Source organism: Crotalus tigris, unplaced genomic scaffold, assembly GCF_016545835.1.
Source record: "Crotalus tigris isolate CLP2741 ecotype Arizona unplaced genomic scaffold, ASM1654583v1 scf7180000024297.1652928, whole genome shotgun sequence".
Classification (NCBI taxonomy): domain Eukaryota; kingdom Metazoa; phylum Chordata; class Lepidosauria; order Squamata; family Viperidae; genus Crotalus; species Crotalus tigris.
The window spans coordinates 1,162,165-1,288,928 of NW_024100470.1; the positions used below are offsets into that span (position 1 = coordinate 1,162,165).

Below are 126,764 nucleotides of genomic sequence, written 5' to 3' on the forward strand. Positions count from 1 at the left end.
ATGGCAATATGGACAACCATGGGATCTGGCAGGGTGAGAGATGTGAACATAAACACAAAGCTTTTGCTATGTCCCTACATAACAGATAGGGACATTAAGGAGACAGGTCAAGGTAGTCGTGATGATGATAACTCAAATAAGCAGGGGGTTGTGGTCGAAGACAAAGAACTTGCTTTGGACAGGGAAAAGTGTGAATCAGGTATTACACATCAGTCATGCAAGAAGAGCAAGACATCCAAAAAGAGAAGCCATCTTCTTGTTGGTGATTCAATTATAAGGGATGTAAATTTAGGAAAGGATACAGAGGTTTTGAAAGAGATCAGGTGTCTTCTAGGTGCTACTGCCAGTAGGGACAAGAAGATAGTCAAGAATGCCAGCAAGGACTATGATGTGAATGCTACAGTACATCTTGGCACTAATGATCTGTCCCCAAAAGATGTACTCTCTCTGCAGAATGATTTCCAGAGCTTGGAGCAGGAACTTAGCAGGATAGGTTGTAAGCTTATTTTTAAGAGGTTTTACCAGTGTATAAGGAATAAAATGGAAAAGGCCAGCGTATAGCGGAATGTAATATGTGGCTAAAGGAATGGTATAAAGGGGAAGGCTTTGGTTATATTATTCACAATGTCTGCAGCTGGTCCAATGAAAAAGTGTACAAAAAGAGATAGTTTGCATCCATCAAAGAAAGGGACTGAGTTACTTTGCAATAAATTCACAGATTTTCTGGAGAAATATTTAAACTGAACAACGGGGACAGTGAGTTAATTGATATAGAACATTCCTGTCCCCAGCAATCTAAAAATTATAGGGTTATCAGTGCATTTAACACAGGTATGCATAAGAATATCAACCTTGCTGTCAAGCAAAATCAAACTTTTAATAGTGAGTGCCACACCAAGAGCACTAAACAAACAAGTGGTAAGAAAATAGGGGAACTCAGGCACCACTCAGGTCATGTAGAAAGTAAACACAGAGTCAGCCATAATGGATTGAAATATCTATACACCAAAGCACGAAGTATGAGCAATTAGAAATTCAGATAAATTAATTAGAAATGCAGGTAAATGAAGGCAGATATGATATTGTTGCCATTACGGAAACTTGGTGGGCTGAAACCCACAAATGGAACAGACAGCTAGAAGGATTTAAATTATTTAAAAGAAACAGACCAAATAAAAGAAGAGGTGGAGTTGTTCTGTCTATAAAAAATAACTACATCTCTATAGAAATAGAGCACAACAATGATGAAAACTGTCTTGAATGCATTTGGGTCAATATAAAAGGGGAAAAAATGACATTGCCATAGGTGTATACTACAGGCCACCCAACCAAACAGAGGTAATAGATGACCTTTTTGCTAGTCAATTAACTAAGGTATGTAGGAAGCAAATCACAATAGTAATGGGGGACTTTAATTATCCTGATATCAACTGGGAGACAAACTCTGTACCAAATAGAAATCAAACAGATTCCTGACAAACCTAGCAGACAACTTTGTCTCCCAAAAAGTAGAGAAGGGAACTAGGGGATCAGCCATATTGGACTTAATTCTTACTAACAGAGATGAAATGATAGAAGGTGTTGAAGCCACAGGAACCTTGGGTGGGGGGAGTGATCATACAATTTTGGAATTCAACATTATGCAAGCACAAGTAATAGAATGTAGTTAAACTAGAGTGTTGGACTTTAAGAGAGCTAATTTCAGTAAACTCAGAGAGACCTTGGGAAGGATTCCATAAATGAGAATCCTCAAGGGGAAAACAATTCAAGAAGCCTGAGAATTTTTGAAAAGTGAGATTATAAAAGCCCAGTCTAGCACAATACCAACCAAGAAGAAAAATAACAGCTCTCAAAAGAAACCAGCATGGCTGCATAAAGAGCTCTCTGATAAATTGAATAACAAAAATGACAAGTATAACAAGTGGAAAGAGGGGCACATGACTAAGGCAGAATATCAGCAAATAACCCAAGCCTGCAAAGATGAAGTGACGAAAGCTAAGGCTCAAAATGAACTAAGGCTCGCCACAAAAGTAAAAAAAAAAAAAAAGCTTCTTTCATCATGCAAAAAAACAAAAAATAAAGTCCATTAGTGGGAGAAACTGGCAAGAAGGTGACAAGCAACAGGGAGAAAGCAGAACTACTTAACTCATTTTTTGTATCTGTCTTTACAGAAAGAAAAATACAGTCCAACCTATGAAAAACAGTACCGTAAAAAACAGAATAGAAACACAAGTTAAGATAGGCAAGAAAATGATAAATGAGCACCTGTCCCCCTAGTTCAAATCACCAGGACCAGATAGATTACACCCCACAGTTCTGAAGGAACTGGTAGATATGATCTCAGAACCACTGAACTATATCTTTCAAAGATCCTGGAGAATTGGGAAACTACCAGAGGACTGGAAAAGAGCTGATGTAGTTCCCATCTTCAAAAATGGGAAAAAAGTGGATCCAGGAAATTACAGATCTATCAGCCTGACCTCAATACCTGGGACGATTCTGGAAAAGATAATCAAGCAACGAATCAGCGAACACCTAGAGGCAAACAAAGTCATTACCAAAAGCCAACATGGGTTTGTCAGAAACAGATAATGCCAGAAAAATCTTATTACATTCTTTCAACAGGTGACAAAATTAGTGGACCAGAGGAATGCTGTGGATATAATTTACTTGGACTTCAGTAAGGCATTTGATAAAGTGGACCACAACCTACTACATTATAAGATAGAAAAATGTGGGTTAGACAGCATCACCACCAGATGGAATCATAGCTGGCTGACTGGCCGTACTCAGCATGTGTTCCTCAATGGAACTGCATCTACATGGAGGGAAGTGTGTAGTGGAGTCCTAGGGCTCTGTTCTGAGTCATTGCTCCTCAACATGTTCATCAATGATTTGGATGAGGGGATAGATGGGGAACTCATCAAATTTGCTGATGACACCAAGCTGGCAGGAATAGCCAACACTCCAGAAGACAGGCTTAAGATACAGAAAGATCTTGACAGACTTGAACATTGGGCGCTTTATAACAAAATGAAATTCAATGCTGAAAAAAGTAAGGTTCTACATTTAGGCAAAAAACCCCAAATGCACAGGTATAATATAAGTATAGTATAGTAGTAACTGTGAGAGGGATCTCGAAGTCCTAGTGGACAATCACTTAAATATGAGCCAGCACTGTGCTGCAACTGCCAAAAAAGCCAATATAGTGGTAGGCTGCATTAACAGAGGGATAGAAATAAGATTATGTGAAGTATTAATACCACTTTACAATATCTTGGTAAAGCCGCACTTGGAATACTTCATCCAATTTTGGTCACCACAATGTAAAAAAGATGTTGAGACTCTAAAAAGAGTACAGAGAAGAGCAACAAAGATTATTAGAGGACTGGAGGCTAAAACTTATGAGGAACGGTTGCTGGAATTGGATATGTCTAGTTTAACGAAGAGAAGGACGAGGGGGGACATGATAGCAGTGTTCCAATATCTCAGGGGCTGCCACAGAGAAGAGGGAGTCAAGCTATTCTCCAAAGCACCTGAAGGCAAGACAAGAAGCAATGGATGGAAACTAACCAAAAAGAGAAGCAACCTAGAACTAAGGAGAAATTTCCTGACAGTTAGAACAATTAATCAGTGGAGGCTGCGAATGCTCCAATACTGGAAATTTTTAAGAAGAGACTGGACAGATATTTGTCTGAAATGGTATTATTATTATTATTATTATTATTATTATTATTATTATTATTATTATTATTATTATTATATTAAATTACTTTTCAAAGAAATTGAATTTGGAGAATCTCTTTGGATTTCAGGAATTTCATAAGGTATATGTTTAAGTGGTGTTACAAATCTATGTAGTAATGGTATGCTATATTTTATAACATGTGATTGATCAATCAATTAATTAATTAATTTATGTTTACCAAAAGTACATGGTTACATCTATATTTTAAGAATTGATTCTTCAGAAACCTAGAAGGAAGATAGAGTGACTTCTTTGTGACTTATCTCCTTGGAATTTTACCTTCCATAGATGTTGATTAAAAGGTTTCTCCTTGGTTTCAAGATATCCTGCTCTGTATTTCATTATAGATGAATGGAAGTCATGCAAAGCATGGGCCACCACATAGATGGCATTGTACAGGTTGTAGCTATGGCCAGTCATGTCCATTTCAAACACAGATGTAGGAAGATCCTCCAGTTTCTCCTCTCCAGTACAACTGGTCCCACCTTCCTGTTCTACCACAGAGGTGGAGAAAGAACATTCAAATGCATTTTCCCAGAAGATCTTGATAAAACTCTGTTCCTTTTCCAAGATAGGGTTTTTTGATTGAACAAATTGATGGAATCCCAACACCTTCTCTGAGTGAATGGCAAACGATAACGCACCATGCAGGAAAACCAAGTCACCATATCTTTGAAAGGGAATTGATGTGAAACCCATCCGGGGTGTCATGATCCAGACTTTACCTTTTTTCCATAGTGAAAAATCATTATATTTCAAAGTAGTGGAAAGAAATCTTAGATTTATCATGTTCCCAAATTCACCATGAACGACTACTGCAGTGGCATTACTTCTCATAATCACTTTGTACATCTTAAGTCCTGTTTCTACTAGCTCTATAATATTATTTGTATAAACAGATTTTGGAAATCTTTCAATGAAATCAAAACAGATACCACTCTGGGTAGCCATGGGAACAAATGTGTGTTGAAACATTTCACCACTGTCATTATCTACTAACAACATCCCAACCCATGTCCATGTGAAATATAGCAGCAATTTAGAAATGCCCTTGTACTGAGCGTCTATATTTGGTAACATCTGTTGGTAAAAAGCAGCTTGTTCTTTTGTGCGTATTTCAGGAGCAGAACCATGTATTACCTAGAAAGAGAGAAACAAACAATAATAGGAAAAAAATCAGTAAAATTAACACTGCGTGTAATCATACTCTTTCCCTGTTTTGCTACTAAATTAGAAACTAAAATCCAATCCAATGTATATTGCTGTATTTTTCAACAAAATGAGTATTCTCCAAAGTATTCACAAAATATTCACAAAGTATTATAAAACATTACAATAATGTTTAAAGTAAGGGTTGAACAGTGTAATCTTCAAAGTTCCTGTGTTCCTAGCCCCAGATTTACAATTCTAACCATGCTCTGCAATGTATTTAGCAATTCTTTCTCTGAAATAATCAAGGAAGTCTTACTTCTGGACAACATATACTACCCCATTAATATTCTAGCCCTTGGAAACACACACACACACACACACACACACACACACACACACACACACACACATCAAGACCCTATAGCATAACCAAACCACTGGATAATTCACTCGCATCCTTCGGAACCCTACATTTTTTTTGAAATGTAGACTCAACCACAACATTTTTCTCCCATGAACAATTCTGTAGAGAAAAAGCAAATGGATTTTTATGTCCTATCATTCTGTATCACTAGAAAAAAAAACATACCTGTGGCATCTTAAACAGGGAAAGAATGTTAGCCATGTTTAGATAGATATCAGAGGAAGGTCCTCCAATGACTGCTATTGGTCTGTTTTGAGCATCACAGTTGTAATTAGGTATGAATTGGCCCTTTGTGAAGAAGAGTTCCAATGAGGCACGGTAGGTCCAACATGGATCAAAATAGGTATTATAAATGTGGAAGCCCAAAGTATGGTTTGGTAAAATAGAGGGATCTCTATTGATCTCCATGATGGCAAATTCTAAAGCTAGGATGTGCTGATACATTGGAGTCATGACTCTAAAATGAGCATTATATATTCTGTCAAAATATACTCTATTGAAAGTGTGATGTATGTTATATATCTCTGTGATGTATGTTATCTCTCTCTCTCTCTCTCTCAACTTCTTTCATAAATCCATCATCTATCATCTAATGGAGTATCACTGTATTGTTTATTTGCTAGCCTACAAATAATACTTTTTAGTATGCCAATCAATTCATTAATCAAGGTATTTTAAAGACTAATGTTATTGCCTTTTGAAAATTACTATGGTAATATTTTCACTCCAATGATAATTTTTACCCCAAAATTATACTTAAAGAAATGCACATTCCCTTTAAAAAATTGTATCTGAATGCATTTACTATTGGTCTCCAAATAAGCATAAATGGTTCTTTGAGAGAAAACATATATTCCCTTTCTTTAAAAATTTTCTATATGAGAGTATGAATATAAAAATAATTCATAAATAAAGGGACTATTCTATTCTTTCTTTTTCTGTTTGTCTCCCTATATCTGTATCTCAAAAATTCATTATCAATGCATTGGAAATTTATTCAGGTAGATTCAGAAACATTTCTTTGATGCTAAAATAAACCAGATATTTGTCTTATCAATTGGCCTATGTTTATCTTTTTTTAATGAAGAGAAGAAAAATGCCTTAACTATCACAAAATAAATCATTAAAAATATCTTAAGCAAACTTTCTCCATAGAGATAGTGATTACTTGAAAATGATGTAAAGTTTTATGGCATGATTTTTGGATGTGGCTTGCCATTGCTTGCTGAACTAAGTTAGAAGGATTGGTTTAAGATTACCTAGCTTTCTTCATGTTTAATGTGCAACATGGTCTCAACTTTTCATACCTAACAATTACACTAAACTGGCTCTGTTAGAAAATGTTAACCTTTGGATATTTTAGAACTACTGGTTATTTATAATTTTAGCATTCTCCATTCCACTCTTCTATTGCTTCTCTCTTGTCCCTTACTATATTTTTTAATTCTTTAAATGTGTGTTTTATCAGTATTATTTCTTTTCTTGAAAATGTAATGCAAAGGAAGGAAGGAAGGAAGAAAGAAAGAAAGGAAGGAAGGAAGGAAGGAAGGAATGAAGGAAAGAAGGAAGAAAGGAAGGAAGGAAGGAAGCTCATAGGTCAAAGAACAAGAGATAAAGACAAGAAAAGAGCTATTCATCAAAGAACAAATTAAATACAGTTAATGTGAAGGTCCTCTCTCCTTCTCTCTCTGTGTCCCTTTGTTAAAAAAAAAACTCACACAACGTCCACAAAGAGTTCCTTAGAAGGATGCTTTCTGAAGTCTATCATAGTATAGAAGATGTAGATCTGAGAGAGAATGTCCACAACAATGAAGTCTCCTGACTGATATTGCTTGTGAACAAAAGGCAAAGGATCACTAGTCCTACATGTAGCCCTGGGAATCATGTTCATCATTTCAGGCAAAAGCACTAAGACCAAGGCTGAAAATATCATCATCACAAAAAGATATGTTTTATCTGTGAGTCAATTTATGTTAAGAGTATTTCTGCTTGCATTGGTCTGCACAGCAACCCCTTTGTCACTAGGAGATGAAGTTGAAACTTTGATATGGGGATTGCTAATAACAATGGAAAGGTCAACAATTAGGAATTAAAGTCTTAGGAAACCATGAACAGTAAACATGTTTTTGATCTCAGTAAACATCATTTCTTTTTCAGTGGGATGACAAGAGGTCCAGCATCCTGCAATTACTAAGAGCAATGAGGGCTTAAGAGAGAGGAAAAAAAAACCTTTTTTTTCAGTTTTTGTGTAAAGACAGGGAAAAGTTAGTTGGTTTTCAAAGCAAAATGGCCTTATGTTAATTCACAAGACATTGCTAATTTCTTTGTTTGACATTTCACCATAGTCTCAAAGGTGTTGAGAATGTACAAAATAGAAAAAGAAAAAAAAACCCAACAAAAATTATAAAATATATAAAATAAATACCGCATAATCCGGCATATAAAACGACTGGGCATATAAGATGACCCCCAACTTTTGAGAAGATTTTCAGGGTTTAGAAAGTCGTCTTATACGCCAGAAAATACGGTACAATATTGAATTTCTGTTTATAGATGAGCACAATAGGAACTCCATTCCTTTGCTGCTAGAAAGTGAGTGTTGCCCACCACTGCTTCCCTAATGCTTCCAGAATTCAGCTGGTATTTTTCCCCCATATATTTTATTGATTTTTTAAAACATAAATCACTTAATAGTTGGTAAACAGTGTGTTTGCTGGGTTTACATTTGTAAAGAAAAAATTTAAAACTTTAAATGGGATTTTTGAATGCTTTGTCCTGCTGGCTGTGGAATTCTGGGAGTTGAAGTCCACATGCCTTAAAATTGTCAAGGTTGAGAAACACTGTTTAGTACTTATTTCTATAAAAAAAAATAGGGCTGGCCACTAGGGGGCAGATTGGTTTTAAATTCATAGAACAGCTACCCAGCGTATAAGACGACCCCCGACTTTTGAGAAGATTTTCAGGGTTTAGAAAGTCGTCTTATACGCCAGAAAATATGGTATATATAATAAAACAAATAAAATACAAAAAATAAAATAAATTAAAATACAATACAATACAAGCAAATGTAAACAACATAAAATGAACAAAAATATACCATCTACAAGTGGGGTATTAATAAAAAGAATTATTAAAAATTGTGCTGTAAATGAATTAAAAATTACTGCAATGCTAAAGAACCTTCTAGAAATCATTAAGAAGTTCAGTGGCACATTATATCTTATTGGCATTTGACTCCAGTCACATAGGCATAGCTATCTGTGACTCAACTGGACCCGATGGAGAAACTCAACTCACAAATGGCATATCATCTTGCTCAGCTTCTGTTCTCCTGATTTAGACACTTACAGGCATCAGTACAGGGCATTTTCACTGTCAGCTTTTCCCTTACAGCATATGAGGTGGTATATAATTGCTATCATCAATTTATTAATTGTATTTCACCTCAAATATTAGATTATATCTTCTGGACGGGTCACATAAATGTAAAAGAATGCGCCACCTCTTATCTCAACAGACCAGAATAATACACGACAGTAGGAGCAAAACCACCATTAAAAAAGTCCTTCCCATTCTAGAAGTGGTCTAAGAAGATACCATGGTTGATGGTATCAATAGGTTTAAAAAGAAGAGGAATGGGACATTTCCCATTCAAGTCCTCATGTAAGCTATCTTAGTGTGATACCTGAGCTGATAACTGACTGAAAAGGATCTACATAATCAGCTTTCTCAGGCCACTATCATGAACTCAACAAGTTTTCCCAAAAAGGGGAGGATAGAAACTGGCTGGCAGTTATCTGACTACAGAATCCAGAAATAGCTTCTTCAGATGGAGATGTGCCACAAGTTCTTTCACAGAAGTAAGTAGCTCCTTTGTTCATTCAGAAGCCTTCCACAACTTCATTGTCCAGATGGTCATTTTTTCACCTGGTCCTTGCAGAAGTTATGGCAAAGGTTCAAACTACATGCGGTAGAGGAAAATCTAAAAAGGGTCTTATCCAATCTAAAATAAGACTCAAATATGGCAAGACAGTGTTTCAATTGCTGCCCAAGACTTTGCCCATGAGGAGTGAAGATTTTGGCTTATGTTAGTAATGATTTTCAGTGAACTAAGCCTCTTGCCAAAGAGACTTCCAGAAACCAATAAAGTTAATTAGGTACCTGGGGCAGATAATTTGAACTGACTCTGCCACCCCACAGAGGTATAAATAGTTCTCAACCACAAACAGATCAGGGCAACAGAGTTGTGGAAATCCCCAACATTCACAGATCGCACATCTGCTCTGAGATACAGATAAGGTTTAGCATATAGCAATCTAAATGTTTTAGGCCTAAGGTTACCTGCAAAACATTCATGATTTTCATGAAGCCCATGAACTCTCAGACCTTATTGTAATTTGACCCCTGGAACTGAACTCCTACAGCATGAACAGCTACAGAGTAGATAAATTTCATTGTCTGCTTCCTAGGTCTTAGAGAGATGGACCAAAAGTCACCAAGTTGGCTTTGTGCCTAAAGTGAGATTAGAACTCATAGTCTCACCGTTTTTGGTGTGATATCTTTACTATGCACCAAACAGGCTTTCAACCTAGCATCTTGGATAAAGAAACATGTATAAATACACATACATACTCAGAAACAAACAAACAAATAACAAATATGCATCTCTGTGTGTGTACAAATACACACATACACAGCGTTTATGTGGAGTGGGCAATGGTGGACATATCACAGTATGCTTATGTAATACCTCTGGTTTACAAACTCTTTTGGTTACCAGTTTCATTCCAGATGTGATTCACAAAGTGGTAAAATTGATCTGGCTATTAGAAAGAAAATAAAAGGAAAGAAGAAATACTATAGAGCAGAGGTGTAAAACTCAATTTCATTGAGGGCCACATCAGCATTGCGGTTGCCCTCGGGGGCCTGGGTGGGTGTGGCCTACTGGGTGGGCATGGATGGAGTGGGTGTGGCACACTGGGTGGGCACGGCCAGCTCTACATCATTCGCGTCAAGGGTGCCTGTGGGGGCCTGGGCAGGAATGGGACAGATCTGAGGGTCTCTGGCAGAAGGGGGTGAGACCGGGGCAAGTGTCAAGGCATGGTCCATTTCTTCATTACTCACAAAGGGTGACACCTCCCCAGCATGCACCCAGGGGGAGGGGCCGACACAGCAGGGGCTGGTCCCTTGCTGTTTCTAGACAGCCTTGTGGAGCTAAGACTGAATGTGTTTCAACATAGATGGCTACCACAAAATTGTACATTGGCTTCCAACTGGCCTGGGCCAGGGCCAAGGCAACAGGGGCTGTTCCCTCACTGTTTCCAGGATGGCTTCACGGGCCACATGAAACCACTTCACGGGCCGCATCCGGCCCCCAGGCCTTGTGTTTGACATGTCTGCTATAGAGCAACTTCCTGATTTACATTATTGGAGACATCTTGATGCACCTCTCTGTTCCATGTCATTTTTTCTTTCTTTCTTTTTTCTTTTTGTTTTAAAAGTACAATCTGTCTCTTATCTTTTTATGACTTGAAAGATTTGCATGTGGGATCAAAATATAGGCATAGATTTTATTTTGAACTTTTGGACTTGTTTTTAGCAAGTAGTTTTTTTTTTAACTTATTACTGTTGGTATCAAAAAATATCTACTGCATATTCAACATATTCACTGGAATTTCTTTTTATATCAAAAAGCAGTAAAATATCTGAAAAGCTTTTTTAAAAGTTTGTATTCAATTGAACACAATTAAAATAAGTGTACAAGAATTGCTATATAATTTTCCATATAATTCATAAGGAAATAATTATGGAGAATTCCTAAGAGGTTACCTTTTGATAATTTATATTAGATTATGTCAATGAGTATTTCAACTTTCCCAAAGTAACAGGAACTATTAATTCTCTTTATGCTATTCTATGCAAATGTTATTTTGTCTTCTTAGCTGATCTTTGTTGTTCATATCAGGCCTCAAAACTATAATATAGCATTTGGGAAAAAATATGCAAATCAGTAACCCAGCACTAGAGACTATAATGGAGAAGATCTCCACAGCAACCATATATTTCCCTTTTGTGCTCAGATATAACATAACCACACACTGCAGAAGACCAACATACTGAAAGTGATAAATTTGGCTTCATTGAAGACATCAGGCAATTTCCTTGCTCGGAAAGCCACTGTGAAACTGACAAAAGCAAGGAAGCCCAAAAAACCCAAGACACAGTAAAAAAAGGAGTTGGATCCCTCATTACACACCAGAACTATTTCTTGTGCCACTGAATTCATGTCAGCATCTGGGAATGGAGGACAACTTGTCAGCCATGTAGCACAAAGAATTTCTTGAATAAATGAGCAGCCTAGCACAATGAAAATAGCTAATTTTTTCCCCACCCATTTTGTCATCATGGACCCTGGTTTGGTGGCTATGAAAGCTATAACCACAGTGATGGTTTTGGCTAAAATAGAAGAAATGGCCACTGAGAAGATGATGCCAAAGGCTGTTTGGCGAAGAACACATGTCACTTTGCTGGGTTGTCCAATGAATAGCAAAACACAAAGAAATGATAACAGAAGAACCACAAGGAAAGCATATGTGAGATCCCTGTTGTTGGCTTTGACAATGGGAGTGTTCTGATGTTTAATAAAGATCCAGAAGACACCAACTGTAACCAAAGAAAAAAAAAGAGCTGAACTAGTGAAAATGGTTCCCAAGGTTTCTTCATACTTCAAGAATGTTATAACTTTGGGGAGACACATATCCTGCTTGTCACTGGAGTATTGGTCTTCTGCACACTGAAAACAGTCATCCATGTCTAGAAAATAAAATAGAATTCCATAACTTACATAAAATAATCAGAATTTAACAATACAAAGTTCAAAATAAAGTTGTTTAATATCTGAAAATCAAATGTGTTGGTATAGTTGCCATAACTTCAGCATTGCAAAATTATTTGTTTAGAGATGTACTACCCATGTTTCCCCCAAAATAAGACCAGGTCTTAATTTTTATTTGCCTCCAAAAAAAGCATCAGGTCTTATTTTCGAGGGATGTCTTTTATACTCACCTCCAGCACCAACAGCCCTGCCTAGCCAGTCTACTTTTCTGCGGCTGAAGGAGTAGCTACATTCTGCAGCTGCATTCTGGCCTGCATTTTGCAGTCAGGCCTGCATTTTGGATTCAACCCATGGCTCAGTCCTCGGCTGTAGAAGTCTTGCAGAACAGAGCTATGGATTCAACCCATGGAAGGCTGCACAGGCCTTCCAGAAAGGCCTCCGACTGAGAAATGCAGTAAGACATCTGCAGAAGAAGTGGGCTGGCGAGAAGAGGCCTGGCTGCAAGGTAAGTGGGTGTGGGGCACGTGGGGCAGCTCCACACCCTCATCCCCACCTTAGCTTGATTTTTAGGCATGTCACCTTAAAATTAGGGATTACTTTTGAGGTAGGGCTTATATTAGGCCCATCCCCCAAAATCAAGCTAGGGCTTATGTTCTGGATAGGCCTTACTTTCGGGGAAACACAGTACTTATAAACAACATTTAGGCAATTTATTTATTTGTATCTATGTTTCATTGGATCAGTTTGCTATGTTGACTACTTAATCTTCTGTACAGTTTTCTAAGCACAGATTGATTTAAATATATTTTAAGTGAAGAAATTGTATCTTACCCTCCTGGTTAGAGATTTTGCCTTGTGGACATTTATGACAATTATAGCAGCAAAATGGCTTCCCTTCTATCTTGCTCTTACTGTAACCTAAATGGCACTTCCCATTACACAGAGAAAGTGGCTGGACCTGTTCATAAAAGAAAGAATAGAATGGTTTGCTTTGGAGAAGTTTGTATCTGGTACCAATGAATAGAATGGTTTGCTTTAGAGAAGTTTGTATCTGTATCCTTCCCTACCACACATCTGTTGTTTCAGTAATAGATGATGGGGAAAGATGTTATCAAAAAGTGATTTCAAAAATCAACAAAATTCATGTAGATTTTAGAAAAAAATAATTCTAATTTCCATTGGTGGCATTGGGCAGTTACTCTTTTCACTACAGAGTGGCTGAAGCTTTTTCTTTCTTCTTTGATATTTTCTGCGAAGACCACTTTTTGGACAGTCAGTTCTAATATAACATTTGGCAAACTTGGAGGAGACAGCTTGTATCTATGGAGCAAGAAGCAGGAAAAAACAAGGACAAAGCAGAAATATTGATGGATACTTGCAGGGGGTGGTGAATGTTTTTGTCTCAAAGGGTGGATTGATCAAAATATTAACAGCCGCCCTCCCCCCAGTACAAAGTCAGATTGCCAAGGTGTTTATTGACACATCTTTTCTTTTGCATATTCATATAGCTTTCTCCATTTTTAACTTTCCCCTTTCATTTTGAGTTCTAAGAAAAAAACTATGTTGTTTCCTCATAACTCTCCTACCTCTATTCATATTTATTCATCCTAGTATACCCTCATTGGAACTTTAATGGAAATGGTTAGCTAAGCCAATCTCCAGGAGCAAATGTAATATTCTGTTTCTGAATGTCGGCTTCCAAAGTAGTTTTCAAAACAATGAAATGATGACCAAACCCAGGCCAAAAGATGAATCAAGGATACCTGATTAAAGTTATGTGGCCATACAATAGCATCATCAATGGTTAGCGTTTTCTCTTGGGAACTGATCGGATCTGTTCTTCCAACTCTGATTCTGAGGAAAGACAGATTTGAAAAGGTGATCCAGTTCATAATGTCAAATCCAGTTTCTAACTCTCCATTTTGGTTGAAATAAACTTTTTCCCCCGCACTGTTGTTAAATGAGACACTTCTTACAAAATGGTTGAGCTGAATTGGAAAAGAAGAAAAGTCAAGCATTATTTATCAGAAAGAAGAATATTATTCCTTTTCTTCGAAGTACATAAATAATAAACTTTTCAAAAGTTTTATATAGGACAGTTGATGATAATACTATTAATAAATACATACCATTGCCCGATAGACCATTATATGATTATAATGCATCCAGTAAATAAAATATGGAACAAAACATTTAAAGGAAAGACAGATAAATAATAGAAAGTAGATGATAAAATTTATAAATTATAATCTATTATTAAAAGGATAAAGATATTGAGCAAGGCAATTCTATGATGGTGAAGTGATAGAAGTTGCGAAAAATGGTAGTGTTATTCTGATTACAAAAATACATTTTTCATATTAGCTTCTCAAGAGAAACTCAGTTGTGATTACTCAGCAAAATGAACAACTCTAGGCATAGGAACAGCTCTATGCATAGGAACTACAGCACATTAGAGACAGAGACAGACAGAGGCAGAGAGAGAGAGAGAGAGAGAGAGAGAGAGAGAGAGAGAGAGAGAGAGAGAGAGAGAGAGAGAGAGAGAGAGAGAGAGAGAGAGAGAGAGAGTTTCAATACCTCATCCTAAGAAAGTAGAACTACTCATGGAAGTGGTTTCTTCCAAAAGGAGCTTTTATTAGGAGAAGCTGATAGCAGGCATAAAAGACAGGATCTGAGGGCTTCCCACCAGATCGATAAGTGAAAATTTTTCCAAGCATAACCCCACCCCATAGTTCATCTGGTCAGTTCAAACAGGCCAATCCCAAGGTGTTAAGTTCATTGTGGGAAAAAGGAGATAATATCAGGCTGTCTCTGGGCTGCAGCAATGTTCTGGCAGTGTTTAGGTGCCCATTCTAACTGCCCTGACTTTCTCAGGGTCCATTTCTCGATATCCCAGGTAGTCTATTTTTTCTTTGTGGAATTCACATTTAGACAGTTTAGCATAGAGGTGGGCTGCCCACAGTTTGTAGGACTGCCTAACCAATTTTACATGCTCTTCCGTGGTCTCTGTGAATATAAGGATATTGTTCAGGTAAACTAGCACACCCTTATATAGGTGCTCCTTTAATACGTCATTTATCAGCTGCATAAAGATAGCTGGGACCCCTTGTAGTCTGAACAGTAAGACTCGGAATTGGTAACACCTCAGTGGACAATTAAATGCAGTTTTCCATTCATCTCCTTTCTTGATTCTGATTCGGTAATACACCTCCCTGAGGTCTAATTTAGTAAAGATCTTCCCTTTTGACAGATGGGATAGCATGTCTTTCATGAGGAGTAATGGGTACTGATTGCTTTTGCTTATGACGTTCAGAGCCCTATAGTCCACACATAGACAAATCGACTCATAGTTCTTTTCTTTCTTTTCCCTGAACAACACAGGGGCAGCCATTTTTGGTTTAGCTGGTTGGATGAACCCCCATTCTAGGTTTTTATCTATGAATTTCTGCATCTTCTCTAATTCTTGGGGACTCATAGAATATAGTCTGGGTTTTGGGAGCTTCGCCCCTAGTCGGATCTCTATGGCACAGTCCATAGGTCGATGCAGTGGTAATTCATCTGACCTCTCCTCACTGAATACTTCAGCTAGGTCTCTGTATTCTTTGGGTATTTCAGGTAGTTCTGTTTTGCTCCCAACCGCCATTTTCTCAGCCAAGGCTTCCCAGGAGAGATTTGTGTTGGTGCTCTGGTTGATTCCCCTTTTAGGAACCCAGGTTCTGCTATTCTCCAATCCACCCTTGGATTCCATTTGGCTAGCCACACCATGCCTAGGATTATGGGGCACTCCATGCCATCTATGTGATGCCCAGGGTGAGTTGGAGTGGTAACATTGCTAAAGTGGTTGGCATCCCCCCTGCTATGGACCCATCTAATTGACTGAATGAAATTGGTTTCTTCAGCCTCCTCACCGGTATGCCTAGATACCCCACTAATGTTGGGCTGATAAGGTACAAGGTACACCCAGAGTCAATTGGTGCCCTGACTTCTACAGCTTCGGGCATGGTGGGGGTTAGTATGGTTACTACTAACCTGATGAGGGGCACGATGGGTCCACTTACAAGGGGTTCATCTTCAGAGTTGTTCTTGGATGAAATGGACGCTCCTGCTATGTAGACCAGAGTGCTCTTTCCTCGCTGAGTGGTTGGGGGCAACTCAATGGTCTCCATGCCTTTCATGGTGTGTTCCTTTGGTTTGGCAGGTGACTTCCTGGACTTCCCAGCCAGGGTCTGGTCTGTCTTCTCGGTTGGGGTGAACAAATGGCATTCTGCAGCATGGTGCCCCTCTTTGCTGCACTTGAAACATCTGGTGGTTCTTTTGGCGGTTGGCTGCTGCTTCATGGCCTCACGGGATGGCTCCGATGGCGACTTCCCCCATGGTTTTCCTCTGTGCTGTCTCTTGACCAGGTCAATCTCAGCTTCCTTGGCCAGGATGTACCAATCTTGCAGTCAGTGGGGATTTTATCAGGGAAGGCAGGCATTGTAGAGATCATAATTCAGGCCATCTTTGAAATGGCTGAGCAGGATGTCCTCGGGCCAATTCAGCTTGCTGGCCAGGGTTTGAAACTCTTGGTTATACTTGACAACTGGTCATCTGCCCTACCCTGCCCTGCCCTGCCCTGCCCTGCTTTTATTCTTTTGCGGGCTTTTTGGTCTGCCAATGGGTCTTCAAACCTGCACCTGAGGGAGAACATGAACTGATTGAAGTTCAATAGTTCCAGTACATCAGCATCATAGAGGTCCACAATCCAGTCTGCTGCAATACCATCCAGGGTGGCTTGCACAATGCAGATTCTAGCACATTCGGTGGGGGATGTCTCAACCATACTCCTCCATATAGTTTAAAACCTGGGTTAGGAAGAACCCCAGGCATTGTGACTCACCCCAGAACTTCACATCGAGTGGTGGGAACTTTTGAATGGAGCACTGCTTCTTCTTGCATCTGTGGCATCTCCCCTCTTGGTGTGCAGCATCTGCTTACTGAGGAGTAAGGGCAGTGGCAGTGACTGTAGTGGGTTCAGCTGTCTCACTGGACAGCCCTGGGGCTTCAGCTTTGGACTCAAATTCAATGTCCTTTTTTCTGCAACTGAAACGGATGGTTCTGGTATAGGGTCCAGGTTTCTCCTCCTTCAGGGAATCTAGGGCTATCTTCATCAAGCTGATGGCCTGCTCCAGCAATTGGCTTGAATGCCTTGGGTGGTCTTCCTTATCTTTGCTGAGATGGAGGGGTCTTTCTATCTCCTCCTTCCAGCCTAGCTGGCGGCTGCCTCATTGGAGTGTCACCTTCCTCGCCTTTTTCTCCCAGTTGTCCTTCTTCCTGACACCCATTGACCGAGGTTTGTGGTTGCACACCTCCACTACCTCTTCTTCCAATGAGTAGGAAGATTCAGAGCTGGATAGCTTGCAGGGATCCAGCCAGCAGGGGGGCTCCCCCTTTGCGGTGGACTCTTCTTTCCCTGTTCCGTTGTCTGACATGGTCTTGCAAAGTCCCCCAGTAAGCTTTCCTTCTGGGCTGACTATTACTGCAGATGTTGTCTAATGTCAGGGCCCACTTCAATACCTCATTCTAAGAAAGTAGAACTCATGGAAGCGGTTTCTTCCAAAAAAAGCTTTTATTAGGAGAAGGTGATAGCAGGCATAATAGACAGGATCTGAGGATTTCCTGCCAGATCAATAAGTAAAAGATATCCCAAGCATAACCCCACCCCATACTTCATCTGGTCAGTTCAAACAGGCCAACCCCAAGGTGTTAAGTTCATTGTGGGGAAAAGGAGATAACATCAGGCTATTTCTGGGCTGCAGTGATGTTTAGGTGGTTCTTTGCACCTTCTCTTGTGAACACAGAGATATGACAGTTGCCGGAGGTACATTGAATTCTCTTCCCCCCTTTACTAGCTGACAACAGGGGAGAGAAAGTTCACAGAAGAAGAAATGCAGAAACAGCAAAGTGTTACATTGTAGCAATAGATGAAACAAGGCAATGACCCTCAAGCACTTCCCCCCTCACCTCTAGGACTATGGCAGAACCCAGGGAGAGAAGAGAATGCATTTTGGATTTAGAAAGGAGGAAAAAGGTCCTTTAAAATATGGGTTCTGACAGAGAGAGAGAGAGAGAGAGAGAGAGAGAGAGAGAGAGAGAGAGAGAGAGAGAGAGAGAGAGAGAGACTGTGTATGTGTATTTGTGTGGGGGAGAGATTTGAGACAGATCATGTATTTACAATGATAAGCATAACTCCTCTTCCCCCAGTGAGGAATACCCAAATTAAGCTTTAGACCAACCCATGACTTTATTCTACTTTATTTTTCAGATGGTCCCCTAAATGGAATGAAAAAAATGGCACCATATGAACAATTATGAGGTTTAAAACTGATCCATAAGACTCCTGGTTCCCTTCCAAATTGCATAATCCCTGAGTTTGAATGATTGCTTATCGAAGTGGATACTTGAGATAATGGCAGTAAAGACCTATCTGATGGTACTGCTCATTGTACTGAAAGGAGGAAAACTGCATCATGATAATATAGTGAAATGATTGTTTTACGTTCTTATCAGCCAAATGATGGAAGTAACAGGAGTAGAAGATTAAATTCTAAAAAATAAAAATATATCTAGCATAATTTCACAACATGGCACCCACCAACTATCACTACAGATATGGTGAACCCATCATAGTACAGGCTTAGGACATTACCTTCCATAGTGGCTGCTTCAGAAAGTTCAGATTGTTTTCATGTTCACCCACTCTGTACTTTCTTATGGATGAATGGAAGTCGTGCAAAGCATGTGCCACCACATAGGCCGCATTATAGATGCTGTAGCTGTGGCCAGTCAAATGCATTTCAAACACAGATGTAGGAAGAGTCTGCAGTTTCTCCTGTCCATTGCAGAGGATCTTACCTTCCTCTTCAATCATGTTGATGTGGAATGAACATTCAAATGCGTTTTTCCAGAAGACTCTAAAAAAGCCATCTTCTTTTTCCAGAATAGGGCTTTTTGACTGAAGAAATTTCTGGAATCCTAAAATCTTCTCTGAGTGAATTGAGAAGGATAAAGTGCCATGGAGGAAGACTAGGTCAATATTTCTTATAAAAGGAACTGATGTGAAATCCATTTGAGCTGTCATAATCCAAATTTTACCTTTGTTCCATAGTGCTACATTATCATCTTTCAACCTGTTGGAAAGTATTCGTAGAAGTATTATGTGATCAGTTTCACCATGAAGGACCACAACATTAACAGTGCTTCTCATAACTTCATAATATACTTTACTCCCTTCTTCCAGTGAATCAACAAGACCATTAGAATAAGTACTTCTGGGGAATTTTTCAATGAAGGCAAAACAGATGCCTCTCTTGGCAAACATGGGAACTACATTTTGCACAAACCTCTGCCCATTCTCATTATTTACAGTATATGCACCAATCCATGTCCATTTGAAATGAAGCAGTAATTTGACTATACCCATATACTGATGTTCTGCACTTGGGAAAATCTGTTGGTAGAAAGCATTCTGATTTCTGACATCTGTTTCTGGAACAAACCCATATACAATCTAAAAACAATGAAATGAGAAATACATCTTTTTAGATAAAATGTTGATAATGACAGTCTTTCAATACTGTAGCTCCAAATTAGAAATTAAGTTGTAATTGATATTTTAAATTTTGAATCCAGTTATTTTTCATGACTGTATTCAGGAAGGTTCCATGCACTAAAGAGATTCAGAATTTCCCCATGATCTTATCAATGAGTAGACCTTGAGGAAATGGAATGAGCATATATGTCATTTTAAAGCATTAATAATGTTTTAATGGCTGCATTAGTAAAAGTGATATTTGTACCAATGTTTGACCAGCTTTTCCAAGCGTTTGCATTTTATGGAATTAAAACTTCCCATATTATATTAGTGAAGCAGAATTTGGAACATATTTCCTATTGCAGGGGGTTTCTTTGCCATTATCTCAAGATAAGGTATTTGATAGAACCGTCTTCATTTTCAGTTCTAGTTTCTTTGATAGATTATGATTGGATATTATGTAATCTTAGAGAGAGAAGACAAAATATATACAGCATTTATAACTTCTGTAAGGAAGATTGGCAACCATATGTTTTTCTCTTTTTCAATTTTTCAATTTTTGTCTCTTTTCTCTGGTTTCATTCCTATTTACTTTTATATTACTTGATCTTTTTTCTTTACATTTATTTTGCTTTTATTTGTAAAAAAACTTTTTCATAAAAATAATTTAAACAAATTATGATCGAATATCAGCATCTATTTTTACGCATACATATAAAGAAAGGGGAGAGAGGGGAGAGAGAGGAAGAGAGGGAGGGAGAGGGAGATGGAGAGGGAGAGATTTATTTATCAACCAGGCTCAACTTCTGTGTCTAAAACTGTCTGGAAACATTTCCAGAATTCAGGGTTAATAATTCAAATGTATTCTCTCCAGATAAAAATGCAGTGCTATGAAATCATCATCATTATCCTTATCATCATCATCATCATCATGGAAACTAATCAAGGAGAGAAGCAACCTAGAACTAAGGAGAAACTTCCTGACAGTTAGAATAATTAACCAGTGGAAGAACTTGCCTTCAGAAGCGGTGAATGCTCCAACAATGGAAGTTTTTAAGAAGAGACTGGACAGCCATTTGTCTGAAATGGTATAAGGTTTCCTGCCTGAGCAGGGGGTTGGACTAGATGACCTCCAAGGTCCCTTCCAACTTTATTACTATTATTACTATTATTATATCATCCTTAGAAAGAACTTGATAGGTAGACAAAAAATGTCAAGCCCATTCTAAACATCTGGCTGACTATGCAATGTACTGTAATGACAACAATGAAAAGGATTCTGTCCATCTATTTCTCATCTGTTTGTTTACCGTATAAGGCCATAAATCAAAATCAAAAGGGTCAGTTCAAAGCATTAATCCTCTACTCTGTTTCTTCAACATACTATAGGACAAATATTTTACAACTTCCAAAAATCTTTCTCCCAATCATAATATTTTTCATTCCTCTGTCACCTACTTCATAAACATTTTTCATTACCTGTGGCATCTTATACAATGACAGAATCGTAGCCATATGCAGAGACACTTCAGAAGTTGGGCCTCCAATGACTGCTGTTGGTCTGTTTTGAATTTCACAGTTGTAATTAGGGATAAATCTGTTTTGTGTAGAAAAGAGTTCCAATGAGGCACGGAAAGTCCAAGCTGGAGAGAAATATGAGTTATAGATATGGAAGCCTAGGGTATAATTAGGTAAAATATGGGGATTTTCATTGATCTCCTTGATTGCAAACTCTAAGGCTAGGATATGCTGGTAGAGTGGAGTCATAAACCTGAAATGAAAATTATACACAATATCACAACCAATTCATTTCAAACTATGATACATCATATGATTGAGTTCAATGTAATATTTCACACTGTGCCTACATACATGGATATGACAAAATATTGTTAAAGTCATGATGACTTTTCTAGATCCAGAAGTCTAGTATTCATGATCTTTAATAAATATTTAATTTAACATTACTCATATAAGTTGGATTGGGGACCCCTGCCCTAGAAGGACTCCTTCTGTACTAATTTCTTGCAGTAAAGCAGTAATTAGTATGCACCATTTTGATTTCCTGTGTTTATGAATATATTTTGCCATACAGTAATATTCTTGGTTAAGAACCTCTTATTTTCTCATATATCATCCAAGCATTTGCTTTTCCTTTTTGAAATTTCCCTGCCTCCCCCTCAAATGCACATTACTATTTGTGCAATTATTTAATTATGGCAAAAAGTGTGAAGTAATCAAATGGGGAAAGGAAAATATAATAAAAAACAGGAATATGAGAAACTGATGATGAAGATGGTGATGATGGTGATGGAGAAGGAACCAGATGTTAGTCAGCAAAAGTAGAATTGATATTAAATATAAGACTTTGCTTCAATGAAATCAAAGCTAGTACATACATACATACATACATACATACATATATATCTATATCTATATCTATATATATATATATCTTGATAAAATCAACATATTTTCTGTGTGGTTGTGGCTGTGTGCATCTTGGTTTAAAGATCTTACACAATGTCCTCAAAGAGTTCCTTGGAGGGACGTTCTGTGAAGTTTATCATTGCATAAAAGATGTAGATCTGCGAAAGAATGTCCACAATAATAAGATCTCCTGACTGATATTGCTTGTGAAGAAAAGGCAGAGGATCATTGATGCTGCATTTGGTGCTGGAAATCATGCATACCATTTGGGGCAAAAACATTAAAAGAAAGATTACAAATACCACCATCTTAAGTAAAAACATTTTTTTTTCTGAAACCAATTCATCTGTCCAAACATTGTCCTTCTTTAAATAGCATGACTTGATTGAAAAAGCTACTTGGCCAGTAATGTAGTTTTCTCTGAGCATTAAAAATGATCTATGAACCCATTCCTGAAGACCAATCACTATAGCTCAGAAATATAAAAGTGAATAACCCTCCTTGTACTACCAGCTAAAGGAATTCTCTAAGGGAAAGGAGGTGATAATTGCAGTGGAGAAATTACCAGCCTGGCATCAAATGTCTTCAGAAAGAAGTCTTTGAGTAGAAAAACATGTTTTTCACAACACTGTGTGGCACTTGAGGACACAGAAACACATTAAATTGTTTAAATTGTATTTACACTTACAGCTCCTGGTTAAAGAGCAGGTAGCAGTTGTCACCAAGAGGATATTTTCACAACTGTGGGCTGTGCACTGTTTATGCCCTTTCCTGGACCAACAATCTCTGCTCTCAGTTATCCATGCCCTAGACCCATGTGGCGAACCTATGGCACGCATTCCACAGGTGGCATGCAGAGCCCTCTCTGTGGGCACGCACGCCATTGACCCAGTCCTAGGCCTTCAGCTGGGTTTTATAAAACCTTTTTGCTTTAGGCCTTCTCCACCATGTGCAAAAAAAAAAGTTTTAATCAATCAATTTCAACTTCTCATGGAAAAAAAGATCTCGCAAAGTTAGAATAGATTGGTTTGAATTTTGTAGCCCCACCCAGTCTGCTGTTACCACCGCAGCCACGCCCACCCAATGGGCCACACCCACCTGGCACCCAATGATACATAAGTGGTTTTGGATTGCAGTTTGGGCACTCAGTCTCTAAAAGGTTCGCCATCACTGCCCAAGACACTTCCCGTTTTGACTATTGCAATGGTCTCCTCAGGGGACTGTCCTTGGAAAGTATCCAGAAGTTTCAATTGATTCAAAATAAAATGGCCTGCATAGTTTTGTTGAAGCCTAGATGTCTCACCTCTCCTACAAGAGCTGCATTGGCTGCTGATCATTTTTTGGGGGTCCAATTCAAGGTGTTGGTTGTCACCTTCAAAGCCCTATATGGCTTGGGATCAATATTTGTGAAGCATTATTTTTTCCCAGTCATATTTACATGGTCCACCAGGATGAGGAGGCAGGGAATGCTATTGTACTCTTTCCTAAGAGTAATTAATAGGACCAAAAACAAAGGCCTTCTCTGTAGTGGCTCCCTCATGTGGAAAGTCATCCCTATAAAGATAAGATTGACCCCCCACTTTGACTATATCACTTTGAAGGTGATATAGGTGGCAATATTTTATTTCTGTGTGCAAAGTTTCTTTCATTTGATATCAACTTCACCGAGTTTTGCTGTGGAGTTCTGTTCATATTAGACAAGTTTTCATAATTTAAGCTGAAGTAAGTTAGAGGATTGGTAAGTTTTATAATTACAGACTGATTTGGAAATTAAATTATTGTTGAAAGACCACAGGTCTACCATCAGAGTAGTGAAGATTTGTTAGAGAATTTTAATTTCTCTGTTGGTGAAAAATAAATTAGAAGCTCTCACAGTTGACTGCATTTAGCTGATTCAAATAACCTTTTTATATTCATATCAAAATATTTACAATACCATACATTCTTCTTTACAGCAACATAGCTCAATGAGGACTTCTTACAGAGAGATACTGAGACAAACCCAAGACTGAAAATTCAGCTCCTAACTCAATACCCTTTTGCACAGACTCAGTAGCACTTTCTTCACATTGGCTGACTGAGTTACCACATGACTCTTCCTGCTCATGAATATTCCAACAAGATTAATTACACTGTTCATAATTTTTCATCAGCATAGAAATTGTTCAGTGGTTCACATTTTTGTAGATGAAATGCAATGCAATGTGATGTGTCGTGACATATCACAACTTTTTTTCCATTGCTGGCAATGGGGTGGGCGCAGTTCTGCCATGACACATCCGGCCCATGGGCCGGCAGTTTAACACCCCTGCTCTAATTATACACAATAGGTAAAATCCAAATCCTGCCTGCAAAGATCACATTTTCCTTGGAAATGTGATTTCCTCTTTTCTATTTTTTTCCTCAAATATATTTTCCCCTTACTTTATTTGATGGCCTTATTGAATTTCCTTTAATAATGGAGGTGGAAACATTTAAAACTGCTAGTTTTTAACCCAAAAGGCAATTGGACTTTCTTAGTTTTTTCTTGAAGAAGTGAAGAAGTTTCTTGGATGAGAAGCAAAATGTATTCAAAGAAAAACAAAGAAAGTCTAGATGCCTTTTTAAAAAGCACCTATGGGACAACTATGACCTGGGTGACTGAGAATCTCCATAGACACTGCTAGCTTTTAACACATGGGTAAACAAGTTTAACATACTAAATGGCAATATTTTCTTCTGCAATCTCTTTTACCTTTTCATTTGTTACATTATTATCTTGGTTAAAACACATTCAAATTATTTCAAGATATTCTTGGTTGTTCTGATAGCTATTTCTAATATCCTTTAACAAACCAAAAGGGTATATAGAGGATCAAAATTCAAATATCACCTATCGTTTTTCAATGTTGACATAATTATTTCTCCAATAGTAGTTTTCTAATCATCAGTTTAACTGAGGATGTTTTTTTATCAATGAAAAAATGACACAATTTTATGTTTTAAGCTTTTATCCATGGATATTAAACGTAATCAAGATTATGTCCAACTGATTCAAATTAAATATATTAATTGTAAATCAACTCCAATACATTCATTTCTTAAAACTATATTGAATAGTAATAGTAAGTATATCCTTAAGGACTTACATTAAGTACATGGACATAGACTTTTGGTGCAGAAAATTTCTATTTCCTCTGGCACCATCCAATTTTATATTAATTTGTTGTCTTATTTTTTAGAAGTCCTTTGTTGTTCAGATCAGGCCTCAGAATAATAATATAGCATTTGGGAAAAAATATACAAAGCAGTAACCCCCCACTAGAGGCTATAATGGAGAAGATCTCCACAACAACCATATATTTCCCTTTTGTGCTCAGATAGGTGGGAATAAAGGACAACCAGACACTGCAGAATACCAACATGCTGAAGGTGATAAATTTGGCTTCATTGAAAGTATCAGGCAATTTTCTTGCTAGGAAAGCCACTATGAAGCTGATAATGGCAAGGAAGCCCATAAAGCCCAAGACACTATAAAACATGAAGACCAATCCTTCATTACATTCTAAGATTATTTCATCTAAAATTGAGCTTTTATCAATGTCTGGGAATGGAGGAGAGATTATCAGCCATAGAATACAAATATCACTTTGAATAAAGGAGCAGCAAAATACTATAGATATGGCTAATTTTCTTCCCACCCATTTAGTGATCTTGGATCCTGGCTTGGTGGCCATAAATGCCAGAACCACAATGGTGGTCTTGGCCAAAACACAAGAAATGGCGACTGAGTAGATGATACCAAAGGCAGTTTGACGAAGGAGACATGTCACCTTGTTTGGTTTTCCAAGGAATAACAAAGTACAAAGAAAAGATAACAGAAGAGAAACAAGGAGAACATATGTGATGTTTCGATTGTTGGCTTTGACAATGGCAGTGTCTTCATGTTTAATAAAGATCCAAAAGACTCCAACTGTGACCAAAGAAAAGAAAAGAGCAGAACTGGCCAAAATCATCCCTAAAGATTCTTCATACTTCAAAAATGTTATAAGTTTGGGGAGACACAAATCCTGTTTCTTATTAGGGTACTCATCATCTGGACATTGAAAACAGTCATCCATGTCTAGACAACAAAGTAGAAGATTAGAAATCAGTTAGTCTAAAATTTGTTTTTAAAATAAGTAAGATGGAACATATAATGCCTAGAATAGCCATCCTTTACAGCAAGTATAAAAAGGTATCACTGACTGAAAGACTCTTCTCCTGTGGCTCAAGAGAGGTGGAGACCATTAGACATATACTCCTTTGATGTTCTTTCTTTAAAGATATTTGAAAAAACTTTATCCTCCCAATAATCAAGAGGTATCCTGGCTGTTCTGACACTACTTATCTTCAGTGGCTGCTTAAGGATGAACAGACTTGATTATGGTGCAGGTGGCTAAATTCTGCACAGCAGCACTGGGGATTCATCGGAAACATAAATAAGATAAATATTTTTAAATATTTTTAATTATCCTTAAATTAATTTTATTATATGTATTCTTACTCATCATTAGATTATACTCAGTGCATTTTTATATATGTATGTATGTAAGTAGCCTATAATTGGATATTTTACTGTTTCTGGCCATATGGCTGTAATAAACTGATTTGATTTGATTTGATATTGCCTAGAATACAGCTTGCTAGCTCAAAACTGAAAAGCAACCAAATTTATACAGTACTTCTTAACTATACTTCTAACATTCTGTGATCAAAAATGGCTCACTATTGTACAAGAAAAGATGGAGAAGATTGTATTTATAAGGAATTAAATTTGTTGTTTTTATTGCAGCACTCCTTTTTTCTATATTATGTATCTATTTTAACTTTTCCTTAGGTACTAAATTTCCTTGGGGCTTCGTAATTTTAGATTGGTCAATGATTACTAAACCTAAACATTTTCCCTTGACTTATCTACATATCATTTGAAAAAAAAGTTATTCTGTGAAGTTTCATGAATGTTTCAGTGTACATCCTCTCTCAAAAATTCAGTCAGGTGTCCTTTATTTTTTGTCTATAAAATATGATCCTAGAGTTTAAAAGAAATAATTCAAACAAACAAAAAAGGCACATGCAAATGTGCGCATAAAAACTAAAAGGCAATGATGTCCATCATGATTGGCAACATGTATCCTTAAATTAAACTCAGGTCAATTGTAGGTACATTTTTTTACCTTGCTGGTTTGCAATCTTCCCCTCTGGACATTGAAGGCAATCATAACAGCAAAATGGCTTCCCTTCCAACTTGTTCTTACTATAGCCCCAAGGACATTTGTTATTACACTGAGAAAGTGGCTGGGCCTGTTCATAAATTAAATAAGAAAATGGTTTTGACAAATTTTCAAACATTTATTATTAGATTATATTCTGATTATTTTGGAACTCAGGGTGGCATATATAATGTTCCTACTCCCTATTTTTCTCAATAGCAACCCTGTGAGGTGGGCTGTGCTTAGATTGATTGTCTGGTCCAAAGACACTGAGATACCTTTCCTGCATAAGGGAGGACTAGAATTCACTGTCACCCAATATCTACGTCAGCACCTTAACTATTTCAGAAAATTGGACCTTTAAATTTTTAACATTATGTTTTCTAGTGTTATAGATGGTCTGCCTAATGTTTAATGGTTTGAACAAAGGAGGAAGAAGATAGCCAATGATTTGTAGAAAGGGAATTCTCTTTTCTGTGAAGGTTAAGATGAGAGGTTTCACCAGTGGAATCATTAGCTACTATAGTTTGGAGTTTATTTAGACCTTACCTGGTTAAATATGCTTGGCCACATAATAGATTTCCCCGAAGAGGAGAACATTTCTTTTTGGGGATTCATGGAGTCTATTCTTCCAACTTTGACTCTTTGGAAAGATTGGTTGGGAAAAGTAATCCAATTTATTATATATAACTCTCCATTTTGGTTGAAGGAAATTTTTTCCCCTGCACTATTGTTGAATGAGATCCTTCTCATAAAGTAGTTGAGCTGAATTGAAAAATAAATGAAAAGAAGAGAAATTCTTGACAAGGAATTTATTCAACTGTACAAACTTCTATCTGAAATATATAATGAATCCTGAAATTCTCTAATATGGCCAAAAGGTAATACAATACTATTATTATTCCTTAATACTGAGTTGTGTGATTATAGTTGTCTTTCATCTATAAAGGGAAATATTTAAAACTAAATATAGAAATTAAATGATACTAAATAGATTCAATAAAAGAATGCTGTTTTATACTGCACTTGAAAAATATTAAAGTAATTAAATGGGAAAAATAATTGTATAGAATCCCCCCTTTCTAAATTTTGCATCTTCTATGAGTTCTAGGGCTCAGAATATCACTTAGAAAACTCTCAAGGATGAATTGTCTTTTTTATCAAGGACCTCTATACCTTAAAGAGATGGATGGTTATGTGACATGGTAAGAATGATGGAGCTGAGTAACAAGAGAAATTTAAGTGGCAAGTTCTTCCTATCTTAAGGGTTAAGCTGCAAAGAAGAAGCAATCATAAGGGGATAACTGAGTTGATTTCTTATAAGAATTTGAGGAAAAAATCCCATAAATTAATCATTATTTTCATAACTCTTATAAAATGCTATTATAACATTTTGAGGGGGACTCTGAATACATAATTGTATTGCTTCTTTTTTCTTTTTACCTCAACTAATGAAGGTCTTTCAGGCAATGTTCTTAAGAAAGAAATTTATAGCACTATTTAGGTAAAAAACCCTAAAATATAGCAACCATATAGAGCAGTGGTTCTCAACCTTTTTAATGCCGCGACCCCCAACCGGTCGTAAGTCAAGGGCTACTCAACCAGTCATAAGTCAAGGACTACTCAACTGGAGCAGCACCGTTTGCAGAATGGGACTTTTGGCGGGCTCAGCAGGGCAGAGACAGCCTGGACAATTCCTATTGGCTTTTGAAAGCCAATAGAATTAGACTCTATTCAAAAGAGTCTATTCTATTGGCTTTCAAAAGCCAATAGAATAAAAGGGAGTAGCACAGCTAAGGAAAAGGGGGGGAAAATGGTGGACTGCGTTGTTTGGCGACCCCCGTGAAATGGTTGTTCGACCCCAAATGGGGTCCCAACCCACAGGTTGAGAACCACTGATATAGAGTAATTCCACATATCTTTTATAGCACAATAGAACACATTTTGTCATACTGCCTCCTTAAGCAAATCTATGGTCTCATATACTTACAGCATGATCCAAGAAGCAAGCAACAGCTCATAATAATAATAGGGATAAATTATGTGTATTGTCATTTATTGTAGATATTTTGGAAAATGAAAATGGAAAGGAGGAAAAATTAATGTTGTGAAATAGGTTTTCAATTACAAGAATATATTCAGTGCACAGACATCACTACAGCACACAACAGAGATCTATAACTAGTCTAAGTAACAATTCTGTCACTTTCCAATCACCTTTTGGAATTAATCCTAAACAAAAGAATTTTTTAATCATAAGCTTAAGAATTGAAAGAATTTGAAATAAATAGCAAAAAGCTAAATAAGATAAATGAATTTAAGTTCCAGATAACATTGCAATATTACAATAAGATTTTGGAATTAATTGTAAAATACAAACAGATTCATGTGGGAAATAGATGTTGTTTTAGATTTTATAAGACATAAAAAAGATAAGCAATTTCATGATTTCAAAAACTAGACTGTAGGGGGCAATGTTTTAGATAGATGAACCATATAGAGGTTTGCAAGATGGTTATGACAACAAAAATACTGAAGGAAACTTTTGAAGAATGGAATAAGAAGATAGTAGCCACACTATCAACAGTGTCAGCAATAAAGTCTGGTCCTAAGGATAGCTCAAATGTGCTTTTTAATAAAGAGAAGGATGAGGTGGGACACGATAGCAGTGTTCCAATATCTCAGGGGCTGCCACAAAGAAGAGGGAGTCAAGCTATCTCCAAAGTACCTGAAGGCAGGACAAGAAGCAATGGATAGAAACTAATCAAGGAGAGAAGCAACCTAGAACTAAGGAGAAACTTCCTGACAGTTAGAACAATTAACCAGTGCAACAACCTGCCTCCAGAAGCGGTGAATGCTCCAACACTGGAAGTTTTTAAGAAGAGACTGGACAGTCATTTGTCTGTCTTGTTTATTTTCCTTTGAAAATGCTTTGCTTTTCATCCATAAAGCTTCTTCAGAACTGAAAGTCCAAAAGCAAAAAAATCCATTTGCCTTTTGGAAAAAGCACCTTTGAGACAACCATGATTGAAAATCTTCATAGATACTTCTATGGATACTCTATGTCCAAAACATGTTATTGAAGAAATGTCAAATGTAAAACAAACTTTGACTGACAAGATAGAGTTGGTATCAAAACTGAATTTATAACTGACAGTCCAAGAAAATGATTTACTGTAGGCTGTGCAAGAGAAATTGGCTGAGGTTTTAAAATTTAAAAAAGACATACAAATGAAACACCAAAAGAGAGTGACCAGGATATTTTTTTTCCTATTGGATTCACAAAAGAGACTTGTTAAAACTATGAAAAATTCTATGTGATGGAAAGAAATTAAGAGAAATCAAATCATATGACAATATTTGAATAAAATAAGATTAAAACTGTTAGAAATAAAAGGGAACAATAGAAAATTGCTTTATTTGACCAAAGCTAAAATAAGAAATGTAGTTAATTCTAGTTGTCCTGTTTGGATTTTCTGATGACACTAGTATTGAAAAGATTATGTTATGGATTTATTTTTGCATAAGAGATAAGATATGGAATAAAAAGATAAGTGTTTGTAACTTCAGAGGGAGTAAAGCATCTCTAAATTTGTTTTTACTTGATAAAGGTTAGAAGTCATGTCATGTACTTCTTTTCTCTTTATTACATGTTTATTTTTTCTTTACTTTTTCTTTCTTTTTGCAGCACTTTTACTCATTTCCTCTATTATCATTTTTCTCTAATTTTAATTTTTATTAGATTTCATTATGATAATCAAAATCTGTAGATATTAAAGAAAATGGTGCTTTGTTTCCCTGACTAAATAAAAAGAGCAAAATTACCATTCAATATCCCCTCTCTTTTCCACTAAAAATATCTGCCATGTTTTTTTAGCACAGCAAAACCTCCACACCTTCAAAATAAGGAGGACTGTTAAGAAAATCATGCACAAATATTCACGTTGAACATGTGAAATTATTCCTCAATAGGATTATATATGGAATTAATTCCTGAGTGATGTCTTAGAATGATATATTTGATTTTCCTGGGAAGAAAGTCTAGAGAACAATTTCATATTTATAGATAGTTTGTGCCTTAGTTGCTAACCACAGTTGACACAATGAGTTGTGTCTACAGTAAATTCTCTCTGTAAAAGTGGCAAACTCCATGCATGTTATTTAATCAGGATATTACCTTCGACAGCTTTTGGCTCCTGAGGTTCAATTGGGTTACATGCTTTCCTGCTCTGTAATGCAGTATAGATGAAAGGAAGTCACTCAGAGCATGGGCCACCACATAGACTGCATTGTAGACATTGTAACTCTGGCTAGTCATATGCATTTCAAATATAGATGTAGGAAGAGCCGCAAGTTTTTCTTCTCCATGACAGCTGTCTTCCTCAGCTGTCATGGAGTTAGGAAACAAACATTCAAATGCATTTTCCCAAAAGACATTGATAAAGCTATCTTTTTTTGCAAAGGTGGGATTTTTCGTCTGAAGAAATTCCTGGAATCCCAAGACTTCCTCTGACTGTATTGCAAAAGATAAAGCACCATGCAGGAAGTCTATTTTTACAGTTCTCAACAAAGGAAGTGAGGTGAATTCCATCTGGGCTGTTAAAACCCACACTCTATTTTTTCTCCATAGTGGCATTCCTTCTAATTGGGATATAAATGGAAAAAATCTCAAAAGAATCATATCGTCCATTTCACCGTGAACTATCACCACATTAGCTGTTCTGGTCATAACCACTTTATATGTTTCAACTGCTTCTCCTATCAATTCATCAAAGCTATTGAAATAAGTCATTCTGGGGAACTTTGTAGTAAATGCAAAGCAAATCCCTCTCTGGGAAAACATAGGTACAATATCATGTATAAACTTTTCACCATTCTCATTATGTGTATATATTACTCCAATCCATGTCCACCTGAAATGATGCAATAATTGGAGGATTCCATTGTATTGGTAGTCCACATTTGGAAACATCCGTTGGGTGAGAACTTGATGAGTCTCTGAAATTATCTCTGGAGTTGAACCATAAGTAAGCTTATCAAAGAAAGACGGAAATAAGGGAAAGGGAAAAATGTAATTTACAAATCTTTGCTTGTAGTGCCTGATTTTCTGGAATAATCTCCTATTCCTATTTCCAATTTGTATGTAGTTTGAATGTTGTGAAATTCAACAAAAAAAAGAGCTAAGGCTATAATGTAAATAAAGTATATATTACTGAAATTATTCACCATACCACAGGAAAATCTGTGTGAACGTATAATTCATTGCTACAATATTTCCCTCAATATCTAAAGCTGTTGCACCTTTTTATCTTTCATGAAAATACCCTGATATCTGGTATATCCTGTATGGTATTTTTTCTAAAACAGTGTTACACATGGAGACGGTCAGGAACAGTGTAGGGTCTGGCATGTAACAGAAAAAATGCATTTGCTCTTCCATACATGTCTATTTGTTGATGGTGAACCTACAGCATGCATGTCAAAAGTGACACACTACAAATTTTGGCATCACACACTAGCATTCACCAGCACAACTATTCTTGAAAGCACATCTCATTTTGATGAAATTTGCAGATTATGCTCTCACATAGCCACTGGATCCTCTGAACATGGTGTGCTTTCTCACTGTTTTCTAAAGCTGTAGAGGCTTCAGAAGAGCATACTTCAACATTGTCTAGCATTGTCATACAATCCATAGCAGTTTCAGATAGGCTACAGGATCCTAACAACAGGGAGAGAATATCACCTGAAGATAAATAGTACACAAAAGGTCTTGAAGAGCACTGAGCCATACCAATAATTGTGCTGTTCTTCAATGATCAGTGGAAACAGGGGTGCTAGGACTGAAAACAAGGATCAGCTTTGATTAAAAAAAATGTGCTTAATGTATGCAACACTGTGAATTCCCTGAAAACCTCTGTAGCTAGTTATCTAGCTAGACACATAGACAGACAGACAGACAGACAGACAGACAACAATTTTATGACAAATCTTGTCATGGGTCAAATATGCTATTTGCAACATCTGTTGACATTGGTACATTTACCAATGAAAACATTTGCCATCTGTTAACTTTTTATACATGTGATACATATGCACAAACACAAATACACATCATTGTTTACTTTACTCACTGTATATTTATTTCAAATCCATATAAATTAAAAACTGAATGGTTGACTTCCACTGTACCTGTGGCACTGTACCTGTGGCAGCTTATAGAGGGATAGGATAGTAGCTATGTGTAGACAGACTTCAAAGGTTGGGCCTCCAATAACTGCTATTATTCTGTTCTGGATGTCACAGTTATAATTAGGAACGAATTGGTCTTGTGAAGAAAAGAGTTCCAGTGAGGCATGATAGGTCCAACTTGCACTAAAATAACTGTTATAGATATGAAAACCCAAGGTAAGGTTGGGTAAAATCTGAGGATCTTCATTAATCTCCTTGATTGCAAATTCCAAAGCCAGAAAATGCTGATAGATAGGAGTCATGACTCTGAAAAGGGAACCAGATAACCTTTCACAGAGCATTCACTACAAATGTCAGATGCATTATCTTTCAGTAAAATATATTTAAAAGATTCATTCAGGAGACATGACTATAAAATATATATTATCATAGTCATTTGATTTCCAATATCCTAAAGAAAATTTTTAAAAAATAAGTTCAATTTAGTTATGCTTGGTCTCCAAAATGTGGCTTAACCGTGTATAAATATAATGTTCATTCAGTTTTTGAAAATACCTTTCTTTCCCATTTGATACAGGGACCACATCTGACATTTGATTTTTTCCCCATTCCTTTCAACTAGTCCTCAAGTTTCATATTCCATGAGCAAATAATGTGAAATATAAGAAGTCCTAATCTCAATATTTTAAATCACAAATGAAGCCAAATAAACAAGATTTTGGACCCATTGTTAGAATGTCACCTGAGTTCACCACCTCACAGCTATACTATAAATTGTCTTTCCCTCACTAAATAAACCCATGGATAATTTTATCATGATTGGTTGCATACTCAGCCAGGAACTTAGACTGGATTTGGCATATTTGTCCATCTATTGAATCTTACCCAAAGACATAGGATAGGCAGACATTGAACAGGTGCTCACCATTTTCTTGCATATTTTAACTTCTGTTTCTAATCTGTTTTTACAGTACTGTTTTTAATAGGTTGGGCTGTTTTTTTCCTTTTGTGTAAAGACAGAGGCAAAAAATGAGTTAAATAGTTCTGCTTTCTTCCTGTTGCCTGTCACCTTCTTGTCAGTTTCTCCCACTAATGGGCCAATCAGTTCCTTGACTTTTTTTGTTTTTTACATGTTGAAAAAAGATTTTTTGTTATTTTTTACTTTTGTCACAAGCCTTAGTTCATTTTGAGCCTTAGCTTTCCTTGCTTCATCTTTGGAGGCTCGGGCTATTTGCTGATATTCTGCCTTAGTTATGTTACCCTCTTTCCACTTGTTATACTTGTCCTTTTTGACTTTCAATTTATCAGAAAGTTCTTTATGCAGCCATGCTGGTTTCTTCTGAGAGCTGTTATTTTTCTTCTTTGTTGGTATTGTGCTTGACTGGGCTGTTATTATCTCACTTTTCAAAATTTCCCAAGCTTCTTGAGTTGTTTTACCCTTGAGGATCCTCATCCATGGAATCCTTCCCAAGCCCTCTCTAAGTTTATTGAAATTAGCTCTCTTGAAGTCCAAGACTCTAGTTTGACTGTGTTCTATTGCTTGTATTTCCATAATGTTGAATTCCAATATTGCATGATCACTCCCCCCCCCAAGGTACCTGTGGCTTCAACACCTTCTATCATTTCTTTCCTATTAGTGAGAATTAGGTCCAATATGGCTAATCCCCTAGTTCCTTCTCTACTTTTTGGGAGACAAAATTGTCTGCTAGGTTTGTCAGGAATCTGTTTGATCTTCCACTTGGTGCAGAGTTTGTCTCCCAGTTGATGTCAGGGTAAAGTTCCCCATTACTATTGTGATGTGCTTCTTATATACCTTAGTTAACTGACTAGCAAAAAGTTCATCTATTTCCTCTGCTTGGTTGGGTGGCCTTTAATATACATCTATGGCAATGTCATTCCCCCCCTTTTATATTGACTTAAATGCATTTGAGACAGTTTTCATCATTGTTGTGCTCTAATTCTATAGAGATGCAATTATTTCTTATATAGAGAACAATTCCACCTCCTCTTTTATTTGGTCTGTTTCTTTGAAATAATTTTAATCCCTCTAGCTGTGTATTCCATTTGTGGGTTTCATCCCACCAAGTTTCCATAATGGCAACAATATCGTATCTGCCCTCATTTACCTGAATTTCTAATTCACCCTGTTTATTGCTCATATTCTGTTCGTTGGTGTATAGACATTTGAGTCCTTTTTGATTAATCCTGTGTTTACTTTCTACCAGTGGTGGGATTCAGCCGATTCACATCATTTTGGCAGAACCAGTAGCTAATTTTTTGTTGTTCAGGTCCAAAATGGACTTTCGGAAGTGACATCCACAAAGAGAACCAGTTGTTCACATATTTGAATCCCACCACTGCTTTCTATAAAACCTGTGTGGTGCCTGAGTTCCCCTATTTTCTTACCAACTGTTTGATTAGTGCACTTTCAATTAGTACGCTATTGAAAGCTTGATTTTGCTTGACAGCTAGGTTGATATTCTTGTCCACACACAACCCTATGTTACATGCACTGATAACCCTATAATTTTTAGATTGCCTGGGACAGGAATGTTCTGTATCAATTAGCTCACTATCCATGTTATTTAGTTTAAGTATTTCTCTTTATTGCCAAGTAACTCAGTCCCTTTTTTGATGGATGCAAACCATTGCTTTTGTACACTTTTTCATTAGACCAGCTGCAGACATCATGACTAATATAACCAAAGCCTTCCCCTTTACACCACTCCTTTAGCCATATCTTGAATTCTGCTATATGCTGGCCTTTTCCATTTTGTAAAACCTCTGAAAAAGTAAGCCTACAGCCTATTGTGTTAAGTTCCTGTCCTAAGCTCTGGAAATCATTTTGCACAGAGAGTACATCTTTTTGGGACAGATCATTAGTGTCAAGATGTACAATAGCATCCACATCATAGTCCTTGCTGACATTCTTGACTATCTTACAAAATGCTTCTTGTCCCTACTGGCAGTAGCACCATAATTATTTCTTTATTTTCATTCCTTGTGTATTTGGAAAAGGTAACAAATGTTTCTTCCAGTAGGACTGTAGCTGCTAATCCTGATTGTGCAGCCATTGGTTCTGAGTCCTGCAGCCCATTTGTCACCATCTGCCCACAAACCCCAATACTAATGCAGTCCCTGTTCACCTAAGTGAGGACTTATTTTACATCACATCATATTTTTATAGAAGATACACTCTTCATCTAGCTCTTATGGTGAGACCTATACAGTAGGGTTGAAGCTATATGGAATAACTCTCATGTTCATGAGTGCAGGCAAACACACATGTTATCAGTAATATTAATATGACTCATTATTCAGAAATATCCTAGAAATATATTAATTTTATTTATCATCCTTCTGTATGTTTAATTTCAATTTAATTAATGTCTTTAAAATTCTTCTGTAAGGCTTAATTAACAAGATAATTACAGATTTAAAATATATTGCAACATAAGTGGAATTGTGTGTCTTACATTAATCAACCTTGTCTAGAACAAAGATTTCTTATTCTAGAAATGAAAGTTAAGCTAGCCATACTTCTTTTTAAACACTCAGTGCAAAATGAACATAAAGTCCAGCAAGTCATAACATTGCATCTCTGTAATGAATCATTACCTTTCCTTATTCCATTGATTTCATTACAAGGTATTACTTACTGAACACTTATTGGTCTTTTTACTACTGGGGAAAACACCAATGAATGATTTAATTTCACTCATAAAGGAAATGCAATCATTGACTTTAAGGTTATAACTTATGAAGAGAAATTGCAGAATCTTCTATTATCAAAAGAAGATACATTGCCATTTTAACCTCATTTTCAGTGGGCTAAAATTAATATCAGCCAAAATAGTTCTTATAAAATAATTATTGTGTTGTGTTTGTAAGTACTATAGATAAACATAAGCTGAGCTTAATTTCTAATGACTACATCTGTGTAGTTTTTGCTTGGTTTTTGTTTTCTCCGTATTATAAAAGATATTCACCACTGCTTTTTTTTTTTAAAATACAAATAATAAAACAAAACTTTTCAGCCTAATCAACTGTCCTGGAATCTCCAGTAGCCCATGCCCAATATAAACCAAGATTTCCAAGATCAGTCAAATAGATTTATCATTCTTATCTTCTAAAGCATTGTAAAAACTTACAGAATTTCATCAAAGAGATCACTAGATGGTGCTTCCTTGAATTCCACCATATCATAGAGTATGTAAATCTTAGACAGAATGCCTACAATGATGAGGTCTCCTGGTTGGTATTGCTTGTGAAGCAGAGGTAGAGGGTTACTGATGTTGCACTTAGCACTTGAAATCTTACACAAAACCTTGGGGAAGAGGGCCAAGACTAGTGCTTGAAGGACCAGCATGCTGAATGAAGCTGTTCCTTATTTAAGTCATTTCACTTATCCTAGCACTGACTTTCCTTAAAATGGAGAGTTTGATTTAGGACTGAGAGAGCTCTTTTTATTGAATGGAATCAGTGGTCAGATATTAACATTGTGAAGCAATAATAGCATCCCTGTACTTTTCGCAGACCTGGTTATTTGTATGCATCTATTGCAATTCCTTTGAAAATTGAAGGAGATTCAATGGTCATTTTGGCTAAATCAATGATTATAGGTTAAATTAAACCATTTTTTTAAAGTGCTTGTTAATTCTGAATAGAAGGGTTAATTGATTCCCTTTGTGAAATAGTGAGAAATGCAAAAAAAAAAAAGTATTTGCAGATATGCTGGTAGTTAGAGCTATTGAGTTAAGAGCTAAAGTTAAAATAAATATAATTAAATTGGTAATTATAGGGGGAAATCATCCACTTTGAATCAGAAGTTCAAGGAAATGCTTTTGAAAAAAAAATATGTTGCTCAGTTCTAAGGCCATATCACCAACAGTTTTTTTTAGTGGATTAGGGAGGTAAGATAAATGCCTCTAATTACTGACTGCAATTAAAAGTTTCAGTTGCAACTTAAGAAAGATTTTTAATTTTCCTGTATTTTTAATGGGAAATGAAGAAGGTTTCTTCCTGTCTGTAATGCTTCATTTACATTTCTGAGAAATATTCTTCTTCTATACAATTCATACCACCTTGTCAACCTGAGGTCATATGAATATGAATAGCTTCTGGACTTCTGCGTGAAACAGAAAAAAACTATTTTATTCCAACCAAGAACAGAGTGCTTTGCCAAATTATTTCCAGGCAAAAGTGGTATGGTACTGCTAAAATTAAAATTAAAGGCCTCTATAACTCAGAGCCACGTTGTTTCCATGTCTGCATGCTCTGGACTGAATCTATTCATCTTGTAGAGTCTGAGAGACAGACTTTGCTGAAGGTCCCATTTCCAAAGGAATTATCTATGGAGATTGTCAATCATCCAGGTCATGGTTGTCCCAAAGGTGCTTTTTCAAGAGGCAACTGGACTTCCTTTGTTTTTTCTTGAAAATGATTCATTTCTCATCCAAGAAGCTTTTCTTCAGCTTCTGAAGAAAGTCCAGTTGACTCTTCAAAAAGCACTTTGGTATTCCAAAGGAATTCCACCTATTGGGGCTCGGGAGGAAAGTCTTCTCTATCACGATGCCATGCCTATGAACTATCTTGGCCCCATTTATAAGAACCATTTCCCCTCTACTGGATGAAAACTGGGGTCCAGAAAATAATATTTGGCAGATATTAGAGTTTTTTTATGAATTATCCCTGATGATTAATGCTATTGCAATGCATATTAATTATTATTGCTTCAATGTTTGTAACCTTTGTTTTTACTAGATGCCACTCAGATATTTTGTAGTAGAACAGCACAGAATTATTTTTTTTCTTCCTTGTGTTTCCCCACAAGTTCAGAATGAGCTACTTTTGGATCAACCAAGTATTGATCCACATGGTTTTGTCAATAAATTGACTGAGTAGTTTGTTTCTTTGTTTGCTTGTTCGTTCGTTCGTTCATTCATTCATTCATTCATTCATTCAATTTCTGTGGCCACCCATCTCAACCAATTGACTTGAGACAGCTTACAAGTGTACAATTTTAAAACAATTACAACAATTTAAATAACTAATAGCATATATTCTCCAAGCATTTGAATCACTGACAGCACAGCAGCAATAACTTTCATATTTATTTTATTTTTTTAAATAATATTTTATTAATTTTCTCATTTTACAATTGAATATTTAAAAAGCAACATGATGACTGGGTTAATCAATAGTTCAATAGCATACATAAGTCTTTAGTATAAATCTCATGTTACAACACCAAATATTTCCTCTCTTTTCTCCTTAATATCTACTATCTCATATTGGGCTAGTACAGTTATTATAATTATCAACTAAATAAAAAATATTTGTTACAATTATCAATATTTTTAGCTTATACATATCTTAATTGTGTTTGCATTCAATCATATACAATCAATGTCCTCTTATTGCTTCCCCCCCAAGCTTTAATTTCCCATCAATATTCAAATTATCATTTGTTATTTATGATTTCCAAGTATTTTATATTTAGGTGACCAAAGTTTCCCTTATGTCAACTTTTTCCTTTTTCCCTTTTCATAACAAAGTCTAATATTCTAAATACACATCTTATCTATTTTATTATAGTCTTGTTCTGTTTTCTAAAATTTATCTATTTTTCACCATGTTAAACCATCTAATTAATAATACAATATCCCCTTTAATAAGTCAAAACCATTATATGTGTTGTTTGGGTTAACCAATAATTGAGTAATATACATATTTTTTTTAGTTTAAGTCTAATATTGGAAGCTCAAATACTCCCTCTCTTTTTCTAGTAATATCTGTTATCTCATATTTGACAAACAGAATTCTTATTTTCAACTAAGTAAAAACATTCTTGTTAGATTTATCAATACTTTTTAGCCTATATGTAAACTTTAATTTCCTATCAATATTAAAAACAAAAAACAAAAAACAAACACTGTTATTTATGATTTCCAAATATTTTATGTTAGGTGACCAAAGTTTCCCTTATCTCAACTTCTGTCTTTTTCTCTTTTCATACCAAAGTCTAATAGTCTTGTTATACATCTTAGCTATTCAATTATGTAACTGCACTGTTTCTTCCTTGTCAGGTACTGACTGATTCATTGCAGTTTCTCCATTGATGGATTGGTAGAAACGTTTCTGATTGGATTGAAATTGGAGGTTCTGCCTATAGTTTGCAATTCGAGCTTCATATCTACTGATTTTCCTGGCTATAGCTGTTATTTGTTGCTTTATTATTTCCAGTGCTTCCTTGATCTTCCTTGTTTCTAAGTGGTATTTCTTGATTAGGTATTCTTTGGTCTTCTTGTTCTTCAGCTTCTTTTCTTTCATCTGTTCTAGCTTGCTTGCATGTGATCTTAACTTGCTGATCTTATTTTCTAGTCTAACCTTCCATTTTTGTGGTGCACTGTTTGTTTGTTTTTCTTCTTTGTTGATTTTGCATCCCAGGTATTCAGTTATAACTGCAGCTGTGCTGTACATTAGTTGGTTTGTTTCTTGCAGTGAATTGGTGCTTATACTTGCTATTGCAGTATTTGCATCTTTTAATGCTTGTGCTAGCTGTTTCTTTGAAACAAGCTTCAATGCAGGCAGCCTTATTCTGTTGTTTTTGTGCTGTTCTAGATGCTCAGTTATTCTTTGTTTCAATTCTTTTATTTCTTTAGTTAGAGGGTTTTTAGCCTATATGTAAACTTTAATTTCCTATCAATATTAAAAACAAAAAACAAAAAACAAACACTGTTATTTATGATTTCCAAATATTTTATGTTAGGTGACCAAAGTTTCCCTTATCTCAACTTCTCTCTTTTTCTCTTTTCATACCAAAGTCTAATAGTCTTGTTACACATCTTAGCTATTCAATTATGTTACTTTATTTTCTAAAAGTTATCTATTTTCCACCATATTCAACTGTCTATTATATTACTAATTAGTAATATAATATCCCCTTTAATAAATCAAAGCTATTATTTTCTTCAGTCTTACTCTGGCTTTCTTCCTTTGCCAGCTATCCTCCCATGTCAGTGCGTTTGAATCATCAAATAATTCTCCCTCTATTATTATACATATTATTTGAAATAAGAAAGATCATTTGGTTGAAAAAAAAATATTTTTTTTTTGCATTCTCTGATTGTAAAGCTTTTAACCTAATACACTACTAAGAGAATATGGATGAAGATCAGGAGCAGATTCTCTTTATGTTGAAAGCAATTCATCAAACTATTCTTACAGCTAATGATGAAATAAGAGGTTACAGAAAAGAACAAGATGTCAGCCCAGATATACAAACTCAAACTTTAGCATTGCATTGTGGGGTAAACTCCCATCAGCTTCTGCTCACCTAGCATTTTGAAAGCATTTTGAAAGCAATGAGAGTAGATAAATAGAGCTCCCCATTTTGGTGGGGAGACAAGCTAGTACTTTGTGCAGGTGATCAACTTCCTGCCAGTTCTGAACCTTCCTGCTTGTAATGCCTATTTGCAAGGTGGCTCTGATGGACATGGGGGGGGGGCTTGGATGACTCTACAGAAAGAGCTGCTTGTCTTTCTTTCTGATGTGAAGCTAGCTCGTCCTCCTGTAGTGCACCTTGGGAAGCACACAAGCATTTACCATAACAGATCTAGTAAATTGGTAGCCAAACTACTATATGCATTACATTGTGGTTAATGTAACAACACCCTAGGGTAATAACAATAGTTGTAAGCAGTAAAAAGTCATATAGAAATCTGGCAAGCTATAAGTAAAAATGGAATGATGTATGTATGTATGTATGTATGTATGTATGTATGTATGTTTTCTGAGGTTTTCGCGGGTATTTGTATGTAGGTCTTTGGTTGTTCAGGTTTTCTCCCGCGTAAAATTGGAAGTGTCTTGGCGACGTTTCGACGAAGTCCCATTTGTCATCTTCAGGCTGGTGTTTTCAGCTTCGTGCTTTGAGCAGCAATGTGTGGTCTTAGCTGTTTCTTCCTTTTAACTGTCAGTGGGGGTATGAACTGATTGGGTGGGAGCTTGGCTGTGTTCTGATTGGGTGGAGGTGTGTTCTGAATGGTTAGGGGCTTGGCTGTGCTCTGATTGGCTGGGGGAGTGTTCTGTTTGGTTGTGCTCAGGTTAGTCTGTATGTATGTATGTATGTTCAGGAACCCTGCAATAGTACCTCAGACATTTTTGAAAGCTTGTCTCAATCATAGAACTAAGCAGTGTTCAAAAACAATGCAACAAGAATAATATTAAATTAAATTAAAGTCTCCCCCTCTCTATCTCTCTCTCTCTCTCTCTCTCTCTCTCTCTGTGTGTGTGTGTGTGTGGGGGGGTGTGTTTGTGTTTGTATGTCAGACATGGGAAATCCTACCAGGGCTAGAAAGAGTTGAAATAAAGGCAATCCTGAGGCATGATCATAGCAATACAAGAACAGGCGCTAAGCACCAGATACATAGAAACAGGGGTCTATTGTACATGACCTAAGGTACAGACTCTACAGAGAGGTCTCAGAGGCATCCAACACATAGTGAAATATGTAAGATGCAGGCAGGTATATTATACCCTGAATGGCCAAACAAAGGAGTGCCATTGTGTACATTGATGGACCAGATTATCACAAGTCCAGATTGGGGAGGGGGGTTCCATAGAATGTTGTGGAGAATAACATATCTAAGATCCTGTGAGACTTCCAGATCCAAACAGTCAGGCAGGTACTGACTAATCAGCAGACATTGTGATGCTAGCCAGGGATCAGAAGACAGCAGTGGTAGTAGATGTAGTGACACAACTGAAGCAACATCAGGAAAAAGGAGAATGAAAATCTCAAAGAGTACCAGGGCTTGAAGGATTAATGAAATGAAGTAAAAGGAAAAGTGGTTTCAGTGATAGTTCAAGAACTCAAGGCTGTGATCCTACACTGAGATAGTGGCTCCAAAATATCTCATAAACGTCATCAGAATTCTCTGTGTGAACATCAGAAGAATGCAGTCTAGGAATGATTAAAGTATTATGCAGAACCCTCAGTTTCCCAGACCCTAACCCTAACCCTTTCATAGAGGGCCTGAGATTGAGGAAGCCACAGACCACACATAGTATAAGAAGGAGTATATGCATATGTATAGGTACAGGTATAACTATACCGGGGTAGGCAACCTCGGCTCTTTTATGACTCATGGACTTCAACTCCCAGAATTCCTGAGCTGAGGTTGCCTACCCTGAAGTATACACACACACACACACACACACACACACACACACACACACACACACAATATATATATATATATATATATATATATATATATATATATATATATATATATATATATATATATATACATATACATATACATACACGCACACCCACCTCAATACACAGTTAAAGAACTATTGACTAATTCAAAAGAATTAAAGGTCATTCAGGTTTATATTCTTCTAATGATTTTTTATGCTTAGCTTTTCTTTCTTATTTAAATCAGGTCTCCATATAATGACAAAACATTTGGGGGAAAAGATACAAATCAATATTCCAACACTGGAGGCTATGATAGAGAAAATCTCCACAGCAACCATATATTTTCCCTTGGTGCTCAGGTATGTTGGAACAAAGGACAACCAGACACTGAAGAAGATCAACATGCTGAAAGTGATAAACTTGGCTTCATTGAAAACATTAGGCAATTTCCTTGCTAGGAAAGCCACTATGAAGCTAACAAATGCAAGGAAACCCAGGTAGCCCAAGACACAGTAGAACATGTAGTTGGATCCTTCATTGCATTCCAGAACTATTTCTTCTGCCATTGAACTCATGTTAGCATCAGGGAATGGGGGGGATGTTATCAGCCACACAGTGCATATAATCCCTTGAACAAAGGAGCAGCCAAATACTACAGACATGGCAAGTTTTTTCCCTACCCACTTGGTGATCTTGGTCCCAGGCTTGGTGGCCATAAAAGCCAGAACCACAATGACAGTTTTGGCTAAAACACAAGAAATGACCACTGAGAAGACAATTCCAAAAGCAGTTTGACGAAAAATGCATGTCACCTTAGATGGTTGGCCAATAAATAGCAAAGTACAAAGAAAAGATAACAAAAGAGCAAACAGGAGAACATAGGTCAGGTTCCTGTTATTGGCTTTAACGAGAGAAGTATCCTGATGATTAATAAAAATCCAGAGGACTACAATTGTAATGAAAGAACAGAAAATAGCAGAGCTGGCTAAAATGGTCCCCAAAATTTCTTTGTACATCAAGAATGTTAATGGTTTGGGGAGACACAGATCTTGGCTATTGTTTGGGTACTGATCTTCTGAACAATGGAAACAATCATCCATATCTAGGGGGAAAAAACATTAGTTTAGAAACAGGATAGTTCTGAAATCCCATTCACTAATTAAATAAGAAACTAACAGGTAAATAATAATTGTTTTGACTTAGAATGTGAAATCCAAACAAATTTCTATAATTTGCATATGCATCTAACTTCAGTAAAGGCTAATAAGGCAGGACATATATTGCATTTCAAGTAAATGAAATTCTGGGATGACTCTGAAAATGTTTCTTTATAACCAATCAACATTATTATATTTGCTTTATGCATATTAACAAGTCATCATGATGGGGAGGTTCGTGAACTTGTGGTATTTTTAACTGGAATTTGAATTTGTAATTTGTAAATATTCTGTTTCTGTATGGCTTTTTAGCTTGAAATCTCATTTGCCGTGTTGAAAATCACATACAAAATTCATTAATTAAAAGCTGGGGATCATGGAGATAGAGTTTAGAATTATTTCTATTGCAAATAAATATGAAATATTTACAGCACTGTTCATTTTAATTTTCAAAGACACATTAACAAGTCTTCATGGCATCACAATGTAAGAATCACAACATTAAGAGTGATTTCACTATTTAAGATTTCAGAAGCTCAAATAATATAAAGAAACCAAGAAGTCCAGTGTGAATTCTGCTTTTATTTTAATTTGCATTTGAAATTATTATTGTTGGTTGCATAGTCAGCCACATATTTTGATAGGATTTGACATTTTTGTCCCTCTATTGAGTACTTCCCATGGACCTGGAATAAGGAGATGTTATTTATATTAAGGTTTGCTACACAGTTGGACTGGCAGATGTTTAGACTTATTTTGGCATTTTCATCCACCTATTGAGTTCTTCACGAGAACATGGGATAGGCAGATGTTAATATTTGATGGAGTTAAAGGAGTCATTGGAGGATATAAGCTATTCTGAGTAAAGCTGGCATACTAGCTTCAATGTATCTTCTTCACCATACCTCAGATATTCTTCCAATGCTCTTTTTTCTTCTTCACATGTCTGGTAGATTTGCAACATTACATGCTTACCTATTTTCGTTGGTAAGGAGAATCAGTCTACATCACAGCATGCATGAAGCGTGATTCATTGCCATCATTTTTCTGGCCTTTGTCTCTGATTTTTTTAGTTTTACTTAAGTGCAGTCCCTGTTTCAGCTGTACATATATTTGGATTCTTGTGGTTCTCTGAGCTTTCTACTGTTTCTGCAGTGATTTCATTATTGAGCTGCATAAGATCATCACTCCATGGAAGAATGAAGTTTGCTGGCTGTTTTTATTTGTTTTATAATTTCCCCATGCATTGATGTTAGTAATAAAACATCTAAAACATGATAAGCAAACTCAACAGAGGTTCTTCTTCTTTTTTCCCCTGTTTTTTTAATACTATGATATTTCTTGGTGAATTAAAACTTCATGATCAGCATCTTTTTGAATACTAAGAGAAGATATGTCTGTGATTATTGATGTCAGTAGATCCTTCAGCTTTCTACTTATCTCTTACCTTCCTTGTTAGCAATCTTCCCATCAGGACACTGAAGACAATCATAGCAGCAAAATGGCTTTGATTCTATCATTTTCTTAATGTATCCTGAATGGCACTTGCTATTACACAAAGAAAGTGGCTGGACCTATCCATTATGAAAAGAGAGAATGCTTTTGAGTGGCAAGATTGTACTTTTATTACTTATTTGCATATTGATCTATTTGTTACACTCTCTTGGGGAAAACAGAAATGGAGGGTCTCTCCCAGAACTTCAGAAACAAGATCAGGTTCATGTTTAACTTCCCTCCCTCATTTACATAATCCCCTCAGAGATGAAGTTACTATTTCTGTCCTAAAACTAAGCCTCCTTAATCTGGTCAGGCCAGAAGAAAAGAAGTATGGCTCATGAGGACTAAACCAACAAAAGATAATGAGGATTCAGCCTTTGCAAGTACTCAGCAGCAAACCCATTAAAGAAACTGCAACAGTGTAGCTGGGTGAAAATTCTAGTTCATAGGTGTCAGACATTCTAGTTCATAGGTGTCAAACTCGCCATGTCATGTGACGTGCCACGACGTATTGCAACTTTTTTCATATTGGTGGAGCTGGGGTGGGCGCGGTCTCCATATGATGCAACTGGCCCATGGGCCGGCAGTTTGACACCCCCGTAATCTAGTTCTAGATAACAAGCATGCACCTAATCTCTCATCATTCATTAACACAGGTGGAAAAGACCATTTCCAAACACTGCTATCTCCTTAGCAATAGTGTGAACTTTCCTCCTCCCATCAACTAAAAATAATTTGATCCACCTTCTGGGGCTCTACTACCAGCAAATCAGAGCCCAGAATTCCCTACTCCCTAAGTCACAACTCCTATCAAAGTCCTTCCTTTTCTTTTGTTTTTGCTCTTACTCTTGTCCTTGTTCCTGTTCCCATTCCTGTTTCTCCTATGAACTGGAATTCAATAATCCTGGCTGGTAATAAGGTGTGAGGATTATGCTCCATCTTTTGAATCTACAACTGGCACAATCTAGAATAGCTTCTGCAGGTTTCTGCAGGTTTCAGTGAAAAAAATCTACTATACTAAGTATAAAATCATGCTGTACCATAGGAATATCAAAGCAAGGATAATAAACTAAAAATTAATAAAGCAAGAATAAACTAGACAGGAAGAAAACATTGTATAACAACAGATGCAAATGAATATCGATGCATTTGCAACAACAGATGCAAATGAATATCTATAAACCCCTAGTGAGACTTCTATTATCTGTTACCACTTTGTGTACTATTTGTGAAATTATTTTATCTGCTAAACCATTTTATTTTATTCCAAATATTTTAGTTATATTTATCCTTTGCTAGCTATTCAGTCTTTGCACAATAAATACAAATTACAATTATTATAACAGATGCATATGACTTATAGAATCCCAAACCACCTTACATATGTCCCCATATTTTTCCTTCCTCATGGCCTGGACAATATATGTGAGCAGAAAAAAGCCATGCAGGGTTTTATTTCTGAATGGAACTGTAAAATGGGATGTTGGATGTGTAAATATTTCTAAAATGGAATAATTATGGAAATTAATCTAAAATGTAATTGGACCATACCTGATTAAATCTCCTTGGCCACACAATAGATTCGTCAGGAGAAGAAAACATTATTTCTTGAGAACCCATGCCATTGATCCTTCCAATTCTGACTCTCACAAAAGACTGGTTTGGAAATACAATCCAGTTCATAATATCAAATCCAGCCTCTAACTCTCCATTCTGACTGAAGGAAACTTTTTCCCCAGCAGTGTTATTGAAAGACACCTTTCTCACAAGCTGGTTGAGCTAAATTTAAGAAAGAAGACAAAAGAGTACAGTAGAAATTTCATTCCATTAATAATAATGTTCCTTCCTCTTTGGAGAATGCAGAGAATGAACTCTTTAAGAGGTTTAAGAGGTCTAGAAGGCAAGGTAATACTGTTAATGCTGAGAAAGATGAAAATAAAGAAAAGAAGAGGAATACCAGCAGAAAGGCAGATGCACTCAGTTATAGTGGCAATAGGTGCACCAATAGAAGATCTGAAAGGGATAATTAGAGATAGATTAGAATAAATTGTCCTAGAGAAAATCTGTCTACAATGTGGGTAAAAATTGACAATGATGTGATATCATATAATCAATTAAATTAATAGATAAAGGATCTGTTTTTGAAGTTTGCAACAAATATATACTTGTTTTTCCTGGAGGTTTCCTATCCAATAAATTACAAGACCTTGCTTAACGATTTGTGATCAGCTAAAGATAAATAGATATTTCACTTTCATTCTAGCACTAAGTAATACTCATCTTTTTCTTTTAAAAAAACTGATTTTCTTTTCAACAATTTGGAATTGGGTAAGTGCTTGGAACTGTGATATTTTAGTAATTGGAACTATGACACATTTCACCTAAGTGGAGAGTCCTTGTCTATTTTTGTTCTATAAGGTGGAATGAAATAAATAATCAACAACATATCCCACATCTCAAACACTAAACTATATAATTTTAAAGTTATAATTAGAGAGAATCCTATTTCTAGGTAAATGTTCATATCTAGACTCTAGAAAGTCTTAGTAGAATAGCATCCTCCCCGATCTAGGTCATATTAGTTTACCTTCAGATATGATAATCCCTCTTCAATTTACACTTTCCTTGCTTAGAACTTTACCTTCCATGGATGTTGTTTCAGAAGGTTGAGCTTGGCTTCACAATCTCTTGCTTGGTATCTGAATATGGTTGCTTGGATGTCTTGCAAAGCATGTGCCACTGCAAAGACAGCATTGTAGACACTGTAGCTGTGGCTAGTCATGTCCATTTCAAATACAGATGAAGGAAGATTTTCCAGTTTTTCTTCACCAGTGCAGATGGCTGCATCTTTTCCCCCATTCATGGAGTTGGAGAATGCACATTCAAATGCACTTTTCCAGAAGAGCTTGATAATGGCATCTTCTTTTTTCATGTTAGGCTTTCTCATCTGAAGAAATTCACGGAATCCCAAAACCTCCCTTGAGTGAATTGCAAAGGAGAGAGCACCATGGAGGAAATCTATGTCATCATTCCTTTGGAAGGGAAGTGATGTGAAATGCATCTGAGCTGTCAGCACCCACACTTTAACATTTGCCAATAATGGTATCTCTTCCACTTGGGATATGGTGGGAATTATCCTCAAAATGATCATATCTTCAGCTTCACCATGGATTAACACTACATTAGCAGAGCTTCTCATAACAAGTTTGAATGTTTCAATCCCAGCTTCCACAGAAGAGAAAATATTATTAGAATAAGTAATGGCTGGCAAAGTTTCAATGAAAGCAAAACAAATGCCACTCAGGGAAAACAGTGGTACAACATCTTGTACAAATCTTTCACCATTCTCACTATTTGTATACACCATCCCAATCCAAGTCCACTGGAAGTGGAGCATCAATTGAAGAATTCCATTATATTCATGGTGCACATTTGGGAACATCTGTTGGTATAAAACAACCTGTGCTTTTTCATTTATCCCTGGAGTTGAGCCATAGATGAACTGAAGAAAGAGATGGAAAAGTAAATTGGGGGAAAATCATATTCCATTTTACAGGGAGCAGAAAAGGTTAGACAAAACAAAAGCCCAGGAATTAGAAATTAAGAATTAATTGTGAGTTTGAGCTTCTATTGCAGCAATACTTTACATGTGAAATTGGAATTACTAAGGGAAGTAACTGAGAAGTTATGAATTATCTAATTTTCTATAGAAATAAATGAGCAGAAGACAGGTAGAATTTAATTACATATTGGAACAATTGGTGGACACTGGAACGTAAGTAGGTCTGCTTTGGTGAAATTGATCCAGTGGGTAATGTTTCCATCAGATCATCTCTGCATTTCAGGGAACATCTATATCTGCATCTTATTAATAAAGCAGAACTTTCATTGCAATCTCTAGTTTTGAATATGATATATGTTGAAAAAAATTACCTTCAGAGATAATAAAATATACTCAACAAGCTCTGTGGTCTATTAGTTTGCAGCTTTGGGTCTAGTGTATTTATTTTTATTATCTAAGAAGATACTATCCAGAGATACAATGAATATCCTGTAAATTTTAATTGGTTTCTTGCTCTACAATTCAGTTTACAAAATATATTTTTCTTCTCCATTTCATTTCCCATTTTTCTTTCTATTTTTTCTGTTTTAAAGAGTATGTAAGAGAAAGGATGTAAGAGATTGGACAACCGTTTGTCTGAAATGGTATAGGATTTCCTGCCTGAACAGGGGGTTGGACTAGAAGACCTCCAAGATCCCTTCCAAATATATGATTGTTATTGATATTGTTATTGTCGCTGTCATTGTTGTTGTCGTTGTTAGTGTTAGTTTATTTAAATAATAATAATATTAATACTTTGACTCCACAATTTGTGTATATAAAATAACCCTTGAAATTTAAGTAGCGATAAAAATCAAGAAATGTCAGTTAAAGTAGAATATTAGAGGTCTAAGCATCATTAACCCTAAAAGAATGTTGGTATATGAAACAGGTAAACAATTTACAATAAAAAAGAATAGATAAACTAGGCCTAAATAAACCTATTAATATATAACTAATTAAATCAACCCCTTTATGGATTACTGCCTTGTCATGGCAAAGGGGCTTGTGTAACTCAATGAAGCTATAAGCTATGCCGTGCAGGGCCACCCACGACGGACAGGTTATAGCAGAGAGTTCTGACAAAATGTGATCCACTGGAGAAGGAAATGGCAAACCACTCCAGTATCTTTGCCATGAAAACCCCATGGACAGTATTAAAAGGCAAAAAGATATGACGCTGGAAGATGAGCCCCTCAGGTCAGAAGGTGTCCAATATGCTACTGGGGAAGAGCAGAGGGCTAGTATTGTAGCGCCAGAAAGAATGAAGCGACTGGGCCAAAGCCAAAAGGACGCTCAGCTGTGGATATATCTGGTGGTGAAAGGAAAGTCCGATGCTGTAAAGATTTTTTCTCCATAGGAACCTGGAATGTAAGATCCATGAATCAAGGCAAGCTAGACGTAGTCAAAAAAGAGATTACAAGACTGAACATCGACATCTTAGGAATCAGCGAACTAAAATGGACAGGAATGGGTGAATTTAACTCAGATGACCATCAGGTATACTACTGTGGGCAAGAATCCCTCAGAAGAAATGGAGTAGCCTTCATAGTCAATAAAAGAATAGGAAAAGCAATACTGGGATACAATCCCCAAAATGACAGAATGATCTCAGTTAGAATCCAAGGCAAACCTTTCAATATCACAATAGTCCAAATCTATGCCCCCACCACTGGTGCTGAAGAGGATGAAATTGACTGGTTCTATGAAGCCCTACAGCACCTTATAGAATTAACACCAAAAAATGATGTCCTTATCATCATGGGGGATTGGAATGCTAAGGTAGGAAGCCAAAAGATAACTGGAATAACAGGCAAGTTTGGCCTTTGAGTACAAAATGAAGCAGGGCACAGGCTGATAGAATTTTGTCAAGAGAATACGATGGTCATAACAAACACTCTTTTCCAACAACCCAAGAGACGGCTCTACACATGGACATCACCAGACGGTCAACATAGAAATCAGATTGACTATGTGCTCTGCAGCCAAAGATGAGAAGCTCTATACAGTCAGTAAAAACAAGACCAGGAGCTGACTGTGGCTCAGATCATGAGCTTCTTGTTGCAAAATTTAGGCTTAAATTGAAAAAAGTAGGGAAAAGCACTAGGCCACTCAGGTATGAACTAAATCATATCCCTGATGAATATACAGTAGAGGTGACAAATAGATTTAAGGAATTAGATCTGATAGATAGAGTGCCTGAAGAACTATGGATGGAAGTTCGCAACATTGTACAAGAGGTAGCAACTAAAACCATCCCAAAGAAAAAGAAATGCAAGAAAGCAAAATGGCTGTCTGAGGAAGCTTTGCAAGTAGCTGAGGAAAGAAGGGAAGCGAAAGGCAAGGGAGAAAGAGAAAGATACACCCAATTGAATGCAGAATTCCAGAGAGTAGCTAGATGAGATAAGAATGCCTTCTTAAATGAACAGTGCAAAGAAATAGAAGAAAACAACAGACTAGGGAGGACCAGAGATCTCTTCAAGAAAATTGGAGATATGAGGGAACGTTTCATGCAAAGATGGGCATGATAAAGGACCAAAATGGCAGAGACCTAACAGAGGCAGAAGAGATTAAGAAGAGATGGCAAAACTACACAGAAGAACTATACAAGAATGAGCTTAACGTCCCAGATACCCACAATGAGATGGTCACTGACCTCGAACCAGACATCCTAGAATGTGAAGTGAAATGGGCCTTAGAAAATCTGAGCAACAACAAAGCTAGTGGAGGTGACAGTATTTCAGCTGAGCTATTCAAAATCTTAAAAGACGATGCAGTAAAAGTGCTACACTCAATTTGCCAGCAAATTTGGAAAACTCAATAGTGGCCACAGGATTGGAAAAGGTCAGTTTACATTCCAATTCCAAAGAAAGGCAATGCCAAAGAATGTTCTAACTATCGCACCATTGCACTCATTTCACATGCTAGTAAAGTTATGCTTAAAATCCTCCAAGCTAGACTCCAGCAGTATGTAGATCGAGAACTACCAGAAGTACAGGCAGGATTTCGAAGAGGCAGAGGAACTAGAGATCAAATTGCCAACATATGCTGGATCATGGAGAAAGCTAGGGAGTTCCAGAAAAAGATCTACTTCTGCTTCATTGACTATGGTAAAGCCTTTCATTGTGTGGATCACAACAAATTGTGGCAAGAGATGGTGGTCAGTCCTAGAAGAGATCAACCCCGACTGCTCTTTAGAAGGCCAGATCCTAAAGTTGAAACTCAAATACTTTGGCCACCTGATGAGAAGGAAGGACTCACTGGAGAAGGGCCTAATGCTGGGAAAGATTGAGGGCAATAGAAGAAAGGGGCGACAGAGAATGAGATAGCTGGATGGAGTCACTGAAGCAGTAGGTGTGAACTTAAATGGACTCCAGAAGATGGTAGAGGACAGGAAAACCTGGAGGAACATTGTCCATGGGGTCACGATGGGTTGGACACGACTTCGCAATTAACAACAACAACAAATTAAATCAAGCAAATAAAGTTTAAGACTTTATAAAATACACTGGGCCCATTTATTCCCTAATTCTCTCACCCTACCTCTACCCCATGACAGACAAACACTACGGGAAGAAAGACATGAAAGACTTCAAAAACATCATTTTTCTATGCAGGCATTGTACCTGTGGCATTTTGTAGAGGGACAGGATGGTGGTCATGTGGTCTCCAACTGTAGATGTTGGTCCCCCAATGGCAGCTATTGGTCTTTTCCTCATGTCACACCTGTAGTTTGGGATGAATCTCTCCTTGGCACAGAACAGTTCTAATGAGGCACAATAAGTCCATGTTGCAGTAAAATAACTGTTATAGATATGGAAGCCCAGGGTATGATTGGATAAAATATGAGGATTTTCATTGATCTCCTTGACTGCAAATTGCAGAGCTAAGAATTGTTGATAAATTGGTGTCATCACTCTGAAAGGAAAATTATATATTCTTTCACATAGTTCAAGAAATGAGAATTAGCAGAGTTCACTGTAACATATTTTTTAAAGAATTAGCATCCATGTTCTCACCTGTTTTTACAAGCTCAGTACTCTAAACATTTGCAATATATTGGTTACAGTAATGATTTCTGTCCCTCCTAAATAAATTATTTTATAACACTATTTTTAACAGGGAAATGACTTTGGAGCATGAAGTATTTCAAATACATGGTGTTGAAGCACATACCAGCCCAGTGTTTATGTGGTTTCTTAAAATATTTTCTTGTTCATTTTTCTGGATATTAACATGAAACCACAATTTACCCAAACTCACTTAATTTTGTCACTTTAGTTTTCAATTTTATCCTGATCATTACTACAGTAAAAATACGGAAGGATACAAATAAGATATTTGATAAAAGCCCCCATCTTTTTAAAAACCCTATGTAGTTTAACCTGAGTGTATTAAACATTAGTATGCATTGAATAAAACATAATTCATTATCTATACATTATGAAAGAAATACAGATGTGTTCCCTTCTCTGAAAGTCTTTCTTGGACCCACAAAATGTTAATGCAATGGAAAGTCACAGCTCAACAAATATAGATTATGCATAATCTTTTTCTCTCACTATATAGAATGTTATTCACTGCCTATGAGGAAACCATCTCAAATAAGATTATAAAGCATGTGTAATTTTAAAGTAAAATTACAAGGTTTCATCAAAGAGATTACTAGATGGTGCTTCTCTGAAGTCCATCACTGCATAGAATATGTAGACCTTAGACAGAATGCCTACAACAATCAGTTCTCCAGGTTCATACTGTTGGTGAAGAAAAGGAAGAGGCTCACTTATGCTGCATTTATCATTAGGAATCATGCACATCACTCTGGGTAAAAGCACTATAATTAATGCTTCAAATACCACCATGCTGAATGAAGCAATTTTCTTTAAGCCAGTTCATCTCTACTAGATCTGTCTTTCATTAATTCAGATAGTCCAAGTCCCAGCATAGGTAACAATGATCAAAATTCAGTATTCTAACTATCTTTGAGCCCAGGTTGGCATATTGTCTTGTGTTTTCTCATTCCCTTTTATTTTGTTGTATTTCACTTCTGTTCAACTCATTTGAGATCCATGAGGAACTCGGATGTTATCATGGTTAAGTGGATAATTATAGAGGAAGAATTAGCAAATGAAAATTATAAATAAATCATAAATAAAAAAGCTCATTGGACATTTTCCAACAAAAATCATTTTGTTTTGTTATTGTTTTCCAGGTGATTGGGGGATAATTGTACCTGTTTCAATGGGTTCAATCATATTCCTGGAACTGAAAGAGGACATTGAAGTAAAACTAATTAAATTAGTAATTAATTGAGGATATTACCAAATTATAATAAATTGTTCTATAAAATAAGAAAGAAAACAGAACTTAAATATAAAAAACTGGTATTTCTTTAGTATTAGTTTCTCTAAGTTACAGAAGAGAGTTCTCTGTATTCTAGAATAGAATAATGGAGTTGGAAGGGACCTTGGATGTCTTCTAGTCCAACCCTCTGCTCAGACAGGAAAACCTATACCATTTCAGACAAATGGTTGTCCAATATCTTCTTAAAAACTTCCAGTGTTGGAACATTCACAACTTCTGGAGGCAAGTTTTTCCACTGATTAATTGTTCTGACAGGAAATTTCTTTTTAGTTCTAGGTTGCTCCTCTCCTTGATTACTTTTGCACACTTCTGAAATTAAGAAACTTCCTAACAGTAAGAACAATTAAGTCGTGGAACAGCTTGCATTCAGAAGTTGTGGGTGCTTCAACACTGGAGGTTAAGAAGAGACTGGACAATCACTTGTCTGAAATTGTATTGGGTCGCCTGCTTGAGCAGGGGGTTGGACTAGAAAACCTCCAAGGTCCCTTCTAGTTCTATTTTGATTGATTGATTAATATGGGAAGAATAAGATTGCACTGGATATGTTGGCTTGCATATTTTAACATATCAGTCAAATCTGGAGATCTCTTAATATTACAATTTTAATATTTTTCCCAAACATTTTAATGCAATTTTAATATTTAAATTTTCTTTTTAAAAGTATGTTTCAGCATGGATATGGACATACACTATAGCTATCTCACTATTGCACAGCTGTTATGTGATACGTGGAAAATATATAGTTTCTTTAAGAAGTTGCTAAAAAATGCAGCATGCATAAACTGTGCATAAGCATAATACAGAGTCAAATGAGAAGAAAATATAATAAGGTTGTGTCTAATATTGTTTCATTTAATATTGCTCAAGACCTTTATGTATTTCTTTCTTGTTTGATACAGTAGATGTTTATCTTTTTAAAATTCATTGTGGTATACTGAGCTATCACCTTTTATTTTTTTCCCCACAATAACCACATTACAGTACTGCAGGCCACTTTAGCTGACTGTGTTCAGCAGGTCAGCGGTTCAAATCTCACCGCTCAAGGTTGACTCAGCCTTCCATCCTTCCGGGGTAGGTAAAATGAGGACCCAGATTGTTGGGGGCAATGTAAATATATATATATACATTGCTTATTGGTGTACACCGCTTAGAGAGTGCTTGCACTTAAAGTGGTGTATAAGTCTCATAAATAAAAATAAATTACAAAGAGATTGACATGAGAAAAAATAACTGGCCCAAAGTCATGTATGGTTGAGAAGATCTGGTATCTCCTGAGCGTAATCAAATTTCTTAACCACTATAGTGGAGTGATTCATTAGGGTTAAACTTAGATTGTGGTCTGCGCCCTCCTCAAGTTTCCATCATTGGATCTAACAGTGCTGGTCAATTTTCATCCAGTTTCTAACTTTCCCTTTTTCGGGATGTTTGTGGAGAAGTGGTTACAAGTAGCTTCAAAGAACCTTGGAAGAAACAAATTACCTAGATCCCACTCAGTCAGGATTCAAGCTGGATATGGAACAGAGTCAAAATTGATTGCATGATTAGATGATCTTTATAGCAGCAGGTTGGAGATAGTTCATCCATCCTTTTTTTTAAAAAAAAAAAAATATGTTTTATTCATTTTTTAACATAATTACCTTAATATTTGGTAGACAGTGCATTGTCTGGGTTTATATTTAGCAAACATTCACTAACAATTAAATTCTATAATCCATAATCCACATGATAACTTTACATGATTTCCTCTTTTCCCCCTGGTATTCTCTTTTACCAACCTTAAGTTAATACAATTCTTACTGTTTTAATAAATGATAATTAAGTATCAAAATTTTCTAATACACAAATAATAATCACAACAATATAGTATTCCTTTTCTATCTAGTCATTCTGGTTGCCTCATCACATGCCCTGTTTATAGTTCTTGTTTACATTTTTTCTCCACAGTGTTCTAAACATTTTTACTGATTAAGATTTTCTCAGAGTTAATTACATTTAAATATTTAAATATATATTTTACTCATGTGAACCAACCCAATACTTTTACCTTTCTTAAGGAATAAATAAGACTACAAAAAGAAAGAAGAAAGATGAGAATAAGAAAAAAGAATAAAATAAAAAGATAATATACTACTTAAAATCACTATTTCCTATAAGCTAACACATATTTATTTCCAAAAAAATCATTCTTTTTTACCATAATTGAAAATGTATTTAATCTTAAAATATTCCCTTTAATAAACCTAATCCTCTAGTCTTTTAACTCTTAGTCAAAACATTTTAATCCATTTATAATTTTCTTAAAGTCAATCACCTTTAGATATCTAAAACATTTCCTTTATATAGACCATTCCAACTCTTTTATATTATTCATATCCAACAATAAAATAAAAAGGAGAAAGAAAAAGAAAGCATTATATTGCTTGAAGGGCTCCTCCTTCTTAAAGTCAAATTCATATCCATTTTTTTATTTCTTTAACCATTTTCAAATAAGTGTTTCTTTTTTAAATATTCTCTCTGATAGGCCCCATCCTCCATTTTCTTAATTTTCACTTTAGCCCTTTTTTTTGCCCAATGCCTTTCTTAATCAATATGTTCTGCTGAGTCAAAAAATCTTTCCTTATTCTTGTAGATGTTACTGTAGATGTAAAAACCAAATCAAGTACAGTATCTTTGTTAGAGGTATTTGTCCACTCAGTTTTATTGAGAATATTTTCTCTCCTTTTTCTCTCTGCTTCTCTTGTCATTTTTTGTCTCTCCAGTTGTAGTGTTTTCCCTGGTATCTCTGCAGTCTGTTTTATCCAGTCTTTTTTTCTTATCCTCAAGTTTATTTTGTAGTGTTGAAATATAGGTTGTCTTTTCCAAGTCCAGTATTTCTTGTAAATTTTTCCCCATTTGGATTAAATCATACTTCTTTGTTTTGTAGAATTCCAACTTTAAGTCTCTATCCTTGAATTTATGTTCAGTTGTCTGTTTTATCTGTTCCTTCTCTGTTATATTTTCCTGGGTGTATATATATATATATATATATATATATATATATATATATATATATATATATATATATATATATATATATATATACATACAATTGAATTGGAGATGAGTTGGTTTATATTTTCAAAGTTATTTTGGATTTCTTTGTGGGTTGAAGTCATTGTTATTTGAATTAGTTGCAACATATCATATGTCTCCTTTTGAAAAGTATTTATTTTTTTCTTGATACAGTAAGTTCTTTCTATAAATCTCTGATTTTCCATGATGACCAAGAATCCAGATTTTTTTTTCCCTCTGGAAATAGCTTTGAGATCAAAGTTGACTATATACCTGTAATCCAGAGAGTTCAAAAAAGTTTTTTTTTGTTCCCTAAAGTTTGTAGGTTTCACTTTATCTACAGCCCAGATTATTTTCCTTTATGTCACAGCTGTTCCCTGTTGATAAAACTTTGAAGGTCACAAGTAGAGACTAGTTTTTTTCCAGATTTTACTAAATTCTATATGCAAGCCATAGCTGTCATAATCCTCATCTACCAGTAGATGTCAGCACTGGTTTATTTTTCAAATTTTAGCCCTCCATAAAAGGTTCAATTTGCCGCTTCCATTAGCAGAAGGGTGGGGCAAACCCCCCTCTTTCATTTTCAGAGGTGGTTTTTTTTTTTTTTTTTTTTTTTTTTTTCTACTTGGGAATTTTTTTCTCCCTTCAGGTAGGATAGAGAAAATTGATGTTTTTACCTAGATTCAAGCACACTGTTTATGATCAGCTTAAAATAGTGCTTTTGACTTTGGTTGCTTGCAGCTTGGGCTAGACTCTGAAGTTAAGCTAGCTTTTCTCCTGTTGGTTTCTGGAAGGCTTCTCCTGGACCAATTGGGTCGACCGCCATCTCTCCAAGGTCCTCAGGACTTTCTTCCTTCATTGCCATCTGTCCGGGCTGGCTTCTGGCCCATTTAGGGTCCCCTAACATGAAGAACCTCAGCTGGAGGGCATGGAGTCCCGAGCCCCTCAACTGCTGCATTGCACAAAGTTCTGTGATAGTTCATCCATCCTTACTTTTCTTGATGTTTCAGCAGTTATCAGTTGATCATGGCATCCTTCTGGACTGGCTTCAGCTGAAGATAGTGGAACCATGTTGTGCTGGTGCTCCTTCCTTTAAGACTAGTTCTAATTTTCATTAATAGAGGAGGAGAAGTCCAATTTGAATCCTTTGCTATGTGGAGGGCTTGCAAGGCTTGATATTCTCTCACAGATGTTTCACATCTATGTGAAACTGCTGCAGGAGATCATTCATTAGTTTGGGGTAAGGCATCATCAGCTGTTGCCTTTTTGTTCCCTGTTATAGATCTCCACCCTTTAAAGATCCCTTCAAATAAAAAAATCTTTATTTGATCCCTTCAAAACCATGGCCAGGTCTTGTTTCTCTTTTGGGATACAGTGGCATTGCATTTTCTTTATTAAAGACATACTAGAAGTATAATTTCATACCTATTCAAGTGATTTACTCTAAGATAATCTCAGACTGAAAATTACAGATAATTTTATTTGGAGGTCTCTGGCAAAGAGGAATATTAAATGGCCTGTTGCCAATCAATTATTTAAGCATTTTAATTACTGGAGGAGCCATTTAGTTTGCCTAAACATGGCAAAATGGCAAATAAATCATCTCTTGAATTTACTATTTCTTCTGACTTGTAACAATTCTGGGTAAAGGTTGGTGTACAAATCCAGAGCTAAAGGTTTTTAAGAATAATCAGTGTATTCCTAATTTGATTGATTTTGTGCTATCAAGTCATTGTAGTTCTTAGTAACTACAAAGATCGATTCTCCCCGTGATGATCTGCTTCTTTCAGGTCTTCTTTTTTATATAACAAATTTTATTGGTTTTCCAATTTTACATTTAAGTATTTAGAAAGCAGCATGGTGATTGGGTAATCAATAATTCAATAACAAAATCTTTAGTACACATGTCAGGTTACATCATCAAAAATTCCTTCTCTACTTCCCTTAACATTTGCTATATCATATTTGAACAAGTAAATTTCTAATTATAACAAGCTCAGTTGAGACATTTATCAATATATGTTTGCTTATACATATCCATATCCTGTTTTTAAGTTTTACCTAATTTTTAATTATGGTATTCCAATTTAACCTTTAATATCCATAGCATTTAAGTTTCGAGTAATCCATATTTCCTTTATTTCACTACATAAAAGTTATAATATCTAAGATACACATATTATTTACTTAAATATATTTTTAATTTATTTCGTAAACATTTTCTATTTCTCATCCTAGTACATCACCACTTACTAATAGAGTGTCCTTTATTGTCTTAAGACCATCATCTGTATTATCTGGGCTAAACAATAATTTGAAGTTGTTTCCAATAGTTAATTTTCATTTCCCTTATGAATCTGAATCCTAAATATTAAGCCAATTAATCCTTATTTTTATTATTTTCCAACATTATTTAAATCTATAATCACATTTCCTTTCATCTCAAAATCTCCCTTTAGCCCATTAGTTGAGACATTAGGATCTTCTGTCATAAATCAGAAGACTCCATTTTAAATCCAACTCTAGCTTTCTTTTTATGCCAACCAGGTTTCCAAATCAATGCCTTTAAATCATGAGATAGATCTCCCTTCATTCTTGCACATGTTATTTGAATCAAAGGAGACCATCTGGTTATTAATTTTCCAGAGGAACTGACCAATTTATAATTGTTAAATTGTTGCCCTGGTTGCTCAGCTCTCCATATTTGCTCTAGTGTATTTATTTCAGTTTGGTCTGGTCTTCTTCCTTGAGTTTCTTCTGCTTTAAGTAAAACGTCATGTCCAATTTTATGGTTGTTGTTTGGTTGTCTAGGTTTTCAGTGTGCTTGTTGATCTTTAACACCCTCCTTCTTGGTATTACTTTCTTCCACTTCTGTTGCCTTTTGGGTTGTAATTTCTTTAGTTGCAATCAGGGTTTGGTTGTCAAAATTTTCAGTATGTTGTAATTGTTGTTATTTAAAGTCTTCTGTCTTGGTATTAATTTCTTCCACTTCTGTTGTTTTTTGAATTGTAAGTTCTTTAGTTGGAATCAGGGTTTCATTTTGTAGGTTTAAGCTGGTACCTTTGTCTTTCAGTCTAAATTTAATTATCTCAGTAGCTTCAAGAATTTTTTCAAGTATAAGTTTGTAATTAGCCGAATTTTGTTGCTGGTCCTCCTCCATTTCTGAGATAGCTATGAATGGTCTTTTAGTGGAAGCTATTTTTTAAACAAGAGTCAGTAAGTGTTCACCTCCATGGTTCCTAAAAGCCAATTTCACTGCCCAGCTGTTCTATCAGCTTTTTATCTCTCTTAGATAATACCAAGGTCAGGTCTGAGCTGTAAACCAGTCTCTTGGTCAAGAATATTAACTCGCTGTTCCAAACATCGCCACAAGATGTCCCCAATAGCATTTATAGTCTTTTTTAGGATGTGCTGGGTTTTTATCCTTTTATCTTTTTTACAAGTAGATAAGGTAACAGATCCCTGTGAAAGTAGGAACTTTTTGGTCCCCAAATATCAAAAAGATGCAAATCCAAATAGTTATTCTTTTCAAGGCTTTATTTTCCCAAGTAGTCAGACTCTGCCATTCTCCAGCAGGATGGCTGTAGAGTCCAATGGTTGGGTTCTATGACAGCCTTCCTGCCCGGCAGACTGGGTAAAAACTTTGGCCACACCCTTTCCTTGGGCGTGACCCCAGTTTTGACTCAGTCTCGAAGCCCGTTGCAGCTAGCAAATTAGCTCCTGACAAAGATTGACAATTAGACTAAAACCCTCTGCAAAATTTACAATTCAATTGGAAAACTCACAGGGAGGCTTTTTTTTTTCCTTGCAGTCTTGGCTCGAGGCTCCAAGCAGCCGACAGATCGCTGTTCCCACAGGCGTCGCGTGAGGAAGTGGTGAGAGTATCGTAAAAAAAAAAAAAAAAGCCTGCGAGAGGCAGTGGAGATACAGGGAGCGTCGGCTGCCCTTATCTCCCGGACCAGTCAGAACAGCGGCGTTCAAGGTTTTTGGAGGTTTGCCAGCAGGCAACTCGCACAGTCTTTAACGGCCGGCTTTAATTTAACCCTTGTTTCACCGGATTACCTGGGAAAGCATGGCCCATTTCAGGGGGATCGTCAAGGCACCAGTACCCCCCCCCCGCTTAAAAGAAGTCTCCTCAGCCAACGGAGTGACCGTTGGAGACAAATCCGCCATTTTGAGACTCGTGGTTCTCTTTGGCAGTTAATAGGAGGGTGTGGCCTTCACCCAGACGCCATTTTGAGTGCACCTCCTTTAGCCTCCATTTTGGGTGTATTCTTATAGCCTCCATTAAGGGATCATATACTTGAAGGTTTCCACAGGAGTATGGGATAGAGAGGCAGAGGGAAAGGTAGAAGGACATTTATAAGCACACCCGGTGGACTGTCTTTACAGCCACAGATTGGGGAATTCATACTTACAGCACTAGCAAATCTTTGGCCTTATATCAGTGCCATTGCAATCAACCCTGGTGAAGGAAAGGGAGAAAAGTTTGAACTTTTCCACTGTTCTTCAAGGTGACCTTTAATCACTGGCCCACAGGATCCTTCCTTGCAAAAGGACCTGTCTGTCCGGCCATTGTTTCTTCTGGGCAGAATAGGCCTTCTAGGTCTTAATTATCTGCAAACGATCTGCGTACTATTCATTCCCCACCCCAGGTATTGCCTACTCGGGATACCTGGCCACAATGGCAGACAATGTCTCGTATTCAGCTACGCATGGCCCCCAATTGCCCCCCCCCCACAACAACAAAAATGCAGATCCTCAGAATCTGAGGTGGGGGGGAAGAAGAAGGCTAAAACAAAGCACCTGACTCAAAGGGGCCCATCCAAAACAGCTGAGCGAGAGGCCTCGAGGAGACATTTGGCTTTAGAGAGACAATTTGCCAGGGCCCAGAAAACCAGTTCCAATGGGGCAAGCATGGTTTCCCCTGCCCCATTGGTGGCCCCTATTACAGAATCTACCCCCCAGGAGGTTCTCAGAACTTGGTCTCCTCTGGGGGAAACCGAACAGTTGGACTCCTCCCACTCCTCTTCACCTGACTCGTCACCAGACCATACTCCCACTGTGGCTGCGTCCACGGACAGAGCTCAGGAGGACATATGGTCTGCACAATTTCAGGCATTCATGCAGGATGCCTTTTCCCAGTTTATGGCTTCTAAGGGCCAAGTAGCCTTTTAGCCATCCCTTAAGGAACGAAGCAAGGCTCCGGCTACAAACATTTCTGAGACTTCCTCTCAAATCGGAGAGGGAGATTTACTAGACCTGGACATGTCTGATATGCCCCTCTCGGAGGATGAGGGCACCGCTCCTGAGCAGGCAGCGAGTTCTGGCCTCTTTGATCCAGCGCTTCTAAAATCACTTCTGATAAAGGCAGTCTCTACGGTCAATTTGACCTCAGTTCAGGAGGAAAATCCTTCTACTAGCAAAGAGGCAAACCCTCTCTTTGCCAAGAAAGTTCCACAGGACAAGTACATTCCTTGTCCTGAGGTTTTCCGCACCATGGTAGAGGAGCAATGGGGTTCCCTAGCAACACCACCAGCACCTAACAGCGTGGAGAGGAAATTATTCAATGTTTCTCCTTCCTTTTCGGGCATGTTAGATGTCCCTGCAATAGACAGTTCCTTGATCTCATTGTTCTCTACTTCTGCGATTCCAGGGGACATGGCGGAGGCCTTGAAACCAGAGGAAAAGAAATTTGAGCACTCCCTCCGTCGTTCCCACATGGCCGCAGCCTGGGCGGCCAAGGCGGCAACATCGTCATCATTCTTCGCCAGGGCGTGTATAATGTGGCTGCGCGAGCTACAAACCACTGTACCTCCAGATCAGGTCAGAGCTCACCAAACTTTGGCCAAGATACTGGCGGCATCACAATTTATGGCTGACGCCTCACTTCATGCAACCAAGTATGCGGCAAGATCCATTGCGGCCACAGTGGCCTCTCGCAGACTACTGTGGCTTAAAAATTGGAAGACAGATCTGAAGGCCAAGTGGCATCTTTCGACGTCCAAGTACAGTGTGTCATTTTTGTTCGGATCCATTCTGGATCCACATGTAAGCGAGAGTAGGGACAAAAGGAAAATTCTAGTACATCCATCAAAGAAATTAGACAGGAGAGGCAGTCAGGAATTCCAGAGACAAATTTTCCACCCAGGCAACTCCTGGGACTGGGCACAGCCCTTTCGACCAGGGCAATCCTGGGATTGGTCTAGAGGCTCACGATCCTTCTATTCAAGACAGGATCGTTCCCAGGATCACCCAAACAGGGGAGCCAGAGGCCAGTTTCAGTCCAGGCATCCCTTTAGAGGATCGGGAGGCCGACCCTTTAAGCGCGCCAAGTGATGCCAGGCAGGACACTCCCATAGGAGGCCGGTTAGCCAATTTCATCGAGGTCTGGGAGCAGACCACTACCGACGCCTGGGTCTTGGAGACAATCAGGCATGGCCTGACCTTAAACTTTTGTTCTCCCCCACCAAACCGATTCATCAGATGTCCCATCTCCAAAAAGGCACACAAGGCAAGGCTGATAACCTTGGCCATAGCACACCTCCTGTCAATTCAGGCCATAGAAAGGGTACCAAAGGAAGAGGAAGGAAGAGGATTTTATTCCATCCTCTTTGTGATACCAAAACCATCAGGAGGGTGGAGAGCAATATTGGACCTAAAGGGCCTGAATTATTACGTAAATTATAGGAGGTTCAAGATGCAGTCCCTGAAATCCATCCTAACCAGTGTCAGGAAGGGCGACCTCCTGTCCTCAATAGATCTCACGGAGGCGTACCTGCATATTCCCATCCACCACAAATACCGAAAATTCCTCAGATTTACCTACGCACACCGGCATTACCAATACAGGGCACTACTCTTCGGTCTATCCTCAGCCCCAAGGGTATTTACCAAAATTCTAGCAGTATTAGCGGCCCACCTCAGGCTGAAGCCGGTGCGTGTACAGTTTTATCTGGACGACATATTGATTCAATCCAGCTCACAGGAGCAAGCAAAATTAGACCTCCAGACCACAATCCGCGTTCTACAAGAACACGGATTCTCAGTCAATGTAGAGAAGAGCCATCTCACTCCCTCAAGGAAGCTACAGCATCTGGGAGCAGTGATAGACTCGTCCCAGTGCAGGGTATATCTTTCCCAGGAACGTCGAAGCAGCATCTCCAAGCTGGCTCATCAAATTCAGAAAGACAAGAGAGTACCTTTGATACAACTCTCGAAGCTCCTGGGAAAGATGATATCTTGCATGGGCATTGTCCCATGGGCAAGACTCCACTCAAGGGAGTTGCAGTGGTTCCTCCTCCCATATCAGAGGAGGAGCCTCAGTACCTCCAGCAGGAGGGTCTTGTTACCAAAAAATGTATTGAAATCATTGAATTGGTGGATATCCCCCATGATGCTCAAGGGGAGTATATTCAGGGAGCCGAACCGGATCACGCTCACGACAGACGCAAGCCTATTCGGATGGGGAGCACATCTGGGAACTCAGATAGCGCAGGGCCAGTGGAATCAGGAGGACCTCACTCACAACATCAATTGGCTGGAGCTTCGGGCCATTCACCTGGCTCTACGTCAATTCTCCCACATAGTAACGAGAAGACACGTTCTCGTTCTAACAGACAACGTAGCAGCCAAGGCCCATGTCAACAAAGAGGGAGGAACATGATCCTCGGAACTAATGCAGGAGGCATCAGCTCTGGCCCGGTGGGCAGAGGCAAATGTGAGTTCCATCAGAGCAGAACACATCTCAGGGGAGACAAATACCCAGGCAGACTCCCTGAGCAGAGCCAAGGTGGATCAGTCAGAATGGCGTCTGGATCCGGCTCTGTTCGAGGAGATCTCCCGGAGGTTCGGACAATCACATCTGGACCTATTTGCCACCCCCAAGAACACTCAACTCCCCAGGTTCTTCTCCAGATTCCCGACTCCGGGATCGGAGGGAACGGACGCTCTCAGGTGTCGGTGGCCGGCGCAACTTCTGTACGCCTTTCCACCGCTGCCATTAATACCGGCAACCATACGCAAGTTGATCCTGGAAGGTGCAGAAGTAATCTTGATTGCTCCACATTGGCCACGGCGCCCGTGGTTTGCCGACCTCGTGGATCTTTCAATATCACCCCCATGGAGGATTCCCCCAGACCGAGTAATACTCAGTCAGGGCAAGCTTTTACATCCAGATCCTCAGTGGCTACAACTAGCCGCTTGGCATTTGAGCAGCAAAGTTTAACCAAGCAATCCTATTCCTCAGGGGTGATATCGATCATACAAGCATCAAGACGACCTTCGACAAACAGGATCTACGATGCTACATGGAAAAGTTTTTGCAGGTGGTGCGTCCTGCTTCACCTAGATCCAACCTCAGTATCTATTCCCAATATTCTAGATTACCTATTGGAAGGACTTAATAAGGCCTGTCAGTCAACACTATTCGTAGACAGGTATCGGCCCTCTCAACTGTACTTTCCTGGGACAACCTAACCTCTCTGGCGCAACATCCAGCGATTAGCGCCTTTTTGAAGGGTGCGGCCAACACTAAACCTCCTGTTATACACAGGTACCCGTCATGGAATTTGCCTAAAGTTCTTCAAGCTTTGACATCAGCACCATTTGAGCCTCTTGACTCATGTTCTCTATATCACCTATCATTAAAGGTAGCCTTTCTAGTGGCTATTACTTCAGCGAGAAGAATCTCGGAACTAGCCGCGCTGTCAGTGAGGAAGGATCTCTGCACCTTCTTCAAAGACAAGGTCGTTCTTAGACCAGACCCTGCATTCATTCCAAAGGTAAACAGCATCTTCCACAGATCTCAGGAACTGATTCTTCCTGATTTCTGCCCAAAACCCAGACATAGACTAGAACAGAGATGGCACAAGCTGGATGTACGTAGAGCGTTGTGTTTCTACGTAAAGCGCACTTCGTCCTTCCGTAAGACGGAAGCATTATTCATTTCCTTCCAACCATCAACTATGGGGAAGAAGGTGTCATCTTCTACCATAGGTAGGTGGATCAGAGCCTGTATATCCCAAGCCTACGTCTCACAGGCTCTACCAGTGCCTCCGCACGTGACTGCCCATTCAACACGCAGCGCAGCCACATCGGCTACGTGGTCCACACAAGCATCGGTGGAAGAGATTTGCAAGGCCGCAACTTGGTCTTCTCCCTCCATATTCATTAGGCATTACCGTTTAGACTCCTTTGCAGCAGCGGATGCTGCCTTTGGTAGAAGAGTACTACAGCAAGTTGTATCTGCTCAGGATTCGGTGGCCTAGACACTCCCTCCCAGGGGGACATGAGGGCTTTGGTATGTCCCAACCATTGGACTCTACAGCCATCCTGCTGGAGAAGGGGCGTTGTCTTACCTGAACGCCTTTTCTCAGCAGGATGATGTAGAGTCCAAGCCCACCCAGGTATTAGATCTAGGCAGGTATTGGACAAGGAGCTACCGTATTGAATCCAACAAACAATTCTCGCCTAAGTCAAAACTGGGGTCACGCCCAAGGAAAGGGTGTGGCCAAAGTTTTTACCCAGTCTGCCGGGCAGGAAGGCTGTCATAGAACCCAACCATTGGACTCTACATCATCCTGCTGAGAAAAGGCGTTCAGGTAAGACAACGCCCCTTTTAGAGGGTGGAAGAAAGACATTCCCTTCCCTCTCTCCTCACAGGAGGAAGAAATTTCAAGAGGCTTTTTACAGGAAAATATTTGGGATGAAAAGAAGGTAAGATCTCACCCAATTCCTCCGCGGTGCTTTTGAAGTGCTTGATAGTAATTTTGGCCTCTGCTGGTAGCAGCTTACTGATGGGCCATGTCAATGCTGATCTTTTTCCTGGGATCAAATGGGAGGGCTGCTGTGATCAGTTGGAGGTCCTCTTCATGCTTGTCACCCCTCCAGGATGACTTCTGATCTTTTTCAGGGCCCCCGGCGGGAGAAAACCAGACAGCAGAGAGACCGATCACCCTGTACATCCGCCAGTGCTGTGAGCACAAACCAGAAGCCTGCTTCTTTCAGGTCTTCTAACTGTAATGCAGATTAGACAACCATTTGACTGAAATAGTGTAGGATCTCCTGACTGAGCAAGCGATTGAAGTTCTCTGTTATTCTGTTTTTCTTGCCTTTCTACTGTTCATCCTATTTGCTTTCTTCTACTTCTTAGCATTTCTTCCTCTTTTCTTATCATTAATCCAAGTTTTTATTTTATTTTATTTTATATTTCTTAGACAATTTAAGTAATATTTCAAAGAGTTAACTAGCAAACTCAGTATGTTGGAAGAGTATCAAGGCTGAAGCAATGCCTACTCACACGATGTTGGTTTGTCCCTTTGTCAACCCACTTGAATTAATATCAACCATCTTTTCAGTATTTTCAATGGCCTGAAGATAACAATGTATCCTTGATTTATATAGTAAAATGTGTACAACTTACTATAAAAATCCAGTTTACTGAGAATAGTGGATACACACAGACAGAAAGACAGACAGACAGTAGAAAGACCTAAACTCCTGATTTACAGTCTTTGACAACATGTACTTGTTTTCTATTTATGAACTGATTGTTTATGAAGTAACAGAAAGGTATATCCATATTATTCAGTGTCAAAGTTTAATGGTTTGTTATTTCAGATTGGGATAAAATATTATCATCCAGCTACATTCAATATGTATCCTAGATTCTGATTTTCTGTGGGTTTTAAAGCAGATATGGAAATGAAATATAATTTATACAGAACCTGGAAACTTCTATGAAAAACATGGGAATTCCAAACTCCAGCAGTGTCCTTTCCAGAATTGCAAGTTCCAAGGAATGTTTGAATATGTGTTGCTGTTCAAATCTTCAAGACATTCCATTTTTATTTACAAGTTAGGCAATAAACAGTTCTAACATTCTTATTCAGGCATACTGAAGCATATACTCCAAAAAGTTCAACAATCCTAATAGCAATCTGTGAGTATAGGATTTTAGATTTTTTTTTAAATAAATAAATGAAAAGCTATACAGTTTTATATCCCTGAATTGTTTTTTACTCTTAGCTGCTCTTTTTTGTTGAGATCAGGCCTCAAAATAAGAATGTAGCATTTAGGGGAAAAGATACAAATCAATAAACCAGCACTGGAAGTTATAATTGAGAAGATCTCTACTGCAACCATATATTTTCCCTTGGTGCTCAAGTATGTTGGAATAAAGGACAACCAGACACTACAGAAGGCCAACATACTGAGGGTGATAAACTTGGCTTCATTGAAAGCATCAGGCAATTTCCTTGCTAAGAAAGCCACTGTGAAGCTAATAAAGGCAAGGAAGCCCATGTAGCCCAAGACACAGTAGAACATGTAGGTGGATCCTTCATTACATTCCAGAACTATTTCTTCTGCCATTGAACTCATATCAACATCTGGGAATGGGGGAGACATTGAAAGCCACGCAGTACATATAATACCCTCAATACAGGAGCAGCAAGATACTATGAAGAAGCCTAGTCTTTTCCCTACCCATTTGGTCATCTTGGAACCTGGCTTGGTGGATAGAAAAGCTATAACCACAATGATGGTTTTAGCCAAAACACAAGAAATGGCCACTGAGAAGATAATGGCAAAGGCAGTTTGACGAAGGACACACATCACTTTGGAAGGTTGGCCAATGAATAGCAAAGAACAAAGGAAAGACAACATGAGAGCAATAAGGAGAATATAGGTGAGAGTTCGGTTGTTGGCTTTGACGATGGGAGTGTCCTGATGCTTAATAAAAATCCAAAGTACTACAGCTGTGATGAAAGAAAAGAAAAGAACAAAACTGGTCAAAGCCATTCCCAAAGTTTCTTCATACATCAAGAAAGCTACTGCTTTGAAGAGACATAAATCCCGATTCTGATTTGGATACTGATCTTGTTGACATTTCAAACAATCATTCATGTCTGCAAACAAAATCAGATTAGAAATATCATAGTCTTGAAGTTGCATTAAAACGAGCAAATGACAATGCCTGTGATTAGGATAGCTAACTTAAAATCTGAAAGACAAAGTTCTGTAAATTTTCCTAAAGTTCTATTCTGCACTCAGAAATGACTAAGAGGAGATTTGCCATTCAAGTATTTTGAGAGGACCAATGGGGGCAGGTTAAGTTCATTCATGAAAAAAAGAATAATTTGTCATTTAACACATGAATAGATTATAGGTAAAATTAATTTTAATAATTCTGGTTGATATGGACATGGGTATGTTCTATTAATGAATTTGTGTTTTATTAGTCATTGATATCCCTAACTTTATTTCATCACAGCTGATGCTGCTGGAAAGAATGCACAGAATTTTTAAAAAGCAAGTGAAATATTTCACAGGATCATTTATTTCAATTTCTAAATTGCATTCCAAATTTTAACTTTTCAACTTTTTCATTGCACCTTCAATCCATTTGCATCTGACTTATATTGCTACCACGTAGGACTTAGCCAGAGAATGTGGAAACTACAAGACTGTTCTGGAGTCAGTTTGGAACTGAGTGACAGGTCTTGACTCCAATTTTAAATAATGATATCGTTAGACTGTTTATTCCATTTACATGGTCAGAAAGTTGAAATTACTCCCAATAATTCTGAGGGTTTTTTTAAAAAAATTTAAAACAGTTGAGAAGACAACATCTGCAGGCAAAACCTTGCTCATAATGCTAGCCAATGCAGTTCAAGAAACTACAGAAGTCCGAGAGGCAAATACAAAATTCATCTGGAAAACACTTTTTCTAAAACTAATCATTAACAGTAGTGTTACATGCTTTATAGTTCATAAGGAAAATAATAATAATTTGTTTTCTAAGTGAGGAATTACCCCCAAACTTCAAGCAATATATTAGCATTCTATATGACAACTCTTACCTTCCTGGTTGGCAATTTTCCCTTCTGGACACTGAAGACAATTATAGCAGCAAAATGGCTTCCCTTCCAATTTGTTCTTACTATATCCTGAATGGCATTTGCTATTACAGAGAGAAAGTGGCTGGGACTGTCCATAACGAAGAAGAGAATGGTTGTGATTGTCAGAAAATGCTTCTGAATGGACCAGACTAGATTAATATTTATAAAATTGCTTTTTTTCATATTGCTTTCCTATTGGTCATGGCAAGGTCTAATATTTGGAGTTAATTGGAGAATATTTGATGTTAATTAGAGAAACAGAATGGAGGGTTGAGACAGATAGCAAGACAGAGACAGAGAAAGAGGGCGTACAGAGAAAGCAGTGTGGTAGGATGTTAATGAAAACTTAATGAATGAAAACTTAAAACTAAGAAAGAAGGCAATGATTTAGTACTTTGCATATTTAGACAATGTCTATGAACTACTCTGTTTTTGTTTACTTTTTCCCCCTAAGGAATTATATGTCTATTAAGGCTGTGATATTATTTTTCCTTCTTCTGAATTACAAATGTCTTATGATGTTGTTATTTCACTTGAATAATTTACTTTATTAGGTCAGAGCAGGTATGTTGAGTGGAGGTTTTTTGTACGGAAAATGGTGACCTGAAAACGGCTCCACAAAAAGTGGAACTGACAATTATGGTGAAATGAAGAGTCAGCGAGTAGACTTCAGATCAACTATGTGTGCTCATCAGAGACTGAATACTTGAATACTTCTTTCCCATTTCCTTGTACTTTATCTTATTTTGAAGTTTATTTTTTTTTTAAAAAAAGGAGTGAAATGATGAGATTTTATAGATTTGTTTATACTTGTGATAAAGAGGAAAGTTCTTTATATACTTCTTATTTCTCATTTCTCATCATGAACTAGAATTTCTCACTGGCCAACTTATGAAAAATCATTTAGCACTAGACTACATTCAACCAGATATTCCTTGATCCCTTCTTCCTGTTTGACATCTGTCCATGCTATAAAGAAGCATGTCTAGTTAATACAACTAAATGACAGCCTATATAGGATTATGCAAATGAGGAATAAGAAAAGTGGTTAATGATGTTGCACTATTTTTTTACTCACATTCTGAACTTTTATTCTTAGTTAATCAGAGTGAGATATTGTATTCCAAATTCAAGTAAGAAAAATCATACCCCAACGTTATCCTATACCTCAACCTGCCATTAACACATTAGTTGATAATCAATAGATACATAGAAAGATTTTCTAAAGCTAACCATATGGCCTAGATAGAGAATCAGAGACCATTTTGTTTCTGAATGTAAATATTGGTGAAATCATTACTTGCTGTCTGATTTCATTAGTGGAATAATTATTGGACATAGTTGAATTTAACTTCCCTGGCATACCTGGTTAAACCTTCTTGGCCACACAACAGAAGTCTCAGAAGAAGAGAATATTTCTCTTTGGGATTTCATGGGATCTATTCCTCCAACTCTGACTCGCAGGAAAGACTGATTTGGGAAAGTGATCCAATTCATTATGTCAAATCCAACCTGTAATTCACCATTCAGATTGAAGGATATCGTATCTCCTGCATTGTTGTTAAACGTGGTCTTTCTCACAAAGTGATTGAGCTAAGTTGAGAAACATTTTAAAAATAAATAAATAAATATACCAATACATACAAAAAAAAAATAATGATCTAACACTGAAAGTTTTTAAGCAGAAATTGGACAACCATTTGATTGAAATGTAATAGGGTTTCCTATCTGAGCAGGGGATTGGACTAGAAGACCTCCAGGGTCCTCCCAACTCTCTTTTTTTATTTTTATTCTATTCTAATATAATTTTCCTTTTGAGAAAGAACAGGTAATAAATCCTTTCAAAGCTTTAACAAGGATGACAGTGTAATACTAGTTGACAAAGCATATCATGAATAAACTCATATTATTGAATTATTTTTAAATACAATAAAATGTACAATTGAGAAATATTAAAAGTTATGGGACTATCTAAAACAGATTAAAATTAAGAATTCAAAACTTTCATGATTTGCAATATGTTTGATGAACATAAAAATAATTGAAATATTAAGAATATTGGCTAATATTTGTGGGGAAGGTGGGAAAATATGTTTTAATAAAATTACACATAAACCGTAAGAAATTAGAATTTGTCAATTTTATAGACCAGGTAAGTGCACTAATATATTGCCTTATATTAATTACTTGATTTCTTGAAAATATAATACAACTTTGTATACTCTTACTCATATTAATATGCAGTAGATAAATCTAATTTCAAACTATATGTGGATATAAATCTGACAAAGCTTTTGAATTTTGTTGACTTAGGGCTTTACCTTCCAAAATTGTTGTTCCAGAAAGGAAAGTTGGGGCTTGTGGTTTTCTGTTCTGAATGGGAATGCAGATGACAGCATGGCATGCAACGCATGAGCTACCACATAGACTGCATTGTAGGTGCTATAGCTGTGGCCAGTCATGTCCATTTCAAACACAGATGTCAAAAGAGTCTCCAGTTTCTCCTCTCCGGTGCACATGACTTCTTTTTCATCATCTATCATGGAGTTGGAGAATGAACATTCAAATGCATTTTTCCAGAAGAGCTTGATAAAGCTATCCTCTTTGTCAAAGACAGGCTTTCTCAGCTGAACAAATTCCCGGAACCCAGACACTTTGTTTGAATGAATTGTAAAAGAGAGGGCACCGTGGATGAAGTCTATGTCCTCATTTCTTATGAAGGGAAGTGAAATGAAATCTATTTGTGCTGTCATCACCCAGACTTTAACTTTTGTCCACAGCTCTATTCCTTCCGTTTTGGAAATAATGGGGAATGTTCTGAAAAAAATCATGTCATCAATTTCCCCATGGATTATTACTACATTAGTGGTGCTTCTCATAATCACCTTATATGTTTTAATTCCCTCTTCCATAAAGTCAAAAATGCTATTTGAATAAGTTGTTGCTGGAATTCCTTCAATGAAATCAAAGCAAATACCTCTTTGCGAAAACATGGCTACTACATCATGTACAAATCTCTCACTATTCTCATTCTTTGCAGAAATTATACCAATCCATGTCCATTTAAAGTGCAGTAGCAATAAGAGAATTCCTTTGTACTGATAGCTGATATTTGGAAACATCTGTTGGTATAAAACAGCTTCTCTTTTTCCTTTTATCTCCAGAGTATAACTATATATGACCTATAAACACATCGAAATAATGGGTTGGAAGGATATATACTCAACTTCACATATTTTGAAGTGCCCTAAGAGTATAAATTAAACTCAAATTCCTATTTCAAAGTTTGAATCCAGCCATACTTTACACATGAATTTAGGGCATGTTGATGGACCAGAATGTTCCCACATTCCAACTTTGATGAGTTGGAATTTACATGGAAAAAAAATGTTTTACTAGACCTCCAGTTTTTTGTTTTTGTTTTTGTTTTTGTATTGGGGAATCTACTGTATAGTAGTGCATTGCTCCATAAGCAAAGCTGAATCAACAAAACTAAACTGCTAGGCAGTTTGCCCCAGACAATCTATTAAATTGTCCAATATGCATTTCATGGAAATGATTTTTTTTTTGCATCATATGAACAAAGCAGAACATATATTGTGAATAACATGGACAGTCAAGAAAACAAACACAGATCATAGAAAAAAAATTTGAATACAAATGACCAGATTCAAATATCCCAATTTGGATACATTATATAAAGGTTTGCAATAGTGGTGAATATCCACAGTTCGGGTGTAGGATTAGGATGAAGTTTTGTTCTCTGAGCTTGTGGGATGGTTTCTGAATTTTTCATTACCAGACTAGGTAACACCTTCAACGGAATTTAGGGGATCTCAGTATTAGAATTTAGGGGATAACACCGACACTGACATCCCTTAAGCTCCACTGAAGATCTTACCTAGCCTGGTAATGAAACGTTCAGAAATCAACCCACAAGCTTGGAGAATGAACCTTTATCCTCACATTATATAAAGATCTGGCTTTCTGGAGAAGATCTAATGCTGGATAACATGGAAGACAAGAGAAAAAGAGGATCACCAGCAGCAAGTGGAATAGACACTGTCAAATTGGCAATGGATACACCACTTGAAGACTTGAATGACCAGGTTAGGGATACATTGTCATGGAGAAAAACTATCTATGTAGTCACTAAGATTCAACATTAAATTCATGGCAAAATCAATCATAATGAATAGGTTAATTAGTTATGAATAGATATGGATGTTTGTGGTAGTGGCATTATGGATGTATCCACAGTCCTCTTTTGCATCAGAAGTTAGTACTGAAGTGCTCCCCAAAATTATTTTAATCCTAATGACATAGCCACAACAGTAAAATATAAGCCAGCAGTCTGTGGAAGCAGCCAAAAAAAACCCAATGCAATCCTAGGTTGCATTAACAGAGGGATAGAATCAAGATTATATCAAGTATTAGTACCACCTTATCAAGCTTTTGTAAGACCACACATACTATGGTTTTGGTCACCATATTTTAAAAAAGATGTAGAGTGCAGAAAAGAGCAACAAAGGTGATTAGGGGGCTGAAGGCTGAAAACCTATGAAGAACTCACAGGAATTAGATTTGTTTAGTCTGGTGGGGGAAAAAAGACTAGGAGTGACATGATAGTAGTGTTCCAATATTAGAGGGGCTGCCACAAAGAAGAGGGGGTTCAACCTATTTTCCAAAGCACTGGAAGGCAAGAAAGAAACAATGGATGGAAAACTAATCAAGGAGAAAAGCAAGCTCAAACTAAGGAGAAATTTCCTAACAGTGAAAATAATTAATCAGTAGGACAGCTTGCCTTCAGAAGCTGTGGATGCTCCATCACTGGAGGCTTTTAAGAAGAGACTGGACAATCACTTGTGTGGAATGGTATAGGTCCCTTCCAACTCTGTTATTCTGTTAAGTTTCTTTTCAGTGCATAGAGATCCATTTTTAAGAAAGACATCCTCTTAATTCATTCATACAATAACTATATCCATTTAAGTAGTGAATGAATAAAAGTTCAATGTTCCAAACAAGCAATATACCTGTGGCATCTTGTAAAGGGACAGGGTGGTTGACATATGAGCCCCAACTGCAGCAGTTGGTCCTCCAATGACAGCAATTGGCCTATTCTGCATGTCACAGCTGTAGTTAGGGATGAATCTGTCCTGAGTAGAGAACAGTTCCAATGAGGCGCGATAGGTCCAACTTGGACTAAAATACCCATTGTAGATATGGAAGCCCAAGGTATGGTTAGATAAGATCTCAGGATTTTCATTGATTTCCTTGACTGCAAATTGTAAAGCCAGAAATTGTTGATAGATTGATGTGATTACTCTAGAAAGAATAGTACATATTATTGTACAGCATTTGTGGTTTAAAGTAAAATAAAACAGTTGGCATGGTCATGAAAGTCTCAATTAGTGAGATTAATGAATCCCATGAAATGGTCACCATATTCAAATTAGCACTATTTGAAGTGATATTTCCACAGAAAATAGAGTAATTGGCTTCAGTTTCATTGAAATAGGCAATTGAAGAATTGTAAGCATAATTTTTATATTTTATTAATGTACTATTACAGCAATTCCAAATTATTGCAGTCATAGAAAAATAAATACCTGTACTAAAATTGAAACTATTACAGCAAAATATTAAAAGACATTTACCACCTAAATGTATTTTAACAAAGTCACAGTAGCTATGAAAAGCAAAAGAAAAATATTTTAAATATTATTCCTATTTCTTCTAGATATATAGAACTCATAAATATTTAAAATAAAGTGAAGAAAGGGTAAGTTGAAGGATAAACTCATATCCGAAGGGTACCTACTATCCCTTGTATTGTGCTGTTGTTCTTAAAAATGAGCCTTTTCTTTTTTTGAGCTTTCCTCAAATGGAATCTTCCTCTTCTCCATTTTGCAACTGCTACAATTGGAATCTAAAACCCCAACTGTGCCTACACTAGGCTCACACTAACTAAATTTTGACTTGCATTAAACACAACTTGGTATCAATTTATATTCTGCATTAATATCACCCTTTTCAACAAATAATTGTGATCTAATTGTACTGTTTTGTTCTTTTTAAAAAATGCATATTAATACAAGCAAGTAAGATTCTGGTTCTCATTTAAGATAATTTTGAAAGGTATACAGAGACAGTACCTATCTTGGAGGTCTATTGGATTAACACAGAAGTTTTATTTGGTATCATATCATATCATTTATCATATCATCATATCAAATCACATCATATCATATCATATCGTATCATATCTGTTATGTTTCTAGTTTGGTGAGGCGAATGGTGCAAACAACAACCCTTTATTCAGTTCACAAGAAGAAGCAGCACTAGCTGCTGCTTAACCTCTATTTGTAAAGATCACCGCTAGACGATGGCCAATAGGATTACAGCATTATTTCCTGCTTAAACATAAGCTAATTAGTCTGTAGACAGTCAGTCTGGAGTTTTTGAACAGACGTAGCCATTTGAGCATTTCTAACAGTTTCCAAGTAATTCAAAGTAATCCACATCAATACATAACAATATCAAACTATATCTAATAATTAATTGCAAGTATCAGTTCCTTACTAGAAAGAAATCAGTGTTTATATTCAATGCTACTCCCTTCTGATTATGGAAATTAATTTCAGATAACATGGCAAATTTCTTAATTCTGTTCTATTAGTATTTGACCTAATAGATTCTTCATTACACATATAGTATATTTTTTTCATGTAAGAACCTTATTAGGAAAAAAATATTACTAAAGAAATAAAATCAGAAATTTAGAAGAAAGAGGAGGATTTTCATCACTGCTCTTTTCAGTAGAAGTTCTAAACTTTCTTCAGAAGACTTGGTTGGAAAAGATGACCATCTTACTCAGCTCCCTCTTCAGCTCAATATCTGAACCAGATACATAGAGTTTTGTGATACACAATACTATTGGTTCTAGCATTCCTTTATAGTCCAGGTTTTAGACATTTCAGCATAATACCTTATTACCTCACACTTCAGAAAAGGATTTCTTGTCTCACTTTTCCTAGGGATGTGTTATTTTCTAAAGAAATGTTATCATTTGTGCTAATAAAATACTTAAGACCCCCAAAAAATATGAAATATTTGTTCTCAATGTACAGGTTTTTAACATTTACTGCCTGAAATAAATTTTATTCTGAAGTGGTAGAAAAGGAACACAAGCATTTTTAAATGCATAGGATGTCATTCAGCAAAGACTGGATAATACACAACATTAATTTATTTTTTTTAATGCAATACAGTTAACAGCAAACAAAGACCAGGTTTGTCAATACAAATTATTATGTAGTACATATGAATCATACAGAATCTTAAATTGAGCTTAACTTTTGGTGATTGCATTCATGCAGGGTTTTTTTTTTTTCAAAACCTTACATGAATTACTTATCTTTGTCTTCTTCTAGAATTTTGATTTATATTTTGCTTCCCAACCTAGTCAATAGCCACAAAATTCTCAGATTGTCCCAAACCAAGCCAGATCCTGCTTAGATTCTCAGATCAGACAAGGTTGGCTTGCTGCTGCCAGATATATCTGTTGGGATGTATGTTTGAAAGAAACTTACAGAATGTCATCAAAGAGATGAGCAGAGGGTGCTTCACTGAAGTCCATTACGGAAGAGAATATGTAGATGTTAGATAAAATACCTACAATGATCAGGTCTCCTGGTTGGTATTGCTTATGGAGAAAAGGCAGGGGCTCCCCAATCCTGCATTTAGCACTGGGAATTTTGCATACAATTTGGGGTAAAAGCACTAAAACCAATGCTTCAAACACCACCATCCTGACAGTTCCTTTTAAAGCCATTTCTACTGTGCCAGCATTGTCCATCAGCCAGTTTACATAAAAGCCCAGGTGGTGAGTAAATAACTCTTTGAACTAAAAAATTGTCAGGCAGTGAGACTCACAGAATCCTTTCTAGCTTATTCCCAAAGGAAACACAATATGAGAAAAGCAAAAGTATTTGAAAAAAAATATACAGTGCCATTAATACCCCCTGGAGTGTTTTCTCATGTGTTTCCATTCTAGTGATTCTAGAATTCATGTAGAATATAACTCAGAATAACTCAGAAGTTATTCCACTTAATGAATAACTATAAGAAAAAAAACCTCTAAATCATAAATAAGGAAACTTTTTTATGTTGTTGATCATATAGGCCAGGGGTCTTCAACATTTGTGGGTTGATGGCCTGATGGGAGAGGATAGGGCAGGGGTTTTATGCACACATGCACAAATGTGAATGTAGCCATGTGTATGTGCGAGTACAAACATGCTGTGAGCATGCACACCACACACACGGGACTGCGAGCAGGCACGCAAGGTCTCAGCAACGGGGGCACCTATGTGAGGCTTGTGGTGCTGCAACGCCAAGCTCACAGTGATGCTACCACCAGCATGAGGATCGTGCCACCACCCCCGTGTGAGGAAATGACAGTATTCATTCCTAAAAGATATAGTTAATAGATAAAAACTATAAACATTAAATTGAAGCATCTTTTTTCCCTACATTTTACTTTCCAATTTGCTCACTCACAAAATTTGACATAGTTCAAGAATCTCAACGTTTTGGTCACATTTTGGAAAAATTCCTTTGGCTTTCTTTTAAAACAAATTTTAGATTTCTTAGCATTATGTAAAAAAATAACTACACTTTTCAGTTACACCTGAAGAAAAACGTTGCTTTTATTCATATTTTATTCTTGAAATATGTTGAATAGGTAGAATCTGCCATAGTGCTGTTGCTTAAATAAATAAATTAAAATGAATGAATGGACGGACGGATGGATGGATGGATGGATGAATGGCCACTAAACATTTCAACTGGCTTTTGATCAGCAGACATTTCAAGAACTGAACAAAAATCCCCAAAAGCATGCAGTAGCTTGTTTTAAAGGTAATTAATTGAAATTCCATTTCAGTTATAGAAGAGGGAAATTATATAATGAGAACACAGTCTTGTAAAATACAAGATGGTTACTTGAAAAAGAAATATTTTTAACATAAACTGCTTTACTTACAGCTAACTTTAAATTCTTTAGTTTTTCCCCCTTCTTATATATTCCTTGTTATTTAAATCAGGTCTCACCAGAATAATATAACATTTTGGGAAGAAGATGAAAGCCAGTAACCCCCCACTGGAACACAAAATGGAGAAGATCTCTACAGCCACCATATATTTCCCCGTTGTGCTCAAATAAGTTGGAACAAAGGACAGCCAGACGCTGCAAAAGACCAACATGCTGAAGGTGATAAATTTGGCTTCATTAAATGTATCTGGCAACTTCCTGACCAGGAAAGCCACAATGAAGCTGATAATTGCCAAGAAACCCATAAAACCAAGGACACAGTAGAACATGACAACTGACCCTTCCTTACATATCAGTGCAATTTCCTTTGGCATGGAATACATGTCAGCATCTAGGAATGGGGGAGAGGTTGTTAGCCATACAATACAAATAATGGTTTGAACAAAGGAACAAGAAAGAACCATAGAAACAGCCAATCTGTTCCCCATCCATTTTCTAATTCTGGACCCTGGCTTGGTAGCCATGAAAGCTAGAAATACAATGATAGTCTTTGCCAAAATGTTAGAAACTGCCACAGAGAATATGATGCCAAAAGTAACTTGCCGAAGAACATATGTCCATTGATGAGGCTGACCAAGAAAAAGCAAAACACAGAGAAATGAGAGCAGGAGAGAGATGAGAAGAATGTAGGTGAGGGTCTCATTGTTGGCTTTCACAATAGGGGTGTCATGGTGTTTAATGAAAAGCCAGAGCAGAAAAATAGTAATGATAGAAAAAATAATAATGAAACTAGTAAAAATGTTTCCCAATATTTCTTCATAGGACAAAAATGTTACATATTTTGGAAGGCAGAAATTTTGCTCCTCGTTTGGATAATGATCTAGTGGACATTGAAAGCAGCTGTCCATATCTGTGGGGAAAGAGAAACAGGCTTTTATTCTATATATATATAGCTTTCATGAAAACTATATTAGAATAAATAAATCTGTTCTAACTGTTTATCCATATAGACAACTGAATAATGGACAACCTGAGTACCTCAGCAGATCCTCAGTCATGATCACAGACCATAAGTGGGCAACCACTCCTCCATGTATTATCGCTTACCCTTCTGATTAGAAATCTTCCCTCTTGGACAAGGAAGGCAATTATAGCAGCAAAATGGTTTCCCTTCTTTTTTGGCCTTCCTGTAACCTGGATGACAATTGTCATTGCAAACAGAAAGAGGCTTTGTCTATAGATAAAAGAAAGAGAAGAATATTGTCCATCTTGCAAATCTGCATATCTACAAATAATCATAGCTGCTTTTGCTTTCACAGATGAATCATTCAGAAGGAATTCATATATGATAACTTACAATGAAGAATCCTTTAAGGGAAAAATGTTTTTCAATTGTGTGTCCTGTGCTTGTATAGATGAATTATTCAGAATGAATTCAGATGAGCCAGATTAAAAAAAAAAGTAACGATGTATATCTGCACCAATCAAATGCTATTTAAATATCGTATTTTGAATTCATTAGCATTTCTCAGTGATATTTTGTTTATTACTGATTTTCCTTTTACAAGTTTACAATTAAAAATATTTCAATTATAGATAATAACTCGAATGAATGAATATACCTCCCAAATATATAGTCATGATTTTGGATGGAAACCATGGTATAAATGAATGCAACCAAATAAACATGACATTCACACATGGACACATTAAGCAAGAAGAGGTGACATGCAGGTCTTGAAATATATGATTCCTGCATATTGATGTACCGTATGTAGAAATAAATATTTGAACATTTCATGTTAATTCTTTCTCCTGACTTTTCTTTCTACATTTTCTCTTTATTTTCAGACAATTTCCTGAGACAGTTGAAGAAGAGTTACTTCCCCAAAAAATTTTTTAAAGTTTGAATAGAACTCAAAGGTGTTACAGGACCTACCATATTTTTTTATTGAAAAGTTTTATACAAATTTTATTACAATACAATATCCCTCCCTCCCTCCCCCCCACCCTAACCCTCACCCTCCCCTCACTTCCCAGAGCTGATTACAGGGTTACAAATAAGCAAAGAAATTCTAACAAAGCTTATCCAACTATACCAATAACCAAAACCACAAAATACTTTAACTCAAAACAAAACAAAAATGGCAATATAAACAATTCCCACTTTAAACTATAAGTTATTCAAAAACTAAATGATACTTTCTAATCCCATATTTATTCTGTACATAATTTATCCATCTTCTCCACACCGAGATGTTTCTTTCTTGAGAATGATCCTTCAAATAAGCAGAAAGTTTGGCCATTTCTGCTAAATTAGAAACTTTAAGCGACCATTCTTCTATAGTGGGCAAAGAATCTTTTCTCCAATATTGCCCAACCAGTAACCTTGCAGCCATAATAAGATTCAACATTAAAATAGTTTCTTTAACATCACAATCTACAATAATACCTAACAAAAATAATTGTGGTGAAAACTTTATCTTTCTCTTGAAAATCTTTTGAATGTTCCACCAAATCTTAATCCAAAAAACTTTTATGTTTCTATACGTCCACCAAATATGATAATAGGTTGCATCCAAGCAACCACATCTCCAACACTTAGGCTGTAAATTAGGATACATGAGAGACAATTTTTGGGGATCCAAATGCCACTTATAAAACATTTTATAAAAATTTTCTCTTAAATTTTGAGCCTGAGTAAACTTCACATTCCCAACCCAAATTGCCTCCCATGTATCTAATAAAAATCGGCTCTTGAAAATTTTGGGCCCATTTTATCATACAATCTTTGACTAATTCCATCTCTGAATCCAATTCCACTAATACATTATAAACTCTCTTTATATGAGCTTGACTTTGATCTCTAATTTGTTTTATCAAATTCTCATCCTCTAAAGTAATACCAGCCTTTTGGTCTAAACTCCATCTATCTAACATTTGCCTATACTGAAACCAAGAGTAAACAATATTTTCTTGCCTTAATTCATCTAGCGATTTTAATTGCCAATCCTTCCCTTCCAATTTAAGCAATTGATTATAAGAAATCCTGTCCAACTTCACACCTCTCAATATCCCCACTACTGCGTGTCCAGGAATCCCCCAAATTGGCATTTTATAATTTAATCTCTAGTAATATTTCTTCCAGACACGCAATAAAGCAATTCTTAAAATATGAGATTTAAAAGCCCTATCTACTTTCTTGTTATAAATTAAATATGCATGCCATCCATATAATAAATCCCATTCCTCCAAAGAAAGTATATTTTGGTTTGTTAAGTTAATCCAATCACTAACCAATGTTAAAGCCACAGCATCATAGTACAATTTCAAATTAGGCATCTTAAATCCTCTTCTTTCTCGTACATTTTGTATAATCTTAAGATTAACTCTTGGTTTTTTCCCTGCCCAAATAAATTTGTTAATACCCTTTTGCCATTCATCTAAATTAACATCTTTCTTCAAAATAGGTATCATCTGAAAAAAAAAAAAGACATTTTGGTAGAACATTCATTTTAACAACTGAAATTCTCACTAACAAAGATAATTGTAGTTTTTTTTCCAATCATTTAAATCCTTCTGCACTTTAATCCATAATGTTTCATAATTATTTTTGTACAATTTTGCATTAGAAGCTGTTATATACACTCCCAAATATTTAACCTTTTTTACTATTTCAAAACCTGTCAGGTTAACTAAGATTTCCTTTTACAGAACCTACCATATTAAACCACCTTGGCCAGATTATGATTTCCTCTGAAATAGTAAATGTATTTTGTGTGAGAGACAAGGGTTGTATGTCTCCAACTTTGACTCTAAGGAAAGAAATATTTGGGAATATTACCCAGTTGATAATATCAAATCCAGTTTCCATTTCTCCATTTTGATTGAAGAAAACTGTTTCTCCAACACTGTTGTTAAATGAGATGATTTTCACAAAATGGTTAAGCTAAAGAAATGAGATGAGATTGCAATTCATCAGGATATATGCTCTTTTCCATTTAACAAATAGACATAGGCAGGAAACGGGAATTAGAATAGTGTTCTAGAGAAAAAGGAGAAATTAGGATGAATAAATTTATTTTCTGAGTCAACTGTGCCTGTATGATTGTGTTTCAATACATAAGAACTCTTAGGCAAATAGCCTATCAGAGCTTTCTGGGAAGATGCATCAATAACAGTCTTTCTACAACTGATCCAACATATTTCTAATTATAAAACTGAAGTTGTTTGGAACCTACAAAAATCACTATTACACTCTTTACAGAATATCCATGAATGAAGTAAGTAGAAATGCAGCCTATTTAGAAAGGCACATCTTACCACTGTGAAAAAAAGAGATCACCTGACAGTTTGTGAACCAATACTAGCTTCCCTGACTTACATTTTTAGGTAATATTAAGCTTCAGAAATTAGTAACCATGGTCTAGATAACAGAGTTCCTGATGTTTCATGAGCATCTGCTATGAAGTAGACCAACTTTCCTCTGAAGATATAGTCCACATTTGTTAACCAGATTCCATTCCTACTCAGACCATATATACTTTTGAAATTTTAAACCATGTGAGTATCACGTAGTTGGTACTCAACTACTTTGAAACTTATCAAATTTGGTACTCAATGGATTTTGAAGCAAAAATTTTGTCCTGATTCTCGTTGTTTGTTTGATACGCAATGCACAGACTAGAACGTTGTTATCAGCTGCCTTGTGACACACTATATTATTTCCTACAGGAAAATTTTGTTTGCTACTTATCAATTTTGGTACTTATCACACCTCCTGGAACCAATTAACAAAATGGTCCTAGGCACAAAGGAAATACAACACAAAACATTATTATTGTTATTTATGAGACACATTGACCTAATTGTAATCAGTTTTAATTGTTTAATACATTACCTCCCATACCTGTTGGACCAGTAGGCTTTGGATTGCTTCAATGATATTCTCTTTTTTTTTAAGTTTGAATGAAAGCATGTTGTGCAAAGCATATGCCACAGCATAGATTGCATTGTAGATGCTGTAGCTATGGGAGGTCATGCTCATTTCAAAAATGGATGCTGGGAGATTCTCCAGTTTCTCCTCACCGGTGCAGGAGACCCTTCCTTGCCTGTTTATCATGGACTCAGAAAAGAAACATCCAAAGGCCTCTTCCCAAAAAGCCTGAATGAAACCATCTTCTCCTTTAAAGGTAGCTTTTGTCAACTGAAGAAAGTCAGTGAACCTTGGGACTTCCTTTGAGTGAATTGCCAAGGACAGGGCACCATGAAGCAACTCTATGTCTTCATTCTTTTGAAAGGGGAATGATGTGAATTCCATCTGAGCTGTCATAATGTAAACCCTTCCTTTTGACATTATTGATACATCCTCATATTTTGATAATATGGAAAACATTCTGAAAAATATCATGGTCTCAATTTCACTCATTATACTGATTTATTCCCTCTGTCATAATCTTATCAATGTTATTAACTGATGTAATTACTGGGAATCTTTCTATATAATCAAAGCAGATTCCTTTCTGAGAAAATGCAGGAAGAACATCCTGGACAAATCTCTCTCCATTGTTATCATTGTTGTATAGTATTCCAATCCATGTCCACTGGAAATGTAATAGTAACTGGAGAATCCCATTATATTGTCTGTGTACATCTGGAAACATCTGGTGATAGAAAACAGCTTGAGTTTTCCTATTCATCTCAGAAGCAGAGCCATAAGTGAACTGTAGTACATAAACAAAAATTGTGTTAGAGAATTAATAACTAGATAAATCTATTTTACATCCTCTACCATGTGTGAGTTAAATACCATTTCTTTCTTACATGAAGGAGTTTATGAAATCAAGTTCCCTAATCTTGTAGACTGAACGTGCTGAAAAGCAGATGCCTTGCTATGTAACAATAAAAAGATACAATAGAAATGTGAAAAAATGCTTTTGAAAAAGATGAACAAAGAATCTCCAGCAGACTGAATTCAAATAAAAATGAAAGTGATTTGGGATGAGTTCAGTCAGTATAGCATTGCATGGGCAGATACTCCATTTGGAGATACTCCATTTGGAGGCATGGGATTTACTTTTTGGTTGGCATGCCTATTTAATATTTAATAAAAAAGTAGACCGGGCTTTTAAATCTCATATTATAAGAATCTCCTTACTTAGGGTCTGGAGAAAATATTATAAAAGTAATTTTAAAATACCATTATGGGCTATACCTTGGCATGAGATAGAGGGGATAAAAAGAGGTGTCAAAATGGATACGGTGTCTTATACACAGTTACTTAGATGGGATGGACAAAATTGGCAGTTAAAACTATTGGAAGAGCTAGCATATGAAAATATTATTTATTCTTGGTTTCAATATAGGCAATTAGTAGATAGATGGAAGATGGATCGTAAGGTGGGTTTTCTCAGAGAAGATGAAAATTTTATTAAGCAAGTGAAGGATCAAAGACAAACTCATATTAAGAGAATTTATGGGGTTCTAGTGGAATTGGATTCAGAAACAGAATTAATTAAGGATTGTATGATTAAATGGGCGCAGAATTTTGGTGAACCAGTTCTACTGGATACCTGGGAAACTATCTGGGTGAGAAATGTTAAATTTACACAAGCACAGAATTTAAGGGAGAATTTTTATAAAATGTTTTATAGATGGCACCTTGATCCACAAAAAATGTCTTTTATGTACCCTGACCTACAGCCTAAATGTTGGAGATGTGGTTGTTTGGATGCCACCTATTATCATATCTGGTGGTCGTGCAGAAATATAAAAGCTTTTTGGATTAAGATATGGTGGAATATTCAGAGAATTTTTAGAAGGAGGGTAAAATCTACTCCACAATTATTTTTATTAGGTATAGTTACTGAATGTGATACAAAGGAGGTTATATTAATGTTGAACTTGATCACAGCTGCAAGGCTGTTAGTAGGACAATATTGGAAGAAGGAATCTTTGCCTACTTTGCAGGAATGGTTTCTTAAAGTGTCTTATTTGGCGGAAATGGCAAAGATTTCAGCTTTCTTAAAAGAACAATCGCAAGAGAAATTTCTTGCTGTTTGGGATAAATGGATAAAGTTTATACAATTTAAATTGGATATATAAAAAAATATCATCTAGCCTTTTTATAACTTTTATTTATATATATATACATATATTTTAGTGTTATATTCTTTTTTTTTCTTTCATATAATTTTTTTAACTTTTTTTAATTAAACCTTTATTCTGCTCTGGGAAGCTCCGGGGGGAGGGAGTGGGGGTTTTGGGGAGGGTTGGGGAAGGGTTGTTTTGTTTTGTTTTGCTTTGTTTTGTTTTGCTTTGTTTTTGTATTGTATTGTATTGTGTTTTTTTTTTATCTTTTTGTAAAAATTTATAAAAATTTTTAATAAAAAAAAAAGAAATGTGAAAAAATGCTTTTGAAAAAGATGAACAAAGAATCTCCAGCAGACTGAATTCAAATAAAAATGAAAGTGATTTGGGATGAGTTCAGTCAGTATAGCATTGCATGGGCTGAAAATAAATAATGCAAATGGTTTTGTTTGCATGTTAGAACATCAACACAAAACTGTTCCCCTACTATTTTACATATTTATTTATTTCTCACTAAAGGGAAATCTGTGTTCTTTACAGGTTTTCATTAACAGTTCATAGTAAAAGGAAAGGGTATTGCTGTATATTTTTTAAAATTATTTATACCCAAAGAGAGAAACATTAAACTTAAATGACAGACAGACAGACAGATAGACAGACAGACAGACAGATTTAAAACCTGGGAGAAATCTCTTACTTGTGGAATCTTGTAAATAGACAGGATAGCTGCCATGTGGATACAGACTTCAGAATTAGGTCCTCCAATGACTGACACTAGATTGTTTTCTGTTTCACACTTGTAGTTAGGGATTAACTTTCCTTGTGTTGAGAAGAGTTCCATTGAGGCATGATATGTCCAGCTTGCAATAAAATTGCTGTTGTAGATATGGGAGTCCAGAGTGAGGTTGGGCAAAATCTGGGGATTTTCATTGATCTCCTTTATAGCAAATGCCAAAGACAAAATGTGTTGGTAAAGCTGAGTCACCATCCTGAAATGAAATGAAATGAAAAGCTCATTTGAGCAAATTGGTTTCAGAAAAGTAGCTTTAAATATATTGTACTTAAAGCTACCATCAGATGAGAGTGCATTGATCAGATAACACTGAATCAAACTTACAGCTCAACAAGGTTTTCCTGTCCACACAAGTCTTGCAAGACTAAAATAACTAAGCAATATATTATTATGAATAACTGAAGTTCTGGGAAATCAAAACTTCAGTTATTCATAATAGCATACTGGTAATCAGTTCCACTGTTGATATTTAATTTAGAAACAGTGAAAATTAGAACAGCTTTAAGTCTCAGTGTAAATGAATAGATAATTTTTTAAAAAATTTCCATTTCATAAAGGCATTTCGTAACTCAAAAAACATGAGTTTTTTTTAAAAAAAAACAACTCAAAAGTAATACTCAAAACAAATTTATTTTGCCATGCCACTGAATTACTCCAATTCTGTTTAAGGAATACGGGAATCTTGAAATAAAATTGGATATTTCTTTAGTAAAAACAAAACAAAACAAAAATTTTGTAAAAAAGATTTTAATCAAGAATTTTAGCAAATGGATTTATGATTATACTTTGTGAAACTTTATTAAAAGTAAATATTTCATCAGCATCTCATCCTCATGCAACAAGCTACAAATATAACATAAAACAATATTTTATTATGTGGGATTCGTAACACTTCCTCCAAAATAATTTACAGATAAGTTAATTAATAAACTGCAGAAAAGTAGATACATAAAAAACATTAAACCTCTTCCACAGAATTAACTGAGAACTTGATCTGCCAAAATCATGAACTCAAAATCATGAACTTATCCATATGAATGAGATTAAATAAAACTGTTGATTTCCAATGCATTATTAATGGCCTTTGACATCCAAGACATCTTTGAACTATTTTAGTCTTCATTGAAAAAGGGATAATACAATACAGACCCAACACCAGAAATCAAACTCAGTTCTGAATAATTTTTAGATTCATGAGTATCTTACTCAGCATCATAGAAAAGGTCAATGGAAGGTTTTTCATGAAAGTGTATTGTGTTTGAAAATATATAGATTTGAGACAAAATACCAGCAATAATGACATCTCCTGATTGATAGTATTTATGAAGAATTGGAACAGGATCACCAACAATGCAATTCATGTTAGGAATCTCTGAAACTGCCCTAAATGACAGCATTAAGAGAAACACAAAAAGCTTCATTAATTTGCATGATAGAATTCCGTGGTTGCAGTCTTTCATTTGCCTTTTTTTTTCTTGTAATAGATTATTAGCTGAATAGCACAGTCTAACTTGAATGACCACTTGCTTGGGTTACAGCACCAACCAAGAGCATTAAGAACACCATCAAATATATTCTGCTTCTTTACCTTATAGAGCAAATAATGACAAGGTGCTTGTGTCTTGGGTTTTAGTTTTGCTGGTGATTAACAAAACTTCTTTGAGACATGGAGATGAAAGGAAGATAATTGGGGTTAATTTGATAATTGCCTGAAAAATAACTACCTGTTCAGGATTATAGGTTCTATGACATGTCACAGTAATATATATAATATCTTTCATCAAAGGCCATCTTCATCCATGTTTCTTGGATTAGCAAAAATCCCCCCAAAATGTATTTCCTATTTATTTAGAAATAAATAACGGTGGCTAGAATTGGGTATGTCTAGTTTAACGAAGAGAAGGACAAGGGGGGACATGATAGCAATATTCCAATATCTCAGGGGCTGCCATAAAGAAGAGGGAATCAACCTATTTTCCAAAGCACCTGAAGGCAGGACAAGATGCAACGGGTGGAAACTAAGCAAGGAGAGAAGCAACCTAGAACTAAGGAGAAACTTCCTGACAGTGAGAACAATTAATCAGTGGAACAGCCTGCCTCCAGAAGCAGTAAATGCTCCAACACTGGAAGTTTTTAAAAAGAGCCTGGATAGCCATTTGTCCAAAATGGTGTAGGGTTTCCTGCCTGAGCAGGGGGTTGGACTAGATGACCTCCAAGGTCCCTTCCAACTTTACTACTATTACTATTACTAAATAATCAAAAATACAAGTATTTCTTAGTGTTCCATATCAAAGTTAGGGGTTTTTCATTTTCTAGTTTCGTTGGAATGAAACTAGAACCTCTCATCAGCTAAAGCTGACAGAAATGAAACGTTAACACTAGCTAAGACACACCATTCTAGGCTTGGAGACTTTTATCCGCCTCTGAACTGGCAAGCTGCCAATTGTGCCTGAGCTTTGAGAGAAAGATCTCTGCCTCAGCCTGCTCCTCCCTACAGCCCTCCAAAGCCACAGATACCCCCTCCTGGGCCTCAATAGATAACTCCATGTCTTCCTTGGAGTCAGGCTCAGGCGGAGGCATGACAACTCTTTCTCAAAGTGTTCTGTTCTCAAAGCCTTCCTATTGGGCATCAATGAACTAGTAAAATGGGAGGAGGGCTAAGGTTTCAAAACAATGTAACAGTTTGTTTGGGATTTCTTCAGATCTGGCCTTGCTTTGACTGCATCCCGTTGTCTCTAATAAAAGAGCCTTGCAACCTTCTGATGGAGTCAAGCATCTTTCTTTCCTGGAAGAGCCAGCTGGGGCAGGACTGACAATCGATTTCAAAGAGTATAGGGGGTACCTTGCTCAATAGTAGTAACTGTGAGAGGGACCTCGGAGTCCTAGGGGACAATTACTTAAATATGAGCCAGCAGTGTCTGCAGCTGCCAAAAAGGCCAACACAGTGCTGGGCTGCATTAAGAAAGGGATAGAATCAAGATCACATGAAGTATTAATACTTTACAATGCCTTGGTAAGGCCACACTTGGAATACTGCATCCAGTTTTGGTCACCATGATGTAAAAAAGATGTTGAGACTGTGGAAAGAGTACAGAGAAGAGCAACAAAGATGATTAGGGAACTGGAGGCTAAAGCATATAAGGAAAGGCTGCTGGTATTGGGTATGACTAGTTTAATGAAGAGAAGGACGAGGGGGGACATGATAGCAGTGTTCCAATATCTTAGGGGCTGCCATAAAGAAGAGGGAGTCAAGCTATTTTTCAAGGCACCTGAAGGCAGGAGAAGAAGCAACGGATGGAAATTAATCAAGGAGAGAAGCAACCTAGAACTAAAGAGAAACTTCCTGACAGTTAGAACAATTAACCAGTGGAACAATCTGCCTCCAGAAGTTGTGAATGCTCCAACACTGGAAGTTTTTAAGAAGAGACTGGACAGCCATTTGTCTGAAATGGTATAGGATTTTCTGCCTGAGCAGGGGGTTGAACTAGATGACCTCCAAGGTCCATTCCAACTTTATTATTATTATTATTATTATTATTATTATTATTATTATTATTATTATTATTATTATTGTAAGTCACTTTTGAAAAATGGAGAACTTTTACTATTTTTCTTGCTAATCATTTCAGACTGCTAAATGGTTAATCTTCCATGTTCATTTAAGTGTTCTTGATAATCCTGGATAAAAGGTTTGGGTTTGGGTTTGTTTTTGGTTTTGTTTTTGGTTTTGTGTTTTGCTTATTTTAAAGTATTTATTTTATTTTTGGAGACTTGCTTTGGCTTCCTTTTTAAACAAACTTCTAATTTCTTGGCTGCAGTCCCCATCTGCGGTGATCCTCTTTTTTTTATTGAAAAGTTTTATACAAGTTTTAAACAATATCCCCCCCCCTAAAATAACCCCCTCCCTTCCTCGCCCCCCTCACTTCCCAGAGCTGATTACAAGGTTACAAATAAACAAGCAAATTCTAAATAAACTTATCCAACTATACAAATAATAAAATTGATAATATACTTTAACTCAAATACAAAAAAGAAAAAAAAACAATATAAGCATTTCCAAATTAAGAACTATAAATAATTCATAATCTGCATAATGCATTTTAAACCCATATCATAACCCATATTTACTCTACATGTAATTTATCCATCTTCACCTCACTGAGGGGTATATTTCTTTTAAACAACCATTCGTCAATAATAAACACAAAATTTTCCCTCCAATATAACCTAACCAACAAACTTATGTTCAATAAAATTGGCTCTTTGCTTTTTACCCCTAAGAAAATCTATTAATACCCTCCTACTTAAAAGGTTTCAGCAAACCATTCATCTTCTAAAATTCTCACCAATAGAGATCATTAAAATTTGAATTCTTTTACACATTTACCGATAATATCTCATAATTATTTTTCACTTTAAATTAAGAATTTATAATATATATATATATACTCCCAAATATTTAAACTTTTCCACTAAATCAACACCTTCTGTTATTCTTTTTCTTTACATCTACATACTATACAAATCATTCACTATTCCTTTAAAACATACTAAATACAAATCATTCATTATTCCTTTAAAACATCTTCTATCTCAAAAAACTACTACAAAAGTTCATCATTTCCTTTTCTTTATTCCAACATCCATCTGCGGTAATCTTCTTAATTCTGTGTAGAGTGAAGAACAATTTAAAGACACATAAACAATAAATAAACTATCTAAAGCAGGTGTCCCCACCCTGTGGGCCATGTCCCACTACAGGGCTGTGATCTAATCATCACCAGGCTGCATGAGTACATGGCCCTACTCATGTGCATGGCCCCATTTGTATGAGCAGCACCATGAGCATCAGGAGCGTTCATGACCCCACTCAAAAAAGCATCATTAGGGGTGTTCACAGTCCCATTCATGCTAGTCTCATTGTGGGTACTTGTAGCCCCACTCACACAAGCCTTATTGAGGCCATTCATGGCTCTACTCATACAAGTGTTGTCATGGGTGCTTGCAGTCCCACTTGCACGAGCCTAGTTGTCGGTGCTTATAGCCGCACTCGCATGACGGTCAACACGAACATCACCGGTGCTTGTGTGCAGGCATGCACACTCATATTCACATGCCCTGCCCACAAAATCATCCCATCTATCCCCCCTTCCCCCACTCTGGGCCACCAAACTGGAAAGATTGGGAAACTTTGATTTAGAAGATACAGGAGTTCCAAACTTCAAGGAGTTTAACACCCAGGACCTGGGAATGGTATGTTAACTCCTTCTCAAAGTGTTCTGTTCACAAAACCTTCCTATTGGGCATCAGTGAACTAGTCAAATGGAAAGGGGGCTAAGGTTTCAAAACAATGTAACATTTTGGGGGGATTTCTTCAGATCTGGCCCTGCTTTCACTGCATCCAGTTGTCTCTAATAAAAGAGCCTTGAAACCTTCTGATGGAGTCAAGCATCTTTCTTTCCTGGAGAACCAGCTGGGGCAGGGCTGACAATCAATTTCAAGGAATGATTGTAAGCCACTTTTGGAAGACTGAGAACTTTACTATTTTTCCTGCTAATCATTTCAGACTGCTAAATGGTTGATCTTCCATGTTCATTTAAGTGTTCTTGATAATCCTGGATAAGAGGTTTGGGTTTGGATTTGTTTTGTTTTTGTTTTTTGCTTATTTTAAAGTATTTTATTTTTGCAGACTTGTAATAAAAGATCGGATCCAATTCTTTTTGCTGCTGGAGATGCAGTTTTAATTTTGAAGTGTCAATTTCCTGGATCCTGACTGATTCTACTAAGTATAGGGTCTACTTTTGCTAGATCCTTTCCACATGGAGCAAACAAAACTACAAAAAGACTGACTATTTCAAACACAGATATGACATTATTCATTCTTAAATAGGTGAAATAGGCATTATTCATTCTTAAATAGGTGAAATAGGCATATTTTTTCATACATCCTTATTTTCCAATTTGTTTCTTACAAAATTTGACAAAGTTCAAGAATGTCAGTGTTTTGCAGAAATTCCATGGACATTGCTTTAGCTTCCTTTTTAAACAAACCTTAAATTTCTTGATATTATATTAAAAAATAGAACTATACTTCTCAGTGATACTTAAATAAAAATGTTGCATTCATTTCATATTTTATTCATGAAATATGTTGAATAGGTAGAATTTGCTATAGTGTCGCTGCTTCAATAAATAAATGAAAAATGAATGAATAAATGACATTTCAACTGAAGATAAAAGAGATATTATCTTCTTACAGGTACAGGCTTTTGATCAGCAGACATTTCAAGAACTGAACAAAAATCCCACAGACATACTGTTGTTTGCTTTTCAGGTAATTAACTGAAATTATAGGGGAGAGAAATTATATAATGAGAACACAGCCTTACAAAATACAAGATGGTTACTTGAAAAAGAAATATTTTTAACGTAAACTGTTTTACTTATGGCTAACGTTAAATTCTTTAGTTTTTCCCCCTTCTTAGATATTTCTTGTTATTTAAATCAGGTCTCACCAGAATAATATAACGTTTTGGGAAGAAGATGAAAGCCAGTAACTCCCCACTGGAACACAAAATGGAGAAGATCTCTACAGCCACCATATATTTCCCCTTTGTGCTCAAATACGTTGGAACAAAGGACAGCCAGACGCTGCAAAAGACCAACATGCTGAAAGTGATAAATTTGGCTTCATTAAATGTATCTGGCAACTTCCTGACCAGGAAAGCCACTATGAAGCTGATAATTGCCAAGAAACCCATAAAACCAAGGACACAGTAGAACATGACAGCTGTCCCTTCCTTACATATCAGTACAATTTCCTTTGGCATGGAATACATGTCAGCATCTAGGAATGGGGGAGAGGTTGATAGCCATACAATACAAATAATGGTTTGAACAAAGGAACAGGAAAGAACCATAGAAACAGCCAGTCTGTTCCCCATCCATTTTCTAATTCTGGACCCTGGCTTGGTAGCCATGAAAGCTAGAATTACAACGATAGTCTTTGCCAAAATGCTAGAAACTGCCACAGAGAATATGATGCCAAAAGTAACTTGCCGAAGAAGACATGTCCATTGATGAGGCCGACCAATAAAAAGCAAAACACAGAGAAATGAGAGCAGGAGGGAGATGAGAAGAATGTAGGTGAGGGTCTCATTGTTGGCTTTCACAATAGGGATATCATGGTGTTTAATGAAAAGCCAGAGCAGCAAAATAGTGATGATAGAAAAAGTAATAATAAAGCTGATAAAAATATTCCCCAGTGTTTCTTCATAGGACAAAAATGTTACAGATTTGGGAAGGCAGAAGTTTTGTTCCTCATTTGGATAATGATCTTGTGGACATTGAAAGCAGTTGTCCATATCTGCAGGGAAAGAGAAACAGGCTTCTATTCTATCAACAACTTTCATGAAAATGATACTGAAATAATGAAATCTGGTTAGCTATTTATCCATATAGACAATTGCATGATGGACAACCAACAGGTGGTAGTTGTGGCTAGGAGAGCCTTTGCACACCTACTGATGATGCACCCATTCCTTACTTATTTATCTTAGGGATGCTTTTATTGTTTTAATATTTTCTAAATTATTTAAATTATTTTATAATTTTACAGTTGTAAGCCTTCCACTTGGTTGAGTTGGGTGTCTATACAATTAAATCAATTATTTAATAAACCTGAGTACCACAGACAACAAGTGAACAAATATTCCTCTATAAGTTATCACTTACCCTTCCGATTAGAAATCTTTCCTCCTGGACAAGGAAGACAATCATAGCAGCAAAATGGTTTCCCTTCCTTTTTGGCGTTCCTGTAACCTGGATGACAATTGCCATTGCAAAGAGAAAGAGGCTTTGTCTACAGATAAAAGAAAGAAGTTTTCCATTCTGCAAATGTGCATATCTACAATTAACCATAGTGTCCTGTACTTGTACAGATGAATTATTCAGAATGAATTCAGATGAGCCACATTTTTTTAAAAAGTAACTTGATGTATATCTGCACCAATCAAATGCTATTTAAATGTCATATTTTGAATTCACTAGCATTTCTCAGTGATATTTTATTATTGATTTTCCTCTTATAAGTTTACAATTAAAAATATTTCAATTGTAAATAATAACTCCAACGAATGAATATACCTCTCAAATATATATAGTCATGATTTTGGATGGAAACCATGGTATAAATGAATGCAATTGAATAAACATGACATTCACACATAGACACATTAAGCATGAAGAGGTAACATGCTGGTCCTGAAATATATGATTACTGTATATTGATACTCCCCTTTATGGATTATTGCCTTGTCGTGGCGAAGGGGCTTGCGTAACTCAATGAAGCTATAAGCTAAGCCGTGCAGGGCCACCCAAGACGGACAGGTTATAGCAGAGAGTTCTGACAAAATGTGATCCACTGGAGAAGGAAATGGCAAACCACTCCAGTATCTTTGCCATGAAAACCCCATGGACAGTACTAAAAGGAAAAAAAGATATGACGCTGGAAGATGAGCCCCTCAGGTCGGAAGGTGTCCAATATGCTACTGGGGAAGAGCAGAGGGCTAGTACTAGTAGCGCCAGAAAGAATGAAGCGACTGGGCCAAAGCCGAAAGGACGCTCAGCTGTGGATATATCTGGTGGTGAAAGGAAAGTCCGATGCTGTAAAGATTTTTTCTCCATAGGAACCTGGAATGTAAGATCCATGAATCAAGGCAAGCTAGACGTAGTCAAAAAAGAGATGACAAGACTGAACATCGACATCTTAGGAATCAGCAAACTAAAATGGACAGGAATGGGTGAATTTAACTCAGATGACCATCAGGTATACTACTGTGGGCAAGAATCCCTCAGAAGAAATGGAGTAGCCTTCATAGTCAATAAAAGAATAGGAAAAGCAATACTGGGATACAATCCCCAAAATGACAGAATGATCTCAATTCGAATCCAAGGCAAACCATTCAATATCACAGTAGTCCAAATCTATGCCCCAACCACTGGTGCTGAAGAGGATGAAATTGACCGGTTCTATGAAGCCCTACAGCACCTTATAGAATTAACACCAAAAAATGATGTCCTTATCATCATGGGGGATTGGAATGCTAAGGTAGGAAGCCAAAAGATAACCGGAATAACAGGCAAGTTTGGCCTTGGAGTACAAAATGAAGCAGGGCACAGGCTAATAGAATTTTGTCAAGAGAATACGATGGTCATAACAAACACTCTTTTCCAACAACCCAAGAGACGGCTCTACACATGGACATCACCAGACGGTCAACATAGAAATCAGATTGACTATGTGCTCTGCAGCCAAAGATGGAGAAGCTCTATACAGTCAGTAAAAACAAGACCAGGAGCTGACTGTGGCTCAGATCATGAGCTTCTCGTTGCAAAATTTAGGCTTAAATTGAAAAAAGTAGGGAAAAGCACTAGGCCACTCAGGTATGAACTAAATCATATTCCTAATGAATATACAGTAGAGGTGACAAATAGATTTAAGGAATTAGATCTGATAGACAGAGTGCCTGAAGAACTATGGATGGAAGTTCGCAACATTGTACAAGAGGTAGCAACTAAAACCATCCCAAAGAAAAAGAAATGCAAGAAAGCAAAATGGCTGTCTGAGGAAGCTTTGCAAATAGCTGAGGAAAGAAGGGAAGCGAAAGGCAAAGGAGAAAGAGAAAGATACACCCAATTGAATGCAGAATTCCAGAGAGTAGCTAGAAGAGATAAGAATGCCTTCTTAAATGAACAGTGCAAAGAAATAGAAGAAAACAACAGAATAGGGAGGACCAGAGATCTCTTCAAGAAAATTGGAGATATGAAGGGAACGTTTCATGCAAAGATGGGCATGATAAAGGACCAAAATGGCAGAGACCTAACAGAGGCAGAAGAGATGGCAAAACTACACAGAAGAACTATACAAGAATGAGCTTAACATCCCAGATAATCACAATGAGATGATCATTGACCTCGAACCAGACATCCTAGAATGTGAAGTGAAATGGGCCTTAGAAAATCTGAGCAACAACAAAGCTAGTGGAGGCGACAGTATTCCAGCTGAGCTATTCAAAATCTTAAAAGACAATGCAGTAAAAGTGCTACATTCAATTTGCCAGCAAATTTGGAAAACTCAACAGTGGCCACAGGATTGGAAAAGGTCAGTGTACATTCCAATTCCAAAGAAAGGCAATGCCAAAGAATGTTCAAACTATTGCACCATTGCACTCATTTCACATGCAAGTAAAGTTATGCTTAAAATCCTACAAGCTAGACTCCAGCAGTATGTGGATCGAGAACTTCCAGAAGTACAGGCAGGATTTCGAAGAGGCAGAGGAACTAGAGATCAAATTGCCAACATACGCTGGATCATGGAGAAAGCTAGGGAGTTCCAGAAAAACATCTACTTCTGCTTAATTGACTATGCTAAAGCCTTTGATTGTGTGGATCACAACAAATTGTGGCAAGTTCTTAAAGAGATGGGAGTACCAGACCATCTCATTTGTCTCTTAAGAAACCTATATGCGGATCAAGAAGCAACAGTGAGAACCGAACACGGAACCACTGATTGGTTCAAAATTGGAAAAGGAGTCCGGCAAGGCTGTATACTGTCGCCCTGCCTATTTAACGTATATGCAGAGCACATCATGAGAAAGGCAGGGCTAGATGAAACAAAAGTTGGAATTAAGATTGCCGGGAGAAATATCAACAACCTAAGATATGCAGATGACACCACTCTAATGGCAGAAAGTGAAGAGGAACTAAAGAGCCTCTTGATGCGGGTGAAGAAGGAGAGTGCAAAAGTTGGCTTGAAACTCAACATTAAGAAAACCAAAATCATGGCATCCGGCCCTCTCAATTCCTGGCAAATAGATGGGGAAGAAATGGAGGTAGTGACAGATTTTATTTTCCTGGGCTCCAGGATCACCTCAGATGGAGACTGTAGCCAAGAAATTAAAAGACGCTGGCTCCTGGGGAGGAAAGCTATGGCAAATCTAGACAGCATACTAAAAAGCAGAGACATCACCCTGCCAACAAAAGTGCGTATAGTCCAGGCCATGGTTTTCCCAGTTGCAATGTATGGCTATGAAAGTTGGACCATAAGAATGGCTGAGCGCAAAAGAATTGAAGCCTTTGAACTATGGTGCTGGAGAAGACTCCTGCGAGTCCCTTGGACTGCAAGGCGTTCAAACCGGTCAGTCCTAGAAGAGATCAACCCCGACTGCTTTTTAGAAGGCCAGATCCTGAAGTTGAAACTCAAGTACTTTGGCCACCTAATGAGAAGGAAGGACTCACTGGAGAAGAGCCTAATGCTGGGAAAGATTGAGGGCAATAGAAGAAGGGGACGACAGAGAATGAGATGGCTGGAGGGAGTCACTGAAGCAGTAGGTGTGAATCTAAATGGACTCCAGAAGATGGTAGAGGACAGGAAGACCTGGAGGAACGTTGTCCATGGGGTCGCGATGGGTCGGACACGACTTCGCAATTAACAACAACAACAACAACATATTGATACTCTGTGTAAAAGGAAATATTTGAACATGTTGTGTTTTGTTGGATTCTTTCTCCTATAGTAGAGAACTGGAGGAGAAAAATTATATTTTCAGACAACTTTCTCATGTAGTTGATGAACAGTTACTTCAACAAATCATTTTCTTAAAGCTTTATAACTCTCAAATACAACTCAAAGAGTTACAAAACCTACCTGTTTAAACCACTTTGGCCAGATTATGGTTTCCTCTGAAATAGTAAACATTTTTTCTTTGAGAGACAAGGGTTGTATGTCTCCAACTTTGACTCTAAGGAAGGAAAGGTTGGGGAATGTTACCCAGTTGATAATATCAAATCCAGTTTCCATTTCTCCATTTTCATTGAAGAAAACAGTTTCTCCAACACTGTTGTTAAATGAGATGATTTTCACAAAGTGGTTGAGCTGAAGAGGGGATATGAGATGCAATTCATCAGGGTATATTTATCAACATTGCTCTTTTCCATTTAGGTTTACTTCATGTATAACAGAGACAGGCAGAAAAGAGGAATTAGAATAGTGTTCTCGAGAAAAAGGAGAAATTAGGATGAATACATTTTTATTTTTTATTTTTAGAACAAGTTTATTTATTTTTTCTTTTTACAAACAAGTGCTTAGGAAACAACGTGATGACAGGGTAATCAATGATCCAAGAGCAAAATCATACATATGTAATTCAAATTAGATCATTAAAATGTCCCCCTCTATTCCCTCAAATAGTATATTGTATTCAAATTAATGTATTTCAATACAGTTAAGTCAATCAAAACAATCATCAACAACATTTCATCTATATGAATCCAAATCCTGTATTAAGCTTTACTATTTTCAGTTACGATATTCTGTTTCACTACCATAAAAATTTTATTAACACTTCAGGTGTCTGTCCATTCCCTTTTTCCTTAACATAGTCATTAATCATTTATTAATATCATTTCTTCTTTTTTCAAAAATCTCTCTTATTCTTATTTCATTACCAAATAACTATCCTTTCTAACAAAAAAATATTATTCCCAAAAATACATTTCTACTCTATTTTTAAAATCTATAATCTATCAATCAATCAATATCTATATCAAACTCCTTTAACTCTCACCCCAAATTGCTATATCCACAACAAATATGTTAATACACAAACAAACATCTTCTTACTAAGTTGAAATATTTAGTTAATCTTTATTCAATCTAACGTCTTATTCACCCATCTTAAACCTTGAATCAATCCATATATAAAAAGCCTTTTTAACCCATTATGTAGAGTTTTAGATCACACTCTTAAATCTTATTCTAGCTTTCTTTTTATGCCAAGTAGGTTTCCATAACAGAGCCTCAATATCAACAAATAAGTCTTTCTTTGTGCCTTGTAGTATCATTTGTGTCAAGAAAGAGCATCCCCTCCTCTGTTTTGGAGACCTGACTCCTTTGTAGATAGTCCCTTATTGTTTTAGAGATTCAAATCTCGACATTTGGATCGGTTGAATAGAACACTCAATTATTTCCAATTTTGTAATTAGTAGATGATTATGCAAGTTATCATGGTTCTCAATTAGTTGTATTTATATAACCATTTCTGTTGGTTTTAAGATTGTAAGTGATTTAATTACAGTCATTTTTTGTTCATCAGAAATCTCATTAGGTTGTGTATAAAATGAAGTAGAATCTTCTTTAATGTTGATTGGTTCTGCTTCTATTGTTTTTTTGATCTGTAGAATATTCAGATAAGATCTGGAGGTCAGTTTGTAGGTTCAAAGTAAAATTTCTATTTTTTATTTCTGTAGTACTCTCTTTTATTTGTAGACGTATCTGCTCAGTGGCTTCATAAATTTTTTCCAATATAAGTTTACAGTCAAGTTGTGAATAGAGTTTCTCCATTTCAATAGTTATTAGAAACAGTCCTGTTATCTTTTAGTGGAGGCAGTATTCAAAAAGCATTTAACCAGTGTCCACCCCCACAGATACAACTGTTGAATTTCGTTGTGTTTTCCCTTTTATGATGATCTGAAGGTCAAGCCAGTCTCAACATCAAACAGGGAAAAAGACACTTTCAATTTTAACTTTCTCCACAAGGTGTCCTCAGTAGACTGTGAAATTTCTTCCCAGACACCAAAAATAACTTAGCAAGATCAGAAAAGGAAAAAAAAAATATTCTTCACATGTAAACTAAATCCAGTAATAAGTTCAAAAATAGAAATTTTTTCAAGACCCCAAAGTAGATGGAAAAGTAAAGAATACTCAATTAAAATTAACTTTCAGTCCATTTAAGCTTCTTTTCCCACACTCACAAATGCTGCTTTCTTAAAGCAGGGAAATAGTTCCAAGAATGCTTTTTACAGGAAGCAAAAAAGAAAAGAGGACTAAGAGAGGAAAAAAAATCTCATCCAGATAAACCACAGTGGTTCATACACTAAGACAGTGGTTCTCAACCTTTTTAATGCCACGACCCCCAACCGGTTGTAAGTTGAGGACTACTCAACTGGTTGTAAGTCGAGGACTACTCAACTGGTACAGCACCATTTGCAGAATGAGACTTTTGGCAGGCTCAGCAGGGCAGGGACAGCCTGGACAATTCCTATTGGCTTTTGAAAGCTAATAGAATTAGACTCTATTCAAGAGAGTCTATTCTATTGGCTTTCAAAAGCCAATAGAATAAAAGGGAGTAGCACAGGTAAGGAAAAGGGGGAAAATAGCGGACTGCGTTGTTTGGCGACCCCCATGAAATGGTCGTTCGACCCCAAATGGGGTCCTGACCCACAGGTTGAGAACCACTGCACTAAGATGTTCTTCTGACTTCTGGTTACAGCAGCAAAGTGATCGGCCATTTTACTGGCGGATCTTTCCTTCGTCAGCCCTAAGGAGCATTCTCAGATCACGGAAGGAGCTGCCCTTCCACATCAACAAGGGCCTCCTCAACTGTAGTCGCCCCTCCAGGGTGATTTTTCAACCCAATTAAGAGTCTACCGGCAGGGAGAAAGCAGCCGGTGAAGAGAGCAGTCTCTCCAACCAGCTGCAGTCACCGCAATCTAGAACTGGAAGTCCAGGATGAATACATTTTTGAGAAGGCCAAAAATTTTTGTTTGCTTGATACATGTTGCTATGCAATCACATGCATATCCCTAATTAGATGTGAATTGTGCCTGTATGGTTAGATCTCTTCATAGAAACCCTCAGGCAAATAGCCTATCAGAGCTTTCAGTGAAGCTGTATAAGTGACTATATTTCTACAATTCCTGTTTTACAACCCTATAATCCATAAGTGTCAAACTTGCCATGTCACGTGATGTGTTGTGACATATTGCAACTTTTTTTTACATTGCTGGAGCTGCGGTGGGCATGGTCTCTGCATGATGCAACTGACCCATGGGCCAGCAGTTTGACACCCCTGCTTTATTGTTGTTAGTTGGGAAGTCATGTCTGACCCATCGCAACCCCATGGAAAATGTTCCTCCAGGCCTTCCTGCCCTCTACCATCTTATGGAGTCCATTTAAGCTCACACCTACTGCTTCAGTGACTTCATCCAGCCACCTCATTTTCTGTCATCTCCTTCTATTGCCCTCCATCTTTCCCAGCATTAGGCTCTTCTCCTATGAGTCCTTCCTTCTCATTAGGTGGCCAAAGTATTTGAGTTTCAACTTCAGGATCTGGCCTTCTAAAGAGCAGTCAGAGTTGATCTCCTCTAGGACTGACTGGTTTGATTGCCTTGCAGTCCAGGGGACTCACAGGAGTCTTCTCCAGCACCATAATTCAAAGGCCTCAATTCTTTGCTGCTCAGCCTTTCTTATGGTCCAACTTTCACAGCCATACATTGCCACTGGGAAAACGATGGCCTTGACTATACGTACTTTTCTTGGCATAGTGATGTTTCTGTTTTTTAATATGCTGTCTAGATTTGCCATAGCTTTCCTCCCCAGGAGGAAGCATCTTCTATTTTCTTGGCTGCTGTCCCCATCTGTTGTGATCTTCTTAATTCTGTGTAGAACTGAGCATTTATAGGTTGGATGCCCTTCCTGACACCACATGGAGTTCACAGCAGATTGTGTGTGTGTGTGTGAGAGAGAGTGTGTGTGTGTGTGAGTGTGTGTGTGTGTGTGTGTGTGTGTTTGCCCTAGGAGAGAAACATCTGCTGCTCCCTAGGATTGAACTCTCACCCTTTCAAGGCCATCATGCCACTCATCAGTCTTTCCACAACTGATCCAACATATTTCTAAATGTAAAGCTGAAGTTTTTTGGAACCTACAAAAATCACTAGTACACTCTCCCTGGAACAGTCATGGAAAAGTTAAATAAAAATGTATTTATTAGGTAATATTGGGTTTCAGCGATTGGTGACATGGTCCAGACAACAGATTTCCTGATGTTTCACCAGCAATTGCTATAAAGTAGACCAACTTGCCTCTGAATATTTGCACCACATTTGTTCCCCTTCCCACTCAGCCCATATATACTTTTGAAATTTTAAACCATATGAGGTGCTTAAAAATGGTTCCTGTCACAAAGGAAATATAACACAAACAATATTTTATGTTTGTTATAGAATGTCACCCATGAGACACACTGACCTAATGGAAATCAGTTTGTCCAAGACATTACCTTCCATAGATGTTGAGCCAGCAAGCTGTGGATTGCTTCATGTACACTCTCTGTTTTTCTCAATTGAAATGAAAGCATGTTGTGCAAAGCATATGCCACAGCATAGACTGCATTGTAGATGCTATAGCTATGGGAAGTCATGCTCATTTCAAAAATAGATGCTGGGAGATTCACCAGTTTCTCCTCACCACTGCAGGAGACCCTTCCTTCCCTGTCCACCATGGACTCAGGAAAGAAACATCCAAAGGCCTCTTCCCAAAAACCCTGAATGAAGCCATCTTCTAATACAAAGATAGCATTTACCAACTGAAGTAAGTCAGTGAATCTTGGGACCTCCTTTGAATGAATTGCCAAGGACAGAGCACCATGAAGCAAGTCTATGTCTTCATTCCTTTGAAAGGGGAACGATGTGAATTCCATTTGAGCTGTCATAATGTAAACCCTTCCTTTTGCCATAATTGATACATCCTCATATTTTGACAATGTGGAACACATTCTGAAAAATATCATGGTCTCAATTTCACCATAAACAATGGATACATTTGCAATGCTTTTAATTATAGAATTATACAGATTTATTCCCTCTGTCACCATCTTATCAATGTCATTAACTGATGTAATTAATGGGAAACTTTCTATATAATCAAAGCAGATTCCTTTCTGAGAAAATGCAGGAAGAGCATCCTGGACAAATCTCTCTCCATTGTTATCATTGTCGTATAGTATCCCAATCCATGTCCACTGGAAATGTAATAGTAACTGGAGAATCCCATTATATTGTCTGTGTACATCTGGAAACATCTGGTGATAGAAAACAGCTTGAGTTTTCCTATTCATCTCAGAAGCAGAGCCATAAGTGAACTGTAGTACATAAACAAAAATTGTGTTAGAGAATTAATAACTAGATTATTAATTCACATCCTTTTCCACGTGTGAGTTAAATATCATTTCTTTCTTACATGAAGGAGTTTATAAAGTCAAGTTCCCTAATCTTGTAGACTGAACGTGCTGAAAAGCAGATGCCTTGCTATGTAACAATAAAAAGATACAATAGAAATGTGAAAAAATGCTTTTGAAAAAGATGAACAAAGAATCTCCAGCAGACTGAATTCAAATAAAAATGAAAGTGATTTGGGATGAGTTCAGTCAGTATAGCATTGCATGGGGTGAAAATAAATAATGCAAATGGTTTTGTTTGCATGTTGGAACATCAAAACAAAACTGTTCCCCTCCTATTTTACATATTTATTTATTTCTCACTAAAGGGAAATCTGTGTTCTTTACAGGCTTTCATTAGCAGTTCATAGTAAAAGGAAAGAGTATTGCTGTATATTTTTTTAAATTTGTTCCCAAAGAGAGAAACATTAAACTTAAATGACAGACAGTCAGACAGATAGACAGACAGACAGACAGACAGATATAGATTTAAAACCTGGGAGAAAACTCTTACTTGTGGAATCTTATAAATAGACAGGATAGCTGCCATGTGGATACAGACTTCGGAATTAGGTCCTCCAATGACTGACACTAGATTGTTTTCTGTTTCACACTTGTAGTTAGGGATTAACTTGCCTTGTGTTGAGAAGAGTTCCATTGAAGCATGATATGTCCAGCTTGCAATAAAATTGCTGTTGTAGATATGGGAGCCCAGAGTGAGGTTGGGCAAAATCTGGGGATTTTCATTGATCTCCTTTATAGCAAATGCCAAAGACAAAATGTGTTGGTAAAGCTGAGTCACCATCCTGAAATGAAATGAAATGCTCATTTGAGCAAATTGGTTTCAGAAAAGTAGCTTTAAATATATTGTACTTAAACCTACCATCAGATGAGAGTGCATTGATCAGATAACACTGAATCAAAATTACAGCTCAACAAGGTTTTTCCTGTCCACAGACGTCTTGCAAGACTAAAATAACTAAGCAATATATTATTATGAATAACTGAAGTTCTGGGAAATCAAAACTTCAGTTATTCATAATAGCATACTGGTAATCAGTTCCGCTGTTGATATTTAATTTAGAAACAGTGAAAATTAGAAAAGCTTTAACTCTCAGTATAAATGAATAGATATTTTTTTAAAAATGGGGAAATTCTTATTTTCCATTACATAAAGGCATTTTGTAACTCAAAAAACATGTTTGTTTTTTTAAAAAATCAACAACTCAGAAGTAATACTCAAAACAAATTTATTTTGCCATGCCACTGAATTCTGTTTAAGGAATAGGGGAATCTTGAATATTTCTTTAGTAAAAACAAAACAAAACAAAAATTTTGTAAAAAAGATTTTAATCAAGAAATTTAGCAAATGGATTTATGATTATACTTTGTGAAACTTTATTAAAAGTAAATATTTCATCAGCATCTCATCCTCATGTAACAAGCTACAAATATAACATAAAACAATATTTTATTATGTAGGATTCGTAACACTTCCTCCAAAATAATTTACAGATAAGTTAATTAATAAACTGCAGAAAAGTAGATACATAAAAAACATTAAACCTCTTCCACAGAATTAACTGAGAATTTGATCTGCCAAAACCATGAACTCAAAATCATTAACTTATCCATATGAATGAGATTAAATAAAACTGTTGATTTCCAATGCATTATTAATGGCCTTTGACATCCAAGACATCTTTGAACTATTTTAGTCTTCATTGAAAAAGGGATAATACAATACAGACCCAGCACCAGACATCAAACTCAGTTCTGAATAATTTTTAGATTCATGAGTATCTTACTCAGCATTATAGAAAAGGTCAGTGGAAGGTTTTTCATGAAAGTGTATTGTGTTTGAAAATATATAGATTTGAGACAAAATACCAGCAATAATGACATCTCCTGATTGATAGTATTTATGAAGAATTGGAACAGGATCACCAACAATGCAATTCATGTTAGGAATCTCTGAAACTGCCCTAAACGACAGCATTAAGACAAACACAAAAAGCTTCATTAATTTGCATAATAGAATTCCGTGGTTGCAGTCTTTCATTTCCCTATTTTTTTCTTGCAATAGATTATCGGCTGAATAGCACAGCCTAACTTGAATGACCACTTGCTTGGTTACAGCACCAACCAAGAGCATTAAGAACACCATCAAATATATTCTGCTTCTTTACCTTATAGAGCAAATAATGACAAGGTGCTTCTGTCTTGGGTTTTAGTTTTGCTGGTGATTAACAAAACTTCTTTGAGACATGAAGATGTAAGGAAAATAATTGGGGTTAATTTGATAATTGCCTGAAAAATAACTACCTGTTCAGGATTATAGGTTCTATGACATGTCACAGTAATATATATGATATCTTTCATCAAAGGCCATCTTCATCCATGTTTCTTGGATTAGCAAAAAGCCCCCCAAAATGTATTTCCTATTTATTTAGAAATAAATAAACAAAAATACAAGGTATTTCTTAGTGTTCCATATCAAAGTTAGGGGTCTTTCATTTTCTAGTTTTGTTGGAGTGAAACTAGAACCTCTCATCAGCTAAAGCTGACAGAAATGAAACGTTAACACTAGCTAAGACACACCATTCTAGGCTTGGAGACTTTTATCCACCTTTGAGCTGGCAAGCTGCCAATTGTGCCTGAGCTTTGAGAGAAAATCTTTCCTTTGGTGTGCTGCATGCTCACACACACACACACACACACACACACACACACACACACACACATCATTCTGAGGTTGGGGACTTTTGTAAACTCTTTTCCTTTCCCACTTTGCTTAGCAAGCTGGAGGCTCCCCTTTGCAGCACAGATTTTCAATTCTCAAATGCAGACACGTAGAGACTTCACTACTCGTTTTGCCCTTTAGTGTTGCTTTTACAGTACTTCGCTTCACAAACTTTCTCCAGACCAAAACTTTAAGTGTCCTGCTCTCAACCCACTCCCTGCTGGTTTGTGATCAGAACACAGCACACCAAACAGGAGGTCCTTCTCCCCAAGCCCGGGTGCAGTTGGCAGCTTCCCAGCACAGATGTTGATAAAAGTCCCCAATGTGGAATGGTGTGTGTGTGTGTGATACCCACCTGGCCCTGCCTACTTGGCCATGCTGAGTCAGTGGCATTGAGTCGGCTATGCCCACCCAGCCATGGCAATGTGGCCACTGTGAGTTATCCTAGACTGGTCTGAGTTTTCTAAAAAGCAGAACTATAGGTGAATTGAAAAGCAAGAAAAATAAAGTTTAGGAATGTGATGCAATGTGCACCTATAGGATCAGTGAGGGAGATTTTTTGGCAAGACATGGGTTTTCAAGAAAGATGCCTATAATAAGAAACTGCACAGTCCCAAGCTAGAAAAGAGAAGGGAAAAGAGTTCAAGATAGCCACATCCTAGAACAGTGATGGCGAACCTTTTAGAGACCGAGTGCCCTAACTGCAACCCAAAAACCACTTATGCATCGTTGGGTGCCAGGTGGGTGTGGCCCATTGGCTGGGTGTGGTCAATTGGCTGGGTTTGGCCTATTGGGTGGGCATGGCTGTGGTGATAACGGTAGACTAGGTGGGACTAAACTGTTCAATCAATCAATTCCAACTTTGCAAGATCTTTTTTGAGAAGTTGAAATTGACTGATTGATTGAACCTTTTTTTTTTTTTTGCACACAGCGGCAGAGGCCTAAAGCGAAAAGATTTTATAAAACCCAGCTGAAGGCCTATGACTGGGGCAACGGTGCCCATGCCCACAGAGAAGGCTCTGAGTGCCACCTCCGGCACCCATGCCACAGGTTTGCCATCACTGACCTAGAATATCTTAGGATATATGTACAGTAGTAGGTAAGAAAGTTATAGCTTTAATTTGGCAACATTCTGTCCCTTAGATATAAGCTAATATAGGATTGAATTCAATTTGATCTCACTATCTGATCCCTGGGCTTGGACCAGACAGGGAAAGATATTTGAAAAGTGAATATATGCTCTTTTAAAATTATATTAGTGAATGTGGCTGAATCAGGGTTACTAGCTATACCATCTGTATATGAAAGTTATTATTCCATGTAAAGTCTCTACAAAATAGTTAGTTTGGGAGAGTGGTGAATGAACCAGGCCAAAACTCTGATGATCATGGAGTTTCATCCTGTCTTAGGCACAAAACTGCTGGTTGACCTTGAGCCAGTGGCTCTCTCAGCCCTATGGGGAAGGCAATAGTAAATTACTTTTTAAAGCCTTACCAAGAAACCTGAATGGACTTTTGCAGCCATTACCATGAATCAAGAATGATTTGAAGACACATAAACAATAAATAAACTATCTAAAGCAGTTCTCCCCAACCTGTGGGCCATAGCCCACTACTGGGCTGTGACCTAATCACCACCAGGCTGCATGAACATATGGTCCTACTCACATGCATGGCCCCGCTTGTATGAGCAGCACTGTGAGCATCAGGAGTGTTCATGATCTCACTTGAGCGAGCATCATTAGGGGTGTTCACAGTCCCATTCATGCTAGCTTCATTGTCGGTGCTCATGGCCCCACTCACATGAGCCTCATTGTGACCATTCATGGCCCTACTCATACAAGTGTCATCATGAGTGCTTGCAGTCCCACTTGCACAAGCCTAGTTGGGAGGGTTCTAACCGCACTTGCATGACATTCACCACGAATATCACCAGTGCTTGCATGTAGCCATTCACACTCAAATGCACCTGCCCTGCCCACAAAATCATCCCCTTCCCCCCCACTCTGGGCCACCAACCTAGGAAAGATTGGGAAACTTTGATTTAGAAGATACAGGAGTTCCAAACTTCAAGGAGTTTTAGTACCCAGGACCTGGGAATGGTATGTTAACTCCTGTGATGACCAGGGCCCCAAACGGTGGCAAAGCAATCAGCTGGAAAGAGCAATAGTCTTTTTAATCACTGCCAATATTCACCCAAAAGCCCCCACATATGGTGGCACAACTTCAAACAAAAGAGCCAGGGAAGTTTACACTGTTCTCAAGGCAAGACAGATAACAAGAAAACGTAGAGTCCTTTTAACTCTCAGCTGTGAACTGCAAACTGCAGACTGCATGGTATGTTAACTCCTTCTCAAAGTGTTCTGTTTGCAAAACCTTCCTATTGGGCATCAATGAACTAGTCAAATGGGGAGGGGGCTAAGGTTTTAAAACAATGTAACATTTTTTGGGGGGGGATTTCGTCAGATCTGGCCTTGCTTTCACTGCATCCAGTTGTCTCTAATAAAAGAGCCTTGCAACCTTCTGATGGAGTCAAGCATCTTTCTTTCCTGGAGAACCAGCTGGGGCAGGGCTGACAATCAATTTCAAGGAATGATTGTAAGCCACTTTTGGAAGACTGAGAACTTTACTATTTTTCCTGCTAATCATTTCAGACTGCTAAATGGTTGATCTTCCATGTTCATTTAAGTGTTCTTGATAATCCTGGATAAGAGGTTTGGATTTGGATTTGTTTTGTTTTTGTTTTTTGCTTATTTTAAAGTATTTTATTTTTGCAAACTTGTAATAAAAGATCGGATCCAATTCTTTTTGCTACTGGAGACGCAGATTTAATTTTGGAGTGTCAATTTCCTGGATCCTGACTCATTGTACTAGGTATATGGTCTACTTTTGCTAGATCCTTTGCACATGGAGCAAGCAAAACTACAAAAAGACTGACTATTTCAAACACAGATATGACATTATTCATTCTTAAAGAATAAAGCTAATAGGTGAAAACTACAAACACTGAATTGAAGCATATTTTTTCTTACATCCTTATTTTCCAATTTGTTTCTTACAAAATTTGACAAAGTTCAAGAATGTCAGTGTTTTGCAGAAATTCCATGGACATTGCTTTGGCTTCCTTTTTAAACAAACTTTAAATTTCTTAATATTATATTAAAAAATAGAACCATACTCTCAGTAATACTTAAATAAAAATGTTGCTTTCATTTCATATTTTATTCTTGAAATATGTTAAATAGGTAGAATTTGCTATAGTGTCACTGCTTCAATAAATAAATGAAAAATGAATGAATAAATGACATTTCAACTGAAGATAAAAGAGATATTATCTTCTTACAGGTATTTGGCTTTTGATCAGCAGACATTTCAAGAACTGAACAAAAATCCCACAGACATACTGTTGTTTGTTTTTCAGGAAATTAACTGAAAATATAGGGGAGAGAAATTATATAATGAACACACAGCCTTATAAAATACAAGATGGTTACTTGAAAAAGAAATATTTTTTAACGTAAACTGTTTTACTTATGGCTAACGTTAATTCTTTAGTTTCCCCCCCTTCTTATATATTCCTTGTTATTTAAATCAGGTCTCACCAGAATAATATAACATTTTGGGAAGAAGATGAAAGCCAGTAACCCCCCACTGGAACACAAAATGGAGAAGATCTCTACAGCCACCATATATTTCCCCTTTGTGCTCAAATAGGTTGGAACAAAGGACAGCCAGACGCTGCAAAAGACCAACATGCTGAAAGTGATAAATTTGGCTTCATTAAACATATCTGGCAACTTCCTGACCAGGAAAGCCACTATGAAGCTGATAATTGCCAAGAAACCCATAAAACCAAGGACACAGTAGAACATGACAGCTGACCCTTCCTTACATATCAGTACAATTTCCTTTGGCATGGAATACATGTCAGCATCTAAGAATGGGGGAGAGGTTGATAGCCATACAATACAAATAATGGTTTGAACAAAGGAACAGGAAAGAACCATAGAAACAGCCAGTCTGTTTCCCATCCATTTTCTAATTCTGGACCCTGGCTTGGTAGCCATGAAAGCTAGAATTACAATGATAGTCTTTGCCAAAATGCTAGAAACTGCCACAGAGAATATAATGCCAAAAGTAACTTGCTGAAGAAGACATGTCCATTGATGAGGCCGACCAATAAAAAGCAAAACACAGAGAAATGAGAGCAGGAGGGAGATGAGAAGAATGTAGGTGAGGGTCTCATTGTTGGCTTTCACAATAGGGGTATCATGGTGTTTAATGAAAAGCCAGAGCAACAAAATAGTGATGATAGAAAAAGTATTAATAAAGCTGATAAAAATATTCCCCAGTGTTTCTTCATAGGACAAAAATGTTACAGATTTGGGAAGGCAGAAGTTTTGTTCCTCATTTGGATAATGATCTTGTGGACAATGAAAGCAGTTGTCCATATCTGCAGGGAAAGAGAACCAGGCTTCTATTCTATCAACAACTTTCATGAAAATGATACTGAAATAATGAAATCTGGTTAGTTATTTATCCATATAGACAATTGCATGATGGGCAACCAACAGGTGGTAGTTGTGGCTAGGAGAGCCTTTGCACACCTACTGATGATGCACCCATTCCTTACTTATTTATCTTATGGATACTTTTATTATTTTAATATTTTCTAAATTATTTAAATTGTTTTATAATTTTACAGTTGTAAGCCTTCCACTTGGTTGAGTTGGGTGTCTATCAAATTAAATCAATTATTTAATAAACCTGAGTACCACAGACAACAAGTTAACAAATATTCCTCTATAAGTTATCACTTACCCTTCTGATTAGAAATCTTTCCTCCTGGACAAGGAAGACAATCATAGCAGCAAAATGGTTTCCCTTCCTTTTTGGCCTTCCTGTAACCTGGATGACAATTGCCATTGCAAAGAGAAAGAGGCTTTGTCTACAGATAAAAGAAAGAAATTTTCCATTCTGCAAATGTGCATACCTACAATTAACCATAGTGTCCTGTACTTGTATAGATGAATTATTCAGAATGAATTCAAATGAGCCACATTTTTTTAAAAAAGTAACGATGTATATCTGCACCAATCAAATGCTATTTAAATATCATATTTTGAATTCACTAGCATTTCTCAGTGATATTTTATTATTGATTTTCCTCTTACAAGTTTACAATTAAAAATATTTCAATTGTAGATAATAACTCAAATGAATGAATATACCTCCCAAATATATGTAGTCATGATTTTGGATGAAAACCATGGTATAAATGAATGCAATTGAATAAACATGACATTCACACATAGACACATTAAGCATGAAGATGTAACGTGCTGTTCCTGAAATATATGATTATTGTATATTGATACTCTGTGTAAAAGGAAATATTTGATCATGTTGTGTTTTGTTGGATTCTTTCTCCTATAGTAGAGCAGAAGTGGAGGAGAAAAATTATATTTTCAGACACCTTTCTCAGGTAGTTGAAGAACAGTTACTCCAACAAATCATTTTCTTAAAACTTTATAATTCTTGAATAGAACTCAAAGAGTTACAAAACCTACCTGATTAAACTGCTTTGGCCAGATTATGGTTTCCTCTGAAATAGTAAACATTTTTTCTTTGAGAGACAAGGGTTGTATGTCTCCAACTTTGACTCTAAGGAAGGAAAGGTTGGGGAATGTTACCCAGTTGATAATATCAAATCCAGTTTCCATTTCTCCATTTTCATTGAAGAAAACTTTTTCTCCAACACTGTTGTTAAATGAGATGATTTTCACAAAGTGGTTGAGCTGAAGAGGGGATATGAGATGCAATTCATCAGGGTATATTTAATAACATTGCTCTTTTCCATTTAAGTTTGCTTCATGTATAACAAACAGACACAGGCAAAAGAGGAATTAGAATAGGGTTCTAGAGAAAAAGGAGAAATTAGGATGAATACATTTTTGAGAAGGCCTCAAGTTTTTGTTTTCTTGATACATGTTGATATGCAATCGCATGCATATCCCTAATTAGATGTGAATTGTGCCTGTATGGATAGATCTCAATTCATAGGAACTCTCAGGCAAATAGTCTATCAGAGCTTTTAGTGAAGCTGTATGAGTGACTGTCTTTCCACAATTTGTTTTACAACCCTATGATCCACAATTGTCAAATTTGCCATGTCCCGTGATGTGTTGTGATATATCGCAACTTTTTTTGCATTGCTAGAGCTGCGGTGGGCTTGGTCTCTGCATGATGCAACTGGCCTGTGGGCCAGCAGTTTGACACCCCTGCTATAATCCCATAATATTGTGTAGAGCTGAGCATTTAGAGGTTGGATGCCCTTCCGGACACCACATGGAGTTCACAGTAGAGTGTGTGTGTGTGTATGTGTTTGTGTGTGTGTGTGTGTGTGTTTGCCCTAGGAGAGAAACATCTGCTGCTTCCTAGCATTGAACTCTCACCTTTTCAAGGCCACTCATCAGTCTTTCCACAACTGATCCATCATATTTCTAAATGTAAAATTGAAGTTGTTTGGAACCTACAAAAATCACTAGTACACTCTCCCTGGAACAGTCATGGAAAAGTTAAATAAAAATGTATTTATTAGGTAATATTGGGTTTCAGCGATTGGTGACATGGTCCAGACAACAGATTTCCTGATGTTTCACCAGCAATTGCTATAAAGTAGACCAACTTGCCTCTGAATATTTGCACCACATTTGTTCCCATTCCCACTCAGCACATATATACTTTTGAAATTTTAAACCATATGAGCTGCTTAAAAATGGTTCCTGTCACAAAGGAAATATAACACAAACAATATTTTATGTTTGTTATAGAATGTCACCCATGAGACACACTGACCTAATGGAAATCAGTTTGTCTAAGACATTACCTCCCATAGATGTTGAACCAGCAAGCTGTGGATTGCTTCATGTACACTCTCTGTTTTTCTCATTTGAAATGAAAGCATGTTGTGCAAAGCATATGCCACAGCATAGACTGCATTGTAGATGCTATAGCTATGGGAAGTCATGCTCGTTTCAAAAATAGATGCTGGGAGATTCACCAGTTTCTCCTCACCACTGCAGGAGACCCTTCCTTCCCTGTCCACCATGGACTCAGGAAAGAAACATCCAAAGGCCTCTTCCCAAAAACCCTGAATGAAGCCATCTTCTAATACAAAGATAGCATTTACCAACTGAAGTAAGTAAGTGAATCTTGGGACCTCCTTTGAATGAATTGCCAAGGACAGAGCACCATGAAGCAAGTCTATGTCTTCATTCATTTGAAAGGGGAACGATTGAGCTGTCATAATGTAAACCCTTCCTTTTGCCATTATTGATACATCCTCATATTTTGACAATGTTGAAAACATTCTGAAATATATCATGGTCTCAATTTCACCATAAACAATGGATACATTTGAAATGCTTTTACTTATAGAATTATACCGATTTATTCCCTCTGTCACCATCTTATCAATGTCATTAACTGATGTAATTAATGGGAAACTTTCTATATAATCAAAGCAGATTCCTTTCTGAGAAAATACAGGAAGAGCATCCTGGACAAATCTTTCTCCATTGTTATCATTGTCGTATAGTATCCCAATCCATGTCCACTGGAAATATAATAGTAACTGGAGAATCCCATTATATTGTCTGTGTGCATCTGGAAACATCTGGTGATAGAAAACAGCTTGAGTTTTCCTATTCATCTCAGAAGCAGAACCATAAGTGAACTATAGCATATAAACAAAAACTGTGTTAGAGAATGAATAGCTAGATAAATCTATTATATGTATTCCTATGTGAGTAAAATACCATTTCTTTCTTGCATGAAGGAGATTATGAAGTCAAGTTCCCTAATCTGTAAACTGAATGTGCTGAGAAGCAGATGCCTTGCTATGTAAAATGAGAACATACAATAGAAATGCAAAAAAAAAAGATGCTTTGGAATACAATAAAGATAAATTTTATTGACTTTTTTTCTGTGAACACACTGACACACATTAAAAAATGAAATTCTAATGACCACTCTCAAAAGAAAATAAAGAGAAATAAACCAAGAATCTCCAGCTGAGTGAACTGAGTTAAAAATGAACATGTTGACATTATTTGTGATTAGTTTACTCAGTACAGAATTGCATATTCTGAAAATGAATAATGTAGTGGTTTTGTTTGCATGTTGGAGAATAAAAATAAAAGTTTTGCATACTATTTTACATATTTGTTCATCTCATTAAAGGAAAATCTATGTTCTTCACAGGTTTCAATAAGTGTTCATAGTAATGAGAAAGGCAACTGCTATATTTTTTTTAACCTACTGTAATTGTTCTCAAAAGGATAGAATTTGAACTTAAAGGCTAGATAGATAGATAGATATTTAAGCAATGGGAAGAAAGTCTTACTTGTGGAATCTTGTAAATAGACAGGATAGCTGCCATGTGGATACAGACTTCAGAATTAGGTCCTCCAATGACTGACACTAGATTGTTTTCTGTTTCACACTTGTAGTTAGGGATTAGCTTGCCTTGTGTTGAGAATATTTCCATTGAGGCATGATATGTCCAGCTTGCAATAAAATTGCTGTTATAGATATGGGAGCCCAGAGTGAGGTTGGGCAAAATCTGGGGATTTTCATTGATCTCCTTTATAGCAAATGCCAAAGACAAAATGTGTTGGTAGAGCTGAGTCACCACCCTGAAATGAAAATTACGCATTGATTTGAGCTTGTTAGTTTCAGCAAAAGAGCTACAGAACTTTCATTCAATTCATAGCTTTAAACATATTGTACTCAAAGCTTCCATTTGATGAATACTAATGAATGGTGTTAAATAAAATATATCTATTTTGGTTTTCACCACATAGAAATGATACTACTTTAAAAGATACTGTTTAATATTAGAAAATATCCAAGAGTGCAAGCATACAATTAATTACATACACAATTCAATACCAGTCACATTATTGTCTTTGCATCTACTGATGCAATTATCTCTAAATTCCACAGCACCATTTTGCATGTATAGAAAAAAATAAATTATAAATTCAGGGGTTACCTCCACCAGATTGTTCTCTCCCACACTCTTTAATTTAGTTTATTGATTAAAATTTAACCTCATAATTCTCAAGATTGCATCTAAACAAGGTTTTTCACATCCATAGATGTCTTCCAAAATTGAAATAACTAAGCAGTATATTATCATTACTAATTGGAGTTCTGGGAAATTAGTGGCAATCAATTCAACTGTTGATATTCATTTTAGAAACAGTGAAAATCAGAATTTTAAGTCTGAGTATAAATGACTAAATATTTTTAAGAAAATGGGAAAACTTTATCTTCAGAAATGTACACGTATTTCATTACTCAGAACAAATTTATTTAGCTGTGCAATTGAATTTATTCCAATTCTTTTTAAGGAATAGGAAAATCCTGAAATAAAACAGGATTCTTCATTAGTAAAAAAAAAAATAATGTAGGAAAGATTTTAATTCAAAAAAATAGGAAATACCTTTATGACTGTCCTTGGTGAAATTTAATTAAAAATAAATATTTGATCTGCCAAAATCATGAATTCAGAATCATAAACTTATCCATATGAATCAGATTAAGCAGAACTGTTTACTACCAATGCATTATTAATGGAAATCCTAATGGACATAATTAACATCCAAGACATCCTTAAACAATTTCAGTCTTTATGGACAAAGGGATATACAATGCAGCCCCAGCCCCAAACATCAAATTCATTTCTGAATAATTAGTTTTAGATACATGAGCATCTTACTCAGTATCATAGAAAAGTTCAGTAGAAGGCTTTTCATGAAAGTGTATTGTGTTTGAAAATATATAGATTTGAGACAAAATACCAGCAATAATGACATCTCCTGATTGATAGTATTTATGAAGAATTGGAACAGGATCACCAACAATGCAATTTGTGTTAGGAATCTCTGAAACTACCCTGAACAATAGCGTTAAGACCAATACAGAAAGCTTCATTAATTTGCATGATAGAATTTCTTCTTTGCAGTCTTTCATTTGTCCTATTTTTTTCTTGTAATAGATTCTCGGCTGAATAGCACAGCCTAACTTGAATGACCACTCGGCTCTTTTATAGCACCAACCAAGAGCACTAAATAATAATACCAACAAATATATATATACTGTATTCTGCTTCTTTACATTGTAGAGCAAATAATGACAAAGTGCTTCTATCTTGGGTTTTAGTTTCACTGGTGGTTAACAAAGCACCCTTGAGACTTGGAGGTGAAATGAAAGTAATTGTGGCTAATTGCCAGAAAAACAACTATCTGCTCAGAATCACAAGTTCTGTGAGATATAGAATAGAATTCTTTAATGGCCAAGCGTGATTGGACACACAAGGAATTTGTCTTCAGTGCATAGGCTCTCAGTGTATATACAAACAACAAGTGATAGATCATAGATAATAAATCATAGTTAAAACCATTAATCATAATTAAGCATTAATAAATACTTAATCATAATTATTTATTAATCATAAGATATAAACAAGTAATAAATCACAAGATACCAGTAGAAAGATAAGAAGTATGAGAAGATGAGAAGGTTACTACATGAATAAATATATTTTGGCCTAATTAGGTGTTCACCAGAGTGATGAAATATATCACAGAGTGCTTTAATCATAGAGTCAAAGTATCACAGGAATCTATTCACCATCTTTCATCAAAAGACATCTCCATCCATGCTCCCTGGATTAGCAAAAGGCCCAAAGGTCCTTAAAAATAAATAGATAGATAGATAGATAGATAGATAGATAGATAGATAGATAGATAGATAGATAGATAGATAGATAGATATACAAGGTATTACATAGTGTTCCATATCAGTCTTTGGAGGTTTTTATTTCTTTTCAGTGGGATTGGATTGAAACTAGAATCTTTCATCATCTAAATTATGACAAAAATAACACATTGAGCTCCAACTGTCAGCTATAGCCACTAGAAAATCAAGCATATAGTCTACAAGGAATTGGATAATATAGCCAGAATTTCAGCTTTAACCTTAAAAAAAAACCCAGGACATTTCTCATTATTTAGAATTCATTTGCTGTTTTTAATCTGCATACTATTAAACTGTATTAGTAATCTGATCCTCAGTTTATGCTATAGCTCTTTGTGTTACTGGGTTCAGTTAAAAGAAAGGAAATACCGGTACTTTGTGGAAAACATATCTATCTCAGGATTGGATTATCTGAGCTTCTTCCTTTTCCTGCAAATAAAGATTTGGACACTCTGTCTTCAGTCTTATATTCAGAACTTGAAAAGCACACATCTAAATCAGGTTGAGCATGGACTATTTTTTTAAGAGATATGTCTGTCTGTTAAGAATGATAATTCTGCAGGAATTGGGTATGTCTAGTCTAGTGAAATGAAGGATTAGGGGAGACATGATAGCAGTGTTTCAAGATTTGAGGGGCTGCCACAAAGAAGAGAGGGTCAACCTATTTTTCAAAGCACCAGAGGTAAGACAAGAAACAATGGATGAAAACCAAACAAGGAGAGAAGCAACCTAAAACTAAAGAGGGATTTCCTAACAGTGAGAAGAATGAACCATTGGAATGGCTTGCCTTCAAAAGTTGTGGGTGCTCCACCACTGGAGGCTTTTAAGAAGAGACTGGGCAGCTATTTGTCTGAAATGGTATAGGATCTCTTGCTCAAGCAGGGGGGTTTATTAGAAGACCCCCAAGATCCCATCCAACTCTGTTATACTATGTTGTATGTGCAATGACTTTTATGTGTAAATAAGCAAAGATCACTTTATTTGGCCATAGCATAGCTCACTTTGCTGTTGCTATAAGCAAACATTAGTCTTTGTATACTTTTAGAAAACATGCTTCAGTAACAAGAACCCTGTAACAAGTGTTGTTTCATCCTGATTATAAATAATATTCCTCTACTAATTGTTTTGATAAATTGGCTGATTTCATCAAGCAATGGTTCCATCTACTCATAAGCAACATTTCATAGGACAAGAGAAATTTCTCTATTCTCTTCAAATCCATTTATCCAAAATTAGAGTAATTTTAGATATGGCAGTCATGTCTGTGTGTATCAGGCAGTTCTGTCAAAAATAATGTAATTTCTTTCCCTACAAAAAAGGGATGTTAATGACCTCAAATTACTCCTAGAGCTCAAGCTAGAATCACTTTTGATTTTTTCCAAGTTAGCAAATGTGAGGCATCATTCTTGCCTTGGATTAGATTGCAAGCTAAAACAGAAAAGTTTCCAGACTTTCCCTACTGAATTCTTAGGATTCATCCTGAATCCAATGCAATTTTGTTAACTGAGTTTATGCACTGGTCCTAAAACCCAACTAGTTATTTATAATAACTTACAGTATCTCAACTTTATTCACCAAGACGTTCTTCTGAACTATTTTTAATATAAAAATATTTTAATAAATACCTACTCTTTGCTTCAACCCCTCCCCAAGGTGTCTCTATTTTAATTGGAGTGCATATAACTGTGTTAACTCTATGTTAGTTTGGGGGTGAGTGGGAACAGAATCGTTCAAACTTTTAAATGTGACAAACATGACAGAGGAAGACAAAGGATGAGGCAACTGGAGGGACAAAACAAAGCAATACCTATCTTCCATTTCTTAGAAGTGAGGAAAGTCACCTTTCCTGCAAAGTAGCCTTGAGAAAATGTCTCATTCAGCCCTTATCAAAGGAAAGAATATTTCAACAGTCTTCTTAATTCTAAATAGTTAGGTTGAAATTCTAAGGAAAGAAATAGAACTTCAGTTAAATCTGTGAATAGGGCATCAGAGTGAACACTTTCTCTTTGGCTACCTTTGGCCTCAGGTATCCTCATGATATGAAAAATCCATCTGAATTTTAGTGTTTTTGTTTATTTAGTGTCTTCCTTTGATTCATGGCAATTTTCAGAACCTTCTTGTCATTAATAGATCCCTCTTGTTTATTTCATGACCAAACACAATGATAAGATAGAATGGAATAAAAGACAACCAAATATTGCAGAAGACCAACATGCTAAAGGTGATAAATTTGGCTCTCTTTAAACTATCAAGTAATTTTTTAGCTAAGAAAGCTGAATGGCCAAGAAACCCATGAAGCCCAAGACATGAGTACAATGGAGCTCAATGTTTTTGTCATTCATTCATTATCTTATTGTCAATCAAGGCCTGGTGACCAACAGAACTGGATTAGCAGCAAAGGTTTGACAATCCCACAAGCCATCAAATGAAACGGATATTGGAGCACTAAGGAAATACATATCTAGGGGCATTTATCAATTTGGAGAATCTGAAGTTTGAAATTAATTAATGACCAGCAATATAAAATTATAATGAATTCAGAAGGAAAGAGATGTAGTTTGACAGTAAGCTGGAATTATATACTGAATATATAGCAGATAATGATTATCACAGCAATGGCATAATGATCGCTATAGCTATAGCCTACTATATCTAAATGGTAGATTGTGAAAAATGGAAGTCATTGTGAATTGAACAGCAATATAAATTATTCTGTTGAATAACAGAGCTGATCCATATTTTATAAAAGCACTTTGCTGTGTATTGTTGAGATACTTTGTTCCAGGATGACAAGGTGATGGACTTTGAGTTGTTTGGCCTCATCCCATTCCAACATATTCTACATTAGTTACCGGGAATAATTTTTCAGGATTAAAAACAATTATCTCTTCATAAGCAAATGCTTGCTGTTCAGTTGAGGTCTGAATAGGATGATAAAGCATTTGGGGGCAAAGATACAACCCAGTAAGCCAGATTGGAAGATAAGATGGAGAAGATCTCCACAGCCACCATATATTTTCCTTTGATACTCAGGTAGCTTGGAACAAAGGACAACCAAACACTGCAGAAGACAAACATGCTGAAGGTGATGAAACTGTCAGGTAATCTCCTAGCTAGAAAAGCTGCAGAAAAGCTGACAATGGCCAAAAAGCCCATAAAAACCAAGACACAGTAAAACATGGTCACTGATCCTTCAATGCATTCTAGTATGATTTCTTGAGATACTGAATGCTTATCAGAATCTGGGTACGGTGGGAATGTCATTAGCCATGTGACACAAATGATGACTTGAACAAGAGAGCAGGAAAGTACAATGGAGTTCACCATTCTTTTTCCCACCAATCTCCTCATTTCGGACTCAGGCTTGGTGGCCATGAATGCTAGGACAACCTCTATGGTTTTGGCCAATAAACAGGAAACTGCCACTGAGAAGGTAATACCAAAAACTGGTTGTCGAAGAAGAAATACAACTTCATTTGGTCTCCGAATAAATAACAAAACACATAGGAAAGAGAATAAAAGGAAGATGAGGATAATGTATGTAAGATTTCTGTTGTTGGCTTTGACAATGGGAGTGTCCCTGTATTGAATGAAGATCCTGAGCACAGAAGATGTGATGAAAGCAAAAGAAAGAGGACAAACAGCCAGAATGATTCCCAGAGCATCTTCATATGATAAGAAAATTATTACTTTTGGAATGCAGGAATCTCTGTTGTCATGTGGGTATTCATCTTTAGGACACTGAGAACAAACATCTTTATCTAAAACCAATCAGCAAAAATCAATTTATAATCAGTTCCGCTAATCGATACATTCACAAATCATGTTCTGAAATATGAACATGAAAGTGAGGCAAAAGAAATAAATTAATTAATACAAAGCAATTTAATTATGCTTATAATGGGGTCTGCTATGATACAGGAAATAAACTTAGTTTACCAATATTCCTGGGATCATCTGGGAGGAATAAAATTAATCACACTAACTTATTTTATTTTGCAAATTGTATGCAAGCACACACAGAGATTTTTTAATTGGAAAGGAAGGGATCTCTAATATTGAAACACTCTGATTCAAATATATTTTGGCTAGGGATGGTTGAAAAAGACTGTAGTATTAAAAAGCTCTGATGCAGACATTTTATAATGAATATCAGATACAAGCCTATTAATTTAGTATTAAGGGACCTTTGATTTGACTGCCATTTACTCTGATACTTACAGGTTCTTGCCTAGGAGTGGGGGAAATGTGAGATTCATTTCTCCCTTTAGAGATGTAAAACAATTGGGTGACTTTGGGCCACTCACCCTTTCTCAGCCTCAAGAAAGTATTGGCAATCCATTTCACATATGTTACCAAAAATGTATGAAGCTATGTAGTCAGTAGGAGTAAAGGTGGATTAGAATGATATTGTTTTTAAAACTTACTCCATGCTGGTGAGCAAAGAATCTAGCTATTGAGACCTCAACAAGTAACTCAAAGCCCTTATGTATTTTGTGTTCCATTGTCTCCTTGGATATAGTTCATCGACACTTTCACCCACGTATCCAAAATGCTTATATCTGAATTTAGTGTATCCTTATCAACTAATGCAGCTTTTGTATTTTGAATAATTTGATGTGAGAGAATTGCATACCTGCCCATCAGTTCACATGCTGATTCACTTCCATTATTATTTCTTTCTTTAAAAAAAACCCCTCTGTACATGATATTTCTTACCCTCATCAACTGAAATCTTCCCTTCTGGACATGGAAGGCAATCCTAACAACAAAATGGCTTCCCTTCCTTCTTGGTCTTCCTATAGCCTCTCTGGCAATGATCATTACACAAAGAAATGGGTATGTCTGTTCCAAAAACAATTTTAACATTCAGATGGATAGATAAATATATAGACAGACTTGAGATTTACTTCATACTAGAGAAACATTATTTTAGAGGGAATAAATGACAAGTGCTGATGACATTTACTAGTTTACTACTCAAAGAATAATAAGTTGGCAATTGGCTGTTAGAATCTCCCATATTACTGGAATATTTTTATGTTTACGATAAATATTTGGTCAGTTGATATATTTGCAGCTTTTGTCTTGAACAAATGTCCTTCAATGTAGTTAATCATTGGTTAAAAGTACTATTCAGTCCCTCCACAACAAATGTACAACAAAGAAATAAAAAAACCCTTATGTTTGCTATAAAGATTTCCAAGCATTGGGCACTGCAGTATTCAAAACTCAGTCTACTTCATGATATAATATTTATAGTAAAATATATTTAGTCTTTCAAATAAGTGAAAATATACAACAGAGTTTTATACCCATCAATACATGGGAAATATTTTAAGGTATAAGTCAATGTCTCTAACCTGATTAAAGTTTTCTGGCCACATGATGAGCTCCAAATGAATATTGAAGACTTTCTCTGGAGGAGAAAAGCGATCTATCCTTCCCACTTTTATCTTTGAAAATGAATAGTTTGGAAAAGAGATCCAGTTTAGAATATCAAGTCCACCAATGAATTCTCCATGTCTATCAAAGGAGATCTTTTCACCCACACTGTTGTTGAAGGCAACACTTCTCAGAAAAGGATGAAGCTAAATTGGAGAGAGAAAGGTAGAAATCATAAAGAGAGGGGAAATTTTGTATTTCTGCTAACATTCAATTTGATGTGGAGGAATTAATGCTATTTCTCCATCCTATTTGATCACTAGTTGCTAAACAGAACCACACAACAGTTTCCATTTCAGCTGGAATGAGTTGTGTTTCTTCAAACATGAGAGGATGAGAACATTGTGTACATTTTTGCCTGAGTGTGAACTCAATCTTCTGATTGGTCTTTCAATGAGGCTTTTCCTCCATGAATGGTTTTCATTCCTTGTTCTGCACATCTGTGTGTTTCTTTTGAACTTTCTATAGGAAATAATGTTAACTGAGGGTGCTTTCATTCTTTACTCACAAATTTTCAAATTGTGCTTGTAAGGAATGTGTTGGAATGTGAATCACAGATTGTAGAAATCCTGGTGAGCCATCCTTAGCAATATGTTAATGGCTGTGGTATTCAATCTAATAAGCGGCATCTTGTTTGTAAGAATATTCATTTACCAGAAGGCACTAGACCAGGGGTAGGCAACCTTGGCTCTTTTATGACTCGTGGACTTCAACTACCAGAATTTCTGAGCCAACTGTGCTGGCTCAGGAATTCTGGGAGTTGAAGTCCACAAGTCATAAAAGAGCCAAGGTTGCCTACCCCTGCACTAGACAAACTGTTTCCTAGCTGATGGAAATGTTTTTTGCCTTGTATTGTTTTTCAGTCCTTGTTCATGTATTGTGTGTCTCTTCCATGGAGGCATGGTTTATTTATGGAGTGTATGTGCCAGGCTTTTTTAAATGTATGTGTAGAGAATTACATACTTTTCCTCAAAAATATTTGGCAGATTACTAATTGGCATGTCTGATACATGTCATTGCTTGATACATGTTGCTATGCAATCACATGCATATCCCTAATTAGATGTGAATTGTGCCTGTATGGTTAGATCTCTTCATAGGAACTCTCAGGCAAATAGCCTATCAGAGCTTGCAGTGAAGCTGTATGAGTGACTATATTTCTACAACTCCTGTTTAACAACCCTATAATGCATAAGTGTCAAATTCGCCATGGCATGTGATGTGTTGTGACATATTGCAACTTTTTTTGCATTGCTGGAGGTGCAGTGGGCATGGTCTCTGCATGATGCAACTGGCCCATGAGCCAGCAGTTTGACACCCCTGCTTTGTTGTTGTTGTTAGTTGTGAAGTCATGTCCGACTCATCGCGACCCCGTGGAAAATGTTCCTCCAGGCCTTCCTGTCCTTTTCCATCTTCTGGAGTCCATTTAAGCTCACTGAACCTACTGCTTCAGTGACTCCATCCAGCCACCTCATTTTCTGTCATCTCCTTCTTCTATTGCCCTCAATCTTTCCCAGCATTAGGCTCTTCTCCAGTGCGTCCTTCCTTCTCATTAGGTGGCCAAAGTATTTGAGTTTCAACTTCAGGATCTGGCATTCTAAAGAGCAGTCAGGGTTGATCTCCTCTAGGACTGACCAATTTGATCGCCTTGCAGTCCAGGGGACTCACAGGAGTCTTTTCCAGCATCATAGTTCAAAGGCCTCAATTTTGGGGGCTCAACCTTTCTTATGGTCCAACTTTCACAGCCATATATTGCCACTGGGAAAACCATGGCCTTGACTATAGTTTTGTTGGCATAGTGATGTTTCTGTTTTTTAATATGCTGTCTAGATTTGCCATAGCTTTCTATAGCATCTTCTAATTTCTTGGCTGCAGTCCCCATCTGCGGTGATCTTCTTAATTCTGTGTAGAATCAAGAATTATTTGAAGACACATAAACAATAAATACACTATCTAAAGCAGGTGTCTACTCACACAAGTGTCATCATGGGTGCTTTCAGTCCCACTTGCACGAGCCTAGTTGTCAGTGCTTATAGCCGCACTCACATTACGGTCAACACGAACATCGCCAGGGCTTGTGTGCAGGCACACAAACTCACATGCACCTGCCCTGCCACAAAATCATCCCCTCTTTCCCCCCTTCCCCCACTCTGGGCCACCAAAATGGAAAGATTGGGAGACTTTGATTTAGAAGATACAGGAGTTCCAATCTTCAAGGAGTTTTAGCACCCACGACCTGGAAATGGTATGTTAACTCCTTCTCAAAGTGTTCTGTTCGCAAAACCTTCCTGTTGGGCATCAATGAACTAGTCAAATGGGGAGGGGGCTAAGTTTTTAAAACAATGATACATTTTTTTGGGATTTCCTCAGATTTGGCCTTGCTTTCACTGCA

At 36.7% G+C, this 126,764-nt stretch overlaps 6 protein-coding genes and 2 pseudogenes across 6 annotated transcripts in view; all 8 read right to left on the reverse strand.

Annotated features, from left to right (window-relative positions):
- The window catches only part of LOC120299465 (vomeronasal type-2 receptor 26-like), a 20,368-nt gene extending 13,153 nt beyond the window's left edge, over positions 1-7,215 (reverse strand). Inside the window, exons 1-3 of the mRNA XM_039324320.1 lie at positions 7,043-7,215; positions 5,490-5,781; positions 4,028-4,888 (exon numbers count right to left, since the gene is read on the reverse strand). Coding sequence (XP_039180254.1) covers positions 4,028-4,888; positions 5,490-5,781; positions 7,043-7,215 — 1,326 coding nt within the window. The remainder of the gene's footprint in view (positions 1-4,027; positions 4,889-5,489; positions 5,782-7,042) is intronic.
- Positions 7,216-11,233: 4,018 nt separating this feature from the next.
- On the reverse strand, positions 11,234-22,384 carry LOC120299466 (annotated as a pseudogene).
- A 2,975-nt stretch (positions 22,385-25,359) lies between these two features.
- Positions 25,360-32,365, reverse strand: LOC120299467 (vomeronasal type-2 receptor 26-like). The gene is made up of 5 exons (XM_039324321.1): positions 31,610-32,365; positions 30,229-30,258; positions 27,943-28,158; positions 27,358-27,484; positions 25,360-26,264 (listed from the first exon to the last, which is right to left on the reverse strand). The coding sequence occupies exons 1-5, from the start codon at positions 32,363-32,365 to the stop codon at positions 25,360-25,362; spliced, it is 2,034 nt and encodes a 677-aa protein (XP_039180255.1).
- An 11,630-nt stretch (positions 32,366-43,995) lies between these two features.
- Positions 43,996-64,128, reverse strand: LOC120299468 (vomeronasal type-2 receptor 26-like). Its single transcript, XM_039324322.1, has 6 exons — positions 63,938-64,128; positions 53,677-53,968; positions 49,091-49,951; positions 48,001-48,228; positions 46,400-46,526; positions 43,996-44,897 (listed from the first exon to the last, which is right to left on the reverse strand). Exons 1-6 carry the CDS (start codon positions 64,126-64,128, stop codon positions 43,996-43,998), a joined length of 2,601 nt encoding a protein of 866 aa, XP_039180256.1.
- Positions 64,129-69,463: 5,335 nt separating this feature from the next.
- Positions 69,464-79,006, reverse strand: LOC120299469 (vomeronasal type-2 receptor 26-like). The gene is made up of 5 exons (XM_039324323.1): positions 78,960-79,006; positions 76,401-76,500; positions 73,689-74,549; positions 71,329-71,455; positions 69,464-70,374 (listed from the first exon to the last, which is right to left on the reverse strand). Exons 1-5 carry the CDS (start codon positions 79,004-79,006, stop codon positions 69,464-69,466), a joined length of 2,046 nt encoding a protein of 681 aa, XP_039180257.1.
- A 1,424-nt stretch (positions 79,007-80,430) lies between these two features.
- On the reverse strand, positions 80,431-85,754 carry LOC120299470 (vomeronasal type-2 receptor 26-like). Its single transcript, XM_039324324.1, has 3 exons — positions 85,332-85,754; positions 81,530-81,656; positions 80,431-81,332 (listed from the first exon to the last, which is right to left on the reverse strand). The coding sequence occupies exons 1-3, from the start codon at positions 85,752-85,754 to the stop codon at positions 80,431-80,433; spliced, it is 1,452 nt and encodes a 483-aa protein (XP_039180258.1).
- Positions 85,755-94,785: 9,031 nt separating this feature from the next.
- LOC120299471 lies at positions 94,786-108,478 on the reverse strand (annotated as a pseudogene).
- Positions 108,479-109,013: 535 nt separating this feature from the next.
- LOC120299472 (vomeronasal type-2 receptor 26-like) lies at positions 109,014-123,359 on the reverse strand (the record flags this gene model as incomplete). The annotated part of the gene is made up of 8 exons (XM_039324326.1): positions 123,355-123,359; positions 117,888-118,064; positions 116,508-116,799; positions 114,990-115,838; positions 113,671-113,898; positions 112,922-113,048; positions 111,663-112,553; positions 109,014-109,036 (listed from the first exon to the last, which is right to left on the reverse strand). Coding segments are annotated over exons 1-8 (2,592 nt in total), but the record flags the coding sequence as incomplete, so codon positions are not given.
- Positions 123,360-126,764: the final 3,405 nt, after the last annotated feature.

Coding starts and splice junctions, on each gene's coding strand:
- LOC120299469 (XM_039324323.1), bottom strand. CDS start 79,006: ATGGACTTCAGTGAAGCACCCTCTGCTCATCTCTTTGATGACATTCT. Junction 74,550..76,400: donor CCCTTTACAAGATGCCACAG/GTATATTGCTTG, acceptor ATGTGTTTATAG/GTCATATATAGTTATACTCT. Junction 70,375..71,328: donor GAAAATTGCCAACCAGGAAG/GTAAGAGTTGTC, acceptor TTTTGTTTGCAG/ACATGAATGATTGTTTGAAA.
- LOC120299467 (XM_039324321.1), bottom strand. CDS start 32,365: ATGTTTCCAAATGTGGACTACCAATACAATGGAATCCTCCAATTATTG. Junction 27,485..27,942: donor GGCCAAGCATATTTAACCAG/GTAAGGTCTAAA, acceptor ATTTATGAACAG/GCCCAGCCACTTTCTCAGTG. Junction 26,265..27,357: donor GAAGATTGCAAACCAGCAAG/GTAAAAAAATGT, acceptor TTTGTTGTCTAG/ACATGGATGACTGTTTTCAA.
- LOC120299470 (XM_039324324.1), bottom strand. CDS start 85,754: ATGACAGCTCAGATGGAATTCACATCATTCCCCTTTCAAAAGAATGAA. Junction 81,657..85,331: donor AAAGCCTACTGGTCCAACAG/GTATGGGAGGTA, acceptor TTTTATCTATAG/ACAAAGCCTCTTTCTGTTTG. Junction 81,333..81,529: donor GAAGATTTCTAATCAGAAGG/GTAAGCGATAAT, acceptor CTTTCCCCACAG/ATATGGACAGCTGCTTTCAA.
- LOC120299468 (XM_039324322.1), bottom strand. CDS start 64,128: ATGTCCCCTGGAATCGCAGAAGTAGAGAACAATGAGATCAAGGAACTG. Junction 49,952..53,676: donor CCCTCTACAAAATGCCACAG/GTACAATGCCTG, acceptor CTCTTTCTTCAG/TTCATCTATGGCTCAACTCC. Junction 48,229..49,090: donor TGAAACAACATCCATGGAAG/GTAAAGTTCTAA, acceptor TCTTAAATTTAG/CTCAACCAGCTTGTGAGAAA.